We start from the raw sequence: 106,664 nt of genomic DNA on the forward strand, positions 1-106,664 counted from the left end.
GTTACCAGGTCTGATATGAATGAATGAATACACCACAAATCAATTCACTATTATATTAAAAGATATAAATAGATTTATTTATAATAAGAATAATAGTAAGTGCAACCGGTTGTATATAACATGCCTCATCTGAGGCTTAATACAATAAAATATACAATATATCATGCAAAAATGTATCATGCAAAGATATCTCATAGGAGGTGGATTGTGTCAAAATGAAAACACTTTTGCGACAACTACATGTCGCACTGGAAGCTTTATAACTTTATCCAGAGCACTTATAAATATTATCAAAACTCTTTAGTTCATACTTATATCAGAGTCTTTGTATAGTTGAGACCAACATGAGTCTCTCTTTTGCTCCAGGTATGCTAAGCAGGATGAGTTAAAATAAACGGTCCTCTGTAACAGTCATCTAGGATATCCCAATATGTGCTACTTGCCAGCAAGTGATGTATAGGTGTGCCCAGAACACAGGCCTGAGCTTCACTGCAGGAACAGGTATACCGTGTGTGCTGATGCAGCCAGCTTCACTTTTCAGCTGCTAGTTAGCGCTTTCTTCTCATGGGTCCTTAGTGAACAGCTTCCAAGGGAATTTACAGCAGAAGAGTTTCTGGTACAAAGCTTCAAAGGGAATTTACAGAATAGTCTTTAGATGTTCAGCAATTCGTACTGAATAGCGTCATTGTGGCCCCGCCCCCTGCTGCACAATTGCCGGTAATCTTGCCAATGTGTAGCGTGATGGGGCAGCAATGATGCGATCATGCAGTCACGCCCCTCGCCACGCTCTCCACTGGGCCGAGCTGGCTGCCTCCTCCTATAGGGGGTAGACAGATTGTGGACAAGAATGCTTTAAGAACATTGTAACTTTTGTAAATAGCATTTAGTTAAACTGCAAACAAAAGGGGAAAGAGGCAAGTGCATAGTTCGATAAAGTCTATAGAATATATCTTTTATAGAGTAAGGTTAATTACTTCAGTCTGCTTGGTGAGGGTATGCAAAGGGACTTCCGTCATTATCTATGTGACAGACACAGTCAGTCTCCTGGACATTTATATATGCCATCTATACAGGTCGTTTCATTGTTACCTTTCTCGAGGGCTCTATCATAATTCAATTAGGCTTCATTCGTGACTGAACTGATAAGTATACACATGATGTGATGGTCTTTTTTCATTAAATCGCTATTTTTGCATTACCTTTGGAGTGCTGGCCATCTTTTGGGTATTATGATGCCTGAAAGTTCTTTGGATTATATATATAGCACTTTGAAAGCAGTTGGCAAGAAAATGATTAAGCAACTTTATCACTACTTCCCCCTCTAATTTCCAGAAGTAGAACTGAAAAAATGACAATGCTGGGTGTCAAGTAACCACCGTCAATATATAATGTATATATAAAAAAAAACAGGCAAAGTATTTTTCTATAAGGTGATAAAAAAATTAAGTTGGTTGAGTACCACTGAATATTTATTAAAATAAACATAGAATAATAAACTGTCATATACATACTAGGGGCGGGATGTATCATGTATAACATATTGTGTGCGATACATCCTAGCACTTATCATATGCTTAGCTGCATTAATAAACACCGTATGCATGAATCATTGCGATTATAAAGGAAAGCTCTTCTGAGTTGTGAGGAATTCCGGGTTTATGACCTCTGTATCCCCATAGAAAGCAACTCACTGGGCAAAAGTCGCATTTTGTTTACACTTTAGTCTTTTTGCTATTTTTTCTATTCAGCTTTGTCTATGGTGTTTTGTAAATGGTATGATTACATGCAGGGGTGCCGAGAGGGGGGGGGAGTGGGTACTATTTACCCAGGACCGGACTTGTTGGAGGGCCCCAGCGCCGCACTCCCCTCCCTCTTACATCACAGCCGCAGCAGTCTCCTATGCCTGTGGGGGAGAGCGCTTTTCCCTGGCTTTAATCCAGGCTGAGGGGCTCACAGCACCCTCCTCCCCAGTGCACAGTGCAGCTTCGCGGATGCTGCAAAAATGTTGTTCTTTTTTTTATCCTAAGAGGGCGCTTCCTTCCCCGGGCCTGGCGCAGCTCCCTTCTGTAGATTTTCAAATGATTATCGAACGATTATCGAATAATAACAATATCGTTATCGTTCAATTGCTCAATTAAATCGCCTAGTGGATGGGCACCTTTAATAGTGTTAGTCTCTGGCATTACTGAGATCAGATTGTGCATGTGCGAATTGCTGGCAATGTTTCATGGACTATGGTCCTCGCTCCCTTGTGCTATAAAGCAGGCTCAGACCTAGCATTCAGTGCTAGGTGATTGCTTAGGTTTCTCTGACTATTCTCCGAAAATACTTAGGGGTAAATTTACTAAGAATCAAGTTTTTTTTTTCAACTCGATTAGCATCACCCGAAACTCGGGTGATTTGAGGCTCCTGAAACTCACAAATTTGAGTGAGTTTAGGTGAGAGTGAGTTTTCTAATGGTGAAGCAGATCGAGATTTCTCCCCCAAGTAGCAGGTTTTGGAGAAGATTACTCACCCGAGATTGCAGTGCCTTCTCTCTGCCTGACTCTCCCGAACAAGCAGCCTGCACATATCAGTGAGATATGTGACGGCTGCTTGTGTGTTGTACCTGTAAAAAAAAGGATTAAATCCTTAAAAAAAATTATGTAGGGTCCCCCCCCCAAAACCAGCCAGGCCTGCTTCCGAAAATTGTGGGGAGCAAAACATGTAGAATTCCACCATAATTTAGGAACCAGCACCTGGCTGAAGGGCCAGTCCTGGTTTTAGATATAGGGGGGAAAATGCATAGGGGTCCCCCTATATTTAAAACCAGCACCAGACCCAAACAAACCGTGGTGTAATGCCACAGCCAGGAGACCCTATCACCGGTCTCCAGGGCAAGAGCATTAACACTCCAAGCCAGGGCTTGGCAAAAAAACAAACAGAGTGACCAGGACCAGACACTTACATTAGTGGTGTATGTGTGTGACCACATACTCTGCTCACCGGCTCCTGAATGCTCAGTGTGAACCGTCAGGAGCCTGCAGCCAATCAGTGGCTGCAAACTGTAGAGCAGCTGCTGATTGGCTCCGGCTCCTGACTGACTGACCAGCCCGAGTGGGAAATGTCAGGAGCCGGAGCTAATCAGCGGCCGCTCTACAGTTAGCAGCCGGCTCCAAATAGTTCACACTGAGCAGTCAGGAGCCGTTTAGCTGATATGTGGTCACACACATACACCGCTAATGTAAGTGACTGGTCCGGGTCACCCGGTTTGTTTTTTTGCCAAGACCAGGGGATGCTACGGAGAGCGGCGCCAGGATGTAGGTGAATATGGAATCTATATTCCAGGTACTCCCATTGGTTTCTATGGTAGAAGTGGATGTGAACAGCTGGCAGCAGGTAAGTATGTGTGAGTGGGATAGGTGTATGCATTAAAGTTCTACTGTATACGGTGTGAGTGTACTGTGTTTCTTTAACTATTTAATTTACAGTGGACGTACAGGTGCTGGTTGCCTGCTGGCACTTGTAGTTCCACAAGTGCAAAAGGGCAGGCATGCTGGCACCTGTAGTTCCACTGTAAAATACAATAGTTTTGAACTTTTTTCCACATTATTACCTCCATACCCACAGCCCAGGGGTGCAGGGAAGAGCCCCAGGCTTCAGCCTAAGCCTTGGGTTTTGGGAGAGGGGGGATCCCTTCTTGGGGGTTCTCCACCTCCCCTGAGATCCCCGGCTTGGGCTGACTGGCTTGAGGTGTTAATGCTTTGGCCCTGAAGACTCGGTTATAGGGTGTCCTGGCTGTGGCATTACACCCAGGTCAGTTTGGGTCTGGTGCTGGTTTTAAATATAGGGAGACCCCTAGACACTTTTTTCCCCCCTATATTTAAAACCAGGATTGCAGCCAGGTGCTGGTTCCTAAATTACGAGGGAATCCTACACGTTTTGTTACCCATAATTTTAGGAACCAGGACTAACTGGTTATGCTTTTTTTTGGGGGGGGGGCTACGTCATTTTTAAAAAATATATAAACACTTTAGATCAGGTATACAGGCAGAAACATAAACAAATCACACTGATCTGTGTATGTTTCTGCCAAACTCGCAGCTCAGGAGGTAGAGTCTTTGAAACTTCAATTTATCAGCGAGTTTGCTACAATCTCACCCGAGATTATAATCTCGATTCGTGGTAAATTCCCGAGTTGCATCTTTTACATGAAAAGTACTTCAGAGTTTGGCTGATGGTGAGTTGATTCGAGTTTGCGAACTCACCAGAGTTTTACAAGTGAATAGAGAGAAATCTCTCCTAAACTCACATGAGTTTGCCTTTAGATTGCAATCTCGACCAAACTCGAATCTTAATAAATTTACCCCTTGGTGTGTTGATCTGGCTGTGACTTCTGACTACTCTCTTTGGCCATTCATACATACTGACTATCTATTCTTTGTACTAGATCCTTGCTAAATCTGTTGACCACACTTCTACCTGACACTTGCTATTTGCATGCATTGTGTATCATACCCCCTGGAACTGAAGTACTATCGTGATGGATAATTAATAATAAGACCAACATTCATTAGGGAGCATATCTATTTATGTTTTAGATGTATTTTCTTAATGCTACTAAATATATATACATATCAAACACTATTTGTGTTTGATTTGTATATCTGCCAACAATTTCACTAGCATATCTATGCTTTCCAATGTGCTGAAATGCAGAAATGAAAGAAGAATTCTGAAAACCGCTACTGCAACAGAAGTAAAACAAATAAAAATAAATATATTTACATTAAAACACATATTGGAGCAATAAGCAACATGTCTAAAAAATATTTCTAAAATACTTGTAAGTTCCTTCTCCACTAGAAAAATATTTTGATTGGAGCAAGGACAGCAGAATAAAATAATAAAAGCCGTTGCAGGAGGTTGAAAATAGTTCGTCAACAGCAGAAGGGAGGATCATCTGCATTTTGGGATCCACCGGATCTTCGGAGAACAGATAAGTAACATTTTGTTATTTTATTGATCACCTAACTACACACAAATAAAAGACAAAGAAAAACATTAACTTAAAATGTAGATATGCAGAATAGATTAGAGGACATTGCACTATAGGGTATTTAAAATCATGGAACACATTTTTTTTTTCCATGATAATATCACATTAAACTACAGTCATTGCATTAATGTAGTTCTCTGTTGAAGTGACTCACACATACCACGCGATAATACTCCTACAGGGGATAGAACACACTGAGGCAATTAGTCTACTCCGGTACATGGTAAGGAGGGAGGGGAGCTGCTGTTTTCTATATGACAGGGATGCCGTTGCGTGCAGACCACTGACTTGTGCTAAGTCGTATAGTGAGACCACTTAAGTGGCAAATGTGTCAGGACTAAAAAATGGTCCCAGCTGATGCTTATCAGATATAGAGACCTGCAATTGGCAATCAAAGAAGTCCAGGACAAAAACCAAAATAGGGGAAGAGAGGCAGATGGATGATGACTTTTACCAAGGCAGCTCATCAATGTCTGTCTGAGAGATGCCAGATCTGTTTCAAATCAAATTGTCTCCTTTTATGCAGCCTTGCCTCATCAGTTCAATTGGATATTTGATGCATAAACAATATGCAAACTTCACAACAGAGAGATTTCTATTGTTTCCCTTCTAAGTTGTTTTCACTGCTATCTACCTATAGCTGTAGAACTTCAAGACTCTATACTCCACTACATAAAAAGGGCAGACTAGATGGGCCAAGTGATTCTTATCTGGCATCAAATTCTATGTTTCTATGTTACATCTAAGGCAGGGGCGTAACTAGAACTTTAGTGGGCCTCATAGCAAACTTTTTAAAGGGTCACCCATTCACGTTATGCCACAGTTGTGCTTATAAACATTATACCACACAGTTGTAGTGCCCCTTATAACACATTATGCCACGCAGCAGTAGTGCCCTTATATATTATGCCACACAGTAATGTTACTTACACATTATGCCACACACACAGTAATGCCCCTTATAACTCATTATACCCCACAGTAATGCCATACACAGTATTGTCCCTTACCTAGGCTACTATGCCACTCCCACCCCCTACAGAAACTCTCCCTGTGTCCCACTGGGAGCATCTCACCTCCCCCATGTGTCCCCCCACCAGCCTCTATTCTTGAGTTCCCTGGTGAATTTGGTGCCGGGCCGCCAGCACCTGTATATAGCCGCAGCCATGGGAAAACAGCGCCAATGTAAGTTTTAATAAGACGCCTGTTGCGAGCCAATCGGAATTCGTGGACCAGCAGCCAATCAGCAGCAATTGCTATTGGCTCGCAACCGGTGCTTGATTAATAATGACATTGGCACTGTTCCTCAACAGCTGCAGCAGCTGCATGCAGATGCTGGTGGCCCCAGGATTAGCAACAAACATCTCAGGGCCCAGTACACTGATATCTTTGGGGGCGCCACCTTCTCACCACCACCCCCAATCCTGAACATTCCTCCCCTGCACGTGTGATAAGTAAACCATGATAATGTTAACTGAAAGATATGCCAGCCTTTAAATAAAGTAAAAATATATTAAGAGTTACAGTACTACACTGTCTTTCTTTCATGAATAATACAGGCTGTAGTTCTTGTCTGCCGTCTCTTGCAAGGTCTTCTTGATGACAGTGCTGTGGATGCCTCAGGGGTAAAAGAGATGGTGTCTGCAGCCAGTCATACTCAGTCCTCAGCCTCTCATCACCTTCCTCAAATTCAGCCTCTCATCACCATCCTCATCCCAGAAGCCCCCATCACCTTCCTCCATTCCCAGCCCCCATCACCTTCCTCTGTCCCCAGTTCCTATCCCCTTCCTCAAATTCAGCCTCTCATCACCATCCTCAGCCCAGAAGCCTCCATCACCTTTTTCCATCCTCAGCCCTCATCACCTTCCTCTGCCACCTTCACCTTCCTCCATCCACAGCCCCCTTCAACTTCCTCTGCCCACAGCCCCCTTCATCTTCTTCTGCCTATGTCCCCTTCACCTTCCTCCATCCCCAAGCACCATCAACTTCCTCTGCCCCCAGCCCCTGTCACCTCCTGCCCCCAGCCCCATCACCTTCCTCTTCCCCCAGCCCCCATCACCATCCTCTGCCCCAGCCACCTTCATCTTCCTCTGCCCCCTTCACCTCCTCCATCCCCAGGGGCACCATCACCGTCCTCTGCCCCAGCCTCTGTCACCTTCTGCTCTTAGCCCCCATCACCTTCCTCTGCCCCTAGACACTATGCGTCATCTAGTTAACTTCTATCACCTAACTCCTCACCAACGCAGCGCCGCAGCCTGCCTGAAAGGCAGGGAAGACGTGCGGCAACATGACATGACATCACGCCGCTGCATTGCTGACTTAAAGGTCATGCCCGGCCCACAGCTGAGCCGCCTGGAAGAGCCCAGCTCTGCCCGGGCCAAGCTACAAGAGAGCTGTGGCTGGGTGGCGGCTTTGACTCGCGGCAGCAGCCCGTAGGCTGGAACAATAAGTCCACTGTCCACAGCCCCGTTTTGTGCCCGCTGGACATTGGGGCCCCTATGGACCTCGGGGCCAGAAAGGTAAAAAATCCAAAACTTGGCAGCATGCAAGGGGTTGCTTGCTGGGTCAGCGGGTCCCCATAGCAAGCACACCACCTACACCCTCTATAGTTAAGCCACTGTTCTAAGGATATAATAATATTCTAACAGCAGGGTAGGGATGACCATTGAAGGGTCCACCATCGAGGGTCAAAACCGATGGTGCCATCAGTGTTTCACAAGGATGGCAGGAATCCTTGCAACATCAATGACCATCACCATTACAGTGACTATAACACAGAGGGAGATGGGTCACATGGGTGGCAGGCCAACTGGGAAGGTGGCCGTGGCTATGCAGGACTCATCGGGAGCAGAGCTGATATGAACCCACCATGTCGGGTGGGTACAACAAAAACATTGTTGCCCTGTCTGACGTCAATGGTCAAACCATTGACCATGACTGGTTAACCATTGGCAGGTGGCAGGGCAGTGGTTTATTTACAGAGATGCAGAATCATTCACATAGGCCATATTCAGATGGATAATCTGCAGCTGCTATAGGGCTGGTGCAAGTTGTGATGGTGCATCCAACGGTGGCTTCTAAAGATGCACCAAGTGGTATTTGAGCATCTAAGGAGGCTGAACATACAGTAGGTGTCTCAGTCCTTGCACATTCAGACGCACAAATGTACACCAGGGAAGGACTTTGCAGCGGCTTTAGCATAAGTCACAGATGTGACTGCAGCCAAAGAAGTAGATAAAGATTCATCTGAGTCCGACTCAGAATCAGACCCATTGTCTGCTGGTACTTCACAACAGTTACAGGAGGCAGTGGGTGATGATGGCTCAGTGATCACCACTCATTTTCCCCTATCAATGTATGGGAGGCATAGAGGTGAGCGTGGGTGTAAATATAATCTTGAACCTATGTCAGGGACGATTTACAAATCTGGTGTTAGGGAGATTATACTGAAAAGCAGATCCATAACTACACATTTGGTGCCCTGTGCCAGAAAGAACTTTTCCGCGCCCTCCATATTCTAAATAGGGACAAATGCACGCCAATGGTGATCTTGCCCTCTATGGACGTGACTTGGAAGATAAAAACCCACACTGCTGTTGATGTGAGGTGATCTGTGGCTTGCTGCAGTAGGGCGCGAATAACACACTCTTAATTTTGGTCTTGCCCAAAGCTAAATTGCAGTGGGCTCCTTCTGGTACCACTGGCTAGGGATACCAGGTTATTTTACAATGCTGTTAAAATATCTTAACTAAATTAATCTATAATAGTGCCCTTTTATCTAATCTCATGTTAAGGGATGCAGTCAGGAAGCCGACGGTCGAAATGCCGACCGCCGGCTTCCCGACTGTCAAATCCCGGCAAGTAACTAATGACAACGCATATCATTAGACCTACGCCAGCCTGGAGCCTGATGGCGGGCATACCGAACGAAGGTAAGCCAGGTGCGGGGGGGAGGGTTAGGTTTTAGGGCTCCTGGGGGGACATAGGGTTAGGAGCCCCCCTGGGAGGGTTAGGTTTAGGATAGGAGTAGGGGGGGTTAAGGTTAGGCACCCCCCGGGGGGAGGATAGGGTTAGGCACCCCCCCCGGGAGACTTAGGTTTAGGCTGCGGGGAAGGGGGGGTTAGGTTTAGGCACTTAGAGGGCTGTTAGGGATAGACACTAGGGAGGGAGGTTAGGGTTAGGCACCCCTAAAGGAGGGTTAGGCGGGGGAGTAGGGTTAGTAAATACTTACAGTTTTAGCTGTCGGGATCTTTACTGCTGCCGGTCTTCTGGCATTGGGATTTGAACCGCCGGACATAGGTCTGGTGGTATTTCATACCAATCCCCATTTTATTACTGTTATTTTCCAAAATGTAAAATGCAATATACTATGTTGACGCTATATTAACAAATGTTTATAATAATAAACAATGCCTCTGTCAAGCAAATAAATGTGGCCCTGTACATACTGTAATGAAAATAACTGACTCCAATCTGTAGTGCATTGAGATTCATATATACTTTACTGGAATCTTCTTCAGTTCTTGATCTGATGTAGTCAATATAGTAAAAAAAAAAAACAACAACTTATAACTGACATGAACTGTTCCCTGAAGAAATGACAACTTTAAATAAGTTTTGTCCGGTAAGCCTGCCTACTTAGCAAAAGACAGGGAGTCAATAAGGAGCAGGCTTTCATCTTTCACGATTAAAAATCACTTCTGATTGTTACTGAGATTGCAGAGCTGGTTATCAGTATTTATAATAGTGCATAAGAATCCTTTTTTCCCCACACGATTTGAATGCCTTTAAAAAAAAAAACCCATGTGTTTATTATTATTACCAGTTAAATGGGACTACATATTTGTAGAATCTTAATTGAAACAGATTAAACAGTCATGGTATTGGGTCATCATTAAAATAAACAAGTTTGCTTCATGGAAAGACTTGTTAGTGTTAGTATTAGCAGATTGTTTTTGGTCGTGTCAGCTAGTCAGGGTCTGTCGTAAACATTTATTAAACACTTATGTAGGAATCCCACAACTTATTTACTAAGATGAGCACACTTTACTGCCTTTTCTCCCCAAACTCGAAGACAACCTATCACTTTGTTGACATAAGTGTTAAAAGCTGGATATCAGTTTCAGTAGTATTGTAAAGCTGAGACACGTAACTTACGATCCTTTCTGAATGCAGCTTATACTCAGGAGCGCTGAAGGCGGGTGGGACAGCGGGCATAGGCCCAGGCTTGTTGGGGGGCATAGACTGCTAAGGAGGCACAGCCACACCCTTAGGATTGTGTGATTATGCCCCCAATATTGCTTGCGGTGCGGCATGTAAAGAGCAGCCAGGTATTCTCAAGCCACATTGCCCAATAGATCTTCTGGCAGCATTGCTTAAGCTGGGTACACACTAGGCAGATGGGTTTGGCTGTCCCGCTGACCTATCTAATGATTGGCAAGTGCATACACACGCACCAATCGTTCAGGTAATGTGTCTGCGCTATAGATATACAGATTGTTCTAGATATGCGCAAACAGACTGCAGCCAGCGGAGACTAAAGAGACTCCTTACTTTTCTCTATACATACATACATACATACATCATACATGCCTACCCTCCCGGTTTTCGCGGGAGGCTCCCGATTTTTCAGGTAACCCCCCGCACCCCCGGAAGGGTAGGCATTTCTCCCGCATTCTGCCCACTTCCTAGTGAAGTGGGCAGAATGAGGAGAATACCCGTGGCGATTGCGGGTCTCCGTGAAGGGGGCGGGGCTTAAGATGTGCTTCTGCATGAATCACAGCATTTGGCCCCGCCCCCTATGTAAATTGTACCCAATCTCGGCAGTTTTGCCGCGAGGGGGCGGGGCTTAATGACGCGATTCATTAGGCCCCGCCCCCATCGGCCCCATGCTGCTTCTCTTACCCGGGCTTCTCCTGGGAAGAGATTCTGAAAGGTAGGTAAGTATGACATACATACAACAATTACAAGTATAGCTCCATTCAGGCACTGTCAATTTGACAGCGCCTGAGTGGAGCTATACTTGTAATGTGTCTGCGCTGTCAGTGATGACATCACTACTGGGCCCGTTCTGTTGAGATGTCAATCACAGCGGGTCCCTTGCAGCAAGTGTACGGGCGATTAGTGGGTCGCCCATACACCTTCTGCTGGTGTGTGGGCAACCCACCGATCGCCTCCACAATGCAATGCCGAAATTTCAGCATTATGCACAGTGGGCGGGACAATTATGAATTGATTTACAGAGAATCACGTCATCACGCCCTCTGTCCTGCCCATTTCACTATGAAGTGGGTGGGATGCGGGCAGGTTACCAATAGCTGTTGGGAATTCCAAAATATTCTTGAGTTTCACTTATGTTGGGTGACATAAAACGATTCCGATTTGAGATTATGTAGTGTTGTGAAAGCATACTTATATATGGAAGTTTTTTATGTCCATGGTCTGTCCAAGTAACTCTGCAGTTCCACATATGCATTATCTGAGTCACATCATTTAGCCAATTAGGCTAGGTTAGACACAATTTATCACAAATTTCATAGTGTTTGAGCCAGAAAATGTTGCCGTTGATTGAGATGGACAGGAGATCTGATCAGACAATGACCACACCTGTTATGTTAAGGTGCCCACACATATACCGATGTGCTCACGATACGATTTTATGGCCAATTTACTCATGAACTTTCACGGGAGCTCCCTTGCCGTCGTGATCACGATTTGGAGTTAAAAATGTCCAATCTGACTAAAGATCTATCTTGCAGCCAATGCATTGTATCCCAGATTGGCTAATCTGCCCTGCAGCACGGCAGATCAGAAGATGCGATGTACGACGAGCGGGGACGCGCATCGGCATCATGCTCGTGAGTATAAACTCATGATTTGTACTTTTTTTACCCGATTCGTCGTCACGATTCGTCGAAATCGGCCAAATCGTGTAAAATGTCGCTATGTGTGTGGGCACCTTTAGGTTTAACACAATCTCAGATCTAGCTGCTTAACAATCAAGCTGACCAGACAGTTGCATAATTGGGTATGCTGGTGCTTGTAGTGCTTCAATGACTGCCAGGGCTTGCTTGGATTTATAATTCCGCATTTTGCTTTATGTTTTAAGCACTATGGGGGGTATTCAATTTGGAGCGAAAAGTCTGTGTTGGACTTTTTGCTCCACATCGGAGGTTTGACGGGGACAAAGTATCGGGCACGTGCCCGCTTTATCCCCGTATTCAATTAGGAATCAGCTAAACGGGAGCCGGCGGAAAGGTAAGTATCGCAAAAAAATGGGAATTTTCGGGAATTGTTCCTGGGACCCCCCTTAAAGATGTTTAGACATGGGGGATCACTATGGGTACTCCCATTTTTGACTGCTGAAGGAAGTTGAAGTTTGTAATAGCCGCAGCAGGTGCATAAATACGGCTTAAGAAGAAGAGGTGAAGAATAGCACTTAGATTTTTTTTTTTTAAACTATATCCATATTTTTAAGTCCCTAAATTTATTTTTAAAAATTCTTAAAAAATGCACCTTCTGCTACTTCCCGCAATGAAGAAAACTCCTGCCGCATACATGGGGACCCCTGTGGAATCTATTTCGCTACTTTAGGATTTTGTCCCCCATATTTATTTTATTTTCCCCAAAATTCAAGTTAATTTTTTGGGGTGTCCCGAAACTTTTTTTGACACCCATTAATTTTAGAGGCCATTCCCAGGGGTGCAGGCTATTTTTTTTAAGCCTGCACCCCTAAACCCCTTTTTTTCTGTTTTGTAAAATATGGTGAAAAGTTATCCATACGGGGATAATTAAAACAGGCGAAAATGACGTCATCGATAAATTATCGCCGATAACGACTTTTCGCAACCAAATTGAATACTGCCCTATGGGTGAGATGTATCAATCATCACAATTGTATTGCAATACATCCTGCCCACAATTGCCTGCATACTGGCATTTTGTTATCTCCGGTGTGCAGGGTCACATAACGGCAGGGACAGCTCTTCCGATATAGAGCTGTCCCAGTGAAGAAAATTCCTCCAGGTTTATGACCCGTTGCACAAGTGCTTCTATTGGCCAGCGCATATGTAATCTGCAGGGTACAGAGAGGGATCCTTCTGTAGATGGCGTGGCCTTGCAGGCTCTTGCTCCAGAAAGTTATGTTTTCTGGAATGTGCTGCATGCGGGCACATCGCATCCTCATAGAATCCTCTGATATCTACTGGGGGCTTTTTTTAATTGATATGGGGATCCGTATGTATTACGGGAATCCTCCAAAAACAAAAGTTTTCTAAGGTTTTACAGCATTTTTAATACATCCCACCTTATAGTACGTTACCCTGTTACTTGTTACCTAGGAGGGTCCCAAGTTCTTTTCAACAAAGTGGTGGTGTTTCTTAAGAGAGGCCCATATTTTTGTAGCCCCAAGTCTTCTTAATTTATGCTGAACAGACAGGTGCTGGCATCATGAGGCAGGTAACTTTGTCTCCTTGTTATAGTGGGACCATTCCATGCTGAAGTAGCCTGGTGTTGGTTGCTATCTTTTCATGGGGACCCTATGCTCTATGTTCTTCTGTATTAGCGGTAACCATTATAGACTTTAGCACTTGTGATGATAACAGGTTTATGTAAGATCTTTTCAATATGCATCAATTAAGGCATTCAAACAAAGCTGTTTGATGGTGACAGTTGCTGGAGATGGTAACCCTCCCACACCCCTTAGAACAAGCTCATTAAGTAAACTAAGGGATTCAGCTTTCCAGCAGGTATGCACCTTCAACGGTTACAGTAACCCCTTCCAATGAAAAGATATGTCACAAGGGGCCCAGCTGTCCTAAGCTTGCTGTAAGATTGCAAAAGATGGGGTTGAGAGGCTAGTAGATAGGTGAGTACATCCCATCCTGTGTCTTTCTTGTACTTTACAGTGAATTTTCCCCGAAGTTACTACAATTGTACAGCCACACCTTGTATGATACATTTGTCCTTTGACACTGTTCCAAGATATTAGTCCAAGACACCTTACTACATTTAAAATTACTCAGTCCAGGTATATCATTGCAATGTTAAAATATGGTGAGGTTCATCCAGGGATTGGGAAAGGAAGGTCTCATCGGTGCCTCCGGATAGCTGGTTTATTTGGGAGGTGAATACATTTTTATTGTAAAGCACTAATCACATTAAACTTTAGATGTAATTAATGTTTGTGTTTCATTTAGGAATAGCCAGAGGGTATGAATTAATCAACTTAACATGTATTGTAATATGTGTAACTAACTTTGGCAGTTTTTTAATTACAACTAGAATTGGGATGTAATTTATATCCTGGCTGTTGGGATAGTGCTGTGGATCAAATGCTTTTTTGGTTACACAATGTGGACACAACCCTCCTGCACCCCAATTATCAATTAGATTTTTTTTCATTTGTCAAATACTTGTGGTAAAATACAATATGTTTTAGTCTATATATACAGTATTTACTTAGCCCAGACCACCACATAATTATTTCTTAGAGATCCCACATTAAATTAATAGTCCCTGCAATTAAGAAAGTGCCTCCATTTAACATCTAGCCCTCACATATAATAAAGAGCCGCCATGTAACATTAATAGATCCACAAATCCCACACCATTAATACACACCCCACACAGCAGTCCCTACAGGGCATTAACTTACCAACTAAATAAGCTCCCAAATGGTATTAAAACAACCCAACATCAGCCCAAATGGTATTAATCCAACACCAACATTAGCCCCCGCATAACATAACAGCTGCACATTAGCTCCAACTTTGTGTTAATGCACCCCCACACCAGACCCCACACCAGACCCCACACAACCCCGCACACCCACCACCACGTAACATTACTTCAAAGTTCAAACCCCACACCAGCTTTAACATAACAATCATACACACCCCACATAATATTGTACCCCTTCCAAGACACATACTTATACTTGAAGTAAGTGCTCTGATCTCTACAACAGCATGTGTGCAAAGTGGGAGGGAAGGATGGAAAAGGAATTAGGAGGAGAAGGAAGAGGCAAATAGGACAGGGCAAAGGACATGAGGAAAGGGAAGTAACAGATGTTTCATGTGAGGTGCTCAGTATTAAAAAAAAGGAGCCAACGAATCTAAATTCCAGGATTGGAGGGGAGCACAGTGCAAGTTTAAATGATACCAATGTCCCAGGATATATCATTTTCTTTTTATAGGATATAAACAACAATATCATATGCTTAAAGGTAAGAAAGCATAAAGCGAAATGACAACGCTATTCTTCCCAATGAGAGGTGGCCCCAGGTGGGCTTAAGGTTTATTAACAGTTATTGGTACAATGGTTCGAACAGACAAAGGGCCTAATTTACAGTTTGATATGAACCAAACTCTGGGCCACAAACAAAACACTTGCAATAATATTTACACTTTCACCCTGTTATTAACACTTATGTGGATATGTGAGAATCAGGGTGATATGAATCAGTGTATGTACGGCAGAAGTGAGGGGTGAGTAATAACTTCCGAGACACTGAGTTTGTGTGAAACAGACAGTGTTAATGTAGTCAAAAACCACTTCACTACTTAATTATAGTCACTAATGACTTTCTAGGGAATGGTACCGCACCTGTGCAGTCTCCCTGTAGACCTATCTAAACACATGAATTGCATGAAAACAAACTCTACGATCGGCAATTACCATCTACAAAAGGAGCATTTGTTAAAGTGTGCTGATTAACTCTGCCTGCTGTCATTCATCAATACCCTTACAAATAGCTGAATAGAGCCCAAAGGTAGTGTTTCTGTTTGCCCTTTATGCACGGCCAGAGTTTTGTACCTAGATCCACCAAATTTGGCATGGTGGTGTAGTTTGAGCAGGATTAGGGTTTTGGCTGTTTGAAGTTAGTCAGGGTCAAAAAAGTCTACATGGTGCCCATGTGGAGTCTCTGATTTGAAATTTTTGTTTAAGCAAGTTTGCTCAGGATTTTTGTCAGTGCCTAAAACTGCACTGATCTAAAGGCACAAGCCGATATGTACCAGTTAGAGGCACGCAGGGCTCCAACGTAAGAGCAGTGAGTCGGAGGATCAACTGCCACACTGCACCTGCACTGACAGTTACTCATTTCCTCCAAGCACATTTTAATATGCAATGGTCTCCAAAGGTCTTCTCCAGTCATCAGCAGTAATCAATTCACCTGTTTTTTGCTCTATACTGAACAGTTCCATTGCATTTTACGTTTTGGGTCCAGGTGCACAACAGGTTTAGATGGGGACAACTAAATCTGGAGTGGTACAAGACTTAGTTAACTCTACACACTTCACATAGTTCTTGTATCTGCTGGCTCTCAAAAGTTCAACCTTATATGTTTGCTACCAAGCTGTAGAAAACAAAGATTTTCTTCCAGGAGACTTTAATCATATAGGCCTGCACATATACAGTGTACTGATCGGTCACCACTACACCACACACAATATGATGTACATGTATATCTGTATAAAATAGCATTATGAAAATAAATATATAGATATACTTTGATGTGTTTGTACAGGTATGTTTGATGTGTTTGTACAGGTATGTATGAATGTATGTGCACATCAGTATTAGGTATGTACATTTATAGTAAAATTGCCCAGTGTAGTGGATGTTTCCGTGCATATGAGTCCATAGGAAGACTGTACTGATGCTGTGCTCATCACCCTACTCTTGCATAATACAAAAAAAATTGACAAGAACGTGCTAAAACCAATGTTCAAACAGGTATATAGTTCAAAATACTTATCAGCATAGTTCTCTGATGTGTTGTTTTATATATGTTTCTCCAATCACATGTAAATAAAACATATAAAAAACACAATAGTGTAATATTGTCTATTAAAATTATTTTTCACCAAACACCGGGTGAATCACAGGAGGAATGGAGTGCTTCTCTAAATAGAATCCAAATTCTAAGGACAGAAGTGCTGATAGCTATTCACTGTCTGGCTGCAGGCAGTGAGGCAGGTAGAGAATGCTGCCTGGCCGCTCTGATTGAGTGTAATTCAAAAATCAGAGAGGCCGGGGAGCATATTTCTCTGCCTGCCTCTCAGCCGGCTGCCTTATCCATAGAGCGAGCGGCCGCTCGCGTTATGCATAGGGTTGGCGGCTGAGATGCAGGCAGAGAAAGATCCCCCCTGGCCACTAAACGTGGATTACAAACAATCAGAACAACATTCTCTACCTGGCTCCCAAGAAACTCCGGGGGCACCAGCCGGCATTGGGCAGCTGTTCATAAATAGAAAAGAAATCCTGCACAGGACAAAAAACTCTTTTCAACATTGATTATCGACCAGCATATACAACTAACTTGTATCTAATCATCATTTACTATGGATGGAGGTGTTCCCTAGAATCAATATAAATGCTCATACGTGTTTGTGTTTCAGGTAAGGCCATAAAAGACACAAAAAAGTTGGTTGGGGCACACATTTTTAAGAAATTATTGTGAAATTTTTGTAATTATAATTTTAAAATATAACCTTTATTTTATGCTCCATATACAATAATGGGGTAACCTGGCTAGAATATGGTAAAGAATTGGTTCCAGTCACCCCTAAATAGACATAAAAAAATAACCGGAATTGTATTATCTGAGAATTTATTTTCACCATTAGATGTTTAATGCTGTTATAATATTTGATTAATCGCAAGACCTGATGCTGTACTTTAATTATCTGCTATAAGTAGGATTAAGTGATTAGTTAGCATTATTACCTATTACTTTCACCTTTTATATATTTTGTATATGTATTGAATTGAGCAAACTTATTTGTATTATTATTTGATGTCTATTTAGGGGTGACTAGAACCAATTCTTTGCCTATATTCCAGTCAGGTTACTCCATTATTTTATAATGAGAAGAAAATAAAGGTTATATTTAAAAATTATAATTACAACAATTTCACAATAATTTCTTGTGTTCAAATTATAAGATTTGCTTGTATCTGTGCAAAATACCAATCCTGCAGCTCCAATTGGCACAAAAAGAAGTAATACCAACTTCAAAATAGAAGTCTAACAAACATGAGTGTCTTGGATAGCGCTTAATGTTAATTTCTTGAAAAAGTGTTCCCCAACCAAAGAATTTTCTTTTTTGTGTCTTTTTTGGCCTTGGCTGAAACACAAAGACGTATGAGATTCCGTAAGGATCCCTTTTTGCAACCCGAGACTCCTTCCCATTGGAAAGGAGCGAGGACCAGGAATCAGCACCATCCAAATATGGCGAAGGTTCCCACTGTCATGCTCTGAAAATGTCATATTTCTGGAGCTTGATGAATTTCAGAAGTAAAAGGTAAGCAGAAGATATCCTTGATATCTCCTGCATTATCATTATAATGACCACGATCCTTAATTTTCTCTCTTTTTTTAATAATTTTCACATACATTTGTAGGAATTGTGGGATAATGAATAGATCTCTATAGGTGAAGTGCAGTACAGTCCGTGAATAATACCAAGGGGTACTTATATTACATGTCAGTTAGCATGGATGGAGAGGGTGAGGATTAGAGGGCAGCATTCCGAATTGCCATGTGTGTTGGGCACATCATTCAGTTCTTATGTTGACAGGAGGTCCAGATTTGTCCACAATAGCATGGGTATAACTTCACTGCTAGCAGTATTTGTGTATGTTAGTGATTTGAAATCTTTATTGTTTACATTCTAACTTTTATATCAGAGCACCACTCACCTTCATCAACAATTACTCACTGGCTATAAGGCTTCATAATTTAGAACATTTGTGAAGCTTTTGAATTAAGAACATGCAGGAAATGTCATATATACCACGTATATATAAGTACATGGGTATATATCCACGGTGTGTGTGTTTTGTCTTTGTTTAACTATTTATTTTACAGTGAGGGTACAGGTACCGCCCGTCTGCTGGCACTTTTGTTCCACAAGTGCCAAAGGGCAGGCATGCTGACACCTGTAGTCCCATTGTAAAATACAATAGTTTCCTTATATTTCTCACTTTATTACCCCTGCACCCAACGCTTCAGGGGTGCAGAGAAGAGCCCCGGGCTTCAGACCAAGCCTGGGGTTTCGGGGGGGGACCCCTTCTTGGGGGGGTCCCCATCTCCCCTGAGATCCCTGGCTTGGCCTGACTGACTTGGGCTGATAATGCTTTGGCCATGGAGCCCCGGTGAAAGGGTCTCCGGGCTGTGGCATTACCGCCCAGCCATTTTGGGTCCAGTGCTGGTTTTAATTATTAATTATAGGGGGACCCCTACGCAATTTTTCCCCACTAATAATTTAAACCAGGACTGGCCCTGCAGCCAGGTGTTGGTTCCTAGTTTATGGTGGAACCCTACTCATTTTGTTCTCCGTAATTTTTGGAACCAGGACTGACTGGCAAGTCCGGGGCTGGTTAGGCTTTTGGGGGGGGACCCTATGTAATTTGAAAAAAAACCCAAAACATTTGACCCATTTTTTTACAGGTAGACCACACAAGCAGCCTTCAGATATTTCACTGATATGTGCAGGCTGCTTGCCTGGGTGAGTTTTGCAGAGAAAAAACACTGCAATCTCGGGTAAGTAATCTCATCTAAACTCGCAATTTGGGGGAAAAAACTCGTTCTGCTTCAGCATCGGAAAACTCACTTTCAGCTAATATCTCTTCTTAGTAAATATGCGAGTTGAAAAACAGGAAACTCACCCGAGTTTCGGGCAAGTCAAAGTGAGTTAACAAAAAAAAAAAAAAACTCGACCAAACACGATTCTTAGTAAATTTACCCCCAGCAATCTCCTTGATTGCACCTTACTCTCATTATGAAGCTGTTATATTAAAAAAAAAAAAAGAGAGATATATACATTTAAATGGGATCATTAGTGTGATGCTCTGAAAGTTTCTATAGTGATCCACCACTAGCACCAGGTTCAGGTGTGTTTGGTAGGCCTCCTTGTGGCCGATCTCCCCGTTGTTGAGGTATGACACACCGTGACAGAGAGGCAAGCCTTAGTGATATCCCCTTTTGCAGAAACAGTGACCAGTCAGGAAGGAAGGTACAACGCAATTTTATTATTGCAAATAGTTAAACAACAGTTGATATAAAATGTAAATAATATACAGCATAAATTCTTGCAAATTTCAATACCCAGATAATTCCTTAACACCTCCCTGTCCTCTACCGGCGACCTCAGCTGGCAAGAGAGTAAGAAATAAGTACAAGGATAAAATATGACTGACCATACCCTATCTGTTTAGCACTTTAGAGAAAGACATATGAGGCAAAGCAACATTGCAGAAACAGAGAATAATTACTTGCAGCATATACTGTAATTACAGGTATTTATGCAGTGCATATTAATCTGGAATGGAAAGTACAACACACACACAGACTGTAAAGTATTTGTAGTGCACCGCCTATAACAGCATGAAACAGTCTGTGCAGAATCATATGGCTACAAGCAAGGTAACGCACATTCAGGCTGGGTAGGTGTTTGTAGTGTATCGGCTATAGCAACAGCAAAAAGTCTATGCAGAGTTAAATGGCTCCAAGCAAGGTAACGCACATGCAAGCTAGGTAGGTGTTTGTAGTGCACTGGCTATAACAACAGCAAAAGGTCTATGCAGAGTTAAATGGCTCCAAGCAAGGTAATGCAGAAAGAATAAATAAATGCACAATTTACTATACAGAGAGTTTTGCCAGCTGAGGTCACACAGGGTTAAGAGATAAACAGCTACCAGATGATTGCAGTAACTAAACAGGTACAGTCTTAGAGCAAAACCAGCGAATACATTTGTACACAGAGATACACAAGAAAACCCTTTAGCAAAGCCACAATTTCAATATATATCAGCAAATGAATTTACATTAGATTAAATTAAACCAGCAGGTGAAGGGTTACCCATTGCTAGTACATATGAAGCACTTTGGCATGAAACACCAGTAAAACATTCCAATAATGCATGAGGACGAAAACAGCATTTAGATGGATGAACACAATGCATTAAAGAATCCCGGCATAAATTAAATTACATTGCATTCGATAAAAAACAACAATTACAGTGATCACAATTGTATTAGACATGAGCTGATGCAATAACCAAAGCTCACGTCCCCTCACAGCTTGAGCTGGAGGTTCACAAGAAAAGTGTAATCAGCAATAGGACTCCGGGTAACAGAAGGGGTACCCTAACCCTATCCCCCTTCCCTAATGAGCTGAACAGATACCAAGCCACACCTTACCAGGTAAGTAAATGAGCCCCTAAGTCACCCTAGGCGGTGACCAGCAAGTATAAAAGGGGGTTTCCCCAAATAATTCTAAGCCCAGGCTAGGATCGGGAGACCTATCCCCCTATTTTACTTCTAGTGGGGGAAAACTAATGGGGAGCACGAGGATAAAGAGGAGGGAAGTGGAGTGTAGGAACCTATGGTGGGGACAGGAACCCTGAGGCATCCCGACCGCCGGCATCTTAACTGCATCCCCTACAAATCATGCTGCAATGCAAGGGGTGTAAATACATTTATTTTATTTGCATGTGGGGTAATTACTGGCTCCTGCTGCATGTAGTCCCAAATGCTGGACAGCTTTATTTTTACAATGCAACTTAGATTTGCATTTGGACACGCCCCTATCACACCTAAATCCCCCGACACGTTTAATCAGCCTCACCTGCAGTGCAGCATGGTTATTCCAAAGTGCAAAGTAACTTGTTTTGTTTCTGCTTTACTCCTAACTCTGAATCAACCACTTACACTTTTGCAAGAAATTTAGCATTTACTAATTCATTGCCTACATATTGCCCCCTAAAACCAGCTGCCTATTTGAATTCCAAAAATCTCAGTTTTCATACATAACAAAGTTATTTCCATACAGCACCATCAAGAGCAAGAGGAAGTGGAATATGCTAATACTGGCAGTGGTAACGCGTGCTATTGTCATGTGTAACGGCTGGTTTCTTCCCATACACAGGAAGCGCAGAATGAACACTGTAGTGTGCTAATGTTATGCATGCGACAAGACACCACTTACAATACGCAAACCATTACCAACCATGTCTTCTTCATTGTAAGAGCGGGTAGAAAATACATGTGACAGGAAGGACTGCATGCTTTTCATCTTCTGTAAGTCATTATATCGCCTCTTCTTTATCTGCACTTCACTCATTTCCTCAATATATTTCTATCTTTGCTGTCCTGTTAAACTATACATCCTTCATATTACCTATTGAATATTCATTTTTCTTTAACTATGCTCATAATAGATTGTAATGTTATTTATAGACCCATTCATTATTATTACGGATTGTCCCATGCACACCAAGTATCTGACTTACCACAAGTTACAGTGGCAAATACCAAACCACCGGAGCAATTGTCTGTGTGAGCCTTTTTAGAGTTTGATGAATCAAGGTCCCCATACTATAGTATGGAGGCGACGGCCCGGATTGTGACTGAAAGGTAAGGTGAAGGTTTCACTGATATCTTTATAGTGAATGGTTCTGTTACTTGATTCCTTCAGAAGTAGGCCAAAAATAAATTTTCCCCTTCTTAAAGGAATGATGAATGGGTCCCTCATTGTACTGTTCAAGAATGTGTTACTTGCATGTGATGCATCCCACCGCTCTTCGCATGCATGCTGGCCAGGGGCGTTTTAAGAGAGGAGGGGGCCCGTGTGCAGCCTCTGTTTGGGCCCCCTCCATGCCAGAATCTACAGCTCATGCGCGGGTCTCCGGGAAAATGGTGGCCACTCCTCCTTTCCTAGGGACATCTTTCTGTGCATGCACAGATCACTGGGAAAATGGCTGCCGCCATTTTCCCAGTGAGTTTTTGCTGCTCTACAGTGCGGAGCAGCACTTCAGGAATCGGCGGAGAAGTAAGTATAATTACCTATGGGTGCAGGGTGTGCTGTGTGGGGCCCCCTGGCCCCGCACACCCTGCACCCATTATAGATATTCCCCTGATGCCAGCAGTGGTGATGCCCTTCACAGTTAGAGCGGCCCCTTGCGAATGATGGACTGCCAGGTCTATGACCAGAGGCCTCTGTAATGTCCTTCTGCGCATGAGGACACATGAACCACTGGGTGGGGGGTGCTGGGAGGGATCCGAGTGGATCCCTCTCACAGCACTCTCCCAATAGAAGCCTCAGAGATTTGTTCTGGCTTAGAATAAATTGTCAACCCATAGAAGCCATTTTGAAAATGGAGTGAATCGGTTATTAGAAACCAATCATGTGGCTAAGGACCTGCTAAAACAGCGGAACGCTAGGTTTCAGGTCCAGGTCTCGCACCAAAAGGGGGCGTGCTGTCGATGGTGATTGACAGCACGCCCCCTTTGGTGGGCGTGTCCCGGGGGCATGGCTGCCCAGACGGAGGCGTTCCCATGGGAACCGCAGGGTCTCGTCGCAAGCCCGATGGACGCAATGGTCTTGACCATCGCGACCATCATTTTGGCAGCTCGCTATAGCTGTGGGTGGTCATCCACAGCTATGCGAGCGGCCAGGAGGCCGCTCCAAAAAGGAGAAGGGACGGCCCTGATTCAGAGCGAGCTCTCTGTCAGAGCGTCCGGCTCTGAATCAGGGCCTCTGACCTTACTCAGAAATTGCTAACTTCCACACACGCTATGAGGCCTCAGGCTGCGTAGGGCATCGCAGTGGATAATTTATGAATGCCCCTGCAAAGGCGTTCAAACACACTGGCACGCCTACGTTAGACCGGCCACACCCCCCCCAGTTATCACCCACAAATGGCACTACCTGTCAACCACTCTGCGAAGGGTCTGTGTAGTCACTGCGATCGCAATGGCTAGTTCGTGCACTCACACTACGATGCATACGCATGCGCAGTACGCAACAATCGGCCAATTGCATGCGTATCAGCAACTGCATTCCTTGCTGAATCTGGCCCTAAGTTATAGCTCTAGTAATTATTATTGTTATTATTATTATTATTATTATTATTGTTATTATCATTTATTTATATGGCGCCACAAGTGTTCCGCAGCGCCTTACAAAGTACATAAACAGATTGATTTACAGTGACTTACAGTTTCAGTACAATACATTACAGGACATGGATAATATACATTGCTACATTCAAGACCATAACACCCAGATAAGCAACAATGCAAAGCAATCAAGTGTTAGGTGCCCCGGTAGAGAGTAAGAAGTAGATGAAGGTATAGTAAGGAGAAGCACAAGAGGGTAGAGGGCCCTGCTCATAGGAGCTTACATTCTAAGGGGGAGGGACAGACAGACAGGGGTGACACAGATGGGTAGGCAGGGAGAGAGGAGTATGTAGCAGCAAGTTAAGATGAGAGCTGGAAGGCTTTGATGAAATAGTGGGTCTTGAGAGCCCGTTTGAAGGATTGTAGAGAGGTGGAGAGTCTGATGGGAAGCGGGAGTAATAGCAGTGAAGCAGGTCAGGGAGACAGCTAATTTTCGGATCAGCTGTCTCCACGCCGGCACAATGATGAATTGTTCTGGTGCTCTCATCAAGTTAGAATGTTAATTATCGGGTCTGCTGGGACCCTGATAATTAACATAATGAATAGACCCCATAGAAACAGTTCTGTCATTAGAAATGCCCACTTGTGTTTTTAGTAGCATTGTGTTCTGTTCTAGTTATCAGGATACATCTTGTTTCATTTTTTGGTTCAGGGGGCATATTACTGCGAATCGCATCAATGCCATTCTACCTCACACTGCTAAATCCTGCTATTTGTACCATAAAAAAGCCGGAGAGTAGGGCCACAATGATGAGACACACCTCAAATTCCATTATTAAGGTCCCAGACTGTTCATTGGGGAAGGTTAAGATAGGTACACACTATAATATGATCTGTACGATCTGGCTGGTTGGAACAAAAATCTGGTAATGTACGGCAGCAAATGACAATCGACCATTTGCTCCCAATACCAGAAAACATACAAAAATGGTCATTTGGACAAATTGATTAAAACCAACGGATTTAATCAATTTACCTGAATTTGCCTGAACAACGATTTTTAGCTGTTATCCAGTGGTTGGGAACAAATGCTCCCATACATTACCAGACTTTCATTCAAACTAGCCAAATTGGACAGATTATCTTATAGTGTGTACCTAGGTTATGGAGCATACACACGGTCAGATTTGTCAGATGTGTCAGATGAACGATTGAACGATCTGAACGATTTGATGAACAATTTGACCAACAATTTGAACGATTTGAACTATGAACGATTTTTGACTGCATTAAAATTAATGGAATCGTCCAAGTCTGACTGCAAACGCATCAGATGTCAGATATCATTATCTGACAAGCGGGAACGCGCATCGTTCATCATTTATCTGACAAACATGTCAGATATGTCAGATTTTCCTTCAGATATGAATGATTGAACAATTTTTAAATCATTATCGTTCAGATCTGAAGAAAAATCTGACCGTGTGTATGCACCAGGAGTTCAGTGGAGCTCCCTGAATTTAGTGAGACTCACAGGCTTTCTGGGAGAGTAGACAAGTATGTTCCAAACCAGGAGTTCTCAACCTTAAAATTTCAGTTCCACCAACAAGTCATGTTTTCAGCATTTCTTTAATCATAAACAGTTGAGTTAAACTATTTTGCTAGGTAGGTAATTATCCCATCTGTTTCCATGGACAGCAATCCACAAAACATGTCCTGGTATTGGTATTTGAGGATAGTGGTTGAGAACCCCTGTTCCAAATGGTAATAAAGCATTCCAAACAAATTTACTTTTGTAATTGTATGTACTAGTGTTTTCAAATCCCCCCCCCCCAAAAAAAAACCAAACAATCTTTATGAGACATTGGGGTAGATGTATTAAAGCACACGTTAAGTGCCGCTATACCGCTTCCTGCTTTGCCTCTTTACCGAGGCGAAGCAGGAAACACTACCGATGAGATGTAAGAACATATCATCGGCCGGTGAGGGGGATCGTTAACTCCCCCCTCCGGCGCAACCCGCTAGAAACAGCAACACATCAGCCTAGTGCTGATGCCCTGTGTCTCTGTCCCGGCCGGCTCCACTGAGCATGCGCGGGAGCTCGCAAGTATCGCGAGATCCCCGCATGCAGCCCTGGAGCCGGCAGCCGCCCCAGCAGGGACAGCGCTGTCCCTGCTGTGGTGATAGGCTAGCGCCAGGCTGTAGTTGTCGATAACGACAGCTACAGCCGGCCGAACGGTCATGCGGTATGACCGTTCGTACATGGCCCTGCCGCTTGGCGCTGCTATCTTGTAGATAGCAGCGCCGATAATGACAGGGGCGCATAGCATTTACCGCCCAGACCCCCGATCATACATCAGGGAGAAACCGTATCAGCGCACATAACGTGCGCTGATACCACTTCTGGGCTTCATAAATCTACCCCATTATGCCCAACTACTATGCAATGGTGCATTTTTGAACATGAATTAATTTTCAAATCTAATTAGGTACATTGTACTGCTGATATAAGACACCTCATTACACCATAGATTTACACATACTGTATATAAGAGGCCCGGACAAAAGAGAACCATATGTGAACTATGTAAAACTTACTTGCATGATGTTTACTGAGTAGGTTGCTAATGTATACTCTCCATCTACAGCCTGGGTATACAGTGATGAGAACCTGTGTACATACAAACTGCTGAGACACGCAAAGGGGAGAGGAAAGCTGTTTATTCAATGGGATTTTCCTTGGAATTTCGACCAGATTTAACTGGTTTGTGCACAGCTGCCTGTCAGGGAAAATATTCAGATAATTTATTAGAATTCTCATAAATCTACATTTATTTACAAATGACATTTATCTCTCTCCTTTATATCTATTTCTTATCACTATAATATTCATATGTATTGTTCCCATCTATCCACCTCATATCTCTTATCTATATATTTATCTATTAGTTATCATATAGATATATCTTGCTGTAGCTTATCTCTAAACATACATTCATCTATGTACCTCAATACTATCTGTCTAGATTTCCCATCCATATATATACCTCATATCTATCCATTTAGAGTCTATTTATCCCATTCATAGAATCGGCTGCATGAAGTCTCTCTCTCTCTAGCTGTCCGGTGTGATAGCAGGATAGTCCCATGATAAATAAAGCATGTAGAGGAATGTGTAATGTTTCTCCTCTGTAAGTTTGGACCGGGATCCCTCCTCCCCACACCTCTCCCCTCTCCTCTCCATTCTCTGTGGTTGTGAGCCTGGCACCGCAGGACGGTCACACACTGGGGGGAGGGGGGAGCCGGTCTAATAGTATTACAGTGCCTCCCGCTCCATTGTAACTGAAGTCTGTGATGTGAGAGGGGTGTAAAGACTGAATTTGCCCCCTCCTGTGACTCTCACCCCCTCCCCTCCCCATCGCCTCCCCCCTTTGTGCAAAATCAGACGAGATACACATTCACTGTGAAAGAGAGAAAGCAGCCAGGACCTCAGCTGGTTCCTTCCATTAACAAATACTGTATATATACATATAACTGCATAAGCACATCTGTGGGCAGCCAGCATAGTCCTAAAGACCAGGCTCTGTATACCTGTACTGTTACCTCCACACCTGAGACCAGGAATACTCACCTAGCTGTAACCAAAAACTTGGGGCATCACTGCTTTTCCCTCATGATGTTTGGTGAGTACCAAGTCTTTTATTTCTTATTTTATTACTTTAGCTTAAAGAAAACAGATAGTATTAAGTATGTTGCATTATTCTGTGAGTTTATAAATAATAAATGACAAGTTGGAGATATTTCTGGATATTATTTAACTGATAATGCATTGCACACTATGCCCTCCTAATACTAGGTCAATTGCACTAAACCCTTTTGCAATTGTAGGTCTCATTAAATTAATATTTACCTGATTGCAACAAAATGTACTCCCAAATCTCTAACCCTAATTATTGTGTATAAATAAGCAATGTTACATTGTAGCATGAAGTCTTCTTACTTGTACCTCTCAACAATATCCAAGAACAACAAAGAGTGTTTTCCTTTTATTGAGAGCCCAAGGTGTCTTGCAGAGGTTTCTGCTTTGCTGTTTTGCTGTACTCAGAAATATTTCTTTAAACTTTGGATGAGAACTGTGTGTTTTTTTGACCCTGAAAGATTTTATTTCATTGGAACCACCCATCTTTTTGCCTAGGCAGGACCAGTGTTCAAGGTTTTGCATACTAAAGTTGGGCACACATATCGGCCGATTTGTCCAAATCAGAACGACTAATCCGCCATCTCGTGCAAAGCGCATGCCCAATTTGCGCGCTCCCACGGTCATATGCGATATCGCATGGTTGGCCGTGCTGCACGTCCAGTCACGCAATATCGCATGCGGCGCCATACATATTAATGAAAGACGGAACGAGTGATCGTTCTGTCGTTCATTTAAATCGGGTAATGTGTACTGGCAATAATGCGATGTCCAGGATGAAGGCAAATCGCCCTGAACATCAGACCGATTGCCGGTCATATCAATGTGTACCCGGTTTAACAGTGATTTGTGATCAGTAATGTCTTCTATACATAGATTCCTGGAGTTGATTCATTTATACAAATATAGTAGAGGAGTCGATCACTTTTGCTAAAGGATAACAGATCCAGTCAATCAGTGTTTTGGTCAAGTGACTGGGGTATACATTATCTGGGCCCACGCTAATAAGTACAGGTTTCAGCTTACGCTGAATATTTCCATTGCACCCCTTACATCAGAGGATGTATTGAGTTTAGTACTATTTGCTACTTGTCTACTGTAGTGTACTGTTCTTTGTACTGTACTGTTCTCTGTACTGTACTGTTTTACTCTCTTTACAGCGCTACAGACCACTTGTGTCATCCTTTAAATAAAAGTATAATAATAATAATAATAATAATAATAGGGTTAACAGCATACTTGCCTACTCTACTGGAACGGCCCGGAGGCTCCCGAAAATTGCGTGGCACTCCTGGACACCCGCAACAGAGGGCAAGTCTCCCGGAGTAGCCGCCACTCCCCTTCACTTACCTCCACTTACCTGGAGATAATGGGCGGTCCGAAGGGGACCGATAATGGGATTTGCGCTGAAATGCGTCATCGTAGCCTTGCCCTGTGCTTTACAATGCCAATAATCTCAGCATTTTATAGCGGGGACGGAGATACGATGATGCGTTCGCGCCACCAAGCCACCATACTGCCCATCTATGTCACTGCCACACCCCCTGCTGTGCTGACCTGGCTGCCCACCCCCCTGGAGGGGGCAGCCAGAAAGTCGGCTAGTATGGTTAACAGTGATTGTCCAAATGGATTGTTCTACATGTTTCAGATGACCTCTAATGTACTTATATTAGATATACATATATTTTTTATGTGCAAATATTGAACTATTTTGGGTAAATTTGATGATGTTAATAATAATATTATTATTATCATTATTATTACTATTATTATTATTATTATTAATAATAATAATAATTAAAATAATAATATAATTTTTTTATACAGTGCCAAAATATTATGTAGCGCTTTACACTTGGGTACAAACACAGGGCCTGATTCAGAGATGGAGGCTAATGCGACCGCAACTGCGTCTCCATACGCAACGCAGTTGCAAAATATGCTAATGTTAGCAAAGATCTCCGTAGCATATAGATGTCCACTGCTGCCTTCTCACCTGCGTGCAACTACGCTTACCTACATAAACATCGGTACCATCGAAGGTCATCGGTGCTCATTTTACCCTTGCGGAAGATCTGACCTGACACAGGCCAGTGAGCTCTTCTGCCACGCAGAGCTGTCTATGCAATTGTAGTGGGTAATTTATTCACGCCCATGTAACGGCGTTCAAACGGCCAGTCACGCCTGCGTTTCGCTAACTACCCCCTGTCAACACTCCCAAACGGTTACTTCCTGTCATTCAATCTGCAATGGGCCTCCGTGGTCTGTGTGAACGCACTGCTGCCTTTGCGCACTGCATTGCATACGCAGGCGCAATGGCAAATAATCGCTCGATCTGCATGCGATTTGCAGTTGCGTTCATCTCTGAATCAGGCCCACAGTAATGAAACTAGACTGTATATTAACAGGCAAACAAAGAGGTCAAAGTGCATTGCCAGTAAGCTTACAATTCAAATTATATGTATGTGTGTATACATGATTGGGAACATATGGATTAACCATTGTATTACAAAACATAGTGATATAATAGTTTTGCTGCATTTGACTCTATAATAGACTCATGAAGTGAGTCACCATCACACTCTTTTCTGATTTTAGGTTTTAAATATGTGAGAGTCACATTCAAAGTGTATTAGCGGCCTATTAACTGAGAGATTCACAGTGTGGCCTCTTCTGTTTATACTTGGTCAGAATATTTGCTTTAAAATTCCTGACTTTGGGTAAAATCACAGTACAAGCTGTATTTCTTCTCTCCCAGAGAGACTTGGCTAAAATCTAATGACATCAGCTAAACATTGTCCAAGAACATACTTTGCCGCCACACTTCCAGAATGCATTACATGAAGGCTCATGACATCACCCAGGAGTCAGCCAAGTGCACATACTCCAAAAACTGATAAGCGGGCCATAGATTTCTTCATCACATTCCTAAATACACAAAGAGAAATCTTGGGAATACAGGGGAGTTTGTGATGTTGTGCAGTTTTAAGGGGTTATTCACAGTTTAGGTAAAATTGGAAAATGTGTAATTATTGAACAGGGCAGTATTAAAGTGCATGGTGGTTGGGCGTTGTTATACCTACCCGAGTAGTGAGTACTTACTAGAAGCACTAGCACAGGACCACAGTGTAATGCGGTGCACGTTGACTGTGTTTCACTAATTACCTCTGTTGTCTTACCTTTCTGAAATCCTATGTTTTGAGCCTCATATTTATATAATTAAAGTTGCTTATTGGCATTTTCCTGAGACATGACACAGTTCTGATTTGCATTCTATATTAGATACAGTTATAACCAGAGAAAAGCGTTGTGCGGTATCCTGGTGCAACATAACTAAACAACTGTTCCCTATGGTATAAATACATTGCTAATGGCACAGAAAGAAGTCATGCATTTAGTCAGACTTCTATTATCCTGACATTTCTACTGGCAGAGTATAAAACCCTCATAGTTCCTACCCATAAATCACGTAATCATGGCCCCGTCACTCCGCTGAGCAGTCATGCAAATTGTGCAGCAGGGAGAGAAGCACTGATGAAGCATGCCTCATTGTCACAGGATGTAGTCGGCATCCCAGCGCACACAATGCCAGCGGTCAGAATCCCGGCTCCAGAATCCTGACGGCTGTTATCCCGACGGTAAGTATTAGGGTTAGGTTTAGGGGTTAAGGTTAGGTTCTAGGGGAAGGGTTAAGTTGTGGCAGGGGAGGGTTAGGCTTAGGCTGCAGGGGAGAGGGTTAGACTTAGGCTACCGGAAAGGTGGATTAGGGTTAGAGGAATGGTTGGAATACTTACCTGTATGTGTTGGGAATTCCACCATTGGGATTCTGCTGCCGGGATTCTGACCGCTGACATTATCAGCACCTGGATCGCATAGCCAACCCATTGTCACACCTACATGCATCTGCTCCTTCAGTCAGGGCCATCTCTTCCATTGGGCTTGTTGGGAAGTTGCCCAAGGGCCCAAAGCTTGTAGGGGCCCACCAGCCCGCTCCGCTGGAGCCCGGCCAGTTGGTATATTTGTGATATTTATATAAGCCAGCCGCCGGTGCACTGTATTCTGATCTAATAGAGCAGGGAGTCTACTCTGGTTGCGATTATCACAATGGTCTCCTGACTGCTCGCACAAGCTGTGGGTGGTCTCCCACTGCTTTGCGAGCGGCCGGAGAAAAAAAAAACGGCCCACAGACCCAGCTGGCGGCCAGCGGCTGCGAGCGGGTCTGAATCAGGGCCAGAGTCTCTCTGCATTTGTTGGAGGTCTGATGGGCATGCAGGAAGGTTTAATTTTATTGACCATTTAAATGTTTTTCCCGTGAATAGGTGGGTAGGGGCCCCAGTGCACTGCTTTGCCCAGGGCCCACACTGCTGTTAAGACAACCCTGCCTTCAGTCTCCCTCAAGAAACTCCAAAAGTAGGGAAGTCTATTTCTAGTCAAGGTTGCTATAGTAACAAATACAGTAAACTAATCTGAAGGTGTGATTCAGCTAGCAAACTTATAACTACATATGGCCTGGAGTGGAGGTTGACAGACTGGTGCTGTTGTGGAACTACAAGTCCCAACATGGAATAACTGAGGCTAGCAGAGTGTGCTGGTGTTTGTAGTGTCAGGACATCCCACAGCTGGTTAACAGATGCATATTGCTGTGAAAAAAAAAACAATTTCTTAATAGTTTTGAAACCATATTAGTTATTTACTAAAACATACATAGACAAATGCATTTGGTAGATGTGTGTTTGGCCATTTAGCAGCTGTCTGGTTACCAGCTGCAGTGGAAAAGGGTTATGATGTAAACATAATTGCAATGTATTACTTCTCCAAGGAAGATCTGAAAACACATTGAGTACTAGGAACATACTGCCCTCGGCTCAAGTCCACCACCACTCAGTGCCTAGGGGCTCATTACAAGTTAATAACTTCCTCTGTTGCTCTGACTGCAGATGCACAGCACTGCTTAGTGGTCAGAAGATCAAAGATTCTAATTAAGTCATTGAGACAGTGGAGCGAGCATTCCATTTAATAAGAAATGCCCCATATATTACAAAAATATTAGTATTGTAATGATCACTTGCTCTATAATGTTGTACATATAACTAGGGGTGTGCACCGGCCACTTTTCGTGTTTTGGTTTTGGATCTGGATCTTTCTTCGTGTTTTGGATCTGGATTGGTTTTGCCAAAACCACCCTTCCGTGTTTTGGGTTCTGGGTTTTGTGTTTTGGATCTGTATTGTTTTGAAAAAAAGCATAAAAACAGCTAAAATCACAGAATTTGTAGGTTTTTCTGCTCCTATGCTATTATTAACCTCAATAACCTTAATTTCCACTCATTTCCAGTCTATTCTGAACACCTCACACCTCACAATAGTGTTTTTAGGTCCAAAAGGTTGCACCGAGGTAGCTGGATGACTATGCTAAGCGTCACGAGTGGGCGGCACAAACACGTGACCCATCTAGGCGTGAGACTGCAGTGGCAGACAGGATGGCAGTTTGAAAAACTAGGCCCCAAACTGTACATAATGCAAAGAAAAAAAAGAGGTGCAAGATGGAATTGTCCTTGGGCCCTCCCACCCACCCTTATGTTGTATAAACAGGACATGCACACTTTAACAAACCAATCATTTCAGCGCCAGGGTCTGCCACACAACTGTGGCTGAAATGATTGGTTCGTTTGGGCCCCCACAAAACAAGCTGGCAATTAATCTGTCCCTGCACAAACTGGCTCTACGGAGGCAAGATGTCATCCTCATCCTCCTCATCCACCGATTCCTCACCCTCTTCAGTGTGTACATCCTCATCCTCACAGACTATTAATTCGTCCCCGCTGGAACCACAGGTCCCTCTGTACGTTCTGGAGGCTGGTCTCCCTGGAAGAGTTGATAATTCATTTTATGAACATCATCTTCTCCACATTTTGTGGAAGCAACCTCCTACGCCTTTCGCTGACAAGGTTCCCGGCTGCACTAAACACTCTTTCGGAGTACACACTGGAGGGGGGGCAACTCAGGTAAAATAGAGCCAGTTTGTACAGGGACCTCCAAATTGCTTCTTTTTCCTGCCAGTACAGGTACGGACTGTCTGACATGCCTACTTGGATGCTGTCACCGATGTAATCCTTTAACAGACATACGCACGCTTGTCGCTGCTGCTTTGAGGATGCAAGTGCGGCTACAGCCCACACAATTCACAAAGACAGAAAAAAAAAAAGAATATTTTTATTGTTTGTGGTGCGCACTTTGAGGGTTACACCACCCTTTAACAGACAGACGCACGCTTGTCGCTGCTGCTTTGAGGATGCAAGTGCGGCTACAGCCCACACAATTCACAAAGACAGAAAAAAGAAGAAGAATATTTTTATTGTTTGTGTAGCACACTTTGAGGGTGTCACCACCCTTTAACAGACAGACGCACGCTTGTCGTTGCTGCTTTAAGGATGCAGGTGCGGCTACAGCCCACACATTTCACAAAGACCGAAAAAAAAAGAACAATATTTTTATTGTTTGTGTAGCACACTTTGAGGGTGTCACCACCCTTTAACAGACAGACGCACGCTTGTCGCTGCTGCTTTGAGGATGCAGGTGGAATCTAGACGGGATTTGGAACCGGGGACACATTACCTCCATCAATTGTCTAAATCCCACTGCACTAATGGCGGATACCGGACGCACGTCTAACACCAACATAGCAGTCAAGGCCTCAGTTATACGTTTTGCTTCAGGATGACTGCTGTCGTACTTCATCCTCATCGCTAGGGACTGTTGGAGGGTCAATTGTTTAGTAAAAGTAGTGATGTTCCTACTTCCTCTCTGGGATGATGAACAACTCCCAGCAGCAGCAACAGCACTAGGAGGAAGTGGTTCTTGATCTTTCCCTATTTTATTTTTAACGGAGAAAGTTTGGTCCTCCATTTATGTTATATTGATATATACGTGCGGCTAAAGCGCACACAAACACAGAAAATATTTTTTTATTTTTGCTGGAGAGTAGTGCACTTTGTGGGTTACACCACCCTTTAAGAAATGAGCCAGCCGGCTCTTTACTTATGGGACACAGGCGCACGCTTGGTGCTGCTCCTTTGTTGATGCACGTGCAGCCACAGTGCACACAAGTCACAAACACAGAAAATATTTTTTTTTTTGGTTTGGACTGGAGTGTTCTTTGGGGGTTACAGCACCCTTTAACGGTCAAGCCAGCCGGCCCTTTACTTATGACACAGGCGCACGCTTGGCACTACTTTGTTGATGCTCGTGCGGCTACTGCGCACACAATTCACAAACACAGAAAATATTTTTTTTTTTGGTTTGGACTGGAGTGTACTTTGGGGGTTACAGCACCCTTTAACGGTCAAGCCAGCCGGCCCTTTACTTATGACACAGGCGCACGCTTGGCACTACTTTGTTGATGCACGTGCGGCTACTGCGCACACAATTCACAAACACAGAAAAAAATTTTTTTTTGGTTTGGACTGGAGTGTACTTTGGGGGTTACAGCACCCTTTAACAGTCAAGCCAGCCGGCCCTTTACTTATGACACAGGCGCACGCTTGGCACTACTTTGTTGATGCACGTGCGGCTACTGCGCACACAATTCACAAACACAGAAAATATATATTTTTTTGGTTTGGACTGGAGTGTACTTTGGGGGTTACAGCACCCTTTAACGGTCAAGCCAGCCGGCCCTTTACTTATGACACAGGCGCACGCTTGGCACTACTTTGTTGATGCACGTGCGGCTACTGCGCACTCAATTCACAAACACAAAAAATATATTATTTTTTTAGCACTTGGGGGGAGCACACCTGATGGACAGAGCACCCCCTGGATAACACTACAGCACCCCTTTAGGACTGGGACACTGCACAGGACTTTGGAGTGGACACAGCCCCTATGGAGAACTGACTGCACAACACAGTCCAGCCAGCCCCTATGGACTTTGAAGTAGTGGACACAGCCCCTATTAACAACAGCAGCACAGCACAACACAGCCAGCCCCTATGGACTTTGAAGTAGTGGACAACAGCAGCACTACACTACACTACACTACACAGCCCAGCCAGCCCTAACTCCCACCCTCCCTCTTCACTGTCCACAGCCGAGTGAGAAAATGGCGCCGACGCGGGTACCTTATATAGGATCCAAAACCCGTGAGACTCGGAAGGCGGGATGATGACGTTTTGCCTCGATTTCAGATCCGAGTCAGGCGGGAAAAGTCGAGCCTGACTCGGATCGGACTCGGATCGGGGGGGCTCGGGGGGGTTCGGATTTCAGAAATCCGAACCCGCTCACCCCTACATATAACTATAGTAATTGCAGTCCATAACACTTACACTTAAACGTGTATCAGCTTAAAAGCATATAGAAATATAATTATAATATCAATAAATAATTTATCCTGGCAGTTCCACTGATTTGGAAGGGTTGGGTACGCGATCCTGGCACTGATAATGCTGACGGTCAGAATCCCGGCAGCGGAATCCCAATGGTGTAAATTCCGACGCATGCAGGTAAGTATACTAACCCTTCCCCTAACCCTAACCCACATCTCCCACAGCCTAACCCTAGTCTTCATCCTCGGTAGCCTAACCCTAACCGTCTGTCCGTTCTCCAAAACCCCCTGCAGTCTGACCCTAACCCTCCCCTATCGCAGCCTAACCCTAAACCTTACTTAAGCCACCCCCTAACCCTAATACTCACTGTCGGGATAGCATCCATCGGGATTCTGGAGCTGGGATTCTGATTGCTGTTGGGATTCCATCGGCATTGTGTACATCCAGATTTGGAATATAGGGGCAGATGTATTATCAATCACATTTTTCATGGCGAAATTATCACTTTTTTCTTGTGGCGATAATAAAGTACTTTTAACTTGAAAATATCAAAATTAATTCAAATTCGAAAAGTTTAATTTCAGCGATAACTAAAAATATGGCCTCAGCATAAGACAATGAAAAACATCTATAGCAAAGGTGAATAAAATGTAATAAGCATAAGTATTTTTAAACTATTTCAAAGGGGGAGGGTAATGCTGCTCATCCACTAGGCGAGTAAATCTAGCGATTGAGTGATAACGACCGTCGTTATCACTCATTCGCTTGGTATTCAATCGGGCAGTAAAATGTTAAAAACGATCAGCGATGCGTGCGCCCGCTCGCCGTTTTTAACATCAATCATCGCTTGAACATGACAGTCAACCTGATGACCGCCGTCAGGTTGGCATGTTCGGGGATGATAGATCTGCATACACTGAACGTCTGAGCGTTCAGTGTATGCACTTCACCCCATGGGAGACGATGGCAGTAGTGGATGGGCAGCTTTAAGCTGTGAGACGGGAGGATTAGAGTAAAGGTGGGTACACACCTGACAGATATATTTGCAGATGATGATCGTTCATGCACATTGAATGAGGGGCGGGTATGGGGCGTGGTCTAATCGTGGGCGGTGTGGCCACGCCCCCTCGAAAAAAAATTCTGACGTAACACTGCGTGCTGGGGAGGGGGTGCTGTGTGCCCCTCAGCCCGGCACACAGCCAAAGTGGGGTGCAATCAGCATAGGAGACTCCTCGGACAGTCGCCCAGTGCAGCCCAACACACAGCAGCGTGTGCTAGGCTGCTGTGGATGGGGAGCTGTGCCAGGCCCGGGTAAGAAGTACCCGCTCACCCCAGCCCTCTCTGCACCCCTGTGTACGGACGAACGGCTGATCGCCCGTACACAGTTGCCGATGGACAGATATGTTTGCAGACATTTCTGTTCATTGGCTGTGCAGCACGGCCAATGCGATATGTCTGTGAATGACATAGTTCATGGACATATCATCTGTACACACTGGCCGACGGGGGCACGATATATTGGCCGATCAATTGATCGGCCAATTTATTGGCCAGTGTGTAACCAGCATTAGGCTGCGGGACAGGAGGATTAGGTTTAGGCTGCGGTACAGGAGGTGATCTGGAATGTGCACTAAGTGACCCAATTGGTCAATTTGGTAATCTATGATTGTGGCCAAACTGTACAAAAGCTTAGTTGGTCAACAAACAGATCAAATGATCATATCTGTCATGTATGGGCAATTTACAAGTATTTTAATATTATCTATTTCTTATATAGTCCCAGCATCTGTATGCTGGAACCCCTATATACAATCATTGGTTAGATACACTTTTTAGTAGATTGTATCTAACATTACCTGAAATGAGCAAGAATACTACTGTTCTGGTGAATTTTTAAAAGGCGCTGTATAATGGGCAGAAGAAAAGGCCTGCATGGCCTCATCTTGCTGTCATTGTAAAATTTGTATTGCATAGAAAGGAATAGGAAGAGGTGTATTTGTATGTGTGGGGAGGGAACCTTTCTTACGATGTATCTAGTCAACTTTTGAAAAGCAGTTTCAGCGAGATTGTAGTAGAATGCGCGGCACGCTTTTGAGGGGGTGTATCATGCTCTGAACATAGGGCGTGTCTATCTCCACCTATGGGTGTATCTATAGCCACTCAGGGTTGTGTCTGGCAGTGGTACGAAATGTGTAGTACTAGAGCAGCATGTTTATGGGTAGAATGCAAAACTTCATAAGGCCAGGCCCGGCAACAGGGGAGGGGGGGACAAAGGGGACATCCATACCGGGCCCCAAGGATCAGAGGGGCCCCAAGGATTAGGAACAGAAAAAACGGGGCAGCAGCACCTATTAAACTTTTTAAACAGCTGCTGCCCTGCCAAAGCCCCGCCCACTGACATCCTCCCCCCCTTCCCAAGTCAAACACTATTGTAATTTTTATCATATATGTGTGTGTATGTATATATATATATATATATACACACACAGTGTATATATATATATATCCAGAAAGACCCGGCACTCCAACCACAGTGTGTGTACTGGTCCGGTGCCCTCCAGGGCAGATAGCCCAAAATATACAAATCCACAGATGGAGGCACTCACGAGACTTAAGCTTTCAAAAATCAAAAGTCCTTTAATCCACGGTTAAAGGAGTTTTAATTTTTGAAAGCTTCAGTCTCGTGAGTGCCTCCGTTTGTGCATTTGTATATATATTATATATATATATATATATATATATACATATATATATATATATATATATATATGGAATCGGTATGAAAGGTTTGATTCCAGGCAGCGCCTGGCCGACAGATGAGCAGAGCTCAGCAGCGGAAGCCCGACAGCGCTGGAAATCCCGATCGTCGCTAAGGTAAGTATATACAAACCTAACCTAACCCTCCTTAGGGGGTGCCTAACCCTAACCTCCCCCCCAAGTGCCTAACCCTAATCCCCCCTCTAAGTGCCTAACCCAACCCCCCCCCCTTCCCCGCTGCCTAAGCATAAGTCCCCGGGGGGGTGCCTAACCCTAAGTCTTCCCCCGGGGGTGCCTAACCCTAACCCTCCCTCCCCCTAGCCTAACCCTAACCTTCCCGGGGGGGTGCCTAACCCTAAGTCCCCCCCGGGTGCCCTAAACCTAACCCTCCCCCCGCGGCTGTCCGTTCGCGGCGCCACGCATCCCTTCGATCGGGATGCCGGGCACCTGTCTCTCGGCGTCGGGGAAATGTCAGGCGTCTACATCTAGACGCCCGGCATTTCACCCTCGCCGGGATATGACAGTCGGGAAGCCGGCTGCCGGTATTAAGGCAGCCGGTTTCCCAATTGTATACCATATATACATATATATATATATACAGTATATATATATATATATATAATATATAAATTGTGACACAGTCGGGATAGGGGTCTTTCTCCTGGGGTAGATGAACTCCCTCTTTACACCCACAGCAGCCGGAAAATAGGACACAGTTCAGGGGTTCTCGTTCAAGCTGGCTGGAGCCAGTCTTTATTGGGCCAGATAAATATAACAAAACATAAACAAAAATCCTAGCCCGTCTGGGCACTAACTAAACAGGTAGGTACTCTCACTACTGACTCCCTACTGGTACCCCTCCTCCTCCCCATGATGGGTATCAGTACTATTGCAGCAATAACAATAACAGGCCAATCTATCAGGTTGGATTCCACAGTGACCCCATCCCTCCCGGTTAGCCTGCTGCCCGCAGCTCCCAACACAGGGCACACTGTGACCTGAGTACTACTTACATTTTTGGGTGCTTGAGGGGAGAAGAAGCTTCTGGTGCTGACACTACAGCAGGCACTATATTCACAGGTTCTGCTGCTGGGAGAGGCGGCCAATGCTACGCACAACCCCGCTGTGCATGGCCGGAATATACATGATGTCAGGCGGCCAGGCCACACCCCCCCGCACATCCAAACTTGCGCATTCTTACAGGTCAGTGGGGAATCTCGGGCAATGGGAGACTGCAAAAAAGCGGGAGTCTCCCGCGGGATACGGGAGGGTAGGAAAGCCTGTCTTACGATATATCTAGCCAACCAATGATTGTAGATAGGTCAAAGGGATAACTGGGAAAAGAGACCAATTGAACTTTTACATTTCGATATTATCAGTATGTAAAATATCCTTTAAATCTTTTCTTGCATGTGCAATATTCAGCATCTATTCCCGCAGTACTCATTCCTAATCTTAAATTTCTCTTGAATATTAGTGAATATGTACTCAAGCTTTGTCCCTCCTAGTAAGAAAAGGGTATTGTCTCTGTAGCCCTCGCCACATATATTATCATGCTGATAAGAATTAGGAGAATAACCTGGCACAAACAAGTAGACTACTGCAATGTATATATTTAATGCTCCATTCACTATATAAACAAAGGTCTCAATTGATATACTAGTGTGTTATCAGCTGTCTTTTGTCAGGCCTGTCTTGGGAGTCAGTTTGTCAGTGTTGGAAGCATCAGATAAGACTGTTATCTTAGCTCAGTCTTTTGTTATTCTTGAGATCAGTGGTGGTCGGTAAGGTAAACACTAGAGGCAGGTTGAGTTCTAGGTCTGGTTATAATAATGTGATGCTTGTTTTTATAGTAAGATGGAATTTTGTGCAGTTGTATATTTCCTAGAGACAGAGAATGCATTTTTATTTTCTATGCCATTTTAAAGGCTCCGGTGCCCCAAGCATTGGCCCATTCTCCCTCCTGTTCAAAATCTGCCCTGGATCTTTTACGTTTCCATACTTTTCTACTTTTCATACATCACTTTTGGGATATGTGGATTGCAGTCTTTATGGTCACAATTCCTGACATAATTTTATTGTGGCAAACTCTGAGCCAAGTACTTAGCTCCTGGATAGCTATCCTTTATGTCACATGATGCAGTGGCCTAACAAGCAATCATTAGGGACCAGTGTTATTTATGTAGAAAAATAGGTTCAGGTCAGGAACATCTGGGGTCGGGGTGTGGGTGTGTGTGTGTGTGTCTGTGCGTATGTGTGTGTGGGGGGAGGGGTGTTCAGATGTGGGCTGGGCTGTGGATAATGTGGTCAGAGCTACATTGGGGGTGTGGCTTCAATTGGTGCATTACCAATTTTTTTTATTTTCACTTGTGAAAGTTTGGGATGTGGGGGTGGGTGTTATTATAGCTTGTCAATTTCTCATACACGTACAGTGAGGTGCATAAATATTGGGACATTGACAGAATTTTCATATTTTGGCCTCTATTCACCACGACAATGGCTTTGAAATGAAACAAACAAGATGTGCTTTAACTGCAGACTTTCAGATTTATTTTGAGGGTTATTACATCCAATTCAGGTGAACGGTGTAGGAATTACAACGGTTTCTATATGTGCCTCCAACTTTTTAAGGGGCCAAAAGTAATGGGACCATCAACTCAAAAGCTATTTCATGGACAGGTGTGGGCTATTCCCTCATTATTTCATTATCAATAAAGCAGGTAAAAGGTCTGGAGTTGATTCTAGGTGTGACATTTGCATTTGGAATCAGTTGCTGTAGACTCTCAATAAGAGATCCAAAGAGCTGTCACTATCAGTGAAGCAAGCCATCATTAGGCTGAAAAAATCAAAACAAACCCACCAGAGAGATAGCAAAAACATTAGGTGTGGCCAAATCAACTGTTTGGAACATTCTTAAAAAGAAAGAATGCACCAGAGAGCTCAGCAACACCAAAAGACCCGGAAGACCACGGAAAACAACTGTGGTGGATGACAGAAGAATTATTTCCCTGGTGATGAAAAACCCCTTCACAACTGTTGGCCAAATCAAGAACACTCTCCAGAAGGTAGGTGTATATGTGTCAAAGCCAACAATCAAGAGAAGACTTCACAAGAGTGAGAATAGACGGTTCACCACAAGATGTAAACCATTGGTGAGCCACAAAAACAGGAAGACCAGATTAGAGTTTGCCAAACAACATCTAAAAAAGCCATTACAGTTCTGGAACAACATCCTATGGACAGATGAGACAAAGATCAACTTGTACCAGAGTGATGGGAAGAGAAGAGTATGGAGAAGGAAACTGCTCATGATCCAAAACATACCACCTCATCAGTGAAGTATGGTGGTGGTAGTGTCATGGCGTGGGCATATATGGCTGCCAATGGAACTGGTTCCCTTGTATTTATTGATGATGTGACTGCTGACAAAAGCAGCAGAATGAATTATGAAGTGTTTCGGGCAATATTATATGCTCATATTCAGTCAAATGCTTCAGGACTCATTGAACGGCGCTTCACAGTGCAGATGGACAATGACCCGAAGCATACTGCAAAAGCAACCAAAGAGTTTTTTAAGGCTAAAAAGTGGAATGTTATGCAATGGCCAAGTCAATCCCCTGACCTGAATCCGATTGAGCATGCATTTCACTTGATGAATACAAAACTGAAGGGAAAATGCCCCAAGAACAAGGAGGAACTGAAGACATTTGCAGTAGAGGCCTGGCAGAGCATCACCAGGGATGAAACCCAGCGTCTGGTGATGTCTATGCGTTCCAGACTTCAGGCTGTAATTGCCTGCAAAGGATTTGCAACAAAGTATTAAAAAGTGAAAGTTAGATTTAGGATTGTTTAGTTTGTCCCATTACTTTTGGCCCCTTAAAAAGTGGGAGGCACATATAGAAACCGTTGTAATTCCTACACCGTTCACCTGATTTAGATGTAATTACCCTCAAATTAAATCTGGAAGTCCGCAGTTAAAGCACATCTTGTTTGTTTCATTTCAAAGCCATTGTGGTGGTGAATAGAAGCCAAAATATGAAAATTCTGTCAATGTCCCAATATTTATGCACCTGACTGTATATATACAGCCACGGCCAAAAGTTTTGAGAATGACACAAAGTATTGGTTGCTGCTTCAGTGTTTTTAGATTTTTTGTCAGATGTTACTATGGTATACTGAAGTAAAATTACAAGCATTTCATAATTGTCAAAGGCTTTTATTGACAACTACATTAAGTTTATGCAAAGAGTCAATATTTGCAGCGTTGACCCTTCATTTTAAGACCTCTGCAATTCACCCTGGCATGCTGTCAATCAACTTCTGGGCCACATACTGACTGATGGCTGCCCATTCTTGCCTAATCAATGCTTGGAGTTTGTCACAATTCGTGGGTTTTTGTTTGTCCACCCGCCTCTTGAGGATTGACCATAAGTTCTCAATGGGATTAAGGTCTGGGGAGTTTCCTGGCCATGGACCCAAATTTCGATGTTTTGATTCACGAGCCACTTGGTTATCAAGGTGCTCCATTATGCTGGAAAAGGCATTGTTCCTCAACAAACTGTTCTTGGATGGTTGGGAGAAGTTGGAGGATGTTTTGGTACCATTCTTTATTCATGACTGTGTTCTTAGGCAAAATTGTGAGCGAGCCCACTCTCTTGGCTAAGAAGCAATCCCACACATGAATGGTCTCAGGATGCTTTACTGTTGGCATGACACAGGACTGATGGTAGCGCTCACCTTTCCTTCTTCGGACAAGCATTTTTCCAGATGCCCCAAACAATCTGAAAGGGGATTCATCAGACAAAATAACTTTACCCCAGTGCTCAGCAGTCCAATTCCTGTACTTTTGCAGGATATCAGTCAGTCCCTGATGTTTTTCCTGGAGAGAAGTGGCTTCTTTGCTACCCTTCTTGACACCAGGCCATCCTCCAAAAGTCTTTGCCTCCTTGTGCATGAATATGCACTCACACCTGCCTGCTGCCATTGCTGAGCAAGCGCTGAACTGGTGGTGCCCTGATCCCGCAGCTGAATCAACTTTATGAGATGGTCTTGGTGCTTGCTGGATGTTTTTGGGTGCCCTGAAGCCTTCTTCACAACTATTGAACCTCTCTCCTTGATGTTCTTGATGATCTGATAAATGGTTGATTTAGGTGCAATCTTACTAGCAGCAATATCCTTGTCTGTGAAGCCCTTTTTGTGCAAAGCAATGATGACTGCACGTCTATCCTTGCAGGTAACCATGGTTAACAGAGGAAGAACAATGATTTCAAGCTCCACCCTCCTTTTAAAGCTTCCAGTCTGTTATTCTAACTCAATCAGCATGACAGAGTGATCTCCAGCCTTGTCCTTGTCAACACTCTCACCTGTGTTAATGAGATAATCACTGACATGATGCCAGCTGGTCCTTTTTTGGCAGGGCTGAAATGCAGTGGAAATGTTGTCTTTGGGATTAAGGAGCTCATTCAGACCCGCTTGCTAAGATGCATACTCTCGCTCCTGCCGATGGTATGCATTGTGCGCATGTGTATGCATTGCAATGCGCATGCGCATACCTTAGCAAAAGTTCACAATGAATTAGCTCGCTGCGCATAGACAGCCCAGCAGAGTGAGTGACAGGGGATGCCGTATGTAGGTGGTATAGGGGCTGGCCATTAAAAACGGGGGAGTGGAGGTGCAAACGCAGGCATGCCTGAGCATCTCAACAGCGTTTTAGAGGTGTACATAATTATAAGACAGCATCATAGAACACATCACCTTGATTGTTTTTACACTGAAGTGCTCGCAGTGCTTGCGGCATGGTATGGTCAACTTCAAGTGTTGCGATAGCATCCGATGTACCGATGGTTGCATAGACTTCCTGGACATGACATGCACAAGTGGGCATCTTAAAACAGGCTGGTGGGTGTCTGCATACACTATGTGATCGCTCTCTAATAAATACTGGGTGTGCTAATGCATTGCTGTGCGGTAGCACTACCTACGCAATTTACATACACATCGTGTGAGCGATCGCATCTAGCGAGCGGCTCTGAATCGGGCCCTAAGTTCATTTTCATAGCAGAGAGGAACTTTGCAAATAATTGCAATTCATCTGATCACTCTTCATGACATTCTGGAGTATATGCAAATTGCCATCATAAAAACTGAAGCAGCAGACTTTTTGAAAACCAATACTTGTGTCATTCTCAAAACTTTTGGTCATGGCTGTAACTATACAAATACAGAAATATAGGAAAGAAAACTGCTTTACATTCACACATGCACCCACAGAAAATAATCCATACTAAATATATAGGAAAAGCCATATCAAGTCACAATACATACTATATATAAGAAAACCAGGATCCATATTAATATTGAAAAAGCCATCTTCACATAAATAATTTTAAAAAAAGCTGGTTCCACATAAAAGTCATTGAAAAAGCCTGATCCACGTACAATACATTGAAAATACCAGATCCACATAAAATATATAATATGGGGGTACAAGTACCATCATAACACTTGTGCAGTACATATGGGGAAGCCTTCACTGGCGAAAACTAGCAAATTTTTACTGCCGTCAGGGTTATCAGCAGCGATAGCAGCATTAGAGGGAAAAATTATTTAAATAAAAAGTTTGTGCTTACCTGCCATGCTCAGGTTTCTTTACATCACTTCTGATCATCAGCCAGAAGGACTCCATTGCCTACAGCAGAAAAGGAGGAGGATAGTAAGGGATGAGGAAGAAAGAAGTGGAAGGTGGCAGGAAAAGGAAAAGTGGTTTGTGAAGGGTATAGGGGAAAGGTGGGTGGTGGGGGAAATACATGGGATTACCAGTGATGTCTGGATATGGGAGGGCTGCAACTGGAGGGTCACAGGACAGAGAAGACTGGACCTGGGGGATGCAGGGCAGGGAGGGCTGGACCAAGTGGGTATGCACAGTAGGACGGAGGGCTGGACCTGGGGGGCACAGGGCACGGAGGGCTAGAATAAGAGGAAGTGCAGAACAGGGAGGGCTGAACCTACTGGGATGGCGAGACATGGTGGGGGGTGGCACAGGTAACCCTACAGTTTGCACAGAATGGCCGAGGGAACTGAGGCGCCGGTGCCATATTTTCTACTATGGGACTGCACATGTAGGCAGGTACATGCCCCGAAAACTGTCACGACACACCCTCATTTTTGCCGCCACTTCCCGTAACTGCCCGCAAATAGTCCCTGAATGTCAATCACTTTGCAATTAAATCCTTACTGTGAGGGGCATCGCAAAGGGTACAATTGGCGCGTATGCAGTGTGACCGCGACGCATGCACCATCATCTGATAATTGCTCCACTGTGTAAATATTGGTATTGCATCCTCATCACGCTCATATTTTTTGCCTTCTTAAAAATCATTCTATAAAAACTGAAAGGCACTCATTGGTGTATCTATATTGGGTGCAACATGCGTGGTGCATAGGGGCACCTGGGTGCAGGGGGCCAACACCACTCCCTCTGTGCCCATTGAATACACTTACACTGTGGCCACCTCAGAAGAAATCTCTAGAAAAATGGTGTTGGCACCATCTTCCCAGACATACTGTATATGCATATGCAGTAGGCTCTGGCACAGTGCCAGGTCTACACATGTCACATCCACTTATTAGACTCCCCTGAACGAACATTAACATCTCCTTATTGTACTTAATACATAATTATATAGCTAAATATGTTGAGGGATTTTTTATAACTAATGCTGGGCATACACTCTACAATTATCGGGCCGATCCACCCGATATCCGAGGATCGCCCCGATAATTGTAGTGTGTGTGTGGCCGACCGAGGGTTAAATATCGATTGGTCAGTCATGGTCCAGCATGCCCGTCCGATGCGATTTCTGCAAGTTAAAATGTCGGCTGCATCGGGCAGTGTATGCCCAGCCGTGGCCGACAGACACATATTTCCTCTGTTCCTACACATGGAAGGAACGGGGAAATGTCTTCTCCCCTGGGGGTGGAGTGCAGATATCGGGGCCAATACACTGTGAGTGATCTCACTTTGTATGCCTGTGCTATCTGCTGGCTGACAGGCTGCCAGATAAAATGTCTGTCCAGCATAAGATAATAAAAATCAAAGTAATATTGTCTTTGTCACCTAAAGTTACAAGTTGATACAAGATTTACAGTTGATTTCAACTTGTTTCTAGGAAGAGTTACATAAATTAAAAATGATATGGAATAAACAAAAAGGTGCTGGGCAGGGGTGAGTATCGCCGGAAAGAAAAGCATCAGAAACGTGGCACATTTTGTCTGTGTCACCTACAATAGGCTCTTGGTGTCAGCCCTCGATGTCTGAGGGGAAGTGAGTTCTACGTTCATAACGTCACGCGCGCCTTGTGTAAAAAAAACTTTATTAATCATCTGCTCTGTGCTCACTGCTCAGCTCCTCCACAGAGGACGAGGCCACGCAATGGTGGAACTCCAGCCGCTGGCACTCTGTCAGAGTCATGCTGCTGCCCTCCTCCCAAAACTCCCTCCCTGGGCATCCGATCTCCGGCTCCTGCAGCATACCCACCCAGGCTCCCACACTAGAGAACAACTCCGTCTCCGCTCTGTCCCCCTTGGAGACAGCCGCAGCATCGTGGGCCTGGCCTAGCACCCTCAGTGCCCCAGACGAACCTTCTCACCGGCCGGTGCATGCAGGCGGCTACAGGGGCGTATCTACCCCGTAGCTGCAGGTGACACCACCGGGCGGCGCCCCCCTTTGGCCGCTGCCCCTGGCGAGTGCCATCCTGGCCAGTGGGTAGATATGCCCCTGATACTTGCCTATTCTCCTGGAATATTTTTGAAAGGCTCACAATTTATCGAAGGAACTCTCCTGGACTTGGTAATACAGTTGCAGAGAATCACTTCATCATAGCCCCAGTCTCTGCTGCACTATGCTGAAAAATCGGTACATTGTAGGGATGGACATCAGAAGCAGGTTGGCAACCGTCGAGGGGGGGGCAGCAGGTACTAATTACCTGGGCTTGCTGGAGGGAACCGGGGGGCCGGAGTCTGACGCCAAACCCCCTACCCTGCTGTGTGCTGGGCTGCAAAAGGAATATAGATACAAATATGATAGCGCCAATCGCCTAGCCTGGACCAAAGAGATACACACTCCAATCTTATTGTAATAAATTTTATTTATGGTCAAGAAGACAACATGTCTTAATTTGCAAGGTGGCACAAATGCACCAAAATATTCCTATATCAAGATCACATGCAATATATAATAACATCAAAAGTATTGAATAATAAATTAAGCAAAGGGAGACTGCTTGCTCGCATGCTGCTGCAGAACAGCAACAGTCTCCTCTGCCTGTGGGGGGGTGCGATCAGCCTGATATGTGATATGGATATGCGCTGGGCTGAGGGGCTCACAGCGCCCCACTTCACGGCGCTGAAACTCGGTCTTTTTTTCTAAGGGGGCGTGACCACACCTCCCGCAATTAGACCACGCCGTCTTCACCTGGGCTGGCTCTTAATGGCCCTGCCGATGGAAGTACTTTTTCCAATGAATTATGAGGTTTCAATGGTTGTCAGCCATCGGATGCTGCTTTCCAATACCCATCCGATGGCTGACTCTTTTTTTCAGCTGCTGACACCCAGAAGTGGTGTCTGCAGCTCAGCTAAGTTACGCTTGCGCCGAAGCTCTGAATGCTTTTGCGCATGAGCACAGAAGCCATCACATTACTTGAGACAGGGGTTCCCCCTATCTATCAAAGAGGTGAGACTCCTCCAGAGGAAAGATTTGTTGGGTTTCTCTGGTGAAATCTTTCCCATGCAAATTTAATGATCACAGTGGTACAAGTACTGCCAGTATACTCAAAACACTATTGAAACACCATTTCAAGATGGGAATACAGGTTGAGTCTCCCATATCCAAAATGCTTGGGACCAGGGGTATTTTGGATAATGGAATATTCAGTATTTTGGAATATTTGCATATCATAATGAGATGTCTTGGGAATAGGACCCAAATATACACACAGGATGCATTTATGTGTTAAATACACCTTATACACACAGCCTGCAGCTCATTTTATACAATATTTTCAATTATTTTATGGCTCAAGCAAAGTTTGTGTACTCAAATTAAATTAATTCATATTTCATATACACCTTAGTGTTAGGGTTAGAGTTAGGCAGTAGGGAGAGTGTTAGGGTTAGAGTTAGGCACTAGGGGGGGTTAGGGTTAGAGTTAGGCAGTAGGGGGAGGGTTGGTGTTAGGGTTAGGCAGTAGGGGGAGGGTTAGTGTTAGGGTTAGAGTTAGGCAGTAGGGGGAGGGTTAGTGTTAGGGTTAGAGTTAGGCAGTAGGGGGAGGGTTAGTGTTAGGGTTAGAGTTAAGCAGTAGGGGGAGGGTTAGTGTTAGGGTTAGAGTTAGGCAGTAGGGGGAGGGTTAGTGTTAGAGTTAGGCAGTAGGGGGAGGGTTAGTGTTAGGGTTAGAGTTAGGCAGTAGGGGGAGGGTTAGTGTTAGGGTTAGAGTTAGGCAGTAGGGGGAGGGTTGGTGTTAGGGTTAGAGTTAGGCAGTAGGGGGAGGGTTAGTGTTAGGGTTAGAGTTAGGCAGTAGGGGGAGGGTTAGTGTTAGGGTTAGGCAGTAGGGGGAGGGTTGGTGTTAGGGTTAGAGTTAGGCAGTAGGGGGAGGGTTAGTGTTAGGGTTAGAGTTAGGCAGTAGGGGGAGGGTTAGTGTTAGGGTTAGAGTTAGGCACTAGGGGGAGGGTTATGGTTAGGCACTAAGGGAGAAAGTTAGGTTTAGACACTAGGGAGGGTTAGAATACTGACCGACAAGTATAGGTATTCTAACCCTGTCGGGATGGCGGCATCAGGATTCTGACTGTCGGCATCCCGTACCTATCCCAAATGAGGTAATAGATGAAAAAAAAGGTTCATTTTTGACTTCTAATTGGATCATTATAATATTTGTTTAATAGATAAACTGTTTTTTTTCCCATCAAAGTGGAACTGGAAGCCAAGTCTGGTCTTTAATTTCCACTGTGCATGGTTGAACTGGCAGGTCACGTGCAGATGACCTCATGGATTTCTAAAGGTTATATGAAGTAATACGAGAAGATATAGGGAGAGGTTATATGGAGTAATAGGAGGAGATATAGGGAGAGGTTATATGGAGTAATAGGAGAAGATATAGGGAGAGGTTATATGGAGTAATAGGAGGAGATATAGGGAGAGGTTATATGGAGTAATAGGAGGAGATATAGGGAGAAGTTATATGGAGTAATAGGAAGAGATATAGGGAGAAGGTATATGGAGTAATAGGAGGAGTTATATGGAGAGGTTATATGGAGTAATAGGAGGAGATATAGGGAGAGGATATATGGAGTAATAGGAGGAGATATAGGGAGAGGATATATGGAGTAATAGGAGGACAAATATAGGGAGAGGTTATATGGAGTAATAGGAGGAGATATAGGGAGATGTTATATAGAGTAATAGGAGGAGATATAGGGAGAGGTCATATGGTGTAATAGGAGGAGATACAGGGAGAGGTTATATGGAGTAATAGGAGGAGATATAGGGAGAGGGTATATGGAGTAATAGGAGATATAGGGAGAGGGTATATGGAGTCATAGGAGGAGATATAGGGAGAGGTTATATGGAGTAATAGGAGGAGATATAGGGAGAGGGTATATGGAGTAATAGGAGATATAGGGAGAAGGTATATGGAGTAAGAGGAGGAGATATAGGGAGAGGATATATGGAGTAATAGGAGGATAAATATAGGGAGAGGTTATATGGAGTAATAGGAGGAGATATAGGGAGATGTTATATGGAGTAATAGGAGGAGATATAGGGAGAGGTCATATGGTGTAATAGGAGGAGATATAGGGACAGGGTATTAGGAGTAATAGGAGGAGATATAGGGATCTAATCATGATGTTAACTATCTGGGTCCATTCGGTCCCCGATAATTAACATTCTAACTCGCCACGGATGAATAGGCCCAATAGGGAAAGGTTATATGGAGTAATAGGAGATATAGGAGAGTTCTGTGGAGCTTCTACAAAGAGCCCCAGTGATGGCTGCCACCAGCAATAATAATAAATAGGAAGAAGCATTGTTTCTGGATAAAAAAAGATGTCTTCACTTCTTTTGAGAAATTCTTTTTTAACACTAAATAAATATGTCCCTTAGCTTTACAAGGAGTCACAGGAGGAGTCTGAGTACATGATGAGTCATATTTATAAATCAGTAACATTATAATTAATGTGACACAGTACACACACAATGCTACATTTATGGGGCTGCTTTGCCGCTGTCTCCTGGCAGGAGTGAGTTAACTGTAATCTGATCAGAGCCTGAAAAGGTGAGGTCCTGCCTCCTGTCACACCTTGCTGGTAGCTGGTATTTGGAAGGAGGTAGTGCTGCACAGGCAGGCAGTGGCTTGTATATGCAGAGTGGGTCGGTGTCGAGGGAGGAGAAGGTGTGCGCTGTGCCCTTATGGAAGAACAGAGGGGACAAAGGGCGTCTACGGGATGACCTCTCCCGCAGTGGGCACTGGTAAGGATGAATATAAAGTTTGCTTTGATGAACTGGACTTATGGTTTGTACACAGGGGACAAAGAAGAGAGAGAGAAGTTACAGAGGACATGAAATAGGAGAGGTATGGGAGGGAGAGCGATACCAGACAGGGACAGAGAAGACGGGGGAAGGAGGAACTGAGAGTCTGATATAGTAGAGATCAGTGAGGACTGGAAACTATAATATACTGTATAGGTGCTGGGTGACAGAGGGGTCCAAGAATCATCACCGGTACACAGGTCAGGTCTCTGTGCAAACTGCAGAATGACCACGGAGATGAGAGAGAGGATACATTGGTGACATTCATAGTTTGTAATAAGAGAGGTTGTGTGATAGATATATATATATGTCTTGAGCAGATAAGCACACTTTTTCATTCTCACCAGTGTAGAGTGTATACAGTTACTGCACCATTATCTATCTATCTATCTATCTATCTATCTATCTATCTATCTATCTATCTATCTATCTATCTATCTATCTATCTATCTATTTGTCGAAGACTAGCATCTGTTTATTATGATGTGGTGCAATTTCTCACAAAATTCGAGCTATGAAAATGATTCCTGTAATGTGTTGAGCTGTGTACACACTGACAGATATATTGGCCAATCGACTGATCGGCCAATATATCTGCTGCCCTTCGGCCAGTGTGTACCCGTGGTATGTCTGTGAACATCTTCGTTCACAGACATATCGCATTGGCTGTGCTGTACAGCCAATGGACAGATACTGTATGTATGCAGACCGCCAGTACAGACACAGCGGCAGCCGCGGGGAGGAGGACGGGCAGTGGCGTAACTACTGCCCCCGCAGCCCCCGCGGTGGCTTGGAGGCACTGGATAGCTTGGGGGCGACGGGGGCAGTAGATACGCCACTAGTGGAGGAACTCCCGTGACTCCCTCCATCTGCCGGGCGCCCGCTGAGTGTGTTACCAGCGGGCGCCCGGCTCCTATTGAAACCCCCGGCGGCAGCTGGAGGACGGAGCTCCCTCCGACTTCCGGGTCCCACAGGGCACTATGGGAGTGACGTCATGACGTCACTCCCATAGTGCCGAGGAGCGAACGCCGGGGACGAAGCTCAAGAGTGAGCTCCGTCTTCCGGGTCCCGCAGAGCACTATGGGAGTGACATCATGACATCACTCCCATAGTGCCGAGGAACGGACGCCGGGGTATGGGCGGCAGCCGCACTGGAGCGGGTATAAAAGGTAAGTGGTTTTTTTTGTTTTGTTTTTTTATGTGTTTGTGTGCGCGGGGGGGGGGGGGTGGAGAGCAACTACAGGGGGCTCACTACTGGTTGCAACTACTGGGGGCAACTACAGGGGGCACACTACTGGTTGCAACTACAGGGGCTCACCACTGGGGGCAACAACAGGGGGCTCACTACAAGGGGCAACTACAGGGGGCTCACTACAGGGGGCAACTACTGGGCACAACTACAAGGCGCACTACTAAAATGGGCACAACTACAGGGGGCACTACTAGAAGGGGCACAACTACAAGGGGCACTGCATATGGGCACAATTACAGGGGGCCCTGCATAATGGGCACTACTACAGGGTGCATTGCATGAGGGGCACTATTACAGGGTGGCATGTGTAAGGGGCATTGCTGTGTGGCATGTGTTGTAAGGGGCATTCCGGTGTGGCACACTATGTTGTAAGTGGCATTACTTAGTGTGTCATAATGTGTAAGGCACGTTGCTGTATCATGTAACCACACACCTTAAACGTCGTCTTTGGGTGTGTTTGATCTTTGGGCGGGGGGGGAGTTGGGCAGGAGGGGGGCGTCTGAAACTTTTTTGGCATGGGAGAGCAAAATTTATAGTTACGCCACTGAGGATGGGATACGCCCCCGCCCCGCCCCCCGGAACTCGCGGCCAGACACAGATGATGGCCGGTCAGTGTGTATGAACGACCATCATCTGCAGATATATCTGTATAGTGTGCACCCACCATTAATGAAATAGCTGCTGGTCTAACTTCTATGTGAGACATTTTTTTTAATAAACTGTAGGGGAGATGGATCAAGTATTCTAAAGAGTAGTAGAAGTAGCAACCAACATGCTTGTACTCATCATTTTATATAATGTACTTCATAAATGCTAGCTAGTAACTGGTTGCTATGGGTAACTTCTCTACTTGTCCACTTTTCCACTTTAGAAGGCTTGATACATCTCCCTAAAATACAATTCTGCATTTCACAAAACCGGCTCATTCAAAGACCTTGAGCTATTGTTTGAAATGAATGAGATTCTGCATTTACAATGATAAATGCCTGTACTGGACAGATAATCACATACAATGTGTCTCTAATGTGTGAGCTACTGTTATTTTATTGACTGACCGTCTCCATGATGTCACCTTGCTCTGTGTCATCTCATTAAGGGTACACTCATTGTTACCACTCAGGATTAATCTTTTGTTGTTGTTGACTGTTTAAAGTAAGCATCAAGCTAATTAAAAAGTATTTAAAATATAGAGCAATGAGGGAGTTAGCCCTGACTGGCAATCCAAGGCTGTGGCCCTTATTGAGATTAGATACATTTGATCAAAGCTTTGTTTTAAAAAAGCCTTTTTATTCCAGTAGTGATGACATCTTATTTATAAATGTTTGAACTTCCAAGCAGGTTGATTGTGAGGTAAGTCATATACTGTATTTTCCTATGACTGTACTGGAGCAGTGCCCTAATTGACAGATGTATCACAGTTCACACTTATCACCTTTGAGAATTGACATTTGCATTCAGGGTAGGTCATTTGCTCTGCATGGACATGGTAGAAGCTGTTCTTCTTTCTAAAACTTAAAAAAAATACATTCAAAAAGTGCAGATATTCCAGTGAAATGTAGAATTTTTCTACCCATTGAGTGAAACGGTTAAAGAAATTTTACGCTGTAGATTCGATCATCTCTAATCATCAACATCACTTCACAAAGCTATAAATAATAACTGAATAATGAATTACATACTCTTGAAGGATCTTCTTCACCAAATAATTTTGTACAATACACACAATGGTTTCAGCGTCAGTAACACTAAAGCTGGGTACACAATAAATGATGTGTGCACCCAGCGATGCGACTGATGACCCCCCCTGTCGACGGGCCGACATATCAGGTGGCTGGTACACATTAGAAGAACCGATGCCCGACCGCCCAATAGGTCAGCCCTTGCATCCAGCTGCATGGGGTCGTCAGTCGCATTGTCAGACTGAGCTGCTTGTAGGGACAACCTGACGATGCAACTAACGACCCCACAGGAGCTCGCAATGGCCGACATAGTGGGTACACACTAGACGATTTTGACGATATGTCGGCCCGATGCGTCACATTGGGCAAAATATTGTCTAATGTGTATCCAACTTAAAGTGTGCCTGTTTCCTGCTCTTATAGGGCTGGTGCAAATGCTCACTGATAGTGGTGATGGGTACGTCAACAAACAGATGGATACGGGCAGTGCAGCCAAATAGATGTGTGCATCTCTCCTTACGGGTGAATATTCAAATACATTTCCGTGCACGCAGTGCGGTGGCTGAGTTGCGCGAAACTGTGAATCAGCCCCAATGGAAGCATCCATTTTGGGAGCGAACAAGTATTTAAGAAAAGCAGCCTATTGACAGCATTGAGACTTGAGACACAAAATGGCTGCATCTGCTGTGTGCAGGTGATGGATACACTTTACTGTCTTGTAAAGGAGCCCAACCTGTTAACATATATTTATAATACAGTATATATTCAGCCCTTTAACATATTTGGCATTTTTGACTCAGAATACCCATAATGCCATTTATACAGGATAATTATAGATTAAACAGCTGTGTCTCACTTTTGTACTTGCATGTACTATGTAAACTTTTAATGTGTTGAGTAAAAACATTATTTAGGAGGAATAATATAATAATATTAATGTCATTTCCTGCTGTATATCTTAGTCCACACTATAATCCTTTGTACACTTTGTCAGGCTACTCTCCTATACACCTCTATTAGCTGAATGTGCTGTCTCAGCAGTAGTTAAATTATGATTACTATTTCTAGCTTTGTTTGTCGGCTGCTTTGTATAGTCAGGCAATGTGGAGGGGGAATTTCCTGTGGTTAAATTTGCATCTCTACAGCCTGCGTGTCGTCCTATTACTAGCAGAGACCAGACCATGGAGAATGCAACATTATGTCAGTATACCATTTGAGACTTTTGGGCCTACTTATGAAATAGCCACCAAAAGACAGATATTCTGCGATGGCCAGCCAGTCAGGGCTATTTCTATCCTTGCATGACCAGGAATTGTCAGGTCATACATAAGCACATTAATCTCAAGCTTACAAGTACAGATTTCTAAAAATTAAAACACTATATAATTAAAAAAAATATTATTTAATATAGTAAAACAAATAAAATATGCTTCATTGGAATAATAAAGCATTTTTCTTGGTACAGTTGCTGCTAATGCCATCCTGATATGGTGGTAGCATAGGAGGGCAGCCAACAGTACTGCTTTATATCAGAAAGTAGCCCCTGTGAGGGCCACCACTAGGGATGCCTGGTAATGGCCATGGCAGGCTGTGGGATTGATAAATAGGGAGATTCCCTAAATCATGTGACAATGCCAGATTTATGGGTGTTTGATAAAATGATAGCTTAAGTTTTCTTATCAATAATATATTATCGATGACCTCAGAGCAAATCATAGCACCCTCTGTGGTCAAATTATGGAGAAAAATGTTAGTCCATTTGCTTAGATTGAAACAGTATTTTTAATTTCTTTGTTTTGTGCTTCTCTTCAGGATTAATGGAATCCATCAAAATGAAGCAGTGTTTTTATAATGAAAGCATTGGATTCTTCTACAACAAGAGTGAGAAAGATTTAACGACTGAATGGAGACCAAAAGACAGACTAGTAGTCGGCCTGGGACTTACCGTGTGTGTCTTTGTGCTTTTGACCAATATATTGGTCATCACAGCCATAATTATAAACAAAAAGTTCCACTATCCTATTTACTATCTCCTGGGGAATCTGGCAGCGGCAGACCTATTTGCCGGTGTAGCGTACACTTATCTCATGTTCCATACTGGGCCACGGACTGCTAGCCTGACTGTGAAAACATGGCTCCTGCGACAAAGTTTACTAGACACCAGTCTCACAGCTTCTGTGGCCAATCTACTGGCAATAGCGGTAGAGCGGCATCAGACTATCTTTACTATGCAACTCCACAGCAAGATGACCAACCAACGTGTCTGCATTCTCATCGCCTGTATTTGGCTTACAGCTCTGTTACTGGGTCTCATACCATCTTTCGGCTGGCACTGCATTTGCAACATTGAGTCTTGCTCCCGAATGGCCCCACTGTACAGCCGGAGTTATCTTATCTTCTGGGCGGTATCCAACTTGGTAGCCTTTTTGATTATGATGATAGTTTACATGCATATCTTTGTGTATGTCAAGAGAAGGATGGTTAGGATGTCCAAGCACACGTCTTTCCATCCCAAGTACCGGGAGACCATGATAAATTTGATGAAGACCGTGTTCATCATCTTGAGTAAGTACTCTGTGATAGTTTATCATGTAGTACAGCAATGTGATCTCAATATGGTGCACAAATTGTTTTCTGTTACAGGTTAGTTCCACATTTATGTCATATAAAAGGGTTTCAGCTTGATATTATTTATACTCCTCACGCCTCAGTTCTCCATCTCTAATCCCTTAGTGGCATCCCTTCCCTGGGATACTTTTTTGCTTGCTTAGTTTACCTATTTACAGTTACAATTACAGTGACTCTCTTATTGCCAACCATTGAAATCATCTCTAATGGCGGGTACACACTTGTGTACTCAGAACCCAAAGATGGTAACCAAAGCTAGCCAGACTTTTGGAAAATGTGAGTGGAATTAAGGTTTTAGGTTTGTTGTTTTCCTTTCAGGATTTTCAATTCTCTTATTGTGAAGGAGTATATACATACCCTTCCTCTATTCCTGAGGGGAAAATTGGGTAGGATTATCATACGCTCCTGAGAAGTCCAAAGCATTCACAGTCTTCTCAAAGCACACTCATCTTGGGCAATATCACAAGGCCCCCATACATCAGCAATTGTGCAATCGATTGTGTATAAAAATCTTTCCCTTTTTCAATCCATTGCAGAATTGCCACAATCGATTGAAAAAGGAAAGATTTTTATACGCAATCGATTGCAAATTGCACAATTGCTGCAATCAATTGCTGATGTAAGGGGGCCTACATTCACACCAATTATGATTGCTCAAAATCTGGACTGTCCAGTGGAAATCAGGACAGCTGACAGGCATGGAAGTATGACTGCTTAGTAAAAGTGGAAACAGACCTTTTGAACAAGCAACCCAACATTCAAAATAGCACGGCTATTAACAGCAGCATAAGGGGTGAGTTGTTTCTTGGGGAGGGGAGAGATTTGCCTTACGCAATGCTTTATGTCTCAGAGATGATGCTAGCAGAGTTCCTAGTGAACTGATTCAATGAATCATGGGGTAAGCCAGGGCCTCATATGTGTGGTGTTTGTATGTTTTCCCATGTTTGCACAAATTAAATCTGGGTGCACCAGTTTCATCCATTTTTATGTAGTTAAGAAATTAAACTGTAAGCTCGATAAGGATGGAATTCAAACGATTAAATATTTTCCGTGAAATTAAAATAAAATGAAATATTGTTTTAACTCACAAATGGGCTGCTCCATTTTGAAGAGCTGACAGGTGTCCATTTTTGACCTTTTTAAATTGAAATTGTTTTTTTTTTTTATCCGGTTCACGCATAAGTAGTAATACCTAAAACTCAGAGTTTTTGGGCTCTGTTCATTCATGTACAAAATGAAATGGCTGCCGGAAAGATATCACAAAATATTGCATCACAACGATGGTGACATATAGTAACTTTTGTAGCCATTTAGGAAGACTTACCTTATCAGCGACATCCTCTGATAAGCAGCCCCTCCTCGATCCCGGCAACACTTCTTCACAATGTGCATGCCCGGCAGTGCAGTATGATCCAGCGTCTACTCACATGAGGGTGGGCGCTGGACACAAGGGGCAGAGCGACAGAGAAGGAGCAGGACCTACGCTCCAGTTAATTTCACCACCTCCAACCAAAATTAAATGGAGAGTCAAAATGAAAACGTGATGTTTCAGATCTGAATAGCTCTCTCCATACTATTGCATAGGGAAGCAATTCTAACACTAATCAGGGGAACCACTAATCTTACATTTCTCTACGTAAACCCCTTCCCTAAATAGGTCAAAGAAGTGAAAAGCTCTAATATCAGTGAAACCGGGCTTTGTTTTCACTTCTTCATGAATAGAGCCCTTTGACTTTTAGTTCCAGTTATTGAAAAACAAAAATATTTTAGCATCATTTCCCTGTGAAAAAGTTCTGTTGACCTGCAGAAGAAGGACTGCGGTACACGTGGGAGCAAAGACCTGTCACATTGCCGGCTGGGATCTCTTGGAAAAGGACTTTTTTCCATTTGATAGATAGGCCTAAAAGAGAAAATGTAGGCTACTGTTTCAGGGGTGAATCGGTGATAGGTATAAAGTACTATAGAGCAACAGCTCACATGGACCTTGTCATATGTGTAACTCTGGGTACACACTTAAAGATTTTCTGTCCAACCATCCAACTAGTTGATTGGTTGGAATGAAAATCTAGTAAGGAATGAAAGCAAATGACAATCAGCAATTTGCTCCCAAACGCCGGAAAATGGTCAAAAACTGTTGTTTGAACAAATTGTTTAGATCAAACATTTAACAAACTTGTCTGACGACCGTTTTCATCTGTTTTCTGGCATTTAGGAGCAAATTGCTGATCATCAGTTACTCCCATACGTTACCAGATTTTCATTCCAACCAATTAACTAGTTGGATGGTTGGACAGAAAATCTTTACGTGTGTACCCAGCTTTGTTAGAGCTGTAATCTTTAAAACTGAGGAATTTAGGTCACGTTAGGAGTGGTAGCTGAGTAATCTGTGGCCTTAAAGTCATCGGATGGTTACTAGTGAGGTGCAGTCTGATATGACACGCTGGTAAGCTGGTAAACAGCTGTGTATATATTTGTGTATATATTTGTATAATAAAGTATTTATTTATACAGTATATGACAAAGGAGGCGATCTTGTAATCTTTAGATATTTACTCTGAACAACCATGTGGATATACTGCTGACTTCAGTAGAGGTTGTTATTTTATTGCAGCAGGTGACATAATGTAAATGTTGATTGATTCTATCAGTAACATACACTTAATTATTCAAGTAATCAAAACCAAATACTAACAGCATGCTCTGTTGTTACTTGTTAGTAGAACACTACCCTATTACCCATATCTTGTAACTTGTTAAGTTGGGGAATCGGAACAAAGTGTATGCACCACTGGTATGTTGCAGCTATATCATACCTGCCAACCTTCTTGCTTGCATCAGGACAGTCCTAATTTTGGAGGACTGTTGTGCCATACTGCAATTCAGAGTTTTGTCCTGATTTGCAAGGGTTTGGAAGTATCCAGCACATATAAAGTTGTTTTCTGGTTAAAAAAAGAAAAGAAAAAAAAAAGCCAGGCTCATTGCCTCGCTAAAGACATCCAAATGTTGGGTGATATGCAAAACAGCCTATTCCAGGCCTGGGCAGCCTGTGGTTCTCCAGCTGTTGTGACACTCCAAGTCCCAGCATGCTTTACCAGCTGTGGCTCTCCAGCTGTAGTTTCACAACAGCTGGAGACGCACAGCTTGGCCAGGCCAGGGCTGGCCTATACCATGCAGCATTTTTTCTTTTGTGGTCTTTCCAGATAAAACCTTCCCTTCTATGTACATGCTAAATATTCATACCTCCCATTTCCATTTGCCCATTACCATTACATGTTGCAGTTATAAGAAAATGTGTTTTATTATCAAACATTAGTTTAGATCAGGGGTGGGAACCTTTTTTCTGCCGAGGGCCATTTGTATATTTCTAACATCATTTGCGGGCTCGGTGCAGGCCACGCCCCTCCACGTGATGTCACATGGAGGGGGTGGGTCTACAATCACCGGTGATTACAGGATGCTCCAGGGAGCTGTAAGGGCAGCGGTGTGTCCGTCTGAAGCATCCTAAGGACGCCCCAGGCTACACTGCTGCATAGATTCTGGCTGCAAGGTGCCATTCTAGACACCCTACTAGCTATATGAGGCTAGCAGGAAAAAGCTGCTAGATTTATTGAATTTCGAGTCCCAGCTGCGGTTGTCTAGGCCAGACCAAATGATTTTGTGGGCATTATACGGCCCGCAGGCAGGATGATCTCCACCCCTGGTTTAGATTATAGTGAGTGGGAGGAAGAGGATGCCCAGCTACCTTGCAATACTGGCCGGGTACTGGTAAGCTCAGGCTTACTTCTTTGCAGGCCAGTCGGAATCAATTTTGCGCATGCATGGCCCGGCATTGCCAGGTCACACGGGCACACTGCACTGAAAGCCGAGTGTCACTGCATATTCTTAAAACATTCAAAAATAATAAGAAAACAAGATGGTAAAAAAAAGAATGAGATGTTAAATGGAAAACAAATACTTAATCTAATGATGTTTTTCTGTATTCCCCATTGCTATTGCCATCCTGAGAAGAATACCTTTCAGATCCTTGTTAAATTGGCTTTTCATGGAGAAGCTGTTGTCAGAGTCATCTGGCTGATTATGGCGTATTAAGAGGAGGGGGCCCATGTGCAGTCTCCATCTGGGGCCCCGCGGCTGGAAGCGCACTGAATGCAGCAGTAGACACTAGTCTGTGCCCAGAGTCTACTGCGCATGCGCAGATCACTGGTGAAATGGCGCGGCAGCCATTTTACCGACGATTTCCCTACTGTGCATGCGCAAAACGCTGGGGTAAAGGACCCGTTCGCAGCCTAGGAAGAGCCAGTCTGAAGGGGTCTCACCCGGGATGGACCTGTGTACTAATCCCGGGTGTGACCCGGGATAGCAGTGTGAAAGGGGTATTAGTGATTCTTAGCTGCCCAACGATGCTGGCTGGCCTCTGTAAGAAGAGTATTACACTTTGCCAGTGTTGATGGAGTGTATGCCTGACTTAGGTATCCGGTTGACTGGTTGACATCAAACAGGTCGACATTCACAAGGTCAACGCCAGAAGGTCTACACATTCTGAATGTGGACAGTCAGAAGGTCGACATGGTCATTAGGTCGTTCACAAATATGTAGATATGTGTTTAGGCCAGCATGGTTAAATTATCGACAATTTCAAAAGGTTGACATTTAACTTGTCGATGCAAAAAGTCAACGTATTATTTTTTGAGGGTTAGGTTTAGGGTTAGGCTAAAAAAAAAACATATGTCAACATTTTTGTATCGACATGTTAAATGGTGACCTTTTTTTAATGTGTCGACCAAAAGAGAATTGCAACAGTGAACTGCAGCAGTGCCCGTCTTGCCGCTGTCCTTGTTAAACAGTCTACCTCATGCTTTTCATGGGAAAGCTTTGAGTGAAGAAACATCATAAATCTTTTTATACGCTGAAAACTAATGGATATATTTATTTAAAAAGGAAACCCAATGGGCCTATGTATTAATAATTACGGCAGTGTCACGATTATTAGCAGTCCGTATCGTGACAGACATTTTCATTTTTAACTAATTTATCCCTTCTGTAAAGTCTTCTGAATTTTGGCTATCAATACATATTGGGGATTCATAAAAAATTGGGCTTGATAAATATGCTTCCAAAAGAGAAAAAATAAATGAGTCCTTTTGAAGGCATACTTATCCTATAGTTTTTATATATAAATCGTACCTATATCAATCATATATTAAAAAGTAGATTTTTTTTCATACGATTCCTTATCTGGCTGCTATCACTGTACCTGCTAGCAATAAACTTAGCCTCTATGATAAAGCTAAGAACAGGTGCGATGATGACGGAACTTTAGGGTAGGGCGAGTTGAGTAACATGTGGTAATGGTGACATGACTGGATTTATACTATAGATGTGCTTATTGTGCTTAACAGGAAGTGCAGCCACGACAGGTTTGGGTCCCCCTATTCTGAGACCCCGGCTCCTCCTGAGGGGCTCAAAGGCCACCAACATGGAATTGTGGTCAACAGACCACAATTCCATTTAGTGTCTCAAAACTTGTGGTTTGTAGTTTGAGATTTGTTATTGGTGTTAGAGGGAGTAGTAGGTATTACCGCCAGCCGCATGGCCGGCGGTTCAGATCCTGACAGCGGCAGCCAGACAAGGGTGAAGATCCCGATCGTCCCTAAGGTAAGTATCGCTAACCTAATTCCCCCCCCCTAACCCTCCCTTAGGGGTGCCTAACCCTAACCCCCCCAAGTGCCTAACACTAATACCCCCTCTAAGTGTCTAAACCTAACCCCCCCCCCCTTCCCCGCAGCCTAAACCTAAGTCCCCCGGGCAGAGCCTTAACTAGACTTTTTGGTGCCCTGTGCCAGAAAGAGCTTTGGCTCTCCCCTAATTTTTCAAAGGGACATAATGCACCCAAAAAAGGGCCATGGCTTCATGGGGAAGGGCAAGGGAAGAGATAGGAGAGGCCAGGAGATGCTGGGGATGAAATAAGAGGAAGCTACAAGCAAGAATGATAATAAACAGAAATTTGACAGGCCCAAACAGCACCCCCTGACCTGTGGTGCCCTCTGCAATGGCACCGGCCGCACTACCCTAGCTACGGCCCTGTCCCCGGAGGAGTGCCTAACCCTAACCCCCCCTTCCCCTAGCCTAAACCTAACCCTCCAAGGGGGGGTGCCTATCCCTAAGTCCCCCCGGGAGCCCTAAACCTAATTCTCCCCCCCCCCCCCCCGCAGCTGTCTGCGCCCGGCTTACCTTCGTTCGATATGCCGGGCGTTGGTCTTCCGGTGTATGGTTAATGATAGGCGTCGAGTTTTCGACGCCTGTCATTAGTACCACGCCGGGATTAGAAAGTCTGGAAGCCGGTGGTCGGCATTTAGACCGTGGGCTTCCAAACTACACCCGTGTTGGAGGCTCCTTTTGAGGTTCGCCATTCTCTGGTCATTTGCATTAAATTTTTAAATATTTTTAAATAATACTAAATTATTTTAACTTTGCTGTTTACATTTGAGGGTCCCATTTAAAGTAGTTAAATATAAATGCATCATTGACAAATTGGTTCGAGAAAAAGTTTGTGGCACATTTGTTTCTGGCCATCATTTTCCTCTACTGCACATCTCCTGTCCTGATCACTAGGTCACCTCCTGTATACACAATGTAGCGTACAGGCCATAAATAGATACTGTAGGATGTAACTCTGTGATTTTGCTCTGTACTGGTATCTGCTTATGTCAGCTTTAAAACATGCCGTAAAAGTGTCCAGTCAGTGCACTTATCAATCCATTAGGAACCAGGAACCTATTTATTAAAATTGTACTCATTGTGGTGATAAAAACTACCTTTTACCACATTTATCAACACAATCACACATTAATTAATTGCCCCCCGGGGATGCTGTTGCAGAATGGTAAAAGTTACCTAAGTCTCCGCCATTGTGGGTATGAGTGAGTCGATTTTTCAGCACAAACGGAAAAAAAAGAGTTAAAATAAAGTATTTTAAAACTAAAACACAGATAAACAACATTAAATATAAGTTATACATTACCTTACATTAATAAAGTTATCTTTATCAAATAAACATTTCAATGTATGTAAATATTTATATAATCTTGAATTAGCCTGGCACTCTGGATACAATGAACAACTGTAGGGTGCCTTCCTCAATCAAAATGCAATATCCCAGGTCCTTATAAGTAAGAACAAGGCGGCACTCCAAAGCACAATGTAAAAAAGTTTTGTATTCAATTCATCAAAGTGACATAAGAGAAATCATCGACGTTAGCCTCAGGACTTTGATGAATTGAATACAAAACTTTTTAACATTGTGCTTTGGAGTGTCGCCTTGTTCTTACTTATAAGGACCTGGGATATTATATATATATATATACATATATATATATATATATATATATATATATATGAAATATATATTACTATAAAATGGGCACATCGTTGTGTAATACAATTATTAAAATATATGGTGCTTAGCTGCTTGCACTTAAAGAGCTCCTGGGTGCATGGTAGTCTATTTGATTTTCAGTTGCACAAATTACATCTGTCATGTACACATGGAGTAGATGGCCATCTTTTTATCCTATGCTGGTTGTTGAAGTGTATAGAGGCATGCATTGCATGGCCAGGTAAATCTGCGGTATACAATCGGGAAGCCGGCTGCCAGCTGCCGGAATCCCGGCAGCCGGCTTCCCGAATACTTTATCTCGCAGTGGGATAAATGACTTGCGTCTATATCTAGACGCCTGTCATTTCCCCGACACTGGGAAACCGGCGCCCGGCATCCCGATCGAAGGGATGATGGGCGCCGCGAGCAGACAGCCATGGGGGGGGGGAGGGTTAGGTTTATGGCACCCGGGGGGGATTTAGGGTTAGGCACCCCCCCGGGAGGGTTAGGCTAGGGGGAGGGAGGGTTAGGATTAGGCACCCCCCCGGGGGACTTAGGTTTATGCAGCGGGGAAGGGGTGGAGTTAGGGTTAGGCACTTAGAGGGGGGATTAGGGTTAGGCACAGGGGGGGAGGTTAGGGTTAGGCATCCCTAAGGAGGGTTAGGGTTAGGGGGATTAGGTTAGATTAGTTGATACTTACCTTACCACGATCAGGATTTCCAGCGCTGTCGGGCTTCCGCTGCCGGGCTCTGCTGTTTTGTCGGGCTGCCGCTGCCGGGATTCGAACTCACGGCTATTCGGCAGCCGGGATATCATACCGATCTGCTCACCAATGATGATTTTGGTGAAGTTTCCTGATGGAGCATAGAATTACAGTTCAAAGCAAAGTATCTCTGCCCAGGCAGGTCTGTCTGTGGATAGTCATGTAACTAGCACGCATTGTAAACCTGTACTGATCAGGATCCTACACAAGTGTAGAAGCTGCCTGGCAGACGGGGTGTGTGGTGAGGGACTATTATACATTAAATTGTGTAATATATGGTTCCATATGTTTATGGAATTGGCGGTTGATGATGGGAGGCTGGTGTCAGTAGAGAGAGGAATACATGCTCTAACAGGCTTTCATAACTGTGTGTAAAACAGCAACAGGCCCCAGGCCTCAGTTTTCATATCTTTCATCTCTCAAACCTCAACATCTCATGGTTATAGCATCGCTGTACAGTACCATGATATCATGGGGAATACTTGGTGGAAATGTTGAGCCTAAACTAAATGCCATCAAATCTTAACAGGCCATAGTCACTCTATTCAAATATGCAAGTATAGTTTCTGGAGACCTATATGTAATGTTTGCATTAAACCCAATTCTACCAAACAGCTTGTATCAATTTTCATTAAGCTAAATACTACATAATATTTCCCAACTGTTTTTAAAGCTGTTGGGAGCTTCACAGCATTGAAGACCTTGTCCTCTTTTGGAAACGTTTAATAACATAACAATCAAGTTTGTGTCATCCCCCAGTGTAAGTCATTACATATTCAGCGTCCACACTTCTGTCTATTTAGGTTACCAGATGATCTTAAAGTGGCATACCTTCCAGCTGTCTCAATGTCAGCTGGACAGACCCACGTTTCAGGCACTGTTCTGCTGTCCGACCTGAGGGCGCAGTGTCCCGAGAGGAGGCTGGGTGTAGGACAACAGCTGCCAGAGAAATGGGGGTGTGGCCTAGTTGGCTGAATGTCACGCCCCCTTTTCATGCCTTGGTGTCTTCAGTGCCATCTTCCCAGTGATACTCGTGAAGATGGCACATGTGCACAAGAGAACAAGGGCTTTGCCCCAAAATAAGATGTCACTGGGAAGATGGAGATTCAGAGGAGTAGGGACCCTCTTGTCAAAATAAGTAAACTCTGGGTGCAGGGGGTGTTCGGTGCGGGTCCCCGTGGACCCAGGGGCTCGTGTGCACAACACACCCTGCACCCACTGTAGACACGCCTATGGTTCCAGTTCCACTGGGCATGTGTGAACTGCAAGAAGCATACACCGATTTCCAACTAGCTGGAGAAACATTAATAGTACTGTTACCGCTGACTGCCAGTATACAGTGGCCCCAGTAATATCGCTGTAATATGCAGTGATAGAAAATCCATGTTATCGCTGTATAATAATAAATAGGTCTGCTTATGTGATGTACATTTAGAGTAGGACATATGAGTATGGATATAGACGGAGGAGGACATGTGGGGGATGGGAGGGGTCACAGCAGGGTTAAACACCTCATGAAATACTTTCACTTTAAAATAGGTGTTTATTGTGATATACAGTATAAATCCATAGATATGGTATGCATTCCAGTGCCATCCTCCTTATTCATAGTCTAGGCAGCTAGCAACAAGCCGCAAGTCTTATCATGCTCTAGTGCTGGGGTAGACAACCTGTGGCCCCCAGCTGCTGTGGAAATACACATCCCAGCATCCCTTGCCACTGTTAGGGCATACTGAATCTGTGGCAGGGCATGCTGGGATGTCTAGTTCCACAGTAACTGGAGTGTCACAGGTTGCCTACCCCTGATCTAGTGATTGTTGACTAGTAGTTATAATTAAACAAAAGCCGTCAACACTGTTTTAAAGGATAGAATGTTTTTTCTTACGTAAATAATTAAAATAAATATAAACTATATATTTTATTCCTTTTATATAATTTATTTTCTATCTCTAATAGTTATTTTAGATACATTCCAGTAGAGCATAGATATACTGTATATATGTAAATCGAGTTGGGTACGGGATGTCTGCGCTTGGGGTCCCGGCGTTCAAAATCCTGACGCTGGCATCCCGACAGGGTTAGGATACTGACACATGTCGGTAATAGCCTAACCCTTCTCCTACTCCTACCCCTCCAGTGATGTGCGGTCAGGTGAGGCAGAGCCTTTCCTGTCATACTTAGGTATCCTCCAGAGTTTTGACTATAAAAATTATAAGAAAAATGTAAAGAAAATTTTATAAATATCTTCTTTGTATTATTGTAATAATTTTTATAGTCAAAACTCTGGAGTAAAAAGTGTTTGTCAGGTAACGATACTGGATCAGAACCTCTATACACACCTACCTATACCTTCTAATATCCTGCCTATACCTTCTAATATCCTGCCTATACCTTCTAAGGATAACGCTAATTTGCATACGCAGTCATACAGTAAATAAAGACTTAGACCTGGAATCTGTGGTTCCAAAGAACAAGTATTATTCAAGTAAAAGTACAGTCAGTTACACGCTATTGATCCAGACACAATTTAGGCGCAAAAGGAATTATACAGACCCAAGTACAGTATACATACGCAGCGCTTCCGGTACCAGGTGCTAGGCATCAGCAAGAAACCCCTCGTCTATCAGCATTCGGCACGAAGACTAAAACCCAGTGTTGGAGCACACATATTTATACCCCCCAGGAATAGGTAAAACAATAGAGACGTTTGTTGCTGATGCTATTGGTTCCCAAGGGGGATCCATCTGTTACGGAGCATTTAACAGGCTGGTTCAAATAGACTCTCCCTGCCTCTAACAGCTGGGGGTCTCTCCCTTCCCGCCCCCTGTAACAGTTAATACATTTTGTTGCTTGAAGTCTCTGGGATCCATAACTCGAGAATGCATAATGCGATCTCCCCACCGATTACACAGGAATACTGTGGAAAGAGTACGCATCAGAACAAAACCAAACACGGCTTTCTTAGCATGTATAAAACCTTAGTTACCAAATATCTTTATTTCACAGCATTTACAAATCTTATATCTTAAAGCTAATGGAACCTTGTAAGTGAATATGTAATGTGTGAGTGTACGGGGTTTGATATGAAGACGCTAGTTAACTTGGTGCGGATGCGAGCGCATTTAGCTACTAAACGGTGTTTTCATTCGGGGTCTTGTGCATTCGCTAATATGCGACTAGTTAACATCGCTATTATGCGTATTATCGTGTATATGAGAAATGATGGGAGATGCAATCGCATGGTGCTAATAGTATTACCGCCACATGTACTAAAATGTGAGTTTATCTAAAATGGCGTTTAGGTGGCCATTCGCAAAATGGCATCTTGCGATCTCATTTTCAAGATGGCGTCTTGCGGCCAGTCGCAAGATGGCGTCGCTGCGATTAAATTTTAAACTGAACTTGTCTCAGCCAATTACTCAGCTTCGACAGTCCACCCTTTGATAACAAACAACATGCTATCACTATCTGCTATTAGAATTTAATTTAGGCTTACATTTACATATTATTTAGTGTTATTGTGGGATGGCACAAGTTGGTTCTTAATCCATAAATAATGTGTCTCTGGATGGGGACATAAAACTACTATTATACGCACACCGTGGATCTTGGAAGATCATGTGAAAGGTGTGGGAATGCACCAGTCTTATAAAAGCAGTCTTGAAGGGGAATTTAGACTTTACATTATCTGAGGTGTTTTAAAAATAACATTTCAATAATACATTCTATGCATGGCTAAATATAATACATTAAATGATGGTATTTCCTAGTTCAGGGTTGTAATGCAGTTCTATATTTACCTCGGTATTCATATTGTCATTACTGACCACCATCATAGTTTTGTTCTTGCGTTTTACTCTATTTTTACATTTTCCACACTTCAACACAATAGGAACACACCGGACGCATATGCCAATTATTATGATGACAATTAGTATAAGGATCAAGAATTTACCTATGCTGACGATCACTTCCTGGACCCATTCCCCTAGACCTGAGAACCATTTCACTGGGTTCAGCCATGAAACCCATCCTTCTATCTTCTCCCCTACTTCAGCCACTGAAGCGTTATGGTTCTTACGAAACTCCCATTTTAGCTGCAGAATTTCATCCATCTTTCGGTCTATCACCTCCTTGGGGTCGTTGGTATCATTGGTGACATAGGTGCAACATTTTACTCCAAATTGGGTGGCCAATGTTACGCAATACCCTCCAGTAACAGCAGTTAAATAATTCAGCACTAGCCTGTGTTGCACCAGTTCTTTCTTGTACGCTTGCAATTCTCTCCCTGTATACCTGAATGTGTCATCGTACATCTCGGTGATATTATCTATCAATTTAGCAAGTTCCTGGATATATCTAAAATTTAATGTACCCCGAGCAATCCTGGTGGGATCCAATGTGACTAAAACTTGAAAGCCAGTTGTCTCACTGATTAACTTGAGTGGCTTTATGTACGTCACCAGGTATCATATTTGTTTTGCCTTTGTGTTCATATTGTGTGTGAAGATATGGTGACGGTGTGTTTTTATGTATACCAAGCATTTCAACATGTGTGAGGGTCATAACTTCTGGGACTACTCTTCCCAGGTAACACAAACCTTCGGAAGTCGGGGAGAGCCATTTATACGCTTTTCTTCCACAGATGAAATATACATTATCAGGGAGAACATAAGGAATGGTATGCATCATTATCATTAAGCACATTTCCCTTGCAAACAATCCTATTTCTGGGTCTTCCATCTGGTACATGCAAGTTTCTGGCTGTATTATTTTAGCACAATAACAATTTGGCACCTTACCAATAATTTCTTTGGTGGAACTCAATGTATACCGATACCTAAAATGTTTCCCACCAGACTAAGGTTGGTCAGCCACTCCCCTGATTGGCATTGCACTCCTCCTGACTCCACTCCATCAGCACTGCCATCAGCTCCCATTTCCTCGATCGGTCTCCCATCACAGAAACTGGATACTCCCGAACCGACCAAGATGGTAAACACTCTAAAAGAGAATATGAAAATGAACACAGCAGGCCCATCCATTGTCACAACAAGACCTGCAGATTTCTTTTTTTTTGTTCAGGTATCTCACTACAACCTGTTCAATCCTCCCGGAACAAGATCACGAGCGACAGGTCCACACTATCAGCCTTGTCTCCGACTTGTTTCTCCACTGGTTGATTGACCTTTTTGCAGTGAGTGGAATGGACTTAGGTATCTCTCTCAGCCACCTTCAAAGATGTAGTACTCGTCAGCACCACCTGGTACGGACCTTCCCACCTATCAGTCAAACAACCTGATCATTACATATTCTCCTGGTTCAACATCATGACAGTTAGTTTCAGTCATATCATTAGACAACAATTTCAGTTTCTGCTGCTGTTGCTTTAACTGCTTACTCATTGATATAAGATACTTTACAGTTACCTCGTTGTTACCCTTGAGGTCTTCCTGTGGACTTATAATCAAATGAGGTTGTCTACCGAACAATATTTCAAATGGGGACAGATTCAGAGGAGGTCTAGGAGTGGTCTTTTGCTATGTAGGACCAAAGGTAATTCTTCTGGCCAGCCTAGTCCAGTCTCTGCCATGATTTTACTTAACTTATTTTTAATAGTCCCGTTCATTCTCTCTACCTTAGCACTGGCTTGCGGTCGGTAGGGGGTATGAAGTCGGCTATTAATACCCATCAGCTTACACATATTTTGAAAAACATCACCTGTGAAATGAGTACTCCTATCACTCTCGATGATTTTAGGGATACCGTACCTGCATAGAAATTCCTGAACTATTTTCTTGGCAGTAAACGCAGCAGTATTAGTGGCCGCTGGGTAGGTCTCAACCCAGTTAGAAAATACGTCTGTGCACACTAATACATACTTAAGGTTCCTGCAGGGTGGTAATTGGATGAAATCAATTTGTATCACCTGGAAAGGTCCTTCAGTTGGTGGAATGTGGGACGGTACGGTAGGGATCGCTTTCCCTATGTTCTTTCTCAAGCAGGTCAGACAGGACATTGCTATCTTTTCTGTTTGTGAAGAAAAACCTGGTGCGCACCCCACCAACTTGCACATACCCTGTTTACCCAGATGAGTCAGGCCGTGTGCTGCCTCAGCCAGGCTGGGGTAATATGCCTTGGGGGCTACTGGCTTACCATGTCCATCCCTCCAGAGCCCAGAGGACTCTTGCCCACATCCTTGGACTTCCAAATGGATTTTTCCTGAATTGAACACAAATTTTGCATCTCAATTAATTTCATCATATCAATTGTTTGGAATGACATAATTGTTTCAGTTGGAGAAAACATTTTTAACCCTGATGCCCATTTTGCAGCTTCATCAGCTCTGTTATTGCCCAGTGACACCGGGTCATCCTCACATGTATGGGCTTTGCATTTAATTACTGCCACCGCTTTGGGCAGTTGGATTGCTTCTAAAAGATGTTTTATGTGTTGGGAATGTGCTGCTAATTCACACGCTCTAGTTAGTGCTACTAATTCTGCTACCTGGGCTGAGTGAGGAGGACCAAGAGGTTTAGCTTCTATGATGTCTCTATCATTTACAACAGCATAACCTGTACATAATTCACCTGTGTCTGTTTGTCTATGACAACTCCCATCCGTATAAAAGGTAACATCCACATTCTCTAAAGGTGTGTCATGTATGTCAGATCTAGCAGTAAAGGTCTGATTCAGATATGTCATACAATCGTGCGTATCATTATGTCTGCCGAACTCACCTCCCGCCAGCAACTCCTCTCCTTCCACCCTTTGTACATCATGTTGTACATATGGTATGTTGCTGGATTCAGTCTACTGCAACGTTTAACAGTAATATTTGCAGGAGCGATTAGAGCTAGTTCCCATTTGGTGAACCTAGCCGAGGAGACGTGTCTGGTTTGAGCTGAGTTCAACAGAGCAGATACAGCATGGGGAGTGTAGACAATCATATCATGGCCCTATACTACGTCCTCACTTTTACTCACCAATAGAGCGGTAGCTGCTACACTTCTCAAACAGGTGGGGAGTGATCTTGCCACAGTGTCCAATTGGGCACTGTAGTATGCTATGGGACTACTGGCATCACCATATTTTTGTGTAAGGACACCTGCAGCACAACCATCGGCTTCCGTACAATACAAGTCAAAAGGTTTTTCATAATCAGGTATTCCCAATGCAGGAGCTCTTGTCAGACTATCCTTAAGATTAAGGAAAGCCTGTTCTGATTCCTCTGTGTGTATGACACGATCGGGCTTTGAGGAAGAGACTAATTCCTGTAAAGGTAAGGCCAAAATAGAAAAACCTGGTATCCACATTCTACAGTATCCACACATTCCCAAGAAGGTACGAATTTGCTGTTGATTCTGCGGCAGTGTCATATTTTGTATTGCCTGGATTCTATCTGTTGTAAGATGTCGTAACCCCTGGGTTAGGCAGTGCCCCAAATATTTTACTCTGGATTGGCATGGCTGTAGTTTGTCCTTAGCCACCTTGTGTCCTGTATGCGAGAGATGAAGTAACAAAAGTTTAGTATCATTCAAACATGACATAAACGAGTCAGAACATAGCAATAAATCGTCCACATATTGAATTAGAACAGATCCATTGGCAGGTTGAAAAGATTGTAAACAGTCGTGCAATGCCTGGGAGAAGATACTGGGGCTGTCTATGAAACCTTGGGGTAACCGTGTCCATGTGTATTGTAAACCTCTGCATCTAAATGCGAATAGATACTGACAGTCAAGATGGAGAGGCACAGAGAAGAAAGCAGAACAGAGGTCAACGACAGTGAAATGGGTTGCATTTGGTGGGATCTGCATCAAAATGACAGCTGGATTTGGCACTACAGGGAATTGGCTCTCTACTACCTTATTAACACCTCTAAGGTCTTGTACCAGCCTATAACCCCTCCCACCACTCTTCTTCACTGGGAAGATGGGACTGTTGGCTACACTAGCTGAACGAACTAAAATTCCCTGTTGCAATAATCGCTCAATTATTGGAAAAACCCCTAATTCTACCTCCTGTTTTAGTGGGTACTGGGGAATTTTTGGAGCTTGCCTTCCGCTTTTTAAATTTACCATTACTGGGCTTACGTTTGCCATTAATCCAGTGTCCTGTCCATCTTTAGTCCAAATGGAGTCTGGAATTAGGGACAACATTTCATTTATCTGAGATGGATTTTCATTTAAACTTGTAGAGTGATACATTATCCTTTGGGGAGTGTCCAACATATCCCGCACCTCGTGTGCCACTCTCTCTGGGATGTCTAAAAATACACCATCAGGGGTGCAATATATGACACATCCCATCTTACATAACAAGTCTCTACCCAGAAGGTTAGTAGGAGCCGCAGCAGCCAGGAGAAAAGAATGCCTGGTATGCAACGGCCCAATAGTACCCTCTGTGGACTTTGTTAAAGGATAATGTTCCACTTTACCTGTTACCCCCATTGTTGGTACTATCTCGTTGGTCACCTGTAAATTAAAGGGAGATTTTATCACTGACCTGGTCGCCCCTGTGTCTACAAGAAAAGGATATTCAGTACCAGCTATATCAACCATCATGACCGGTTCTTCCCTAGTACTTCCCGTTAACCTGACTATCTGTAGACTACAGGTATGACCTGACCCCTAGCGTTGGCTACCATTCTCCAATAAAGCATTTACGGCTACAATTGGAGCTGGTGCCTGCTGAACATTTGCTGGCCTCTGTGCATATCCCTTATGGGGATATCCAGGTCTTCTCTGATGTGGGGTCCCTACTCTTTTTACTGTACAGTTTCTACTTAAGTGTCCTGGTTGTTTACAGTTAAAACTCCGTTTGTGAAGCCACCCCCCGGCCACGCCTACAAAAGGGGTCGAGCTGGCGGTCAACATCGACAACCGCCCCTTTTGTAGTGAGTCCCGGAGTGAGCGCTTTTTACACTCGCTCCGGGGCTCGTGCGTGCGCACTGGCCCACCATCAACCCGGTTGCGAGCGCACAGCGCTTGCGACCAGGTCTGAATCAGGCCCTAAGTTCCATTGGGGCTTGTATAAATCCTGGTAGGTTACAGACCTGTGTGGAAAAGATATATCTAATAGACACCTACTGAAAAGCTAAACAATAGGGGAATACACTTATGTGTGATATGGGGGGGGCGCCAATGCTCTCTCTGGCAGGAATCGGTTCGATACCCGGCAGCACCTGGCCGACGTCAGCAGAGTTCCCGGCAGCGGAAGCCAGACAGCGCTGTAAATCCTGATCGTGGATAGGTAAGTACTAACTAACCTAACCTAACCCGCTAACCTTAGGGGTGCCTAACCCTAACCTCCCCCCAAGTGCCTAACCCTAACCCCCCCTTCCCCGCAGCCTAAACCTAGGCACCCCCGGGGGGGAACCTAACCCTAAGTCCCCCCCGGTGGTGCCTAAGCCTAAGCCTCCCTCCCCCTAGCCTAACCGTCCCAGGGGGTGCCTAACCCTAAGTGCCCCCCGGGTGCCCTAAACCTAACCCTCCCCCCCGCGGCTGTCCGCTCGCGGCGCCCGGCATCCCTTCGATCTGGATGCCGGGCGCCTGTCTCCCGGCGTTGGGGAAATTTCAGGCGTCTACATCTAGACGCCCGGCATTTCAGCCCTCGCCGGGATATGACAGTCTGGAAGCCGGCGGTCGGTATTAAGGCAGCCAGCTTCCCGATTGTATACCCTCTGGCACAGGGCACCAAAAAGTCTAGTTACGGCTCTGTTCCCCGCAGCCTCTACTGCATGTATACGGGCGGTCGGCTGCAGGCATATTCATTGACAAATTATTGAATGCACATTAACACCATGCAAAGGGACTTTTTTTCTAATATTTACATGACACAGATACAAACAAAAATAAGATTACTGTGCCTTTAAGGTCTGCTAGCAGTGTGGTTATAACTGTACATTAGATTAGAGCCCTGAAATCATGACTCTGAATCAGGAGACTGAAACTGTTACTCAGGAAGGCACACACACTGCAAACCAACAAGGCACAAGCAGATTTGTTTTGTCATAGTTGTTAACCTGTTCAAAAACCTTATTTTTGTGGTGGTTCTGTTGTTGTGGTATGCAATATTTCTTTTTTTGACTTTTCTCCATCAGGGGCTTATTTATTTAATTAAAGACAATCCTTGGAAAACTGTTTTTGGAGTATTAATGTGATTTAGATTATCTGGGCTATTTTATGCAGTGGGTACTGCCTTTGGGGACTACATTAAAACCCCATTTACAAAGTTTAAAAAAACTGAGCTGCCAAAAACGACACTAATTTATGCGGTGACTACTGCATGGACATACGCAGCGCAAAGGTCATGTACGTGCATCAGTCAGGCCACTTTAGAACTTTATTTTTTAGTCTTTGCCATGACTGGCTCTGATCGGAGCTACTATCCCGTCTCCAGCCTTTTAGAATAAATACCTGGAAAAACATTCCAAAACTAGGAGGACTCTTCTGAAGACACCGTGGTCCTATACACAGTGGTTCCAAATGATCAAATGTTACTGCAAGTGCATACCTAGGGCCTGATTCAGCAAGGATGGCAACTGCTAATACGCACGCAATTGGACGATTGTTTCGTTCTGCGCATGCATCGCAGTGCGCGAACCGGCCACTGCGATCGGGACAGTGGCCCTGATTCAGAGACGGATGCTCTGACAGACCGCTCGCTCTGAATCAGGGCGTCTTTTTTTTTTTTAATGGAACGGCCTCCTGGCCGCTCGCATTGCTGTGGGTTGCCACCCACACCTTATGCGAGCGGCCAGGATGATGGTCGCGATGGTCAAGACCATCGCGACCATCGGGCTTGCGACGAGACCCTTGTGGTAGGGTCTCATGGCCGCAAGCCCCAGAGAGCTTTTGGCTCTAACAGAGCCGAAAGCTCTCCCACTGACATCACTTGGGTCTGGGCAGCCATCCCCCTGCCCCTCTTCGTCGTGCGCATGCGCTCTGGGCCACCATCGACCCGATTGCGAGCGCTCGGCGCTTGCGAACGGGTCTGAATCAGGCCCTCTGATCGCAGGGAGTATGCAGACCCATCGCAGAGTGATTGACAGAAAGTACCATTTGTGGGTGGTGACTGGGCGGGGGTTGGGCAAAACGCAGGCGTGCCAGTGCGTTTGAACACCGTTGCATGGACGTGCATAAATGATGCGCTGCCTGAGTATACATAGCATGTGACAAGGTTAGCAATTCCTGAGCAAGGTCAGAGCTTGTGCAAGTGTGCGTGAGGCTGCGATGGTACTCGATGTTACCGATGGTTTCGCAGTCTTGCTAAGGATTACGGATGTGTGTAAGGTAAAGCGGGCGTCTTTATGTTGTGCTGTGGCGGCATAGCGATCGCAATGGATTAGCATACTATCACAGTGAGACTGTGTTTGTAATCGCTATTGCAATCGCAGTTGCGATCCGTAATGAATCAGGCCCCTACACCAATAAGCTTTTTGGCCTCAGTCTAGAGCTGTTTTATTTTTTGGATGTGTTAGCGCTTCCTTATAGTTTAACCATACCTTCCAACTTTTCAGGTTGGGGCATTGGGACAAACGTATGCTTGCCATCGTGAAGCTTCATGGTCAGGGGTCACAGGACATAATGAGAGCTAATGATGCGCTGGTCCAGCCCTTGCCTTGCACCTCCCATTATCAGCTTTTGAATGTCACACTTCATGGCATGTGTGCCCAGCACCCGATCACCAGTGTGGTCTGCAGAGCAGTGTGATAGGATATACCTGCCAGTCCCAACCTTGCGGCCCAATCAGGTCGGAGTGACAGTCCCCAAATCAGGACTGTTTTGTTTAAGATTTGGACAGTTATATACTGCCTCCCCTGTCTACCTTTACCACATATCCCTGATCAAAACACACCAAATTTCCATCACTATATACTGCTGCACCTTTGTATAATGCCCACATGTACCCTCGGTTTCATATATGTATCTGTAAATCTGGCTCTGATACCAGTCAGTGCCTCCCCAGCCATTTACCTCACCGCATGTCACTGCCCCTAACCCTCCCTCAACCATTGCCTAAACCTAACCTCCCCCCCAGTACCTAAACCAACCCCCTCCACCCTAAATCATGCTTGCCGACTATCTGGCTGCCCCTTCCGGGAGGGAGCAGCCAGATCGGCTTGACTGGGGGGGCGTGGCCAGGAAACGGGGGTGGGGCCGGCCAGACTACAAAAGTTTGTGGGTGGAGCGGGGGCGGAGCCACACGATCGCGTCATATTGGCCCCACCCCCGCTACAAGCTGCCGATATTACAGGCAGCGTGAAGCAGGGGGCGGGGCCAAAATGACGCGATTCGACGTGAATCGCGTCACAGGCCCCCCGCTGCCGAGGATTTTCCTGTCATTGCGGTGGGGGGCAGGAGGGGTTGGCAGCTGCCGGGAGACTTGCCTGCCTTCCCGGGAGGTCGGGGGCGGCACCCGATTTTCGGGAGGCTCCCGACCAAATCGGGAGGGTAGGCAAGTATGCCCTAAATCTAACTCTCCCCCTAGTGCCTAACCCTAACCCTCCCCTTAGTGCCTAACCCTAACCCTCCCCCTAACCCCGCTACTTAGCTTCGGGATACCGGCAGTCGGAATGCCGGCGCCAGGGATGCTATGCGCCCGCATCCCTCTTGTCGGGATATTGCCTGCATCCCATGTAAATCATATACATTAACCTGAAGAGATTATGTAGCCTGCTTTCCTTTTAAGAGGAACTCGTCAGTGCAGTGTTCCTGTGACTGATCATGATTTGTGGTCTGACAGCAGTTTATCTAATACCCCTTTTCCACTGCCAGCAATAAGCCAGGTTTTTGCCCGTGAGCGTGCAGCAACCCGGGTTATTTTTCTGTGTGAAAGGGCAGGATTGAAATAAGCTGGCATTTCAACCCTGGTCACGAGCAGGGTTGAACGCGGTTCAACCCGGCTCGTGAAGCAGAGTGAATGGGTAAACAGGGGTCCATGCGACCCGGGTCCCATTCTCTCCATAGGAAGAGCTGGCACTTGGAGATCACGTGACGCCGATGGCGGCATCGACCCGGTATTAGTGCTGGGTCGGTCCGCATGTCTGACAGGGGTCTCTGCAGGGTCATCATCCCGGGTGGAGACGGCAAACCAGTTGAAAAGGGGTATAAGTAAACGGTTGTTTGTTTGAACTTAAATGTCTGCATTTTATAGTGTTTTAAACTTAAATTTAATTAGAAGAGAAAACATTACTGTTCTCCAGTTTTGAAATTTAGGTCTCTTTTCTCATTGGAAAACTATGAAGAATTATATAGAAGGTAGCCATGTTTATCATGCTAGAATTTAGATGAGGGGTATATTTACTAAAGTGCTGGTTTTTAGAAGTGGAGATGTTGCCCATAGCAACCAATCAGATTCTACTTCACATTTATCTAGCACCTTCTAGAAGATAATAGCTAGAATCTGATTGGTTGCTATGGGCAACATCTCCACTTCTAAAAACCAGCACTTTAGTAAATATACCCCTCATCTAATCTGATTGGTTGCTATGGGGAACATCTCCACTTCTAAAACCCCGCACATTAGTAAATATACCCCGATAAATTAAAGAATTTGACAGAAACTGTAGAACTAATTTGGCCATAAAAAAACACTTTTAAACAGGTTCATGATTTTCAAATGAACATGCAGGGAGTCTTCGGTCAGACCCAAGTGATTAAAGTTTGGGCACAGCAGGCTGTATACAGAACATGTAGCCTATAGATCTATTATATAATTTTGTTTATTAAATGTCCACTAACATAAATAGATTTTTTTAAATACAATTGAAACACAATCTGATAAGAATTATATATTTCAGAATCATTGCTGTGTGTGCGTGTGTGTCCGTCTGTCTATCTATCCAGCTATCATTTATAATTGCGAATAGTGTGCTTTAGTAAATAACTACTGTATAGTTCATTTTCTAGTATATAAAACTCTGTTTACAGTGTGTGTAGTGTCTTGCATAAAATCTCTCTGCACATACCCAGTCACTGTGATTCTGGCACTTAAGAGTCATGACTGCTTGAGTCTGGATTGGCAGGACCTGGGGGAAGATAGGGTCTTTCTAGCATAGGCCAAATAAAGTTAGTGTCTGATTGCGCAATTACAAATACATACACACTAGGACAAAGACACATCTACACTTGAGAAAGTAATATTATGTGAGGGCCAAGGGCAGGTGCAGAATGCACTGATGGTGAAGATGAGCACCAGCACTTGTGATTGACTGATGCAAATACATGGTTGGTGCCGATAGATTATTTCTGCGTAGTACATAAAGTACATACAATAAACAAGGTCAAAATAACTTATGTCCTTTCTGCATTTGCCACAGTTGCCTGCTGGTGTTCTAAGGGCCTGATTCAGAGGCGCTCGCAAAAAGCGAGCCCTCGCTCTGAATCAGGGCGGGCGCTTGGTTTTTAAGTTGCGGCCTCTTAGCTGCTCGCATAGCTGTGGGTTACCACCCACAGCTTATGCGAGCGGCCATGATGATGGTCGCGATGGTCAAGACCATCGCAACCATCGGGCTTGCGACAAGACCCTTGTGGTAGGGTCTCGTGCCGCAAGCCCCAGAGAGCTTTCGGCTCTAACAGAGCCGGAAGCTCTCTCACTAACATCACTGGTGATGTCAGTGAGGCTGCCCACAAACTTGGGAACGCCTCCGTTTGTGAAGCCACCCCCCGGCCACGCCTACAAAAGGGGTCGAGCTGGCGATCAACATTGACAACTGCCCCTTTTGTAGTGAGTCCCGGAGTGAGCGCTTTTTGCACTCGCTCCGGGGCTCGTGCGTACGCACTGGCCCACCATCGACCCGGATGCGAGTGCACAGCGCTTGCGACCAGGTCTGAATCAGGCCCTAAGTTCCATTGAGGCTTGTATAAATCCTGGAAGGTTACAGGCCTGTGTGGAAAAGATATATCTAATAGACACCTATTGAAAAGCTAAACAATAGGGGAATACACTTATGTGTGATATGGGGGGGGCGCCAATGCTCTCTCTGGCAGGAATCGGTTCGATACCCGGCAGCGCCTGGCCGACGTCAGCAGAGTTCCCAGCAGTGGAAGCCAGACAGCGCTGGAAATCCTGATCGTGGATAGGTAAGTACTAACTAACCTAACCTAACCCGCTAACCTTAGGGGTGCCTAACCCTAACCTCCCCCCAAGTGCCTAACCCTAACCCCCCCTTCCCCGCAGCCTAAACCTAAGGCCCACGGGGGGTACCTAACCCTAAGTCCCCCCCGGGGTGCCTAACCCTAAGCCTCCCTCCCTCCCCCTAGCCTAACCCTCCCGGGGGGGGGTGCCTAACCCTAAGTCCCCCCCCGGGTGCCCTAAACCTAACCCTCCCCCCCGCGGCTGTCCGCTCGCGGCGCCCGGCGTTGGGGAAATGTCAGGCGTCTACATCTAGACGCCCGGCATTTCATCCCTCGCCGGGATATGACAGTCTGGAAGCCGGCGGTCGGTATTAATGCAGCCGGCTTCCCGATTGTATACCCTCTGGCACAGGGCACCAAAAAGTCTAGTTACGGCTCTGTTCCCCGCAGCCTCTACTGCAAGTGTACGGGCGGTCGGCTACAGGCATATTCATTGACAAATTATTGAATGCACATTAACACCATGCAAAGGGACTTTTTTTCTAATATTTACATGACACAGATACAAAAAAAAATAAGATTACTGTGCCTTTAAGGTCTGTTAGCAGTGTGGTTATAACTGTAAATTAGATTAGAGCCCTGAAATCATGACTCTGAATCAGGAGACTGAAACTGTCACTCAGGAAGGCACACACACTGCAAACCAACCAGGCACAAGCAGATTTGTTTTGTCATAGTTGTTAACCTGTTCAAAAACCTTATTTTTGTGGTGGTTCTGTTGTTGTGGTATGCAATATTTCTTTTTTTGACTTTTCTCCATTAGGGGCTTATTTATGAAAATTAAAGACAATTCTTGGAAAACTGTTTTTGGAGGATTAATGTGATTTAGACTATCTGGGCTATTTTATGCAGGGGGTACTGCAGTAGATAGATCCGTTATTTGCTGCTGTCCCCTCTTTAACGATCACAGCAGCACTCCCCATAGCTGCCTTTGGGGACTACATTAAAACCCCATTTACAAAGTTTAAAAAAACTGAGCTGCCAAAAATGACACTAATTTATGCGGTGACTACTGCATGGACATACGCAGCGCAAAGGTCATGTACGTGCATCAGTCAGGCCACTTTAGAACTTTATTTTTTAGTCTTTGCCATGACTGGCTCTGATCGGAGCTACTATCCCGTCTCCAGCCTTTTAGAATAAATACCTGGAAAAACATTCCAAAACTAGGAGGACTCTTCTGAAGACACCGTGGTCCTATACACAGTGGTTCCAAATGATCAAATGTTACTGCAAGTGCGTACCTAGGGCCTGATTCAGCAAGGATGGCAACTGCTAATATGCACGCAATTGGCCGATTGTTTCGTTCTGCGCATGCATCGCAGTGCGCGAACCGGCCACTGCGATCGGGACAGTGGCCCTGATTCAGAGACGGACGCTCTGACAGACCGCTCGCTCTGAATCAGGGCGTCTTTTTTTTTTAAAATGGAACGGCCTCCTGGCCGCTCGCATTGCTGTGGGTTGCCACCCACACCTTATGCGAGCGGCCAGGATGATGGTCGCGATGGTCAAGACCATCGGGCTTGCGACGAGACCCTTGTGGTAGGGTCTCATGGCCGCAAGCCCCTGAGAGCTTTTGGCTCTAACAGAGCCGAAAGCTCTCCCACTGACATCACTTGGGTCTGGGCAGCCATCCCCCTGCCCCGCTCCGTCGTGCGCATGCGCTCTGGGCCACCATCGACCCGATTGCGAGCGCTCGGCGCTTGCGAACGGGTCTGAATCAGGCCCTCTGATCGCAGGGAGTACGCAGACCCATCGCAGAGTGATTGACAGAAAGTACCATTTGTGGGTGGTGACTGGGCGGGGGTTGGGCAAAACGCAGGCGTGCCAGTGCGTTTGAACACCGTTGCATGGACGTGCATAAATGATGCGCTGCCTGAGTATTCATAGTGTGTGACCAGGTTAGCAATTCCTGAGCAAGGTCAGAGCTTGTGCAAGTGTGCGTGAGGCTGCGATGGTACTCGATGTTACCGATGGTTTCGCAGTCTTGCTAAGGATTACTGATGTGTGTAAGGTAAAGCGGGCGTCTTTATGTTGTGCTGTGGCGGCATAGCGATCGCAACCAATTAGCATACTATCACAGTGAGACTGCGTTCGTAATCGCTATTGCAAGTGCAGTTGCGATCTGTAATGAATCAGGCCCCTACACCAATAAGCTTTTGGGCCTCAGTCTTGAGCTGTTTTATTTTGTGGATGTGTTAGGGATTCCTTATAGTCAACCTGGCTAAATATGACAAGTTTAACCATACCTTCCAACTTTTCAGGTTGGGGCATTGGGACAAACATATGCTTGCCATCGTGAAGCTTCATGGTCAGGGGTCACAGGACATAATGAGAGCTAATGATGCGCTGATCCAGCCCTTGCCTTGCACCTCCCATTATCCCATTGAATGTCACACTTCATGGCATGTGTGCCCAGCACCCGATCACCAGTGTTGTCTGCAGAGCAGTGTGATAGGATATACCTGCCAGTCCCAACCTTGTGGCCAAATCAGGTCGGAGTGACAGTCCCCAAATCAGGACTGTTTTGCTTAAAATTTGGACAGTTATATACAGGTATACTTCATGTGTCCAGCATATTGCATCCAACATAAGGAGAAGTTGTACTGTTTGTACAGCCACTATAATACAAGCAAGTACATGACAAATGGAGATGTTAGGATAAACTGGACTGATAAAGATAAGCAATAATACACACATTTCATCTAAACCATCAGATTGTACTAAAGTATGTTTGCACTGGATTAGGACTATCATAGTGCTGAATGGACAGATCGTGTGTAGTGTGAACTTTTTTTCTGCAAGCTGCATTCTTGTCTTATCAGAGGAGATTGTGGAGAGATCCTCCTTTCTATGGTCCAGAGTCACTCCAAGAACAGACAACAGTGTGAGACAAAGCAACTGTGTGTGTGCATTATTCATTGCTGCAGCTGTCTCTTGTTATGCATGCCTGTCCTTTCTTCTTTTTTTTTTTCATCCAACAATATCCTATTCTAACCATCTCATCAACTTGCAATTGATATTTTACAGGGGAAAAAAAAAAAAGTTTTTTTCGTAATTAAACTAAAACAAATTCCCACATCCGGCCCTTGCAATCGCCATGTTGACAATACGATAACGACAAAAGGATTGTGGGAGTACATGAACTGCTGCAATCATTCATAAATAGGCTTCCCCATGCTGTGCCTCGACATTACTACTCTGTATTGCAGGGGCGTATCTACACATTGGCCTGGAATGCAGTCGCCAGGGGCACTGGCCGAGGGGGGGGGGTGCCACCCAGCGATGCCATCCACAGCCAGGTGGTAGATACGCGCTGGGTCTTCTCTTCACAAAAAATTAACTTTATCTCACGGCGCCGGCAGGCGCGCACTTCAGGAAGCTGCACAGCTCGGGGAGGGCTGGCAGCAGCAGCCTCATCCTCGTTGCGACCATGCAGATTGGCCGTGCAGCTTCCTGAAGTGCGCGCCTGCTGACGCCGTGAAATTAAGTTTTATTGGTGTGGAGAGAAGAAGACCCGGCGCGCGTGACCAGTGCAGAAGAACGGACAGAGGAGCCGCGGCCCGCAACAGCGCTGCAGCAACAAGGTAAGAAGTGTGGATTGGGGGCACAGAAGGGGAGACTGGCTTGGGAGTGGGGAACATAAAAGGCTGGGGCCGGCTGGGGAGTGGAGGCACAGAAGGGGGCCTGTTGGGGCTGGCTGGGGATTGGGTACTTAGAAGGGGGGCTGGCTGAGGAGTGGAGTGAGGGACATAAAAGGCTGGGGCCGGCTGGGGAGTGGGGGCACAGATGGTGACCTGATAGGGCTGGCTGGGGAGTGGGGTCTTAGAAGGGGGGCTGGCTGTTTTTTTGCCCTGTGGAAAGCCAATGTATGTTTTTTACTATTAAAAGTAGTAAAAGCTGTGTGAGGGGATAGGGCTGTGAGGGGGGAGAGCTGGGGGGGGAGGGGGGACGCCAGTCCCTTGTTTTGCCAGGGGCGCACTGACCCTTAGATACACCCCTGCTGTATTGTTCCTATAACTTGCCACCTGTCAGTCTGCAGGCTCTTGTTTACCTCCGGTCCTTACTTTTCATCATAATAATAGAAATGGACAAGTCACTGCCTCTCACATATCAGCATATTCATCTCCTACTAGTGTGACCGCACCGATGATTTGATTGGGGAACACGTGGACCAACCAGAGATAAAGATTGATTCATTTTAGCTGCCAGCCCCCGAAAATAAAGATTCCTTAATGCTGCAATTCACGGCAATAAGGAATCTTTATGCGCCTAAATGTATCAATTCTGAGTCGCAGGGACAGGGGCTATAATAGGAGCCCATCCCAGCAATCAGTGAGATCGCTGGGATGAGCATATGCAATCACTTTACTTCCTGCTTTGCCACTCTGCTGCACTACTGCATTTTTAAGCACATGTTCAAGCAGGCAGCACTGGGATGGATCTATCGGACTCCTCTTCCGGAAAAATCAGCAGGAGGTGGCTAATTGGCTACTATATCAGGGCTCGACAAATGTTTGTAAAATCTAGGAGCCATCTTAAAAGTTTAGGAGCCAGACCATCGTCCATTACCAAAATATATGAAAGCTTGTATAGACCACCACACATGCCCTTTCAGTGCTCCTCCACCTAGTAGTAAGCCCCCTGCAATAGTGCCCCCAGCAGTAAGCCCCTTGTAATAGTGCCCCCAGCAGTAAGCCCCTTGTAATAGTGCCCCCAGCAGTAAGCTCCCTGTAATAGTGCCCCCAGCAGTAAGCTCCCTGTAATAGTGCCCCCAGTAGAAAGCCCCCTGTAATAGTGCCCCCAGCAGTAAGCTCCCTGTAATAGTGCCCCCAGTAGTAAGCCCCCTGTAATAGTGCCCCCAGCAGTAAGCTCCCTGTAATAGTGCCCCCAGCAGTAAGCTCCCAGTAATAGTGCCCCCAGTAGTAAGCTCCCTGTAATAGTGTCCCCAGTAGTAAGCCCCCTGTAATAGTGCCCCCAGCAGTAAGCTCCCTGTAATAGTGCCCCCAGTAGTAAGCCCCCTGTAATAGTGCCCCCAGTAGTAAGCCCCTTGAAATAGTGCCCCCAGTAGTAAGCCCCTTGAAATAGTGCCCCCAGTAGTAAGCCCCTTGTAATAGTGCCCCCAGTAGTAAGCTCCCTGTAATAGTGCCCCCAGAAGTAAGCCCCTTTAAATATTGCCCCCAGTAGTAAGCCCCTTGAAATAGTGCCCCCAGTAGTAAGCTCCTTGTAATAGAGGACCTGATTCAGAGTCGGTCGCAAGCGCCGATGCGCTCACAACCGATTCGATGGTTAGTCCTACGCACGCGCAGCGGCCGCACTGCGCGTGCACAAGCCCCGGAGTAACAGAGAAACTCTCTCGCTCCGGAGCTCGCTACCAAAGGGGCGGCTGTCGATGTTGATTGACAGTTCGCCCCGTTTGGTAGGCGGGCCAGGGGGGTGGTTTCCAAAATGGAGGCGTTCCTTAACGAACGCCTACCGTTATGTGGGTGGCCGCACTGACTTCATCAGTGATGTAAGTGGGGAGCTTACTGCTCCATCAGAGCAGAAACCTTAGGGTCTCGTTGCAAGCCCCGATGGTCGCGATGGTGATCACCATCGCGACCATCAACCTGGTCGGTCTTTAAGCTGTGGGTGGTAACCCACAGCTTAACTAACGACCAAGAGGCCACACTTCAAAAATAAAGCGGCCGCCCTCATTCAGAGAGAGCGATCGCTTCTTGCGACCGCCTCTGAATGAGGGCCAGAGGGCCTGATTCTGACCCGCTCGCGAGCGCTGTTTGCTCGCAAGCGGGTCGATGGTGCCGAAGTGCGCATGCGCACGATGGAGGGAGCTCCGTCGTGCGCATACGCGAGACCCGGCGAGCGACGAGGAAGTCGTCGCTCCGGGTCTCGCACCAAAGGGGGCGTGCTATCGATGGTGAGCGTGCCTGCCAGACGGAGGCGTTCCCATGGGAACGCCTACCGTCTGGGTCCGGCCCCACTGACATCACTAGTGATGTCAGTGGGAGTGATTTTGGCTCTGATAGAGCCAAAATCACTCCAGGGCTTGCGGTCACCGAGACCCTACCGCAGGGTCTCGTCGCAAGCCCGATGGTCGCGATGGTCTTGACCATCGCGACCATCATCATGGACGCTCGTCCATGAGGCCGCTCCAAAATGAGGTAGGAGGGCCCTGATTCAGAGCGAGCGCTCTGTTCAGAGTGCTCGTCTCTGAATCAGGCCCAGAGTCCCTAGTAGTAAGCCCCTTGAAATAGTGCCCCAGTAGTAAGCCCCCTCTAATAGTTCCCCCAGTAGTAAGCTCCCTGTAATAGTGCCCCCAGTAGTAAGCCCCTTGAAATAGTGCCCCCAGTAGTAAGCCCCTTGTAATAGTGCCCCCAGTATTAGTGTCCCCAGTAGTAAGCCCCCTGCAATAGTGCCCCCAGTACTAAGCCCCCTCTAAGTGTGCCGCGCATACACACAAAAAAAAACCCCTAGAAAACTTACCTTAGGCCACGATCCTGCGTCTGCTGCCGTCTGCCGCTCTTCGGAACTATGTGAGAGATGTCATGACGTCTCTCCCTTAATGCCCGTGGGGGGAGCCGGACGCCGAAGCTCAGGAAATTTTACCAGCGGGCACCACTGCGGGGAGTTGGGCGCCCGCTGGTAAAATTTCAGAGCGCGTCCAGCAAATGGAGCTTTCCTGCGGCGGGGGAGGGGCTTGGAAATCCCGGTCGCCAGGACTAAAATCTTAGTCACCATGGCGACCTGGCGCCCGGGATTTGTCGAGCACTGTACTATAGGCTGATGTCATCTTCAGATTCCGTAGCTTGGTAAATGCGGCAGCAAAGCCGCCCCTTAGAAACCTAGGCGGGCTGCTATTGCTAGCAGTAATGGAGGAACCGCATATCTGCTGCCGTCCCTCCTTACACCCAGGATTTCCATAATATTTGCAGGTTCCCACAGAAAGTTGGTGCTTTTGTAGGAAATTCCGCAAATAGACTTGAATAAATATGCTTCTTAGACCATGAAAATGATCGTTTTTGTGTAATACCAGTTTATTGTCTCCGGAAATGTTCATGTGGATTATAACATCACAGTCTAGCTTTGGATGGAGTATTCTTCTGCAGCGCACAGTGTGAGAGGATGTCAGGCATGCAAGGATAGAATAAGAAACATCTGTTTTTAGGAGATGTTCTGCATGGCAAGGAATAAATGACTGAATTGTTTGCACAGCTGGAGACAGAATAGATTCAACATTCCATTTATACAAGTGTGACTCAGCGGCATAGTAGTGACATAGTGACGGTCCCTGACAAGCTTGGCTAATGACATATCCAGCAAAGTCAAGTAGTTAATTCTTTGTTAACTGAATTTACCCCATTGTGTCACTGTGTGCCCTGTGCACAGACTGCTATGTAGCCTATCCTATTCATCCACCACTCACACCTATGTCACTGTGTGCCCTGTGCACAGACTGCTATGTAGCCTATCCTATTCATCCACCGCTCACACCTATGTCACTGTGTGTCCTGTGCACAGACTGCTATGTAGCCTATCCTATTCACCTACCACTCACACCTATGTCACTGTGTGCCCTGTACACAGACTGCTATGTAGCCTTTCCTATTTACCCACCACTTACACCAATATCACTGTGTGCTCTGTGCACAGACTGCTATGTAGCCTATCCTATTCACCCACCACTCACACCAATGTCACTGTGTGCCCTGTGCACAGACTGCTATATAGCCTATCCCATTCACCCACCACTCACACCAATGTCACTGCGTGGAGACTGCTATGTAGCCTATCCTATTCACCCACCACTTACACCAATGTCACTGTGTGGAGACTGCTATGTAGCCTATCCTATTCACCCACCACTTACACCAATGTCACTGTGTGGAGACTGCTATGTAGCCTATCCTATTCACCCACCACTTACACCAATATCACTGTGTGCTCTGTGCACAGACTGCTATGTAGCCTATCGTATTCAAGTGAAGGCGGCCCAAAGCAACCCCCCCACCCTTACTGACTGCGGGCATGGTGCCACACCTATCTCTTCCATTGATGATGATGTCAATAAATGTTGTTTTTATTTTTGCTCAGCTTTAACTTGACAGATCGATATGAAATAAAGTGAAGATTATAGGTGGGCAGTGCAGGGGGGCACACTGGCATGATCGGACGCTGGCCCACCCACTTTATTTGGGAAGTGGGTGGCACCGGGCGGACAGGGGGAACTGTGGGATACTTGTATGCCTTTTTGGGCAGCCAGGAGCAGCACCCGATTTTCAGGAGCCTCCCAGCCGTTCTGGAAGTGTAGTAGACAAGTGTGACATGCATGCCAATTACAAATCACACACTAGGGTCAGTTTCATCAGCAGCCAGTCTACCTTCCTGTGTGTTGGGACTGTGGGTGTGAGGTCACTCTGTAAAGCAGGGGTGGGGAACCTTTTTTCTGCCGAGGACCATTTTGATATATATGACATTATTCGCAGACCCAGTGCAGGCCATGCCCCCTCAGTATGATGTCACATGGGGCGGGGCCACAATCGCTAGTGATTACAGCAGTCCCCAGGGCATCCTGAAGATGCTCTGGGGAGCTGTAAGGGCAGAGGTGTGACAATCTGAAGCTTCCTAAGGATGCTCCAGGCGGCACTGCTGCATAGATTCTGGCTGCAGGGTGCTATTCTAAGCACCCTGTAAGCCAGATGAGGCTAGCAGAAAAAGCTCCGATGGCAAGACAAAATGATTCCGAGGGCCTTATATGGCCCCCGGGCCTGAGGTTCCCCATCCCTGCTGTAAAGTATAGCTAAGAAAATAAAATATCAAGAGCATGGTTGCTTACTCCAGAACCAGGGATAACCTAGAGAGTCGACAATGCTTTCAAGACCTGCCACAAGCAGGACAGGGCATGATGCAAATAGTATAATAAATTTCATAGTTTCTTACCTCTCTTCTATCATACCTGCCAAGTTCTTGTAAATGGTAACCGGAACCTGATGGGGGCTTGGTCTAGTTACCTCACAGGAAACAGCTCCCACGCGTTTTCATCTCATTGGGGGCATGTCCAATGCTCTGGTAGCCGCTGGGCAAGCACCCAGCCACTCTCTCCACTGAATAGATGCTATAGGCATGCACATACGGCATCTATTCACTGCTAAGCAGCATGTTTTTTGGGGCCTGCTGGACATTGCAGCACGCGGTTGGGACGGCAGGTCCAAAATGCGCAACTGTCCTGGCATATTTGGGATGGTTGGGAGGTATACTCTACATCTACCGGAGGTAATAAAAGTAGGCAATATGGTCAGGAGGACATGGTGTAGACACTTAATTAGCCTAGTGATCGTGGATGGCCTCGAATCCCGACAGCGGCTGCCTGACATGGGTGAAAATACAGATCATCCCTAAGGTAAGTATTCACTAACTTAATCCCCCCAACCCTCCTTAGGGGTGCCTAACCCTAACCTCCCCCCAGTGTCTAAACCTAACCCCCCCTTCCCCGCCGCCTGAACCTAGGTCCCCCGGGGGGGGGTGCCTAATCCTGTCCCCCCCGGGGGTGCTGAACCCTAACCCTCCCTCCCCCTAGCCTAAGCCTAACCTCCCAGGGGGTGCCTAACCCTAAGTCCCCCCGGGAGACCTAAACCCCCCCCCACGTTGCTGTCTGCGCTCGGCTCCCTGCATAGATTTAGACGCCTGTCATTTAACCCTCGCTGGGATAAAGCAGTCAGGAAGCCGGCCGTCGGGATTAAGTCCGCCGATTTCCCGACTGCATACCCTCTGCAATACAGTAATAATAAATATGTCCAAAGTAGCTTTGCATCAAAAATATCACTTTCCATTGCTTGAGGAAGCGGCCAGGCACTGTGAAATGCATATAAGGGGTTAAAATTAAGAGTTTCACCTATTTTTGTAAAAATTGAGTGTCAGCGTTATTCATGAAATAAGTAACGCAGGAGATATCACTGATATCTCCTGGTTAAATTCTCCCCCGAAAATTACCATAGTCCCCATACTATAGTATGGATATGTGGAAATTATGTAATTCGTCAAGTTCTGGAAAAGCGCATGCTGGCGACGGCTGCAGCAGCAGCTTTGCGGGCAGGCGAGGTGTGCTCGGGTAGGTGGGTGGATAAGTGGGCGGGCGGGAAGAGGGGCACACAGGTGAGGGGAGGCAGGCAGGTTCTCTTCTCCTGCTCCAGTTTAGGCTCACGTCGCAGACTGTCTTCAAGCTGCGCATGCAGTGAAAACTGAAGGGGAGCAGGGAAAAAGTCTCTCCCTTCCGAAAAACTGCTTCTTAGAAACAGCAGTTTTTCGGAAATGATAGTTTAGTGGAGGGGGCATGATGAATTCCTCCTAAACTGTGTTTGAACTTACAGCACGTTCAAACTATAATTATCACAAGTGATAATTATGTTTTGATGAATGGGCCCCATAGCGAGACCTGACCTTTTTTTTATTTTATGGTTTATTTTTATGTTTTATCTACATCATAGCATTATTTTTTAATCATGTGACACTGTGATTCAAAAATATATATATATTTTTTTTCTCTTATAAAATTTAATTTCATGTAATTGTTTTTTTTATATATTTCCATTGCAATAATATAAGTTTTAGACCTTTTATTCTGTCTCTCCATGACATCGTAGTCTTTGAAAGTGCATTTATTATTTTTATATAAATTGTTGTTGGACATTTCCGGTTTATATGTAGCTATCCTTCCTGGTGAGTAAAGTAAAGTGATTGGTACCAACACACGTTCACCTGTAGATTATTTATTGTTCAGTGTTGAATAGTCTCATTTATACAGCTCATCAAATTGGTGAGCAAGATATTTGTTTTACCATTCACATATGTGTCAGAGACACAAATTCCCAGACTATGGGGCATATTCAATTTGGAGCAAAAAGTCAGTTGCCGGACTTTTTGCCATCATCGGAGGTTTTGGTTGTGATAAAGTATCGCACTCGTCCCCGCGTATCCCCGGATTCAATTCCAAATCGGTGAAAACGGCACCCGACTAATTCGAAATCGGCGAAAAGTCCTGTCATTTTTGGGGAAATCAGCCTGACACCCCTTAAAAGATGCTCTGACATGGGGGTTCACTATGGGTACCCCCGAATAGCCCTGTTAAAGGTATTTGGGGTCTTTAAATTGTCTCAATAGGTGCAATTTAGCGTCTTTGGGAAAGTGGTGAAGAATAGCATTTACCAACTTTTTTTGGGAAAAATAAGTAGTCCCATCAAATTTGGGGTACATGAAAATGGGTACTAGCATATTTTAAACTTGCAAATGTGAAGTTTTAAAAATTGTGAAAAATCCACCTGCCGCAACCACCTGCAATAAAAAAACACCTGGGGCATACTTGGGGACCCCCGAGTCTATTTCGCTACTTTAGAAGTTTGTCCCCCAACTTTGTTTTTGTTTTCACCCCCAAAACGAAAGTACGTCTTTGGATTGTCCTAAGGTACTTTTTTAAATTTTTTTGACACAGAATACCTTTGGGGGACTGTCCAAGGGGTGCAGTGTGGTTTTTGGAAGTTTGCATCCCAAAACCCCAATTCCGCACTTTTTCTCGCCACCTATTCATAGGTGATACTTTTTCACAGGGTCTGATGCATTGACTTTTTGTTCCGGCGAAAAGTCGGACAAATTGAATACGGGGATAACTGAAATCGGCGAAAATGACGTCATCGGCAAAAAAGTTTAGCTGAGAACGGCTTTTCGCTCCAAATTGAATATGGCCCTAAGGGGCATATGCGATTAGGTGCGAATTTTCCAAACATTTTCGCACCTGCAGGGTTTTTCCAGCAGGTGCAACATTTTTTTTTTAAGTGCTCAATTGTTTTTTGAGTGCCTCAAGAGCAGACCCAATTTTTCCTAAAATCCATATTTTAAGGAAAAAGTGTTGGCACTTGCTCTGGACCCCTTTGGACACCCCCCAAAGTTTCCAATTAGCTTAATTAGTCCTTAGTTACTCCCCTTCTGCAGTGCTGTGCTCCTCCTCTGTCACTTCTACAGCATTGCAGAGTTTCCAAGGACTGGCCAGGCACAGGAACGGTACTACTCCTAACGGTTGATGCCGGCGGTTCAAATCCCGACAGCGGCAGCCCAAGGATGAAAATCCCAATCGCCCCAAGGTAAGTATTCACTAACCTAAATCCCCCCCCCCTAACCCTCCCTTAGGGGTGCCTAACCCTAACCCCCCCCGAGTGCCTAACCTTAATCCCCCCCTCTAAGTGCCTATACCTAACCCCCCTTCCCGACCGCCTAAACCTAAGTCCCACGGGGGGGGATGTGCCTAACCCTAACCTGCCACCGGGGGTGCCTAACCTTCCCTTCCCCTAGCCTAAACCTAACCGCCCGGGGGGGGTGCCTAACCCCAAGTCCCCCCCCGGGAACCCTAAACCTAACCCTGTCCGCGCCCGGGTTACCTTCGATCAGTATGCCGGGTGTCGGGTTCCCGGTGTAGGGAAAATGACAGGCGTCGGGATTTTGACGCCTGTCATTTAATCCTTGCTGGGATTAGACGGTCGGGAAGCAGACGGTTGGGATTCCGTCCATCGACTTCCCGACTGCATCCCCTCCTAACCCTGCACCCCACTATCCCTAATCCTGCACCCACTCCCCGCACACATTACACTACCACTGCTCACCCTGCACCCCTCCCCGCACACACCAACCTACACCTACACACTGCATTCTCCTCCGTAACTTGACCGGCAGGAGGGTAGCTGACAGGGAGGGTGAGAGACCCAAGAGTAGCCGGTAAGTGCCTGGTGTTCCGTGTCTTGTCTTTTTTTTCCTCCCCGGTGGGATTTTGCCTGCAAAAAAAAACAGGAATCAATTTTCCTCATTGGATACCATGGGAATCGGGACAGCGCATACCCACGATAATCTAAAATTGGTCGCGAGGTCCACACAATTTTTTACGGGTTAAATCCAGCACTCAATTAGATATGTCCCTAAGGTTTAATTAACCTTCCAGCTTTAGAGAATACCTTGTTCTTATAGTATTCCCTCAGGGGTCAAGTTGGAAGACCCCTATTCTCCTGCAGGTTTGAGTATTCCTTTGGCACCGTCCATAACTTCGGTTTTAAAGACAACATGTTTTAAAGGATCTCTCCACATAAACTATCAATATACATAAAAAAGTAATGCACGTTTGACAAGCAGTTATTATTGTGCTTAAGTAAGAACTAATATTTATCTCCTGTATTTTTTTTTTTTACTGGATATCTATTAATAAGCTGTGTGATGGGCGGAGCTCTGCAAAATATATATGAATATAAATATACATAAAGGGTCATTTACTACCTGAAAGTGCACAGACAGGAAATGTGTTGTATGTCTTTGTCACCTACATATATATTTTGTCACAGCTTTGTGTGTTCATTTGAATGCAAGTGCGATGCATATTGAAAACCGGTGTACCTGTTATGAGAAGTACATTTACATTGTGAGGGTCCTTCCTATATTTGTTCTTCTTTTATGTGGGGTTCTTCTATGCACATCCAGGGACATATGTATGCTTTGTCTGGTGGGCAGGTCTAATGGTGACAATGTCCTGGTTTAACTCAGCGGACGTTAAATATCTGCAGTCTGGGGTAATAAAATGTTGGACATTCCAAGAGCTGATTGTATAATCATGGTCCCTGTAATTGCTCTCAGTCTCTGCTGGTGAGGAGGCGTTTTCCGTTTCACAAATCAAGGGAGGATTAATTGCTTTAACTCATTTAATATTCCTGTGCTAGCTGTAATCATCTATCTGGGAATAAGTCATTGGGGTGTAACCAATAAACAAGTTAAGTAGCCTATAAAGTATGACATATATTAAAGGCACAATAACCCAATTTTTTTGTAACCTTTCCCATATGACTTTCCTAATGCAGTTATGATGAAAAGTACATATAGGAGACTTTGTAGTTATAGACGTTCTGCGAACTCTGTGACAGTGCCTCATATAATGATAAATGAAACAGCCTATTTGAAGTATCACCATTGTTTTTGTATATTAAGATCAGATCTTCTCCTGTATATATGAGCTAAAAATTCTAACCTTCATCTACACCACTCCCTGCAAGAAGAATTCCTTTACTTATTTTTTATTTTTTTTGTCAGATGTGTAATTAAAGGCAAGGAGAGTGGGAGGAAGAGGAGTAGGGGAGAGAGCAAGGGGACCTCCAAGGACCATTGGTGACTGACTCATGTGTGTAAACAATCTCACTCATGTATCTTATAGAAATATCTTCATCTAAACATAAAACAGACAATAACTTTTTATTTATATTCCTGGCTGCACACAGACACATTTTTAACATTAATGTTATTACAAACACCGTGGCAATCATTGTTGTTTCCTCTTGATGGTGTTTTTGGTTTTCTGCCCATCATTTGAGGTTTCTGGCCCCTTGCAAGTCTGCTCTATTCCAAATTCATGCCAAAGTACATATACAAATTAGGGGTGAGCGGGTTCGGATTTCTGAAATCCGAACCCCCCGAGCCCCCCCGATCCGAGTCCGATCCGAATCAGGCTCGACTTTTCCCGCCTGACTCGGATCTGAAATCGAGGCAAAACGTCATCATCCCGCCTTCCGAGTCTCGCGGGTTTTGGATCCTATATAAGGTACCCGCGTCGGCGCCATTTTCTCACTCGGCTGTGGACAGTGAAGAGGGAGGGTGGGAATTAGGGCTGTGTAGTGTAGTGTAGTGTAGTGCTGCTGTTGTCCACTACTTCAAAGTCCATAGGGGCTGGCTGTGTTGTGCTGTGCTGCTGTTGTTAATAGGGGCTGTGTCCACTACTTCAAAGTCCATAGGGGCTGGCTGGACTGTGTTGTGCAATCAGTTCTCCATAGGGGCTGTGTCCACTCCAAAGTCCTGTGCAGTGTCCCAGTCCTAAAGGGGTGCTGTAGTGTTGTCCAGGGGGTGCTCTGTCCATCAGGGGTGCTCCCCCCAAGTGCTAAAAAAATAATATATTTTCTGTGTTTGTGAATTGTGTGCGCAGTAGCCGCACGTGCATCAACAAAGTAGTGCCAAGCGTGCGCCTGTGTCATAAGTAAAGGGCCGGCTGGCTTGACCGTTAAGGGTGCTGTAACCCCCGAAAGTACACTCCAGTCCAAACCAAAAAAAAAATTATTTTCTGTGTTTGTGAATTGTGTGCGCAGTAGCTGCACGTGCATCAACAAAGTAGTGCCAAGCGTGCGCCTGTGTCATAAGTAAAGGGCCGGCTGGCTTGACCGTTAAGGGTGCTGTAACCCCCGAAAGTACACTCCAGTCCAAACCAAAAAAAAAATTATTTTCTGTGTTTGTGAATTGTGTGCGCAGTAGCCGCACGTGCATCAACAAAGTAGTGCCAAGCGTGCGCCTGTGTCATAAGTAAAGGGCCGGCTGGCTTGACCGTTAAGGGTGCTGTAACCCCCGAAAGTACACTCCAGTCCAAACCAAAAAAAAAATTATTTTCTGTGTTTGTGAATTGTGTGCGCAGTAGCCGCACGTGCATCAACAAAGTAGTGCCAAGCGTGTGCCTGTGTCATAAGTAAAGGGCCGGCTGGCTTGACCGTTAAGGGCGCTGTAACCCCCGAAAGTACACTCCAGTCCAAACCAAAAAAATATATATTTTCTGTGTTTGTGACTTGTGTGCACTGTGGCTGCACGTGCATCAACAAAGGAGCAGCGCCAAGCGTGCGCCTGTGTCCCATAAGTAAAGAGCCGGCTGGCTCATTTCTTAAAGGGTGGTGTAACCCACAAAGTGCACTACTCTCCAGCAAAAATAAAAAAATATTTTCTGTGTTTGTGTGCGCTTTAGCCGCACGTATATATATCAATATAACATAAATGGAACACCAAACTTTCTCCGATAAAAATAAAATAGGGAAAGATCAAGAACCACTTCCTCCTAGTGCTGTTGCTGCTGCTGGGAGTTGTGCTGTTGCTGCTGCTGGGAGTTGTTCATCATCCCAGAGAGGAAGTAGGAACATCACTACTTTTACTAAACAATTGACCCTCCAACAGTCCCTAGCGATGAGGATGAAGTACGACAGCAGTCATCCTGAAGCAAAACGTATAACTGAGGCCTTGACCGCTATGTTGGTGTTAGACGTGCGTCCGGTATCCGCCATTAGTGCAGTGGGATTTAGACAATTGATGGAGGTAGTGTGTCCTCGGTTCCAAATCCCGTCTAGATTCCACCTGCATCCTCAAAGCAGCAGCGACAAGCGTGCGTCTGTCTGTTAAAGGGTGGTGACACCGTCAAAGTGTGCTACACAAACAAATAAAATATTGTTCTTTTTTTTTCTGTCTTTGTGAATTGTGTGGGCTGTAGCCGCACTTGCATCCTCAAAGCAGCAGCGACAAGCGTGCGTCTGTCTGTTAAAGGGTGGTGACACCCTCAAAGTGTGCTACACAAACAATAAAAATATTCTTCTTCTTTCTGTCTTTGTGAATTGTGTGGGCTGCAGCCGCACCTGCATCCTTAAAGCAGCAGCGACAAGCGTGCGTCTGTCTGTTAAAGGGTGGTGACACCCTCAAAGTGCTCCAAAAAATAAAAAAAATTTTTTAATGTGTTTGTGACTTGTCTGCGATGTAGCCGCACTTGCATCCTCAAAGCAGCAGCGACAAGCGTGCGTCTGTCTGTTAAAGGGTGGTGACACCCTCAAAATGTGCTACACAAACAATAAAAATATTCTTCTTCTTTCTGTCTTTGTGAATTGTGTGGGCTGTAGCCGCACCTGCATCCTTAAAGCAGCAGCGACAAGCGTGCGTCTGTCTGTTAAAGGGTGGTGACACCCTCAAAGTGTGCTACACAAACAATTAAAATATTGTTCTTTTTTTTTTCTGTCTTTGTGAATTGTGTGGGCTGTAGCCGCACTTGCATCCTCAAAGCAGCAGCGACAAGCGTGTCTCTGTCTGTTAAAGGGTGTTGTAACTCTCAAAGTGCTCCAAAAAATAATTTTTTTTTTTTAATGTGTTTGTGACTTATGTGCGATGTTGCCGCACTTGCATCCTCAAAGCAGCAGCGACAAGCGTGCGTCTGTCTGTTAAAGGGTGTTGTAACTCTCAAAGTGCTCCAAAAAATAAAAAATTTTTTTTAATGTGTTTGTGACTTGTGTGTGATGTAGCCGCACTTGCATCCTCAAAGCAGCAGCGACAAGCGTGCGTCTGTCTGTTAAAGGGTGGTGACACCCTCAAAGTGTGCTACACAAACAATAAAAATATTCTTTTTTCTGTCTTTGTGAATTGTGTGGGCTGTAGCCGCACCTGCATCCTTAAAGCAGCAGCGACAAGCGTGCGTCTGTCTGTTAAAGGGTGGTGTAACTCTCAAAGTGCTCCAAAACAGAAAAAACTATTTTTTAATGTGTTTGTGACTTGTGTGCGATGTAGCCGCACTTGCATCCTCAAAGCAGCAGCGACAAGCGTGCGTCTGTCTGTTAAAGGGTGGTGACACCCTCAAAGTGTGCTACACAAAAAATAAAAATATTCTTCTTTTTTCTGTCTTTGTGAATTGTGTGGGCTGTAGCCGCACCTGCATCCTTAAAGCAGCAGCGACAAGCGTGCGTCTGTCTGTTAAAGGGTGGTGACACCCTCAAAGTGTGCTACACAAACAATTAAAATATTGTTCTTTTTTTTTCTGTCTTTGTGAAATGTGTGGGCTGTAGCCGCACCTGCATCCTTAAAGCAGCAGCGACAAGCGTGTGTCTGTCTGTTAAAGGGTGGTGACACCCTCAAAGTGTGCTACACAAATAAAAATATTCTTCTTTTTTCTGTCTTTGTGAATTGTGTGGGCTGTAGCCGCACTTGCATCCTCAAAGCAGCAGCGACAAGCGTGCGTCTGTCTGTTAAAGGGTGGTGTAACCCTCAAAGTGCGCTCCACAAACAATAAAAATATTCTTTTTTTTTTCTGTCTTTGTGAATTGTGTGGGCTGTAGCCGCACTTGCATCCTCAAAGCAGCAGCGACAAGCGTGCGTCTGTCTGTTAAAGGATTACATCGGTGACAGCATCCAAGTAGGCATGTCAGACAGTCCGTACCTGTACTGGCAGGAAAAAGAAGCAATTTGGAGGTCCCTGTACAAACTGGGTCTATTTTACCTGAGTTGCCCCCCCTCCAGTGTGTACTCCGAAAGAGTGTTTAGTGCAGCCGGGAACCTTGTCAGCGAAAGGCGTAGGAGGTTGCTTCCACAAAATGTGGAGAAGATAATGTTCATAAAATGAATTATCAACTCTTCCAGGGAGACCAGCCTCCAGAACGTACAGAGGGACCTGTGGTTCCAGCAGGGATGAATTAATACTCTGTGAGGATGAGGATGTACACACTGAAGAGGGTGAGGAATTGGTGGATGAGGAGGATGAGGATGACATCTTGCCTCCGTAGAGCCAGTTTGTGCAGGGACAGATTAATTGCCAGCTTGTTTTGTGGGGGGCCAAACGAACCAATCATTTCAGCCACAGTTGTGTGGCAGACCCTGGCGCTGAAATGATTGGTTTGTTAAAGTGTGCATGTCCTGTTTATACAACATAAGGGTGGGTGGGAGGGCCCAAGGACAATTCCATCTTGCACCTCTTTTTTTTCTTTGCATTGTGTACAGTTTGGGGCCTAGTTTTTCAAACTGCCATCCTGTCTGCCACTGGTTTCACGCCTAGATGGGTCACGTGTTTGTGCCGCCCACTCGTGACTCTTAGCATAGTCATCCAGCTACCTCGGTGCAACCTTTTGGACATAAAAACACTATTGTGAGGTGTGAGGTGTTCAGAATAGACTGGAAATGAGTGGAAATTAAGGTTATTGAGGTTAATAATAGCATAGGAGCAGAAAAACCTACAAATTCTGTGATTTTAGCTGTTTTTATGCTTTTTTTCAAAAAAATACAGATCCAAAACACAAAACCCAGAACCCAAAACACGGAAGGGTGGTTTTGGCAAAACCAATCCAGATCCAAAACACGAAGAAAGATCCAGATCCAAAACCAAAACACAAAACACGAAAAGTGGCCGGTGCACACCCCTAATACAAATGTGTCCAGGTTTTCCTGTTGTCATCCTTCTGTCAATTGACAACATGACTAGGAATGGGCATGAAATTAGTCGCCGGTTCAAATCCCGACTACAGAAGCCCGACAGGACAAGATCCCGACTAGGGCTGGTAAGTACCCTAACCCTCCCCTCTCTCCCCCAACCCTCCTTTAGTGGTGCCTAACACTAATAGTCCCAAGGTGGTGCCTAACCCTAACCATCCCTCCCCCTAGCCTAACCCTCCCAGGGGGGTGCCTAACCCTAAGTCCCCCCTGGAGTCCCTAAACCTAACTCCCCCCCATCCCACGCGCGACTAAGTGCTAAGACGCTTGGACTTACCTCGATCGGTCCGGCGTAAACCTGTATTCCGGCGTCGGGATTAAGATAGGCGTCTATTAACTACATCCCCATGACTGCATTGTGTAGGGAGGTAATGTCCACCATATCTGCTGAGGTCCTGGATTCACTCTACTCACTCCTCCCTAGGCAGACTTTTATCATGTTAACCAATAGAATTATTTTCGGTTTTGGTGGGAATAATCTTTAAGTATAAGGATTTCACCTTGTTGCCAGATTTAGGGACATATTTATCACAGATGTGATAATAACGCTGATAATCGCAACTTTAAATATTTTCAATTATGATTATCTGATTATCAACTTTTGGGTGCCGGGACAGAGCTTGTAACTGCTATAACTTTGGTTGCAGGTCCTGACCTAGCTTGTGCATGCATCACTGGGGGCCGGCTGGAAGGGATCCAGATGTAACCTCTCTGGTAAAATATGCAGTGTAGTAACCCATAGGCTACTATGTACTAGCCTAGCACCATCTGAAGATGGTTTTTGCTAATGGGACTGGTATATCTCACAATTTAGCAGGCGTGTAGAAACCAAATCTGCTGCGGTAACCACTGTGACACAGTTAGGTTAGGGGGTCCCTCTCCTGGGTAGAGGACTCCTTCCTTACACACACACACAGCAGCAGGGAAGCAGCACACCAGTCTGGATGCAAGTACAAGCTGGTCGGCGCCAGTCTTTATTGTACAATGTCAGAAATATAAAGAAAACATAAATATAAATCCTAGCCCTGTCGGGGCACTAACTTCACAGGTAGTTCCCTCGCTACCAGAACCTGGCAGGGCCTAATGCCCTCGCCAGCAACAAAAGCACCGCACAACACTCACAGTTAGGTTTCCAAGTGTCTCTGAGCAAACTCCCTGCCTGCTCTCCCAGGTGAGACAATCAGCCCTAAACACACTAGGCTTATATTGGCCACTCTCAGGTGGAAACCCTAACAAGCCTGTTACCAGGCTAAGAGAACCAAAACCTGGAGTGGCCGTGGGTGGAGCCCTCCCTCTCCTCTCACCCACAACCCCCAGGTCCCAAACCGGCTTTTCAAAAAACCGAGACTCAAGCCTGCTACAGTGCAGACTTTCTCCTGGGGGTTTAGAACACATAAGACAGGAATCTGGGACCAATGTACCTGCCACAGACCACTTTACCAGTGATCCTATCACACCACCTAGATACATTCTGGGGATGCCTGAAATTTAGACCTGCTCGACTGGTATTAACCTGATTTAATATTCTAGTTCAGTGGTTTCCAAACTGATTGCCACGGGGCATTTGTAGGGGGCCACGGGTTAGTGGTCCAGAGCTTATGGCAGAATAGCAACCATGTCCATCACCACATAACTGAGCCTAAGGATGACATATAGGCACAATTTACTTATTTTGTATTTTTTGCAGAATATTTCAATAAGAAACTATTGGCCTCGGGGTGCCGTGAAAAAAATGCTGATAATGTAGGGTGCCGTGATTAAAAAATAAGTTTGTTCTAATTTATTCTTACCAGACAGACCTTGTTACCGACCTATCCATGTAGAACGCTTATCACTAGTATTTTCTGTTACTATACCCATGTCATATGTTTTCTTCATTTCCCATAGGTGCCTTTGTCATCTGCTGGACTCCCGGCCAAGTTGTTCTCCTTCTGGATGGCTTAGGGTGCCAATCCTGCAATGTGTTGGCTGTTGAAAAGTACTTTCTCCTCCTTGCCGAGTTCAACTCTATCATCAACCCCATTGTGTACTCGTACAGGGACAACGAGATGAGAGCTACCTTCAAGCAGATCCTCTGCTTTTGCTGCAACCGGAAGTCTAAATACTCAACTTCCCTCAAGTCAACAAACACAGAGAGGAGAATATTGGCTGACAATGGACATCCTATGAGGGACTCCACACTTTAGTTCTCTTTACATGGTGCTAGCTCTCAACTGACACTTCTAGACAAAGACTGAACATAATGGGAAATTTGCCACTGTGGTGCTATGGACACCATGAATAGTAACATGAGTGAGCTGAAACCCATACTGGATAACCTGACATTAAAAACAGTAAAATAGCATCGCCTAAATAAATAAATAAGATGGAAACATCTTGAGAATTGAGCTACTCACATTGGAAAGCAACCCATGTCTCCTAGGCTTTGCCCATAGTTTTTGTATCATGCTGGGGATGGGTAGTCTATCCAAATTTTCAAACCAAATGACATTATTTCTAAGCTCAGCTTCTGAGCACAGTGTATCAAGGGCCTGATTCAGAGCCGGACGCAATTAGTGCTCGCTCGTCCAGAAAATAGGGGTGGCTATTCAAATGAGCCGTTCGCTCTTTGCGGTCTGTTCACGCCTCTAGGTCTGAACGAGCGAACAAAACTTGCGGTCGTTTTTTGGAAAAATACGCCCCCTGGCCGCTCGCATCCTACGTCATGTCCGCTATTTATTAATCGAGTACATCAACCAGCGTATGAACTGCTCGCTATTCTTGTGGTTGGTTTTTGCTACCACAATCTTGTGAGCAGTTCTGGTTATAAAATAACCCAGTGACGTGGTCAATGACGCTGCTGTATTAATTATGCACACCCATAAAACGCCCGTTTTGACCTTTAAGCACGCCTGCGTTCGGGTCTCCACTCCCCGTTTTCAAGCACCTTCCCGTTACCACCCACATACGCCCCCTCCTGTCACTCAAAATAGCAGGCACTCGCTGTTTAGCGAACAAACAAATTTCGGCCGCACTGACTGGTTCGCGCATGCGTATAACGATCCGTATGCATGCGCAGTTGGGCAAACATCGCTCGGAGCGGACGAGCGGCCGCTTACGAGGTTCCCCATCCCTGTTTTAGAGAATGGTTATTTTTTTGTTACTTGAGGGATTATGGGAAATCAGCTGTAGAAGGAAGAGTGATTTGGCTCAGTTCGCCTGGTCGACTTTTTCATTAAGCCCAGGTCTCGTGATGCACTGCAATAAAACCTGACCCATAAGCAGACGATATAAGATGTGTGGGCTTCTCTGTCACAAGTGAGCAGTATGGATTGGGAGAGAGTAGACATATCAAGATAAAAGAAGGACAAAAAGAGAACTAATGCTCAGTAATCCTGGAACAATGTAGCATATGCATTTTAAGCACCTTTTCTTTGTTTTAGTTACATGCAATGAATAGCGTCACACTCCCTGGTCATACCGTCTATGATAATCAACTGAGAAGAAAAAAATCCAGACAACAATTTTATGATTAATATCAGTAATACAGTTATATGAGTTTAGTTGCATATATTTGCCAGTTTATTCAGTGAGTTGGTGATACAGAGGTAGACACAAAGCGGTAGCATCTGTGACTTTTGTTGCAGCTGCTACTGTGAAATGATGCTAGTGCTGCAGCCAATGGGATATTGAGAAGCTCAGTGGCTGCAGCTCTAATCTCCCATGTTGCCCACAAAAGCGTACCACTGAGTGGACATCGGCCGTACCATCGGACTTTTGAGCAACCTTATGGTTGCTCAGTGTCCTTAGGAGTTTGGTCATCGGGGCATTGGAACTGCATCCTCGAACCGCATCCCCTGTCACCCCCTAGGAATGCCTATCCAAACTGCATGGATATCCATGCAGTTCCAATCTGCGTCCACCAGCGGGACACATGCACTTAAATTAAACATCAGGCCCTGAACCTCCGTTAATAGTATGGTTCTAACTGTAATCAAAGAGAGCGTTAACAATACTACAAAAATAAATAATATAATGTATTACCTGTGTGTGATGGACTGGGCAATATCCTGGTGAGCTTTGCTTGCAATTTAATACATGTGTTTAGGAGTCCCAATTTTGATGCCGTCTTTGATTAGAGTTACAACCATCCTATTATGGGAAACACCTTGTAAATGGTGAATGGCCTAAGGGGCCCATACACCAGCCGATAGATTGCCCGATCCTCCGAACGGATCAGAAACGGTGATCCACCGGTCAGAATTGCCGACCAGCGGCCATCGATGGACACCAATTTGTCGGAGGATCATTGAAATTCGACATGTTAAAGTCACCGATTTGCAAATCATGATCTTATTTTGATCGTGACCTGCATCTGGGGATCGCAGGAGTGTGACAATCAGTCGCTGGTGTATGGGGGCCTTTACACATAAATATGCAAATGTAGGCAACTAAAATCTCTGCTGTTATTATTTTAAAAGGAGACCCTAAGTGGTATATTTTCTACTGATTGGCAGACAAGTGCAGATTATGTGCTCTGGTAGTGAATTGCCCACTCCCCCTTTGCACCTGTTTCAGATTATAAAGTGATGGACAACTTAAATATTTTTCTTTTTGTATTTTTTTTTTCGTTGTCTTTTAAACAAATTGTGAATACTTATGTTTCTTCCTGTTATTTATCACAGGGCAATAAATAATGTACATTTTTATCTTTAAACGATATGTTGGTGGACTTTTTACATATGTCTTAAATAAAAGGGTCACATTTAATGCAGGAAGGCTCTGCAAAAGGGGAAGAGAACATAAACAATGGAAGCTTTACTGAGTGGTAAACTCTAACCATACTTTTTTTTTTAAGAAGGAGAAAATACTGAATAATCACTGGTTTAACTGATTCCATACATGAAACTGTGATATTGCAAGGAGATCCATAAAAAAAGTACTGTTCAGGATTTCCATGGAAATCAGGCACTAATTGTGACACAACATACATTGTGGAAGTTCTTATGATACAGTGGAGCATGTCATGGTACTTTGTATTGGAGGTAAAATGTAGAGAAAGTGTAATAAATACATATGATTACAATAAGGTCATTACGGGATGTAGTTTCAATTCCAGTCAGAATCCCAGCAGCATCCCGATGGTAAGTTATGGAGTTAGGGAGAGGGTTAGGCACTAGGGGGAGGTTTAGGCATAAAGGGGGAGCAGGTTAGGTTTAGGGTGCAGGGGGGAGGTTAGGTTTAGGCACTAGAGGAGGAGGGTTAGGTTTAGGCTGCGGGGAGGGAGGGGCTGGGGTAGGGTTAGGATACTTACTGACAGATGTCAGTATCCTAACCCTGTCGGGATGCCGGCATCAGGATTCTGACTGCCGGGATCCTGTACCCAACCTGGTGATTACAACACTCATTAACATTAAATAACTAAATGCAGGTGTTTACTAGTGTCTGATGGGGTATTCAGCATGTGCCACCTAATCGCTCTCACACTGAGACGTAGTAATGAACTGTTTCTAAACTATTGTTTCTCTGTGTGAAAATCGGAGCAGTTGCGCTTGTCTATCACTTACTTAGTTCTTTCCAAGGGGGAGAATTGCAAAGCAACACACACTGGATTCTGTTCAACATTGCTGATTCATGGGGGTATATTTACTAAAGTGCGGGTTTATCGAAGTAGAGACGTTGCCCATAGCAACCAATCAGAATTTACTTATTTATCTAGCAACTTTTAGAAGATAATAGCTAGAATCTGATTGGTTGCTATGGGCAACATCTCCACTTCTATACCCCTGAATCACAAGCAAAGTGGATGTAGTTGCGGCAGCGCTGAAAGCCTGATTTACTAACCTTATGCTATGCTGATAGGAGTTTCTGTTCAACTAATGCTGGGGTTTGTGCATGTGCACGCAGAAAGCCATTCCGCCCATTAATCTCACGCTGGCTCCCGCCACTGTCTTCAGCCCCATGCTCGGTGCTAGAGATACGTCTGTAACAGGTTTCTCTTCCCCGAATGCACAAATCAGAATCACACGGAGCTTTTGATACATTCCCACAAGTCAGGGTGGTTACATGCAATCACATGGTCACTGCCCAGTTGCCATCCTGATATGCCCTATTTTACAGAAAGGGAGATTCGGACAATTTCCATCCCACTCAGAATAGGACGGACACATGGGTGTAACTACCATAGGTGTAAGGGGTGCAGCTGCTATGGGGCCCAGAGCTGAGGGGGGCCCAACTTCCTCAAAGTTACATGTGTTATATACATTTTTCACCACTGGGTGGTACATAGGGCCCTCACAAACTTTTGCTATGGGGCCTTCAATTATCTAGTTATGTCCCTGGATGGACATAATCAAAAATATGTTAATTAGCATTTTCAGAATACTGGACCAATGCTGACTAGCACTGGGCCCCTCCTCGTAACCTGGGCAGTGGCTGCCAGGTAAAAACATAAAATGTACATTTAAATATAATTCAAGCACTTTTGCGGTACGAGTGTTCTTACATGCTGGCACTTGATTAAATATAAAAGCTCCAGCATGCACAGGGGCACCAGTGTATACTTCCACGTACAGTGCTATACAAATATTGCCCCAGTAAAACATATTGACCATATCCTGTATAAATAATGAATCCTGTATAAAATATGAACTGCCACCATGAAAAAAAAAATCATCATTTTTTTATTGGTCTGACATAAATATTCCAGTAGGAATAGAACAAAAAACAAACGACAACCCCCCCCCCCCCCCCCCCCCCATAAAATAGACTGCTCCAGCTTAGCACCAGATGCAAAATGAGCTTTGGTGAGCCCAGGTATTCAACATGTGATGTCAATCACGAGCTATCACTTTTGTGGTACATATATACACTGGCACTTACCGCTTCCAGTCTGTGTCATCGGGCAGCTGAGTATCATTCATGGGCTATGGTGATATTTCATTCAAGTAGTGATAGAAATTTGTGTTATTGTGACATATTAATAAATAGAGGCCAAATCTTATACAATAGAGAGGAAACAACGTTGACCTGACATTTTACTGTTTTACCAATGAATGACAGGATATATTACACTATACAGTATTTAAAAGAATCCATTTAATTGTAAATCAGTACCCTCTAGTGGTGACTGTGATTAATACACTCAGACATGCAGTTGTAGTCGGTTAAAGTATTGGTACCAGTGATCAAAATAAATACATTAATAATAATCATAATAATAATAATAATAATAATATATGGTACCACCAAGTGGGGAATTCAAACACATGCATGATATGTGTAGCAGGCTGATTTCTGCAAGCCCAAACCTCATGTGCTTTTAGCACAGTACAGGGAAAAAAAAATACATTGAGACTGTACAAGTAGATAAATTAAACAGTGAAATATTAAATAATATGACAAAACATATGACAATAAAATAGTACCACTCAATAACCCAGTACCCTGGGATGGGAGCACAGTAATGATCACAAACCATGAATGGGAGC

At 44.8% G+C, this 106,664-nt stretch overlaps 1 protein-coding gene across 2 annotated transcripts; it reads left to right on the forward strand.

The window, feature by feature from the left end:
* Positions 1-27,420: 27,420 nt before the first annotated feature.
* LPAR2 (lysophosphatidic acid receptor 2) lies at positions 27,421-103,859 on the forward strand. 2 transcript variants are annotated; one of them, XM_088455120.1, is made up of 3 exons: positions 27,421-27,628; positions 56,043-56,795; positions 101,083-103,859. In XM_088455120.1, the coding sequence occupies exons 1-3, from the start codon at positions 27,619-27,621 to the stop codon at positions 101,379-101,381; spliced, it is 1,062 nt and encodes a 353-aa protein (XP_088311246.1). In that variant the 5' UTR covers positions 27,421-27,618; the 3' UTR covers positions 101,382-103,859. The 2 variants fall into 2 exon arrangements, with proteins under 2 accessions (XP_088311246.1, XP_088311245.1); XM_088455119.1 differs by lacking the exon at positions 27,421-27,628 and adding an exon at positions 51,129-51,239.
* The last annotated feature ends 2,805 nt before the right edge of the window (positions 103,860-106,664 follow it).

Source organism: Taudactylus pleione, unplaced genomic scaffold (genome assembly GCF_031769625.1).
Source record: "Taudactylus pleione unplaced genomic scaffold, aTauple2 ptg000644l, whole genome shotgun sequence".
Lineage (NCBI taxonomy): Eukaryota > Metazoa > Chordata > Amphibia > Anura > Myobatrachidae > Taudactylus > Taudactylus pleione.

Excerpts from the sequence above, each read along its gene's own strand:
- LPAR2 (XM_088455119.1), top strand. The coding sequence starts at position 51,215 with ATGACCTCTCCCGCAGTGGGCACTG. Across the intron at positions 51,240-56,042 it reads CTCTCCCGCAGTGGGCACTG|GATTAATGGAATCCATCAAA; the intron begins GTAAGGATGAAT and ends GCTTCTCTTCAG. Across the intron at positions 56,796-101,082 it reads GACCGTGTTCATCATCTTGA|GTGCCTTTGTCATCTGCTGG; the intron begins GTAAGTACTCTG and ends CATTTCCCATAG.